We start from the raw sequence: 140890 nt of genomic DNA on the forward strand, positions 1-140890 counted from the left end.
TCCTTGCTAATCGAAAATCTATAGGTACTTCTATAGGTACTAATATAGTAAAGCGGAATCATTTTTTTGTTTGTTTGGACACCAAAGGCTCCGAAACTATGGAACCGATTTGAAAAATTCTTTCACTGTTGAAAAGCCAGACTATTCACGAGTAACATTGATCCGGTTACGGGTAGAAGTTTCGCGGGACGTGGTCGAAACCGGGCGGGAAAACAGCTGCTAGTACCTATATAATAGTTTTATGCGAAAGTGAGTATTTTTTAAAAGTACCTATTTACACTTGAATGGTAAAAAAATGCATTGATTTACCTAGACTAGACTAGACCTTTTTTATCCAGGTGCTAGATTTCCTAAAATGCTAAGAATTTCGTGCAAAATATAGTCTCGTTTATGTGGGTACTACAATAAGTATAACCGATATCTGAATTTGGCTTTGGTATTCTTTCCGCTATCGTATGATTTATGCTTATTTATATTTCATTTTATAGTGCATAAATATTACAAACATTATCTATTGTGTACTTATCCCTATAGCATTACCATCACAGCACTTATGGGAATGACCCAAGACACGGTTAAGTGGCTGTTAAGCCAAGCAAAGGGTGTTTGAGAGGTTTCAACCGCAATATGTAAATCTGAGTTTATGTGGTAGTGCAGCGTTTACATTGCATAAGTAGGTACAGAGATGTATGTATAAATAGGTAGGTCTAGGTAAAGGGTATGTAGGTAGGGATATAATAATATGCTTTCTGATTGTACCTACTTACTGATACTCAAGCCATAGATGGGTACGAACTAGACAATAGAAAACGGTTAATGTTTGATGCTAAGTATTAAGCACTTCATTCATATTACTAATTTTATTCTCTCAAACAATAAGCTGTTAGCTTATTGCTGTAAGTCATGCTATAAGAGTAATAGGTACTTGTTAATACTGAAGAATGTTAAAGCGACCACCGCTCCATGATTCGATTCCAATGCAACACGAAGGTAAGTTACTTTTCTCACTCTCAGAACTCCTACAAATAAAATTGACAATGACAGCATCAGGCTGCAGGGCAGGGTGTATACTTCTAAAAGTGATAAAATTATTTAAAATATGTATGTACAATTTTATTATTTAATTTTTTTATAACCGAAAGTTGCTACTGGATATACTAAACTGGCAACCCAAATAACAACTTTTAGTAGAATCAAAGTACTCCAAAAGTGGCAATACGACAATTTTCCTGTCACGCGTCAAAAAATCTTCGAAACATCTCAGTGCCTGTGATAAACAACAATTGAGGCTAATTACTACAACAAATCAGTTGAAATTGTGTCTCACACCCACGCCATAGATACAGACGGTCGTTTTCAAACATAAACAACGTGTTTCTAGCACGACCGGCTTCTCGTGTGATGTGCAATAGTTGAAAATCCACGCGTTATGGCATCTGGTTCTAAAAATGATATAGTTAATAGATTGCTTAACGTGAGGCTGGACGACGGGGGTGGAGGAGATGAGCTGCCGCCGCAGAACATGCTGCCGTCGAACCAGCAGGCGCGGCAGCTCGGACAGATACAGGAGGAGGAGAACGGGCAGGTGATCGAACCTCACGCCTCGTCCTCCGCGATAGAGAACCTACAGCCAATAAACAACACTGGCGGCCGCTTACACAACTGGCAGGCGACAAAAACCACAGTCAAAGAAAGATTATCGTTCCTCTTTAACAATGAGATTTTATGCGACGTGCATTTTATCGTTGGCAAAGACGCAAATCAGCAGGTGATACCGGCGCACAAGTTTGTGTTGTCTGTGGGGAGCGCGGTGTTCGATGCCATGTTCAACGGAGTGCTAGCAACTAAGTCTGATGAAGTTGAGTTACCAGATGTGGAGCCAGCTGCGTTCCTACACTTACTAAAGTTCCTATACTCGGACGAGGTGCGGATTGGTCCGGAGAGTGTGATGACAACGTTGTACACCGCTAAGAAGTATGCCGTGGCTGCGTTGGAGGAGCACTGTGTAGATTTCTTGAAGAGTAACTTGGGTACGGACAATGCGTTCCTGCTGTTGACGCAGGCGCGCTTGTTTGATGAGCCTCAGCTGGCTGCGTTGTGTCTGGAGATGATAGATAAGAATACTGCTGATGCATTAAATGCTGAAGGGTTTACGGATATAGATCAGGATACACTTAATGCTGTGCTGGAGAGGTATGTTCACTTTTATTACTACAAATACAACCTGCTTTACATGTCTGCTCTATTCTTTATATTATAAGTCATGTAATCTTATTGTTATTGATAGAAGTAGAATCCAAATGTTTTTCTCTTTATTTCCTCTCAATCACCTCTGTTTCATGGACTCTTATCATATTTGCTCAATCATATTAATATTAAAAACAAAATACGAAACCAGAACTGACATGTTATTTATGGAAAAAAATACAATAATTATTCATCAGGCCGCTTAATTTTAAATTGTGATGACTTCAATTTATTGTGTTGTGGTGACAATTATCATAAAATATTCAGGAAATCGGGTCACTTGACCAAACACATAGCATTTTAAGAATACACTGTACTGGGTAGATGATAAAGAAGTTTGATAAAAAAATTGGCAATCTTATATGACAGTTTTAAATAAAATTGTAGATGGCTTTTATCTATCAGAAATTATATGACTTCCTGCACATCTAAAATTCTAAATACCTAGTCAATAGTTATGTAAAGTGTCTGTGAAATGATCAAAACAATCCTAGTTTTTATTTATGTGTTGTAACATGTGTGGTATCTTATCCAATAAGAAATGCTTTGCCTTTCTCAAATTCAAATCACTTTCAACAAAGTCAAATTTTTCTAGCACACCTAATCAAAACAAAAGATGCTTGTAGTTACTAGCTGATTCTAGTATGACATTGAAAGTCCAAAAGATAGTATAAAAATCACAACAAAAATATCATGTGTATCAATAAAAAATAAAAATAACCTGACCGACTTTCAAAAATCTGATAAGATTCCTCCAATGTTATAGATTATCATTGAAAGATAAGTGTATTTTGAGTATTTGTAATCATTACTAGTAAATACTGATAATGTAAGAAGGTTGTTGTCAACGTGCCAATTCTTAGCTACGTGTTGATGCCAGAAATTATGTATGTTGAACTTTTTGTATACACTTGTGTTTATCATGCTGCTTGTTTACGTGGCTGTAGGGAGACCATGTAAGTTATAGGTTCTTCTTTGCTTTATTTGAAAATAATTTTTGTTTGATCTTGTGGAAACATGCAGCTTATTCTAAATGACTCCAAATACAGGGGAAGGCTGGAAGGAATAAAAAAGGGAAAAAGGTGGTGCCTAGTCTGGGCATTATATCAAGTTGTCTTTTAGAAATAACACAAAAATTAACTAGGTACATTTTCTATGACCAAACTAATAATAATGACACATGCTGTATATAAACTTGTTTATAAATGTGTCGGAAGGGCGGAGAAACATCATCAGAATGGCACTATTGTCCGACATCAGTTAGGGTAATCGTACAAAGAGATAACTCAAAGAAACTCAAACAAACTCAAAACTCAAACGTTTATTCAAATTAGTCAGAACAAAAGACAGCCCCCAAAACGCCCGCCCTTCGCCACTTCCTATGTGTTTTGGCTTGGGGAGAAGAAGTGGCGGAACAAACTCCCCAGCAACACATGTCTGTCTGTTAGGTTAGAAGAACCTTTACACTTTAATTTCAAAAGACACTTTACACACTTTACAATATGGATCTACAACGGTACTACAACACTAGGCAATAACACTAGGTACACTAGACGTGACGTAAGGCAGTTTCGAGATGTGCGCAGCGCGACGACTCGACCAAGCCTGAGCTCCGTCGACGCCACGCCGACCACCACTACTCTGTCAAGCGCGCCAAAATGTTGTTTCACCGGATACGCCACCAGAGGGCGCGCTTGCGTGACGTTTAGTGTCCGTACTAATGACAGTCTCCGACAAATGCAACATTATTTCTTTGTTTTTTTCTCCTAGGTGTTATGTGCCAATATACACAACTATAAATGATGTTCATTTGTTAGACACTGCACTTAGTTTCACTAAGATCAAAGTTTGCTGTCATGATTTTGTAAATAAATCTAGGTATAAGACGTTATTCTTTATTAAATATCTTCGTCTAGTTCGAGTATCAAGCGTAGCTTTCTCTCCCTGTGTGCACAAGGCATTAGATCTATTAGCACTATGGTTAACGCTTTCCTGGTACATTTGGTGTTAATTTTATTAGTGCTGTCTATTCATATCCTCTCACTAGAGTTCCGAAACAGAATGACAAAAGTGGACACACGTGGAAGCATTTCCTACCTGTGTATTTATTTAAAAAATAAGATAGCTAGAATGGGAGAATTTGTCATAGCTTCTATGTATTAGCAGTTTCTCGCGTCTTCATTTACTATCTTCCTTCAATGAAAGGCTTTTATCTCCATCAGTTCAAAACTGTTTTACCGCGAATGCGTATCAAACAAACTCCCATTTGCATCTATACTTAATAGTAAGGATTTAAATAAACGAAATTCTACTGTTTACTGAGTTCGAATGGAAACCAGACTTGTTTGGATACAAAAGTGAAGTAGTAACGAATTCATGGAATCGATCGAAACATGTCTGAGAATTTCTGAAGAGCTTCTTGTTTATGTGCATTCTGTTTTCCTTGTTTTGACTTTAATACTTCAATTCTTAATGACCACTAACAGTCATTGTATGTTTTAGTTTTTCCGCATACCCGTTATTAACTAGCAGGGATATGATTACGAATAGACGCTATCATTGGTGTCTATTTTGTTATAGTCTCCTCATAAGATTAAAATATCTTCCTGATAACGCCCATACATCTCCAAAATTACTTAGTGTGACCTGTATGATACGAACACATGACCGACATATTAAAATTTCTATCTCCATCTTCCCAGAGACACACTCCGCATCAGAGAAGCGAAAATATTCTCAGCTGTCCTGCGCTGGTCAGAAGCCGAGTGCATACGACGACAGCTGCCCGTCACACCAACCAACCAAAGAATGGTCTTAGGCCGAGCCTTCAACGCCATACGATTCCCCTTAATGTCTGTAGAAGAATTCGCCATGGGGCCTGCCCAAAGTGGTTTACTAGACGACCGAGAAATGGTGCAATTATTCCTGTATTTTACCGTTAACCCTAAGCCAAATGTGGGGTTTCTCGACACTCCCAGATGTTGTATGACTGGGAAGGAGTTGACGGTGAATCGGTTTCCCCAGACGGAGTCGAGATGGGGCTACAGTGGGACTACGGACCGGATCCGTTTTACGGTTGATCAGAGAATCTTTGTAGTTGGATTTGGATTGTATGGATCGTATTTTGGACCGACGGAGTATGAGGTGCACTTACAGGTTAGTTACGCTTCTTATTTTCTTTTTATTGGTTGTAAAAATAACATGGAACGATAAGGTCCATATCAAAGTAATCTAGGCAACTGGCAAGTATGACTTGCAATCGACCATGAAGGGTAAAATAGGCAAAAAAATATACAAAACATCACGATTCTTGTAAAACCCGTAAAATATTTCTTTTAACATATTATAGTTTTCAGTATTTCTTGTTAAAGACTTTTCTTTAGTCTATTGTTGAGCACAAAGCTTATATTTACTGCCAAATCTAAGAAATATTACGAAATAAGTAGGTAAACATACACTTTATCCTAGTTCTGGTCAATTGCCAATATCCTATTTACATTAAGATTGTCTTTGTTTTGATGAAATATTGTGTGTTTAGATAACGTCTTAGGAATACTAAAAGGTTAGACTATATTTAGAACTATTCCATCTCATGCAGTGTATGACCTTTCCGCTAAGTGGGGCCTAGGAATAGAAGTCGTTGGAGTGAACGAAAATATAGTTTATGACACTATCTTTTAGTTTCAAATACTAAGGTTTATCATAATATGTAGATGCGATAAGCTTCTGCTATGGAGAGTCAAGGGGAAATAAAAAAAAAGAAATATTTTAAATGTTGACTATGATAAAAGAAAATATACTATGATACCTTACCTATGTATATCTTGAGAATAAGCGACACTGTTGTGTGTTAAGTTGCAGGTAATTTTCTAAATTCGTCCGTTTAAGACATAGTGCACATCGACATACTTATTTAAATGCAACTAGAGTTTGCTCTTAGAGGAATTTTCGAAACGCTTCAAAGAGTCCAGGAGAGGCTTTCACGAAAATTATTATTGTTAGTACTTTAATTGAGAGGCCTTATTTAGTTTAAATAACGTCATATTCCAGATAATCCACCTAACAAACAAGAAGGTATGCGGGTCTAACACCACCACGTTCTGCTGCGACGGCACGGACGACACGTTTCGCGCCATGTTCAAGGAGCCAGTCGAGATACTGCCCAACACCTCGTACATAGCTAGTGCTAAGCTAAAGGTAAGTTTATTTCTATAAAAAGTAAAAAGTTTTAATGTTTGATTGCACGTGCAAAGTCTTGCTTATGCTTATCCTTATGATTGATCGCCCCGAGCTCTTCCAATGACAAGACAAATAATATTTTTAACCAAGACTTGAGCTTTACAAGGCTGTACAGGCTGTCATGTCTGCCGCCAGTCTAATCAAAGGGTATCGGGTTGAGGAGGTCAGATAGGCAGTCGCTGTAAAGCATTGGTACTCAGCTGAATCCAGTTAGACTGGAAGCCGACTCCAAAATAGTTGGGAAAAAGGCCGGGAGATGATGATGACTTGAGCTGCACAAGATGTAGTGAAGCATATGCTTAGCTATGCTGTATATAGGTATTTACCGAGTAATAATTAAGCTGTAGTGTATATGCCCCAACTTTAACTTGCATTTTTACAATTTTTTCTCTTATACTTACTGCTCATAATATGTATAGCTTATGCTGTATATAGGTACGCTTTTAACATTCTCCATAATACCTTGACTGCTCCTCAAACGTATAAAAATAACTACATATTGAAATGATTTGGGAATAAAAGAAAACTGTGTACCAGAACTGAAAATACTTATTTGTCGTAGAGATAATATCAATGAAGTAAGTGCATTTTTATCAGTTATGAAAAAAAATTGAATCTAAAAATAAATTTCTCATTAAGGTAAGGAAAAATGTTGTCTAATTATTAATTTAGAAAAAGACTGATACACAATGTTTTTCTTTAATTCCCAGATTGTGAAGAAATCGCTTCAGGCCGGCAAAAGCAAATCGCTTACAGTTACCATTTACAGTCAAAATAAAAAAAGTCCCGACGAAAAAGGTTGCTTGTTCATAAAAGTCAGTTCGGGGCGGCGTCGCGAAGCGTCCGTGATAAAAAAGGGCCAATATGTTGTCTTTGGGTCGAAAGCGATAATTTTTAAGTAAATTGTTATACGAGGTGAGGGTTTCCTAGTAGAAATCTTCAGTTTTCGTCACGCTTTTATTCTTGATTTTTGTGCATGTGTGTTTAGCTGAAGTATTGAGACGTTTCTTTGAGTTACATGCTTCAACTCACCCAAACCATAGCCAGCCAGCCAACCATAGGCGATTTGATAACTGAAAATGGTTCGGTTATCGTTATAATTAAATGGTGCATCTAGCGCATAGTGCATCTATAAAGTCTTTCTCTCGCAGTCATTAACCTCACTTGAGAGTGACAGAATCATGTTTGAGCAGATCTCTAAGTTGAGTAACGTTTCAGTATTCGGTTGTTAGTGTTCTTAATTTATAAAAGAGGTTGATTAAGTTGCGTCATTCTAGGTCATGCTGGTTTCTTCATAATTTTGTTACAAAATGCACTTAGTCTCATTTTAATTGTAAATTGTAGTGCCATAGTCACTTTCCCAGGTTACCTATGACTGAGATGTTGCGTTTTTGCGACTTTTATTTCTGTGAACTGCAAAATGATTGTTTCTGAATGTGTCATTGTACAGTCAACTTCAGGTCAGTGGTAACAGTTTTATAGGAAAATCGTACTTATTACTATTGAGTTGAGGTGCATGACAGTTGCCACTGATGTGCAGTCTACCGTATATACGTGTCTACATGAAATCAAAATCATGCCGTTATCTCAAACAATTTGACAACAATTAAACCAATTTTACTCAATCTGTATATTTCTTTTCCAGGGTACGGATTCCTACTACGGCACGAAGGGTCTTCGCCGTGTAACAGTGGATTGTAACAACGGTGAAAAAGTAGTCTTTCAATTTTCTTACGCGGCCGGTAATAATAATGGCACATCTGTCGAAGATGGCCAAATACCGGCCATTATTTTCTACATATAATCCCACCTAAACTCTGGCAACATTTATACAGACCAGTGGTTACAATTTTTGTGCTAGTAACATTTATTTGAGGCTGGCAACTGGAGGTTTTATTAAAGCCTTTTTGGTTGTTGGAGGTGTTTAAAAAGGTTGCGGTGTTCTATTTATCAATGATGGTCGATGATAAAAAAGGCTCTAATGAAATGAGTTTTTAATGTTATATTTTAACATCGAGATTCGTAGTCTGAAGCTGAATTCGTGTTTGCTTAGTTACAACTTTACTGATTGTCATTTTTTTATCAGTTATAGATGTCACCGTATGACTTATTAATAGAGTTTTACGACGGATGGAATCCGTTCGTTCGCTAATAATTTTACAAACTACCTAAAATGGATGCTATAATTTCTAGCTCTTAATTTTGGTTCACTTATGATCTTACATTATAAAATTATTTATGGACATTTTCACGGTGACATTTATAAGTCCATTAACCGACCGAATATCAAGTGTCTCTTGTAATTAAACACCTTCATGAAAATAGATTAGACGTACATAATATTACAATACATTTCTAACTTAATAATAGTACCTAGATACATTGCAAAACCCAAACAGTGATTTTATCAAAACATATCAAATTATGTATCAGAATTAAGTTTATAATTACACAAACCAATAGTCAACATCAAATATTTATATTTCAAATAGCCCTTGCAGGCTCCTATGAAACGTCACACTAGTTGCACGGTTCAAAAAAGTTGGTCTCATGGAGAAGAGCCGGCAAGAAACATCATACCAAATTTTGTATCTGTAATTTTTACCAAATCTCCAGCGTAAACACATTCAAAACTAGTAAAAAAGGAATTAAAATAAAACTACCGTAGATTTTAGTTAGTCACAGTGTTGCCAATAAAAAATGTGTTATTCTTCTGATATTTCTACTATCATATTTATAAAAACTCCCTAAAAAATTACACGATAAAAAGTGTGTAAGTTTTGGTACTGAAATTAGACTTATTTCAACATTTTTATTAATAGACCTTTTTCTTCTCGTCACTTAAAAGTTGCCTAAGAATCGAATATAGTATTCATCTGGATTAAATAGGAAAATATAATTTTATACGGCAACATTAACTTTTCAACTCGCCTTGTGTAAAACGCGTAATCGCTTATAACGCCCCTTTTGAAACAATATTTTTGAATTCCCAAATGGGAGAATTTAAAAAGTTTTAAAAGGGGCTAAATAAATCATTATGAACGAAATTTTGTAGTAGTATAGGTAAACCTTTGTTGTGAAAAGTGAAGTTTGTACGGACCCATCAACTTACCTCGATCTGTCAAGTTTCTTCAATAGATTTTCAACCTTATCACAATAGTGGAAGGTTTCGATTCGATTCGATCTGAGGTTAACCTGCTCTTTACTTGTGTGTCTAAAGCTATCACACATATGCGAACCTCTCTTTTCATTGCAAAGAAAATTATTATATAAGTTGAGTGAGACTTGAATGGGTATAGTAAATAACTGCCAATGTATTGACGCTTCAACCGAATTAAGCGGTATTTATTACTATTTTAATACTGAAATAAAATCATTTTGAAACTTTCAAGTCTTACTTGAAGGCCTATTCACAAATAATAGTTTTTTAATTGACCATCAGCATATAAATATTTCTAACTAAGAATTTTACCCACGATCTCATCTATGAATCAACCATTTGAAACTTTTCACCCATAGTAAAACCAAAAGAGTTCCAGTACCGTAATGTCTCTAAACAATTTTTTTATTGTTGTGAGTAGGCCTTAAAATCTCCCTTTTTATAGATAAATCTGTGATAGGCTTGGGAAAGAATGGAAAGTGAATAGATATTGGATTATTTGTTTGTACGGTAGCTAATTTTTGTGGGGCCATCAATGTAAGCATCAGAATCGCTGTAACTCCTCGTATATTTTCTCAAAATACATATAGAGTTGCTACCAGCTACCATTAGTTTCAACAAATTGATACCCAGATTTTTCCAGTGTGAAGAAACTGTGCAAAAGCATTGAGGATTTTTTGCAAAGAGTTTCTACCTTTAAATCGATTTCAACAGTTGGTAACGACTAATGGTAGGTGGTAGCAATTAGATAGCAACTCTAGAATATATAAGGAGTGACACTGATTCTGATAATCACCAAAAGATCAATGTGGTCTTTTCTATAATCGCGAGTGAGATGGTTGTTCTTTTAAAATGAATCTTATTAGCTTTAGTTAAGTTGCTTTATTTATTGTTATGACTTTGATCGCAAAAATAAGTCTGTTGATAAAGGTCGATAAATAATTCAAATATTTATGTTATATAACTAAAAGTTCCTTTTTCAAAATGGAAATCGTTTTTTTCAACAGACTATAATAATACATGTATACAAACTATATTTTAATTTATAAAACTGATCAAAATATGTTTTCTAAAATATTATTTAGCTTTATTATATGTTCGGGGTTTGTATGAAGAGAGTTTAAATAGAAGGTTCTAGACTGGTGAGATCTTTTATAGGGAAAAATGGTATCAACTTGATGTTACAAAGAATATTTTTTATTTTTTTCAAAAAGTTACAAATGAAGTCGTATTGTTTTGTCTTGATCATTTTGTAAATCGTAGTAGTTTTTTTGAATTGGTAATTTCTAGTCAAATTGAAAACGTTTGAATATATGGTAGATATGCGCTATGAAAAATCAGGCCCAAAAAATATATTCGTAAAGAAAAGAATCGGTAAATCTTTTATCTTTCTTCTCTTTATTATTAACTGGCAACAAAGAAAATTTAACACGTGACACTAAAAAAATAAGGTTATTGATCTCATCTCATGAAAAATACAAAATTTTATGCATCCCAGTAGTGCCAATCTACCTATAATTTTGTTTAGTAGCCAAATTACTGTCTGAAAGTATGATAACTTTGTATATAATTCTGTCTCTAAACGTTTATGATTCTTCCAAAATTTTTATAGTTATCGGCACGAATCTTAAGCTCTGACCTTCACCTGCGCAGAAGTAATTTATTGAGTCCCTTTTGTGGTATGAAGTGAGGCGCGGGGGCGGGCTAAAGCGGTGATTGTTCCGCAGTGCATCGCGTCACAGCCGTCACTCAGGATAGGTTTTTTTTTTTTGTTAATAAATCACTTCTGCGCGGATGTAGGTCAGTCAGAGCTCAAGATTCGTGTCGATAACTATACACTTAGTTATGTTAGTATTATGTTACAAGCGACTTGTCAAAGTTTATCTAATTTTAAACCTTATTGTGTTTGTATAAAGTTTGTTTTAGAATGCGTGGGAAGCGAATGCAGGAATTGAGCTGTGTTTGTAGCTAGGCGTAAGAAGTGTATCTAAATGAAACAATATTTTGTATAGAGGAACTGATGTTGGTTTAGATGTCGTCAATAAATAATAACAATGTATTATTGGAGTTTTATTTTCGCTTTTATTACATTTTAGACTCACGCTGCACCTTTTAACGTTAACCAAACCATTTTCGAGTGTTTAATCGCCAATTTGACCAATGTGAGGCAAGTAGGTATACCTATGGTTGGTTATGCTTTGGTTATCGATATAGTTAAACGTTGCAACTGAGTACCTATGAATGACATTGAGGCTCATCTTGCCGTAGAAAATAAATTATAAATTTGAAGGTCTAACGAAAGTAAAAATAAACAAATGAACAAGAAATCTTTACTAGTCAAAACCGACACACAAACAAACATCTTACAATAGCAACTATCAATATTAATACCTAAAAGTTTGTATTTAGCACATATTTGTTCAAAAGTGAAGAGCTATATCATTACTTACCTTCTGCTATAAAATAATTCAGTTTTGAGAGCCAAAAAAGCTGTTAAAAAGACACATGCGACTCAACAAATTCATGATTTAAAAATCTAAATAAATAAATAAATAGGGACCCTAACTTATGACACTAGGTACATCAGTCTAACAACTTAACAACAGCCCATTTCATTCTGCCATTCCACATGACGTTTGGTAAGATTTTTGGAGACTGGCTTGGTCTTCTCTATGGCTGTCAGAATTTCTGCTAGGTCCAGTCTGTCTTTCCGATTGGCTACGTGACCTGAAACCAAATATCAAAACTAAATAATTCTCCCAGCGAGCCCTCCAGTACCTACCTACTCAAAAATTAAGTTACCTACTACAGAATGCAAACATGGAATCCAAAGGCAAGACGGACAAGTGTGTGAAAAACCTATCGATTTGAGAAACTCCTTCTTTGTCGTAAATCGGTTAATTAAAAAAGATGGTAGGTTGTCAAGAGCTCTTTTCGTTTTTTTTACAACTACATACTTTCAAGAATATCGTACACTTTTGAAAGGGCTGATGAAAAAAAAATTTGCAGTCCAGATTCTAAACTAATAGACTAAATTTGAATGTAAAATCTGAACACCCCAATTTGTATGTCACCTACCTTTCACACTCATATGTGGAAGCAATTTCCTCACAGTGGACATGAGGGCCTCCTTGCAAACCAACTTGATGTCGCTGCAGGAGTACCCCTCAGTCTTGCTGGCCAGCTCCTTGAAGTCCACCTTAGGGAACAGTTCTATGTTCTTCGAATTCAGGTATGTTTGGAACAACTCCTCACGGGTTTTGAATTCAGGGAGAGGGATGTAAATCCTCTTTTCGAGTCTCCGTAACATTGCTGGGTCTATTTCCCTGGAAAAGTAGGGGTTTCTCAATAAGACCTGGTTTTGTATGGTTCATTGTTTGAAGGAGCTTATATCAAGAAGTAATAGACCGTATTGGAAAATTATTTCAGTGTTACATATACAGCCCACTTATCGATGAAGGCTCAAAGCTACTTTTTGGTTTCCATGGGTCGCGGGTTAAACCGCTGGTGGAAGCTAGCTATAGTATAAAACATAGCTTACCAAGGTAAATTAGAGTTTGCCAGCAAGAATATAATCCCGTCCCGTCCCCCGATGCCGTCGATCTCAGTGAGGAGTTGCGCCTTCAGACGGCGTGACGCTTCATGTTCGCCGGGGGATGAGCGGTCAGACGCCAGGGTTTCTATCTCGTCCATGAAGATTATGGAGGGAGCGTAGTAGGATGCCATTTCGAAGAGGACCTGCAGATGAGAATGTACATCGTTTTGTTAATCATGAACTTAAAATTATTATAACCCTAGTGACCCTCTTACCGTTAATTTCATATTTGTAAATAATATAAAATACTTAACTCCATTCTTCGCAAAACTATTGAACCGATTTTATAGAGGCAAATAATCAGATAGTTTGAGAAAGGATAGAAGAAGCTCCCTCACGGGACCTGGGGGACACAGCTAGCAGGAGCATAATATATTTACAGTATTTCATATATTATATTAGTTTCATATATTATTTTTTACGGCCATTACAACCAAGAATTGTATAAGGTCCAAGTCAGTTTTCCTAATGCATTTGTCTACTGTCGTTTGTTTTGGTATAGAAAAAAGAAATACCTACCTTAATAATCTTCTCAGTCTCCCCTCGCCACTTATTGACGATAGTGCTGCAAGACACGTTGAAGAAAGTGCAGCAACTCTCACCAGCCACAGCTCGGGCCAGCATCGTCTTGCCGGTGCCCGGCGGACCGTGTAACAACACGCCTCGCCACGGTTCTAGGAGACCCGTGAATACTTCTGGATATCTGGGGAAGGGATGGTATATTTTCTAGAAATGTTGGGTGTTTTGGTAAGGTTGGAATGTAGCTTCTGAACCGATTTGAAAAATTATTTTGGGTAAGATAACCCATTTATCAACCCCAGCGGGGCCCAGTAGGGCCAAGGCCTGCCGGGGCTGCGGGTTGTTTGAAAAACACATAAAAGGCCTACGACGGAACACGACGGTTTTTAGTCAGTAAGAGTCTGACACTCCCTCGCCGCTGCTAACCCACAGCGGGAGGGGTAATTTGATGATTTTTGACGTCGTTGGAAAAAAAAAGATAACCCATTTATTGAGGATGGCTAAAGGTTACTTTTTATCCATGTGCGTGGAGCCTACGTGACGCCGGTGATACTGCTGTCGGAAGACAAAATAATAGATTTATGTAGAACTTATTTACCTCGAAGGCTGAGAAGAATACCTAACTTGTTGGATAGATCATGCCAGCCACATGGGTTAATATTCTCCCTGCTACCGCGAGTAAAATTAAATAGGCAGAGCGTGTACTGTCTCAGAACCATCTTGGAATATATCCATAGCACTATCGATCCCAAAGAAAATTTATTCGTTGCGGGAACCGAACTATCAAAAATTCCGCTTACTTGCCAACGTCTTGAAAAATTTGGCACAAACGGCCTATATTTTTCAACCTCTCAAAACGGGACTTAAACTTCCCATAGAATACTAACACTCATATTATCCTATTAGCTATTCGTGCAGTTTCAGGAAAATACTGGCCGTACCCCTATAAATTTAGCCTTTGTTACTCAAGGACAACACAGCTTCCTAACCGATAAAGAACTTATCAAATCGGTTCAGTAGTTTCGGAGCTCGGGTACAAAGCAACAAAAAATCTTCTTTATCATACTAGGAAGTATAAACTGATGAGTATAGACTACTTACCTTACAGGATAAACAACAGACTCCATAAGCAAGCTCTTGGCCGAAGCCAGCCCCTTCACATCGTCCCACGTCACTCCCGTAGGTCTGATGATGTCCTGGTACAATAGCTCTACTAGCTGCTTCTTATCATGGCTCGCGTGGCTCAGGAAACCAGCTAGAGGCTTTCTGTCTATTGGTGGTATGCTGTTGATTGTTTGTTCATCCTGGAAAACAAATGAAGCGAGGTAATGTTAAGAATACGAATGCTTAAATATCTCGGCGAGATTCCACCAAAAAGGTGTTGGTACGTGTCGGCGCCGTCAGCTAGCATGTATTAGCGCACAAATGTTGCAATTTCCAGGAAATAGGAAAGCGTTACTTAATTTGTTGCTGTTTGTCAGAACGAGTTGACCAGAGTAAATAGTTTGTGTTCGACACTGTGCACATATCGGTGGGAAGTCGCTTTTGGGGCAGACTGACGTGGCATAGTTTATTAAATAACATTCTGATGCGACAGTTGGTTTGTTAGTTGTTTGACAGTTAGTTGGTTTCCCTAGGATGCCCAGATGTGTACATATGATGCACAATTTGTAATGTCCTGATGGATGACAGTTTATTGCGGTGAATTGGCTAAACAGTTTCAGATTGCATCTAGCCTAATCTGAAAAATATCTCAGGACGCAACTGAAACCCCTGAGAGAGCTAGACTGCACTAAAATTGAAAAAATATTGCGAACAGAAACCACTAAATCGTGTGACCTATTTTCATTTGTCGTCCCGTTCCGTCCAACGGAGATATATGGCTAAATAAATACTGTAAAGTCGTATTTATTCGCCAACTGTATTACCCAATAAAGCCATCAGCATTGCGATGACCCTGAAGATAGTCATACAGTGACAAATTGTTGGCTGCAAGCCAGAGTCACGTCATAAAACTATTCCCTTTACCTGCATGAATTAAATTTTAAATGTATTTCATAGTTATTAAGCTTGGTTTGCGTTTCCTAGTTCATCTGTAACCACTGAATTTTTTCGTTTATCTTTGATGCAATTCGTGACGCTTATTTTTTAAGGCTTTATATAATAACATGAACGTATTTGATGCAACTACGATCAGTTCGTAGAAAGCAAGAGTAATTTACATATGGGAATCTGTTTAATATGATGCCACTAATGCGATCTACATTTCAGTATTTCTTCTAACGCTTAAGTAAGTACCTACCTATTCAATTTCAAGTTTGAAAAAGACACCCCTGACCAGTACCATTTGAGACAGTTACATCCAGTTTTCCAACTTTGACCACTCATCACTCACCTTCAACAACTTAGTAACAGTGAAACTGGAGGGCAGATCCACTTCATCTTTGACGAACTCCTCGCTGACCACGGGCTCAGTGCGTTCCCTCGTCTTCCTGGTCTGAGGCCGGCGAGGGGCTCGCTCCTCCACCTTGCGGCAGAACTGGGGCTGCTTGTTGAAACGGATCAGGTAGTAGCTGCAGTAATCCTGGGAATGGAGACAGGTATTAAGAATTTAAGTTTACGTACCTAGTGTATGTATGTTCAGGAGTTCAATAAAATAAAAAAAATACTTTAAGAAGTATATTATTGTTCTAGGCTGTCAGTTGCCGAATGTGAGCGAACGTTACGCAGTTTATTGTATTTCTATTCATATTCATTTTTTCGTTCAAATCTAATAGGGTAGTGTCCAGGGTCGAAATAATGAAATAATATTTAGTCCGCTTTTTAGATAATCAAAAAATATTGGATACGTATTTTTTCTTTTTTTAATTAAACATAAAATGACAAAGATAATACGCTTCAAAAATTAGGAGTGGGGGCCTTTTACGTCACAGTGTCCTGAAAATTGTAGCAACTTGTGACGTCACACTCAACTTTAACACGCTATATCTTAACAAGTTCTGATCCAATTTAAAAAAGAAAAAATACGTATCGCTTAATTTTGGACAATCTACAAGACGGACTAATTATTATTTTTTAGGAAACTACCGTAATATGCATAGACGCTGACTTATACTTCCTTCTGTACTCCCTTTATGTACTCCTCTTATATAGTCCCTTATCTACTTCCTTATGTACTTTGTTACATACTTCTTTATATACTCCCTTATATACTTCCTTATCTACTCCCCTTATGTACTCCCTTTATATACTTCCCTTATGTACTTCCTTATATACTTCCTTATTTACTCCCTTATCTTTTCCCTTATATACTTCCTTATGTACTTTCTTACATACTTCTTTATATACTCCCTTATATACTTTCTTACATAGTCTCTTATATACTTCCTTATCTACTCCCCTTATATACTTCCTTATATACTCACCTTATACGGAACTTACATTAAGGCGTATACAGCCTTACTCTGAAAACGATTGATTTCCTTGAATTTAAAGTTAAGAAAATCTTTGGTGTTAGATAAACAGGTTCTTAGTTTGTTAGTAGTAATTTAGGGAATTAACAAGAATGTTAGCTCCAACGATAAGGAAATACTCGGATCATTTGTGCTCATGTCCGATATTTGTCAGGCTCCGACCGAGACCCTCTGGTAATACCGTAATACCGTGATATGTGGCCAGGGTTACAGTCATTTGTTTGTCTTTTGTCTGTGGGTGGGGGCTGTGGTTCTATGTATGTGTGTTCATGTCTTTATTTGGGCTGCAACTCAATTTTGTTATTCAGTGAATGAACTGTAAATAGACGACACACATGGTAAGTAATCTTAGGTGCAATCTTTATATTTTAGCTCCCCTTTTTAAAGCCTTTAAATTGATAACCAACGTACCACGTCATTACTTGAAATTGTTGTTATGTAGAATTAAAATTCGTCAAATACTTAATTAAAAAAAAAACTTTTGTTAGCACTGTGATTATTCAGGTGCTGAGTGGAAATAATTAGGTTATGTATGTAATTATTTAACCATCTTCATAATTTTCAACTTTTTTTTTATTTATTTATTTATACACAACCGATACATTGCGATTATTTATATACGTATCAAAAAACATGCAAAACTTTCCAACCCTCATCATCAGCCTCCTGCCTTTATCCCAATTAAGTATAGGTGCTTATTTGGGGTCGGCGCAGCATGTTTTCTCCTTTTCTATTCATAATATGTTCGGATCTTAAAATACTGCAATTTGTTTTGGCATAAGTAAAAAAAACTTTCCAACCCTATCTACATATTAATGCATCTACCTACATGAAAACCGGGAAATGCAAGTGAACATCACCGTTACGCAATATGGCGGCCGTGACGTCACCGGCGTCTGCGCGTCTCGCCTCGCAGGCAGCCGTCCAAGGGAAAGTTGGTAAACAAGGTTTCAGCTGTTAAATGTTATGATTTTATGTTACAAATGTGCATCGGTTTTATAATGTCAGGGGATTATGAAAATGTCGTGTTTCGTGGTTGAAATAAACCTTTTGATCATTGAGTTTTCATGATGGCTACGCTTCATTAGAATTTGTGGAAAATCTCTTTATTTAAAAAATAACGTAATTCCAGTTCCTCATGATCGACACAAAATTACGTTTACATAAATAATACAATAGGTAAAAAACCTGTTTCATTTCTACATCTCCCTCTCTCTCAAAATAATATAAATAAGTACTTAACACCAAAACCCTCTCAAAATTATATAAATAACAGCAAAACCATTAGTTCCTAAACTACGTACACCGATCTTTGGCATCTATTCCAATATTTTAGTCAAATTAAAATAATTTACGACTCTCAAACCACACGAATATATAACAGACGAGCTTGAGATAATATCACGGTGGATTCGCGGCCAAATTATCTATTAGCCGTGACATTCAATTTTATTTGCAACGCTAATAGAAATATATGACGTTAATATTTTGCCGTGTACCTCTAAAATGATTTCCGTTGTCACATTTTCAGAGTAAAATCAGCTGTCTCCAGTGTGTGTTTTATTTTTCTCGCCCGAACTTTGTTTTCCCGAACCTTGTTATTTCCGTTTTTCATAATTTTATTTAGTCTGTAGGTTTGTTCTCAGTCACCACCCAAACCGCTTTTTTATTTAGCGATATATGATATAGGTACCTAGAAGTAGTTTTATAAGTTTTGAACCCATAGTCACAAACAGAGTTGGTCAGGAAATTTTTTACAACAGTGAAATCAATTTTAGGTCAGTTCACTGATCAAACTGGACCTAAATAAATACCTATCGAATTTAGAATGGCGGAAAACATTTATCCGACTGAGAACCTTTAATAAAGAAAGCTCTGCAACAAACTCTTCATATTTGGCCCAGCAACGAGAGGTCATTTCGTCAGTAAAGTGACATCGCACTTGTGTCTGACACTGCTGACACTACACACATATTCTTATTCAAGCGAGCTAATGACCTGTTCTAGATTTTTGTAAGCTTTAAAAAGACTCGTGTATGTAGAGAGAATTTTAGGTGACCTGAAGTTTAGTGAACCTAGTGGTGGTTAGAGTAAGGTTTATATTATCGCCAGGTTTGATTCCCGTATGGTGTCAAAATAGTGGTTATAAAAGCCTAAGGTCTTAATAAAATAAGATAAAGAAAAAGTCCTAACACAGATTGTTACTTTTTTTTAATTCTTCGTGAATAAATTTATACACTAGCTGTATTTTCACCTTGAAGAGAAAATGTATGTAAGTAATCTCTGAAACGCACATCACATAATTTTCTCAGGCGAAAACTAAAATTTTCTGTTTCGAGCTTCAAGTCTAAAAAGTTGCGGAAAATATTATCTACTCTACTCCGACAATGTGTTAGAAAACCAATCTTACACTAGAAAGAGTGTTCAATTTACGTAGTGGCACACACTCATATAGGCGATTATCACACTGCCCCGCATGATGCAGCGTAGTGCGTGGATGCGTTTTTTTCCGTTGTATGGAAATATCTCCGTTTGTATGGAAAACACGCATAGTCCCACACACTGAAAATGCATCCACGCGCGTTCATGCGGATCACGCACATACATGCGGAGAAACACGCACCCCCGCGCGTAGGTGCGGGGCGAAACGCAAGGTATGGCACACTGATCCCGCAATGACGCGCGTGATTTTGAATGGGCGTGTAGATAATCTGTGCATCATATATAACCTGTGACTGGCAGATGTACACTCTCTCTCTCTGGACATAATAAACACAATGGCTGCTACTTTAGCCCGGCCGCAGACATCTGGTTTCCGGATACGATTTCCTGATCAGGAATTCGGATTCGGAAACCGAAATGCTCTTTTTTCATACAAAATATTCACAACAGCGCACACGTTCTTACTTTTTCCGGGAGGAAAAAAACCCGACATTCGGTTTAAAATTTTCTGCGTGCGTTCGGGTACTCAGAACGGAATAAAACCTAATGACGTCATTCCGAACGCAGCGCTCGCGAACAATTTGGTTCGACCGCCGCACACATACGGAAATTTTCATTCTGAATCAAGGTAGCCCTGTTCCGAATGGACGTGTATCAGAGCATTCAGAGCCCGCCTGTGACTTGCATTTTATATATGTGTGGGAATGTATCCGAATATCTGATTGATTGAGTGAAAGTGTTTTAGATGTGTATCCGAACGATGAGAGTGAGATGATGAACGAGAGGGCATGAAAGGGAACGAACGAGAGAGTACTTTGCGTGCATTATGCTTTACGATGGTTTTACGACGACACGATTGATTGAAGACGATGTTAATTAAGATTAAGAGTAGTTTTAAAGGATTTTGATTGTTGTAAAAGCTGCTAAATAAACGATAAGAAGATTTCCGAGCCGTTTCGCTGTTTTTACCCCTACAAATTGTGGGGGCTCGTCCGGGATACGCAAAATCGGCGAGCGGCGGCGTGCAGGAGCACGTGTCCGACGTTGGAGAAGAAGACCCGTTACAGGATAGCGCGAGCGCGGCAGCGGCGGAGCGCCTGCGGCGTTGAACGTGGAAAGTATAATACGTAGCCAGGAGTACGATTTTACGACGTTTATGATGCCAAGAAACCGAAGTAAGAGTCAATCGTATGACGACGAAGATGGCGGCGTACTCGATCGGCCAGCGCGTGCTACATTTAATTACGCGGAAGATGTTATAAGGAAGTTCGACGGCAGGGACAGGGCATATCCTGTAACAAAGTGGATTCAAGATATAGACGACAATGGTGATATCTTTGAATGGTCGCAGACACAAAGATTGCTGGTGGCGCGGCGTTCATTGACTGGAACGGCTGCGTTATGGCTGAGCTCAGAAAAAACTTTCAAGTGCTGGGAATCGCTCAAGCTAGCTATCTCCAAAGAATTTCCAGACGCGATCGACGCAAAAACTATCCATGAGATGATGAGTGCTAGAAAGAAGAGGCCGAATGAGTCATGCATCGATTATATGTTCGCCATGAAGGAGCTTGGGAAAGAGGGAAAATGGCGGACTACGTAGCCATTAAATACATCATTGATGGTATACGGGACAACGAAATCAATAAAATAATGTTGTACGGCATTACCACATACTCAGAGTTGAAGAGAAGCTTAAAATATATGAGATGATCAAGGAGAAGACCCGTTATACCGAAAAGGAAAAGATAGTAGTAATATTCGCAAGGAAGAAGTTTCATCATACAGATACAGGTGCTACGACTGTGGGAGAAAAATCATCGGAGTGAAAATTGTCCGCACAGAAATCTAGGGAAAAAGTGTTTCCGATGCAATGGGTTTGGACATATTTCCCCAAATTGCCCTGTGAACTCAAAATCATCATCACCGGCTGCACCGGTCACATCTTCCGGTTCCGGTACCAGTGCGGAAACATTACGAACACAGTCGAAGCGGACATTCGTCGCAACAGCTCTAGGCAGTGCAGAGATCGACGATCGAGATTATGAGGTTGGCAACACTGCCCTTGCGGCGATTGGCCGACAACATGACATGGCGGACGGAAAGTGTCATGGCGGCGATGTTGACGTTTTGGATGTAAACAAACCTGGAATTTTTACAAAACCAGTGAAAAGTGTAAAAATGCTGTGCGGGAATATAACAGATGCGTTAGTCGATTCGGGGAGCGATGTAAATTTAATAAGATTGGACTTCTACAAAGAAATAGGGTCTCCCGCGTGTGATAGTGAGTGTGTAATAACTCTTACCGGCTTAGGACTTTCTAAAATCAAACCAATTGGACAATTCCGGACCAGTATTGAGATCGATGGATACACGTACCGTGATGTTATATTCTATGTTATACCCAATGAAACTATTCCATTCAAAGTGTTAATTGGTCACGAATTTCTACAAAATGTCATTACGGTTATGAAAGGCGGATCTGTATGGATGAAACCTAATGATTGGTTGCGTGATGTGGATTGTTGTGCGTGTTCTGTTGATGTTGTAGGTCATGTGATGGACCAGAACGTGAGAGAAGAAGTAGCCAGGTTAGTAGAATCTTACAAGCCACAGCAAACTAAGGAGGCGCCTATCGAGTTAAAGATCATACTGAAGGATGACATACCTGTCGCTCAACGTCCTCGGCGCATCGCACCCGAGAGCAGGCAGAGGTAGACAAGCAGATTAGAGAATGGTTGGACCAGGGAATAATTCGGGTAAGTTTTTCCGAATATGCAAGCCCGCTTGTCTTAGTAAGAAAGAAAGATGGTAGTTTGCGAGTATGTGTTGACTATAGGTTGATTAACAAGAAGATGGTTAAAGATGAATACCCGCTACCCATCATAGATGAACATATTGATAAGCTGGCTGCTGCGAGGGTGTTTAGCGCCCTAGACCTTAAGAATGGATTTTTCCACCTGAGAGTTAGCGAGGAATCTATAAAGTATACCTCCTTTGTTACTATGACGGCTCAGTATGAATTTTTAAGAGCTCCGTTTGGCCTATCCATATGTCCCAAGGTTTTCACCCGTTTTATCTCAATAATATTCAGGGATCTGATTACTAGAGGTGTTGTTGTAATATTCATAGACGATTTGTTAATTCCAGCATTAACAGAGGCACAAGCTGTCGAGAGGTTGCAAGAGGTGTTGCAAGTTGCTATGGAGTATGGACTAGAAATAAACTGGTCAAAGTCACAGCTGCTGGTGCGGAAAGTGGAGTACCTTGGCCATGTAATCGAAGGTGGAGCAGTTACGCCATCGCCAGGAAAGACCGAGGCGGTCCTAAAATTTCCTGAGCCCAGAAATGAGAAGCAACTGCTCAGTTTCTTGGGACTTTGTTCATATTTTAGAAAGTATATTCAAAACTTTGCTACTATAGCCAAACCTCTCACAGATTTGTTAAGAAAAGACAGAAAATTTGAGTTTCATGATGAACATAGATTGGCATTCAACACTCTGAAGAATAAATTGGCAAGTAAACCTGTTTTAAAAATTTATGATTCAAAAGCACCCACTGAGCTGCATACTGATGCATCTTGTGTGGCATATGCGGCTATACTACTACAGAAAGACGTTAAAGGTGATCTCCATCCTGTATATTATATGAGCAAGCGAACTACTGATGCTGAAAGCAGATACACAAGCTATGAGTTAGAAGCCTTGGCTATCATCGAAGGAATAAAAAAGTTCAGACACTACCTTTATGGAAACCATTTTAAAATAGTTACTGACTGCAAGGCATTTCAGATGACATTAAATAAAAAGGATTTGGCAACATCACCCAGGGTAGCAAGATGGATTTTATTTCTGCAAGATTATGATTTTACTATTGAGCATCGTGAGGGATCAAGAATGAAACATACAGATGCACTGAGCCGAAACCCATATATTGCAACCATATTTTCAGACTTGCATAGTTCATTGAGACGTGCACAAGAGACTGACACTGGACTGAAGGCCATTAAGAATATACTGGAAGAAGGAAAACCATATAATGATTTTTATTTGCATGATGGATTGTTATGTAGAGGAAAGGAAAGATGCTTGGTTATACCACAAAGGATGGAGGTGGAAATAATCAAGAGAGCACATGATAATGGTCATTTCTCAAAGAAAAAAACTATTGAATTGATAAGTAAGGACTATTTCATAACTCACCTGGATAAGAAAGTTGAAGAGTATATAGCTAACTGTATCCCATGTCTCCTTGCTTCACGAAAAGAAGGTAAACAAGAAGGATATTTGAACCCCATAGAAAAGGTGATACACCTACATACTCTGCACATTGACCATATAGGACCACTTACCGAAACTCGCAAACAATATAATTACATACTCACAGTTGTTGATGGATTCACTAAGTTTGTGTGGCTGTTTCCCACAAAGAGTACAACCACTCAAGAAGTATTGAGGAAGCTGGAAATACATCAACAGGTGTTTGGTAATCCTGCAAGGATTATCTCTGACAGGGGTACTGCCTTTACGAGCAATGATTTCGCTGAGTATTGTAAGCAAGAGGGAATAGAGCATGTTAAAATAACCACCGGAGTTCCAAGAGGGAATGGTCAAGTGGAGAGGGTGCATCGGACAATCATCGGGTCTTGACAAAATTATCAGTGGAACAACCTACGTTGTGGTATAAGTTGGTGAGTAGGGTGCAAAGAGCACTCAACAGCACATATCACAGAAGTATCAATAATACACCTTCCAATTGCTTCTTGGAACGAAGATGAGAAGGAAGGAAGATGTTGAAATATTAGATTTATTAAAACAAGAAGAAAGGGAAAGTTTCATTGAGGATAGGGAAGAATTAAGAAGGAGTGCCAAGCAACAGATTCTAAAGATTCAAGAGGAAAACAGAAGAAATTACAACAAGAAGAGAAAGCCAAGCAGAAAGTATGAAGAAGGTGGACTTGTTGCTGTGAAGAGAACTCAATTTGGAACAGGCCTTAAACTCAAGCCAAAGTTTTTGGGACCTTACAAGGTGGTGAAGGTAAAGAGAAATGATAGGTATGATGTAGAGAAGGCTGACTCACGAGCGGAGGGTCCTCACAGAACTACAGCATCAGCAGACCATATGAAACCATGGCCTGACTATATGAGTGACACAGAGTGAAATATAAGGGCATTACTTACTTTTGATTTGATAGTATGGAAGGATGAATGACCTATAACCGTAATGTTCTGTTACCAGTGTATGTACTTAGTATACTTACCATTCATGTTTGATTGTTGTAAACAACCTTGTACCTAGTGTGGTGTAAACAATATTGTTAGAAATGTATTGCTGTTATAATTGTAACCATTGGCACTGTCTCATGTCTCAGTAGTTATCATAAGGCTTAAACTATGTTCAAGCAGTAGTTAAAAGATTTAAAGTATGTAACTGTAACCTTTAAGATTTATTTTCATGTGCTTAGTCTGAGGACAGACTAAGAGCAGGACGGCCGGATGTGGGAATGTATCCGAATATCTGATTGATTGAGTGAAAGTGTTTTAGATGTGTATCCGAACGATGAGAGTGAGATGATGAACGAGAGGGCATGAAAGGGAACGAACGAGAGAGTACTTTGCGTGCATTATGCTTTACGATGGTTTTACGACGACACGATTGATTGAAGACGATGTTAATTAAGATTAAGAGTAGTTTTAAAGGATTTTGATTGTTGTAAAAGCTGCTAAATAAACGATAAGAAGATTTCCGAGCCGTTTCGCTGTTTTTACCCCTACATATGTTTTATTTTTGTATTAATATTATTAAAAAAAAATCCTGTTTATAACAACTAGCCGTTTTCACAACTAGCCGTTTTCCCGCGGTTTCCCCCGCGTCCCGTGGTAACTACTGCCCGTACCGGGATAAAATATAGCCTACTTATGTTACTCGTGGATAATGTAGCTTTCGAATGGTGAAAGAATTTTTAAAAACTATCCAGTAGTTTTTGAGCCTATTCATTACAACCAAACAAACAAAGTTTTCCTTTTTATAATATTAGTATAGATTAACAAACGTATACATAATTTACATAAATAAACACCTAAAATAATGTGTTTTTTTTATTTCTCTTGTAGGTACTTGTCTTCTATGCCTTTATGAAGTTCATCAAAGGATTTCATGGACTTTCTATAATACTTAAATAATTCCTCTGGGTATGCTCGTAATTTAGTTCTTTTAACATAGAATTGACTTTCGGATAATCTTTGAGCATTCGACGGGTGTACCCAGTAACGTCGTTTCCTCTTTTTCTTGTTTAGCGCCAGTAAAAGTGCAACAGCAATCAATTCGTCATAGTCCATGATATCGTGCCTTCAATATGGTTCCTCTTTCCGTACTGGCCATGTAAATTCCGAATGAAAAAAACCGAATGTGTGCGCTAGTAACACGGATTCCCGAATCTGAATTCCTGATCAGGAAACCGTATCCGGAAACCGGATGTCTGCGGCCGGGCTTATAAATATTTTATTCAACCCTTAAATTGGCAGTGTACTCCACCAAAGACATTAACTTTTTTTAAATCGATTGTAGTACTAATCTAAAAAAAAGAATTTATTATTATTTTTGGCTTGCAATAATTGTATATTTTGATAGGAAAATGAATGAATTTGAATGTGGTTCCATTGAAAAATGTCAAATTCAAAACGTCTTCAAAGCGGTCTGGTGTATCTGGGTCACGGGTAAGTTTTTTGTGTTTTTCTACATTTTTTGGATGAAACTTTAAATTGCATAGGAACATTATAAATGATTTCAATCATTCGTAATTTTGTGTGTAAATAATGTAATCGCAATTTTATAAGTTCATAATAACTTTGTATGTACTCACTCAATACCGTTGCTAAGTACGTAGTGAAGTCCACAACATAAACTTTGGTATACACGGAGTACATTGTTTATTACTTAGAAATGCAAACTAGCCTTTTTTTGTTGGTTTTTATGTAAAATTACTTCAGTTGTGTTGTGAATTGTATGTCATATAGCATGTTTTTTTTTTCTTTTTCTGCTGTGCTTGAACCTGACACGACCTGATTTAGCAGATATGCTTATATCTTTGTACCGGACCCCTTTCAAGAGCCGACGGTGGTATTTGGGCAGGTGAAGGAGAAATTAATTCAGAAACCTACAGCGGAACGGCTGATAGACAGTGTCAGATAATGCTGTAAGACATTTTCCAGAAATAGCAAAGAAGCAATCACGCTGTAGGTTTTGCAAAGATGGAAGAACTAAAGTTTTTTGCGTAAAATGCAATGTGTTCCTGTGTTTTATGGTAGGGGAAAGTAACAAAAGAAATTGCTTCCGCCAATTTAACACGCATAATACATTTTTTGTAGTAAATTGATTCACCAATTTAAGGGTTAAACTCCACAATAACACAACATGGCGCTGCAGAAGTAAAAAAAATTAACGATAAGGATTCTGTGCTGGTAATAACAGCAAAATTAAAGCAGCAAGCAGTTATTTAAAGAAAAAAATTGCAAGATGTCGACGGATGGCGGTGTTCGGATTAAAACCCCCTTCGCCATTGACCACGTTAACCGCCGAAGCATATAAGAGGTGAATGAGTCTTCGAGATATATCGCCAGGCCGCCGGCATAGTTGAAAATGAGGAGTCCGTCCAAGTGGCAGTACTACTACACTCACGCGCTCACGCAGAGTGTTGAAATTTTCGTTCAAACTTTCTAAAGTTGGTATTCCTGTCAAATTTGTCAGTTGAGCAGATGGCGAATGATTATTTGTTTCGTGTGGCCTGAAAATATTTTTCGTAAGTTTTTTATTTTGATTTCGCAATTTGATAGGACCCCCAACAACAAAAATATTATGATAGAAATAAGTCAACATACGCACATTGAGGACTGACGAAAAGAGGAGTTGAGCAAGTTACATTGGGACATTATAGGGTTATGCGAATTATTATATATATGCTGTATATATGATATATGCTGGAGTGGAGACCAAGGACTAGCAAGCGCAGCGTAGGACGGCCACCACCAAGGTGGACAGACGATCTCATAAAGGTCGCCGGAAGACGCTGGATGCAGGTCGCCTCCAACAGGTATCTGTGGAGATCTAAGGGGGAGGCCTATGTTCAGCAGTGGACGTCCTGTGGCTGAGATGATGATGATGATGATGATGATAATTTAACTGTTTAGTTTTATTTATTTTAATAGTTAATTGTAATTTATCTTTAATAGATAACCTGTGACTGTCAAATGTATACTCTCTCTCTCTGGATAGAATAAACATAATGGCTGCTACTTTATAAATGTTTTATTTAACAATAACACAACAGGGCGTGACGTGAGTGAAAATGGATCTGGATATCGAAAGATTCATTTTCGAAATTGAAAAGCACCCAGCAATCTGGAATATGAAATCCAAGGAGTACAGTGACAGAGCGCAGAAGGTGCAACAATGGGAGGAAATAATAAATATGTTTACTGACAATAATGCATCGGTTGAAGAAAAAAAAAAGAACGGTAAGTTGTTTTAATTATTTTATTTAGGTACTACAAGTTAATGATAGGTAAATTACAATTATGAAAGCTGCAGCTAGTTTAAGCATATTTGTTTTGCCACGGCAAAGGGTCAATATTAACAAAAAAATCTGCCAAATTATTCCTTGCGTCACTTCCGCGTGTACCTGATAGAACTCTAGCCCTCGGAATTTCGGACATACCCTCTGTATCACCATTGAATATTATTTCGTTGAAATTAACACCATGCCTTTCTCTTACGAAATTGTGAAGCAAACAGCACGCTTTGATAATTTTTATTGATAAATTTACGTTAACATCTAATGGTCGTTGAAATATTCGCCATTTGTGAGTTAAAATTCCAAATGCACATTCTATATACCTGCGCGCTCGGCTCAAACGATAGTTAAATATTCTTTTAGTAAAATTCAAGTTGGTCCCCGGATATGGCCTTAATATGTGTTCAGAAATGCTAAACGCTTCATCGCCTATGAAAAAATATGGCAGATCATTGGGAACTCCCGGAATATTCGATTCTTTCGGTATGTTAAGATTAAATTCCCTAAGTTTTTTGTAAAATATTGAATTCTGAAAACAGTACTATCGCTACATTTACCATACGCACCAACATCGATGAAAATGAATTTATAATTAGAATCACAAATGGCTAATAATAATATTGAAAAAAATTGTTTGTAATTGTAATACAATGATCCTGTTAGGGATGGTTTGTAAACTCTGACATGTTTTCCATCAATAGCTCCAATCACATGAGGAAAATTCGCCCGTTGTTGGAAACCTTCAGCTATGCTTAACCAAGCTTCAGTCGTGAGCTCAGGAAAACATTCTGCTCTCATTAAGTCCCAAATGGCTGTGCAAACTTCTTCCACGATTTTTCTGATTGTTGATAATCCTATTCTGTGGCTGAAATGAAGCTCAGTAAACGAGCAACCGCTTGCTAGGTATCTGAAATATAGAGTACAGAATCTTTTTAATTTTTTTTAGGAACATTACTTCAAAAAAGATGGAGAACGCTGCGTGATGGTTTTATGAAACAACGGCGGGAACTAGCTGCTGCCAAGAGCGGATCAGCTGCTACACATAAAAAATATAAATACTACTCTCAACTCTTGTTCCTCTTACCAATAGTATCAATGAATAAAACGCACAACAGTATGGCAAATCAAGAAAACAATGACCCAGTTGAAGAGCAACATGGTAGTAACATAAATCCACCGAAACCAAAGAAAACCAAAAACAGTGACTCAACAGATAAAATTGTTAGTGAACTTTTGAACGTTTTAAAATCTACGTTGCAACGAAAGACTGATGAAGAAGATTGTGATCGACAATTTATGTTGTCATTGGTTGACGACTTTAAAAAGGTGCCTCAAAGATTAAAGCCAAGGCTAAAGATAAATATAATGAAATGTATCATGGAAGCACAAAATGAGGAAGACAATTTCCAACAAGTACAAGGCACCGATTATTATGAATACGGCACTTATTCAAATCAATATGGTGGTTACTACACTAAACCTCTCAGAGAATGTACGGAAAATAGGCGTCCAAGTAATCAGCCCTCCTCATCCAGTTTTAATCTATCAGCTGAAGAATATATTGAAAGAAACTATTCCAATAATCAGCAATCACTTGTGGAAAACTCCACATTGGCAATGGAAGATCTAATATCTCCAATGTCCGTAAATAGTCAAAATTCCGAGGAATCTGACTTTTTACCATTGTTCGAAAATTAAAAGTACCGAATACGCTACAAAACTTAAGATATATCTTAAGTTTTTTTTTTATTTACCTTATAGGGTACAAAAAGTTAACAAAATAAATATTACTGGGATCTTAATTATTATAGTAACTGCGATTACTGGCTTACTTAAAGGCTAAGAACTTTTTTTGTGAACTGTATTCGTGATTTCATGTATGAAAGCTGTAATTAGTAGAGTAGGTACATTAAAAATAAGTCGAATGGCTATCTCGTGGGTTCATAATTGTGATAAGCGAGAAGCTAGTTATTTGTGATTTAAGAAATTAAAGCTGTGATTAGTAGAGTCTATTTAGTGGTTCTATCTAATTGTGATTAGCAAGTAAATATCTAAACACTTCAAGGAATGAAAGCTGTGATTATAATAGTAGACTTAAACTTAGATACAAATTTTGATAAATAAACGCACAATAAATCAAAATCACTAGTTTTATTCGTATATAAGCCTGGGTTTAACAATGACAATATCGATATAAGTAGTTAACTTAATATGTATTTAGAAAATTGAAAGTATTTACTAACCTCAATGTTACCCAAAGCTTCTCTTCTGGCGTAATACAAAGACGAAAATTTGTATCTCTTCCAGTAATACCTGTTCGAATTTTGCTGAGTAAATAATCAAAAGAGGTTGTTGACATTCTAGTGTAGTTGAAAAATTTATCTTCATATTTTCTAAGGTCCCTATAATTTTGAACAAATGACCCATTCAAAGATCTGGTTTGTAAATAAGGCTGCACCCAGTATCTTCTACGGGCACGATTTCTTTTAATTTTACCGTACAAAAACCAAACAGTTAGTATAATAGCAGCGTCCTGAACGAGTTCCACATTATTAACCATTTTTATCAAAATTATCAAAATTATCCTGATGCTCAGTACTGCACGACCACCACAGATAAAGACTAACCACAGAGAAAAATGAGAGCCGCCGTGCGTGAATCTACAAAACGCACCTACGCGCGTGAGTGCGTGAAAAACCCGCACGATGATGCAGATCTGCACTCCCGCAGGAACGCGCGTAGGTGCGTCGACACGCAAGATGCAGCGTGATGCGGGGCAGTGTGAAGATCACCATACACGTATGAATGAACTCACTTTCGTAGGGCTGTCACAAAATTTAAATAAAGTCTCCAAGAACTTTGTTAATGGCGCTTTACGATACTGTTACAGTTTCTGTAAGGAAAGCTGAACAAAATGGAGACTTAGAAATGTAGACCATAACTACGAAGAACAATACATATTGTCTGTACATCTATGGATAGGTACTGTAGATATACATGTATAACTATGTATTATAACGGTCAACAGTTTGTTTTGCTTATTGGCATGAACAAGCTCAGCTGAAACACTATGTTACATAAGTCCTTACAAAAAGTGACTTAAATTAAATATTATATATAAAAATATTTCGTGGACGACCTCTCTCTAGGGTTGTCACACTCTTCAATGGGAACGACATGATTTGTCCGACACGACTGGAAATGAAACGTCCGGTCAATTCGCGTGCTGCAGCTGCCAATAGCCACTCTAGAGTCGTGACAACTACTTTTATGTTATAACTATAGTATGGCCATAACCGCTGTGCACTCCCTGAGGTACGCGCGGAGAGGCGGAGGGTGACGCGGTCTGTCAGTCCGCCGTCAACGCTCGTGGCGGCAGGTAGTGTCATTTGTATCGGACCGTCAATGTCAGATGCACATGAGATAAAAATTCAAAGATCGGTCGTGCGTTATCTCGAGATGTAAAAACCGTGATTTTTTAAGTGGCTGAATATTTCAAGAAAAGAAAAGTAGACAGAGAAAGCTTTCCGATCATGAAATATCATGTCCAGAAAAATGAAAATGATTACTGGAATCGCGATTTTAGGTTCATTCATAACAAAGCAAGACTGATTCAAGTTCCAATGGCGACATGGACGATGAAGATGATGACGAAATGGAAGATGAAGTTGAAACAGAATCTATGTCGGAATAACTTAACTTCTTATACTATCTACATATATCTATTTGTTTGTAATTATAGTAAATTTTCAATAAAAAAATCCTGATTTGAATTTTAACTTTAGTTCTCATTCATCAACTGTCTAGGTATTTTAATACAATATCAAGCATAATATAGATTCCGACCACCGTTCCGCCACAAGTCCTGCCTTAGAAATGAAAACTGATATCGTTAGATTTGTCTGACGTATATCGATCTCATGTGAACTTATGCTCTTTTTTCCTCGCCTCCCACCTCGCCTTGCATACCTCAGGGAGTGCACAGCGGTTATGGCCATACTATAGCTGGAGGTCCGCGACTGGCAGGCATTTTAAGGTATCCTAAGTGGCATAAACAGCGCGGTGAGAAAAAGCGTGCACACACATAAATAATTTAAAATATTCATTTTCAACAATATATTTTGAAACTAAAGGAAAACCCTTGAAAAACTCGAGACTTCTAGCACTTTTACTTTCTGAAGTTATGTCATGATAAGTGTATCTCCTAAGACACATGATTCCTTTTAAATAATGCAGAACAGCAAGATCGTTTAAAGAAAATTTATTTCCAGCCGCAATTTCCGTCCTCACTCAAATAAGGTCGTGATTTCGTGAACTTGCACTACCTCTTTTTCTATCACACGATGAACCTGCCTTATGGTAATCAGATTAAACTCTGATTGAATGAAATTGCTTGTGCTTAGCTAATCGATAAAGCACAAAAAGCATAGGTAGGTACATGTGAACCAATCAACCTACATAGGTAATTTAAAGTTAGTTGTTTAAGAACTTCTCTACTCCGCTCCGTTTTGGTGGAGTCTGGTCCTAAGGCCTCATTACTGTCATTTTTATTGCTGCAGTGCAAACACTGCATTTGTCTATTAACTTTCTAAAATTCTGCAGTCAATTTCCTCGTATAACCAAAAAGCTCTGATTTATTTTTCCTAAATATTTTCTTTGTGACGCGCCAGAAGTTGTTCCTGCATAAAATGAATTTGGTATTCAACGACCAAACTATGCGGGGTTGAAACATTCTGTCCAAATTAAAAGTTTTTAGCTGCCAAACTAGAATAATGCGACCAACTGGAGACGCCACTGCCTTCCCCTCTGCTAATAAGGGACCACCGCTCGTACTCTTATGTATGTATGTGTGTCTAATTTTCAATTGTAATTTTTGTCTCGTGAATGCCTAGTAATTTACCGAGACTAGGCAGATATCAGTCAGCAGTAGCTGAACGAGTCGAAATTTTCAAAACTATTTAACAGCGTGTCGTCGATAAATTATTATAGAGAGTATTCATCTAGCTTTATTGAAGTTTGGTATTTGTAATTTTGTATTTTGTGTTGTTAAGACGTTGTGAAAATACGAGTATATAAACAGACTTTTCACATAGACATTTATGTTTTCTCCTCCAGTTAGTTAGCTACTCTAAGCCGCCATCCGTTGGTAACGAGAGTCGTCGGTATGTGAAGTTCTGCGTGTTCTCACGCAAGCATGTCGACAGCTTTGCAGCGAGGACCCAGGATAATGTGCGAGGAAGGTACCTAATTTTGTTTTATTTTAGTGGAAACGAGGCTTTAATTAAAAACGTGTGACGTGATGGACTTTTGTCATATGAATTTGGGTGTTTTCATATAAATACTTCATGGTGTGAAACCTGAACTGTTTTCAACTTTTCTTAAGGCTATAGGTATGTTTTTTTATAACCAATTTATTTTATCTCGATAGTTACATTAAAGATTTTCTTTATGAACGAAACGAATAAACTATTGGACTGGGTTTACTACACATTTTTGTGGATTATTATTACTTAACTTACTACTACTATGTATAACTTCTGACAAGCAAAGTTTCTTGACATTATCTGTAGATACGAACAAATGTGCAAAGATTGAAAATTATGGGCGCAACTATAGTGCGGATTTATAAGCCTACGTTAACTTTTATACACATGTAGGAAACTATAGGTAATAGACGTAAATCCGCATGAAACCACTAATCATTAACACGAGAGGTGCTCCGTCATCCACGTCATAGAACGGGAGTGTGTGAGGGTGACGAAACGTGTCACCTCGCGTTAACAAGCTAGTACTGAAGTCAATAACATAGAACAAAGTGTGAGTGTGTTACTGTGTGTTGCAGGTAGAAATGATAACTAGGGAAATAATAAATCGCTAACATGGTTACAAAAACTGATATTTTTTTTAGCTACAACTTTTGTTGTTTTCAGATAAACTGACGTTTATTTTGTCGTTGAAAATGGACCTATGTAATCGATGACTTTTGATTTTAAAAACTCGCAAGAAATAGTAATTTTAAGGAAGAAGATACTTATGAAGAATTTGTGACTCAAAAACATTTTCTCTTGTCTACTCTTCATCCGCAAGAAGAAATATTAATGATGAAGAATAAAATAAGGAAGGACTCGGATGAAAGGCGATAACTTATACATCTTAAACATCCCTTAAAACCAATAACCACAAATTACAGCCTTCCTTGGATCAGCTAACTCCCTGGAGAGGCATAAGCGGTAATACTTCCTCGCTGTAACTAGGTTGGCACGGCTCCGCGGACGTAACTCTATGCTCTATGCTACCAAAGTGCAGATCCCTAGAGGTCTCTAGTTTATTAGGCACTCGACGAACTTGTTTTGGACGCTTAGGATAACATCTATTTTTCTATCTATGTATATCTTTTTTATCCGACTGCGCCAAATGGGAGTCATGTTGTAGGTTTGTACCTATTCAGACCAAGTACTAATGAGACTTTTGTGAGTATGTACTCTACTTGTCTTAAGTACATCTCGGACAACAATGGCTGATAAGAAGTGAAGAAAATCATCTCGAGGAAACCTGGACTATATAAAGTCATATATATAAAGTCTGAAATCACCAACCTGCATTGAGAAAGCGTGGTGATTAATGCTCAATCCTTCTCCGTGAGGAGGCCTGTGCCCAGCAGTGGGACGATAAAAAGGCTACTGATGAGATCAAAGACTTGGTATTTTTTAAGAATGACACGTTAAAGAGAAAGCATAATTTGGAAAAAAAGGAGATAGCTCAACGATAGTAAAATATGTATCAAGTAAAACTACTTTTTGTTTAATTTTCCTCATTCGCCACTTTGGCTCTGGGCCACATTTGCCATTCCACGCGACCCTCAAGTTTGCGTAGTGGTAGATAAATTCTTATCCAGATACCTCATTTGGGATTTAAAATTTAGGATGGCATCGGATATTGACTCAATATTAATATCTGATATCTGTAATTTTTAATTTGATAGGTAAAATTTTATTGCATTGTGTTAAAAACTCAGTGGCGTGCATTTAGAGCAGTGGACTGCTATAGGCTGATGATGATGAGGTAAAATTTAATTTAATTCAATTTTCACAATGTCATATTTGTATGTATCATCATTTTGTTATAATTTTATTATTATAAAATTATATGATAATGTATGCTGAGATTCTTACACAAGTACTCTATTAGATTAGGATGAATGTATTAAATATTTTTATCGTATAAAATTGATGGTGAATAAAATGTTTATATAATTTGATACATAGATAGTAAAGAGTCTGAGAACTTAGGCAGATGATGATGTTACATTGCTATCGAACATTTGTGTTGCAGAATTGTTACACACTTGCATACAATCCTTTGGGATGTCACAATCAAGTAAGATGTACTCGTAACTAAGTAAACTGTGTTGTTATAAATAGGTACATTAGAGCTATGTTACGTTTGTCAAGGGCCCGGGAGAATTGAATACAGGATAGACATGCCATTAAATACCCAATTTGACACAAATTAAGTATAAGCAGACATTATACTCGTCATCATCTAAGTATGTATTATTTCTATTTTCTATCTCACAGCCCTTATGTACCGCACAATCATAAAAGCTCATCTACACTAATAAAATGGAAATATTTTTTTGTTTGTTTGTACCCTAAAGGCTCTGAAACTACTGCACCAATTTGAAGAATTCATTTACGGTTGGAAAGCTACACTCTTCCCGAGTAATATATATACCTAGACTATATTTTATCCCGGTAGTAATTTCCACAGGACGCGGTAAAACAGCAAGTAATAAATAAATCAACACCATCATCAAAACCCACACAATACCTGCAATATAATATCCAGATCAATGTTATCGCAGACTTCATACTCCCCATTGAGCGCTGCCTCCGATGCAAAGGTGTCGGCTGTGTGGAAGAACCCCTCCTGCTTCAAGTAGCCCAGCACCAAGACCTTCAGGATACGCTTCCTGGCTCGGAATAGTGCCTCTTTCTATAAAGGAAAAGAAAGAAATATTTATATTTATTTGCATGTAACTAGGCTAACAAAAGTAGGTAAGTACAAAGGTCTAAACATTAAAAGCCTAAAAGGTTAATGCCAAAAAGTGTATTAATAGTATTAAAATTTGAATTACACATCATTCTAATGCCAAAAAAGTCTACCATTTATGATTGCCGATGATTTAAGAGTACAAAGGGACAACGGGACATAGGGACAGAAAAAGCGACTTTGTTAACTAATAATAATAATAAATTCGTTTATTTTCTCTACACAGTTGGTGCCTTAAAATACTTAAAATTAAACAATCTATGTCGTATCCTAGATTCCACCTGTGTGAGAGACTGGTGTCTGATGTAGGTATTTCAATGAAAACCTGTGTCACAGATCACCCGATTAACTATGTATGTAGTGATTAACACACACATACACATATTAAAACACATCAATCTAGTACCAAAAAAGTCAACGAGAATATTTAAAGTTACACATTTTCCAAACCAACCCAGTCTTCTGGCTTACTCGATAGATGGCGCTGTTCCGATGTAGACTAAAACTGCATCGCGCTATGGTTTCGTTCACAAGCAAAGGATAACTTACTGGATGTTATTTATATTTAGACGGAGAGAAGATCGAACCAATAATTTACTGTAGAATTTTTGAAAAGTCAGCCTAGGTTAAAGGCTGACTAAAAGATTGAAAATATTTTGTAGGACTTGGGGTGTTATTTGATTAAGCGTTAAAGAATAAATTGACGATAAAAAGATAGTCGAATGAATAACTTACAAAATAATGTTTTCCTAACATCGAATAATAAAATAATTAAAAAGAAACATTTATCTACTATTGTATCTACATTGTATGTAATTAAACTTCCTAGCCTTCTTTTGCTGTGCCCTAACAGGGTCTATAATATGTACCTAGCTTTAAGCCCCTTGTAACATCATTGTAACATTATGGTACGCAAATAAAGATGAATACTTTATGTATTTGCTATGGAGTTAGCTTATAGTCAAAATTAAGAAAAAATCGTTTTTTTAATAACCGGTTGAACCTACATAGTTCACCATTTATCATTGCAGAAGATTTAAGCGTACAACGGGACATATAGGGACAGAAAAAGCAACTTTCCTTACTATGTAGTGATTAACACACACATACATATTAAAAACACATCATTCTAGTACCAAAAAAGTCAACTAGAGTATTTAAAATTGCACATTTTCTATACCAACTCAGTCTTCTCGCTTACTCGATAGATGGCGCTGTTTCGATATAGACTAAAACTGCATCGCGCTATGGTTTCGTTCACAAGCGAAGCATAACTTACTGGTTATTAGTTGTCAGTACAGACAGTAATTTAGGAGGTGCAGAGGTGACAAGTGTAGAATTTTTGAAAAGTCGGCCTAAACAGGCTGACTAAAAAACTGAAAATATTTGTAGGACTTGGGGTGTTATTTTGATACTCGAAAGATTATTATGTATATCATTAAAAATAATGTTTGTTGAGATTTTGAGAGATCAATCTAAATTATTAAGAATAAAAACTTACCGTAAAACAATCAGGTTTTTTTAAAAAACATACTGTTTTCAAGTACAGTATAGTTAACAGTACGTAACTTTTATATCTCTTTATAATTATGTAGTTTCATTATTACTTACAATAATTAAAAAAATCTATATGGAAATAATTTAACTTTCTAGTGCCAAAAAAGTTAACGAGAATATTTAAAACTAGCCGTTTTCCCGCGGTTTCACCCGCGTCCCGTGGGAGCTGCCCGCACCGGGATAAAATATAGCCTATGTTACTCGCAGATAATATATCTTTCTAATGGTGAAATAATATTTAAAATCGGTTTAGTCGTTTATAATATTAGTCTAAATTACACATTTTGCAAACCAACTCAGTCTTTTCGTGAGCTCGATAGATGGCGCTGTACCAATATGAACCAAACTGCATCGCGCTATGGTTTCGTTCACAAGTAAAGGATAACTCACCTACTAGTTATTAGTTGTCAGTACAGACGGTAATTTAGGAACAAAGGTAACTTGTCAAGAATTTTTGGAAAGTCGGCCTAAACAGGCTGACTAAAAAACTGAAAATATTTGTAGGACTTGGGGTGTTATTTTGATTCTACAAATAATTATTACTTAAAAAAATTTCAATTTTCTTTGTGATTTGAGAGGTATTAAATCCAAATGATTAAACATAAAAACTTACCTAACAATTAAGTAAAAAACATAGCCTGACTTAACTGTTATCAATTTACGTCAGTACCAAGGTAACTTTTATCTCTTTATAAATAGTTTAATTATTAAATCAAATAATTAATTAACATATTTTTTAAATATAGAATAATTTGCTTGTCAGCCAAATTATTATAATATAAACTACTGAACCAGTTTAAAAAAATACAAACATAACTATGTATATACTTAATCTAAGTAGGTAATTCAAAAAATTATCTATCTAACCCCATAAGAAAGAGGTGGGCGTCCCCATAACACAAGTTTGACCCACTTAGCAGAACTTGGATGGTCCAGTTGGCACCAGGATGCATCATTTGTCTTCCTATCTGTGGGTCACGGCTTCGATGCCCGACCCAGGACGCAAACCATGCCATGGCCTATTTTACTCGTACATGTTATTATTATGAAATCTGTTCAATGTGTTTATTATGCAGTATGAAGGCATAATATGGCAGTTCATTTTAAAAACTATGCATTTTGTAACTAAACTAGACGTTTGTCGCTATCTTATTCGCATTTTGAGGAAACAATAAAAGTATATATGAATTTTCTCATCTTATAAACTTCACGTTTGTCGCGATCTCATTCGCATTTTCCGAAAAAAATAACAATGATTTTTTCTTCTCAGTATGAATCGGTTGCCAGCTTAATTTGTAAAAAAAAATGTTACTAGCTTTGCCCGCGATTTCACCCACGTCTTGAAGAAAGTACTTCCCACACCTTGATGGGGTCGAATCGGCAGGATTTAAAGCATATATTCCAGGAGCTGGATGTGAGAAGCCGAAAATCGATCTCAGTGGCGTGCACTTGGAGAGGCCTATGTATATCAGTGGACTGCGATAGGCTGATGATAATGATGATTCCAAGTTATGTCCCCACCAATTATCATTCTAATCAGTATTTACCTACTGTGAAAACTTAATTTAGCCTTCCCCAATTCACTGTTATCGTTTAAAACACCTAAGTCTGGTGCGATTACCATGATGTGATATAAGGTTGAGAAAAGAGCAATCCTTCAACCGCATTAAAATGTCAAAATTAATCAATATTATTTAAATTTAAAAAGGCACAAAAGTATGGTGTTCAAGATTAAGCAGACTAGGTCATTGACTCGCGTATAATTTCTATTGAATTAACAGTATTCCTACCAAAGTAGCTACAGTCAATGACCCTATAACCTATAGAAAACTAAATAATTCAATGCAAAGACTTACGGTTTCAAGTTTTCTCATCTGACTCATAGGTCTTGTGATTCCAGCCATTTTCCTTTATTCTTCAATAGATAATATTCAAGCCAATTAATTTATTATTCAAGAGCTCAATAAACTTGTCATCGAGGTATTCAATCGGTTGCTAAGGGTGCGTTGCTAGGCAACCGCAAATAAACAACCCTGAGAGGTCAATGCCTATAATAATTAGTCGATTAGTCTACCTTTAGGGGTTAATAGTACTTATTTAGTACTAACCGATTTCTTAACTACTGCCGGTACCGAGATAAAATAAAGCCAAAGTTACTCGGGAAGTGTCATCATCATCTACCGAGCCTTTTCCCAACTATGTTAGGGCCGGCTTCCAGTCTAACCAGCAGCAGCAGAGTACTAGTGTTTAACAAGGAGCAACTGCCTATCTGGCCTCCTCAACCCAGTTACCCGGGCAACCCAGTACCCCTTGGTTAGACTGTTTGTCAGACTTACTGGCTTCTCATTACCTGTAAGGACTGCCAAAGATGTTCAAATGACAGCCGGGACCTACAGTTTAACCTCTCATTACAAGGCAGTGCAAAAAAACTCTGTCAACTGAGATTAAAAGAAGTTCTAACAAAAAAACAACCATCCAGCTAAAAAAGCGCTTGTGAAAAAGCTGCTGAAAGCGGACTCGTCTCTTTGAAGGCGTCTCATTATGTGCGCTTGAGCTAGCTATACAGCGCTGTACGGCTGTAATTACAGGTGACGTTATAATCAGGATCTAGACAAATTTTCACTCTAAATTATGAAGGTGATAATGTGTTTATGTTTGTTACTTCTTCATGCGCAAACTGACGAACGAATTTTGATAAAACTTGGAAGTAATATAACTTATACATCAGAATAACATATGTACAGATAGGCCACTTTTCATCCTGCTACCAGACCTGCCAGAAGTATATACCTAGTTTTAGTTAATGAAGAAGAAGTAGTTTGAGTTTAAGCGTCCCTCAATAAATGGGTTATCTGACACTGACATGAAAACAGTGGTATCAGAGAAACTTAAAGATTAGGTTAGGAATTTTATTAAAAGAATAGTAGGTATAGTACCATGAAATAAATCCCTGTATTGCAAAACCCAGTTGTTGCCTCGGCTTGCTCACTCCTCGAAAAATCTTCCCAACATACGGAACTTTAGCTATCTACGTCCAACTCACGCTTGACTAGTTTTTATTATATCCATTTCACGGCACGGAACCCGCAATAAATTATGTTCCCAATTTACACAACATGGTGTATCAAAAATTAACAGAGCGTTTTATACAAGAAATATAAAATTAATATTTGGAGGTCACACCGTTTTATTTATAACCTTCAAAATACAAGTACTTATGTATAATTTTAATGGGAGGTAAATTATCATATTACCTATTTATATAGTCCACGTTTCCATGTGAATGGATATAGTGGAAGAGGACTACCAAAGAAACGATGGATGGATTATGTGAAGTTCGATATGGCAAGAAAGAATTTTACTTGTGAGATGACAGCAGATAGAAAGAGTATGAAAGCAGAAAGTATGCTGTGCCTGCCGTAAATTGGAATAAGCGCAGGAAGACGATGATGGGTTTCCATGTTTCGTATGGTATGTAAAATTATTGGATGTCATTTGTATATCTTTAGCATTAGGTGGTTGGGTATTTAATGAGCAACAAATAGATAATAGGAATGCTCATATATTATGTAGGTAAAAAGAAATATACTTAACTGTCTTTATCAAAATTTTGATGATGATTAAAAAAATAAATAAGTTTACCATTTGCTATACTTTCAGATAATACAGATTTTATTAAAACAGTTAAGTATGAACAAATAAATAAGTAATAGAGCTACAAGTACTAGTAACAGTTAGACAGCATGTCGCTATCTATCCGCAGGTGATGAGCAGAGCTGTGAGCTAGTGTAAGATGAATGTGCCTGTATCACACACGAGAGCGCGGTAACATTGTTTCTTATTCACTATCAACAGTTAACAAACACACAAGTACTAGTAACAGTTAGACAGCATGTCGCTATCTATCCGCAGGTGATGAGCAGAGCTGTGAGCTAGTGTAAGATGAATGTGCCTGTATCACACACGAGAGCGCGGTAACATTGTTTCTTATTCACTATCAACAGTTAACAAACACACAAGTACTAGTAACAGTTAGACAGCATGTCGCTATCTATCCGCAGGTGATGAGCAGAGCTGTGAGCTAGTGTAAGATGAATGTGCCTGTATCACACACGAGAGCGCGGTAACATTGTTTCTTATTCACTATCAACAGTTAACAAACACACAAGTACTAGTAACAGTTAGACAGCATGTCGCTATCTATCCGCAGGTGATGAGCAGAGCTGTGAGCTAGTGTAAGATGAATGTGCCTGTATCACACACGAGAGCGCGGTAACATTGTTTCTTATTCACTATCAACAGTTAACAAACACACAAGTACTAGTAACAGTTAGACAGCATGTCGCTATCTATCCGCAGGTGATGAGCAGAGCTGTGAGCTAGTGTAAGATGAATGTGCCTGTATCACACACGAGAGCGCGGTAACATTGTTTCTTATTCACTATCAACAGTTAACAAACACACAAGTACTAGTAACAGTTAGACAGCATGTCGCTATCTATCCGCAGGTGATGAGCAGAGCTGTGAGCTAGTGTAAGATGAATGTGCCTGTATCACACACGAGAGCGCGGTAACATTGTTTCTTATTCACTATCAACAGTTAACAAACACACAAGTACTAGTAACAGTTAGACAGCATGTCGCTATCTATCCGCAGGTGATGAGCAGAGCTGTGAGCTAGTGTAAGATGAATGTGCCTGTATCACACACGAGAGCGCGGTAACATTGTTTCTTATTCACTATCAACAGTTAACAAACACACAAGTACTAGTAACAGTTAGACAGCATGTCGCTATCTATCCGCAGGTGATGAGCAGAGCTGTGAGCTAGTGTAAGATGAATGTGCCTGTATCACACACGAGAGCGCGGTAACATTGTTTCTTATTCACTATCAACAGTTAACAAACACACAAGTACCAGTAACTGTTAGACAGCATGTCGCTATCTATCCGCAGGTGATGAGCAGAGCTGTGAGCTAGTGTAAGATGAATGTGCCTGTATCACACACGAGAGCGCGGTAACATTGTTTCTTATTGCGAGCTTTTTATTATTTGTCAAATGCGGTATTTCAATTACTAAATAGGAACAATAAATTGATGAATTCGTTAATCGGGTATAGCTTAATCTTTATATAACGTGCCTCTAAAAATATCAATGATCAGCTCCACCAGCGGTTTCACCCACAATCTCTCCCTCTAGCATGAGAGCCTGCAGTGTGATTCTATAAGCTTCACTCTAAACTTCACATCTGAATCCGCCGTGAGTTACTACACTAGCGCTACACTTTCGAGCGTCAGCGTCGTCGAGATGACATTTAGAACGTTTTGATCCGAATGTCAAGTGAGAGTGAATAGCGAAGTAAAAAGTGAAGTGAGATGCGAGTTGTTGTTCGAATTTGATAGAATCGACGTACTGGTCGCTAGAGATGGTTAAGTATACAAACCATTTATCAGATATTACTTAAAGCCTAACAATAAAGGAGGCTTGCACTATTACCAAAGGCAAGCAGAAAAAAAATCGGCCAAGTGCGAGTCGGAAGAAAATGAGTAAAAAAATTACGTATGTTGTATGGGAGCCCCCCAAAATATTTATTTTAATATTCTAGTTTTCAGTATTTGTTGTTATAGTGGCAACAGAAATACATCATCTGTGAAAATTTCAACTCTCCATCACGGTTCATGATACAGCCTGGTGTCAAACGGACGGACGGGCAGCGGAGCGAAAAGAATAGTGTCCCGTTTTACCCCAAGGGTACGGAACCCTTAAAAAGAAGTAAAATATCGTGACGTACTCCACAATATCGTATCCCCCACAACATTGGAGCTACAGCCACCGTGGAGTCGTCACAGAGCGCAGTGCCGCATTCGGGGGCGCGGGGCGCGGGGCGTGCTGCGGCCGCGTGCGGCGAGCGTGCGACTTTGTGCTATTGCCAGGGTGAAGAAAAATGTAGGCTTGCGAGGTAAAATTGAAAAATTTTGTAAAGTTTGTGGTATTGTGAAGATTGGCGTAATATTTAAGTTCGTTTTAACGTTTGTGATTGTTGATACGGGTTTGTGCTTAGTAGTAAAAAAATGCAAAGTTAACAGTATCATATTGGAACGATAAACTTAACTGTGTTAAAGTTTCTGTCCACTGTGCGCACAGTTGAAAAGCTTTTTTCCAACCCACGTCATACTTTCTCAACGCAATCTGAAGACATTCATATCTTGAACAAGACACCAATAAAAACTCACACACTACAGCATAATTTCCCCACCAAGAAAATCGTCAGTTTTCCCACGTCACAGCTGGCAACATTCCGGCGAATCTCCGGCAGTCATGCCTCGCGCCGCGCCCGCCACGGCCGCGCTCGCCACCGCCACGCTCGCGGTACTCGCCGCGCTCGTCGGTGAGTTCCGAATTCAAACATTCAAATACAAAATAAAATTCCATTCTTTATTTCCATTTTTTATTTAGTGGTATTTTATTTTTTTATCGTGGCAATATTGTTGTGAAAGGTTTCGTATAGCGGCTGTTGTTTTTTTTTTAAGTTGGAAATGTTTTACAGTTTTCAGTGATGGTATATGAATTAAAAATTGTTTTTATGTATGGTTTGAGTATTATAACAGGGAGTATATTTTTTGAACTTATTACATTTCTGGAAGTAATTTAAATATTTGAGCGTTTTAATATTAATACAGTCTAACCTAGTTTTAAGCCGGCTTTTAGTTTAAGCTTGAAAATGAAAGGACTAATCTAGATTTAAACTATGAATTCCTAATCCTGACAATACTCGTCTAGACAATAAACCCGACCTTTCGCTCTAGTTACTAATGACAACGACCTGTATTCAAAATTCGAAACTTTCAAAATTAGAACTATAAATTACCTACAAAAACGGATTATTACCAGCAATTAAAAAGGTTTTAACCTAATTAACTATCCAGTTTTTATAAAAAGGTTGGTTGTGTTTTTTTTATTGATACACTTTCATACATAGAATCGATTGGTTGTTGTTATAAATTATCCAATTACGTATAAAACTAGGTACGAATTAATATAAAATGACTTCAAAAGCTTGTTATTTCTCACCGCAGCATAAATAAAGCTCGCTAAAAGAATAAACAGACGCAACTGAATCTATCTGCATAACAAATGCTGCATAGGTACTCGTGCAAATTGAAACTGGCAACTAAACGAGTTTGATGCAGCTCTAGATGATTACATTAAAAACTAAACTTCGTTTGAATATGGAACGGGTGTCTGAATTACAAAAGAGGTTTTGGTGTTTTTCTTTATTTTTTTTTTTGTTTATTTAGGTCATGTTGAAGTTTGGATAGTACTGCAGTGGTAATAATTAAACCCAATTTGGAAAGTACTTTTTACGATATTTATTTAATAGACTTCCAACAAAGAATATAGACAACACAATCTTAAAACTAAGACATGGTAATCAAGCAAACAATATTAAAGCAATAATTATAAAACTTTATAGTTTCGATTAAAAATAAATTGTTAATAATAGCTCTCTAGGAGAGATTTTATTAAAAGTGGTGGACTTATAGGGCAGATTATTGTACAAGTACACTTTAACAATAGTAGACGAGGATTTGACTGCACGTTTGTTAAAATTGACATACCTATTTGACGGCAACATACATGTATTGTTTACCAAGTCGTTACCAAGTCTATTTTTAACCAACTCCCCAAAAAGAAGGAGATTTTCAATTCGACCACATACCTAAGCATATTTTTTTAATAAGAAAACTAATCTCCAGCCTCTTATTCCACCACCTAATTAACAACTATCGCGTAGTTAATTACCAAGTTATTCTAATTAAGGTTCAGTCAGTATACTAGTTAAGTAGACTTTAGGTCAACTAACCGAGCCTGAACATAAACAAACTGTAGTTTAATGGCAAACTACAGTGAACCTAGTTTAGTAGTTCATCCTGGCTGTTTCATTAAATATGCTGTCTGTCCTTTGACCGGTGGCTGAGTACCTTTATCTATGGTTTGTGTATTAATTTTTAAGAGAAATCTTTCTCTAGATATCTAATACCTAGGTATGTTTAGCCAGATTTTTTTCAATGAATCCTAATATCATAAAGGTGCAGATTTTCTTTTGTTTAAATACGCTAATCTCGGGAACCTCTGCTGGGCCTATTTTGAAAAAAAAAGATACATAGCCTATGTATTGAGGAAAGCTATAGGCTTTTTTATCCGAAGGAACTACATGTAGTTCCCACAACACACAGATGACACTGCTAACAGAAGCCAGCCTTATCTACAAAATTAGTTTTTAAAGTTTTTAATTATTCAATCATATAAATATTCCATTGAATACATACAATACTGCCACATAAATATCTATCTTCCTTAAAAAATATGTAGGTAACTAAGTACCTAGTTTTTCCAGTATTTCTTTTCACACAATTTTCCTCTTATCTGCTAACGATAGTTCACTCAATCTGTCTGCCACGACAATGAAATATAAATTAAGAGCGTGTACGCTCGGCCACAGATTATATAATAGTTACTACGTAACAGATAAATCACTCCATACAAAAAAGTCCATACCTACTGTTATAAGCACCTACAAGTTCCCAAACTACCTACAAATTCATAGCTGCGTTAGAAAATAAACCTTAAAAGCTCCAGCGCTCGATTGTTATTTCAATGCGATAGCGCACAGTTCAGTGACCGCGACCGTGCCGACAACGAGCGTAGGGTTGCCTCTTACAATTAAATAGGGAAACAAAGTTACGCTTATTTGTAACTGACTTCCCAAATCAATGGAGGTGCCCAACTACTTTTCGAGCACAGAACACGCAAGTATTCTATACTTACCTATTACCCCTGGCACAACACCGCTGACCGCTGATACATACCTACTTACCCAAAATTTGTTTCTGCGCAGCGATATATGCAATGTTCCAAGCCATTTAGTTGGACGAGAACTATACCTACTTATACTCGAAATGTTTTTAGCTACAAAACTCGGTAATCATTGCATGTATAACTAAGTATAAGGTATAAGTATCTATAATTTAAATATCTAAAGTAAGTCGCTTATTTTTAAAATGACAAAGAAGATAAGTATTTTTACTTTATATTTATATTTATACATAGGTATAAAATATTTTTAAATGCCTATACATATATAATAGGAAACCTTTATATTTTCCTACAATAGTCACATATACACCTACACAAATCAAAATAGTTCTTCAGTTTATTAGATAATTTTAAAAACCAAATAAAAAATTAACAATATCTGACCTGTCTACATCTCTAGGTAAACGGAAAAACGAAAGCTTTATATTTTTTCTTTTACTTGATCTGCAACTAGGGCTGCCATCCGTCCGGGTTTCCCCGGATTTGTCCTCGTTTGGAGGCCGTCCGGGGGCCGTCCGGGCGGGGTTTCAAGAAGTGTCCGGGGAAAACCCGGACATTTTTCATAGGGCCATCTTAACCTATGGTGCCTGGGTATGCAAATTACCCGGGCGCCTAATAGTGCAGTAGTCGAAGTGTCCCAAAACTCCAAAATTTTCGCGCTCGCTTCGCTCGCGGCTTCTTTTCTTAACACATTTTTTTTTACGTTTAGCTACTTTAATATCCTAATATTCAAAAAATTTTGCGCTCGCTTCGCTTGCGGCCTCTTCACTTTGCGGATTTTTTTATTATACAAGTTTAGGTGCTTTAGTGACCCAAAACTCAAAAATTTTCGCGCTCGCTGCGCTCGCGGCGACTTCACTTTACAGTTGTTTGTATTTTTCAACATTTTTTTGTCTAACCTATCAAGAAGGTAACTCCTAGTTTCCATATGAGCTTTCTTAATTATGACCTTCGAAATACATTAAGTCACAATCTTTCAATACTAGGTACTACATGAGCTAGAGAGGCCCTGACTTTTCATGTAAGGAAAGACCTCATTGAATTTAAGTAATATGGTAATATTAAAAATTAGGTCTTGTTTTGTTAAACAAAAAAAATCGGACTCGTCCGGGGAAAAAATGCTATTTACGCCAAATGTCCGGGTTTTTTTAAATATTTGTCCGGGTTTGGCGAAATTCGAAATGGCAGCCCTATCTGCAACCAAGCACAGCACATAACTGGCCAGAGGTCGTCATGTTCACAAATAAAAATAATAAACATAAAACGCGCGCGTCTGTCGAAAGCCCTGTGCCGCGTGGGGCCACCGGTAACCCAGCGAGCAGTAGGCATTTATCGCGCGCAAGTACGTCGAGTGACAGAGGCCTGGCTCGGCGCGCGATGTCAACTTTAGGTAATTCAACGCAAAAAACCGCGCAGACTAGCGTCGCGGCTGTGTGCGTGCCTATCATACTTCACGTATAGTCACACAAACCATTTTGATCCTTTCGAGTGAAATTGGTAGAACAAAAAATATATTATTTAGTACATAGTTAATAGCGGGAAAATAGTGTAAGTCTATGGATGTCTAAAATATAAAAGCATGAAAATAAGTCGTTAATACTTACACTCTTTTGCAAAAAAATCGGGCACCTATGAAAACCTTGGTTTTGAGGACTTTCTGTATATTACATACAATTTTCAACAGTACTAAATAGTCGACTGATGATTAATGACAATGTTAAGAGTTTCTGTATTTTAACCGATTTCAAAAAAAGAAAGGAGGAGGTTTCAATTAGATTGTTTTGTGATTGTTCTCAATTTGATTGTTCTCGATTTCTCAAAGACGCCTGGACCGATTTGAAAAATTGATTGTTTATATGAATGGTCCAGTCCATCCAGACCGAAAAATTGTGGTCAAATAACAACAATTGCCGGAAAGCCAAATATTGGTGAAGAGCTTGGGTTTACCATTGCAAATTAAGTTTTAAGTTATCTATCCTATATGCTTCAAAAGTTATTCGAGATCAAAAGTCAAAATTTGGGTACATCCAAAATGAAAAAAAAAAAAATATAGCTCGATTGGTAACAGACATCTGCAATAAGTGATTTCTAGCCTAAGGAGTCCGCCATATTGGATTTAGACTCGCGACACATTTTTTTTCGAGTTATTCATAGCAAGCCCTTTCATTTGATACCCATATCGTAGGAATGCATTAAAAACATTTTTTTCTCCATCTTGGGTATACCGCCATATTGGATATAGAATCATACATTGTCATTAAAACTGAACATTCAAACAAAATTTCAACTCAATCGATAAAAAAAATATGCTTCAAAATTGAGCTTTAAATAAAATAGTAATGTATCAAGATTTGTTGGTCGCGCTTGAAATGTACTCTATTCTCGGTATTCACGGCAGAGGTTATTCACCCTACGCGATGTGACGGAGCGACACGTCTCTCTGTGAAGCCTTGCGGCGGTCTGGTTTGAGTTGACTCGCGTGCAGCGTTTTATAGTAGTTTTTAAATAATTTATAAAAAAATAAAAACGAGAGATTAAATTATAATATAAAGTTTATGTTTTAAAGAAAGAGTTATATTACTATAGTAAATAATTGTTATATTAAATTAAGTAAGATAGATAGGTAAAAAAAGCATTTGAAATTCACAATTTTTCACATTGTTAAAATATTTTTTTCTGAAAGATAGAGACCTAAATCAAAAAATGTTTTCAACTAACTATAGGCATGGGGATTTCGTCTATGAGTAAAAAAATAAATATGATTAGATTTGCCACTGTTTTCACATGAATTTAAGCTTCGAAATAGACGCTGAACGGGAATTTTATAAAACATCTGTTACGTTATAGGGGTTTTAAGTATTTAAACTACACAAATTGAAATGTATGTTCAATTAACTATATAGACAGTGAAATTACCTTGCGTTATTAAAAAATAACATAGTTATAGGATAAGTAGTTACTGAGAAACAGTGGTTTGAAAAGTACCATTTTAGGCCAAATGGCGCGCGGTTGACGTACACGCTCTTAAGTGCGTTTTTCCCCCAACTTGTGAGATTTGGGAACTAGGTCACCCGCGGTTTGGGAGCCCGCAGTGAAACACTATTTATTTATTCAATGTACTTTGTGTATCTTTGTGATTTATTGTTTGTTTTGTTTGCTTCACTTTCTTTTGCGACGTTGGGTAAGCTGAGATTTTGTGGGGATTGACGCTGAAGAATCTTTAGCAATTTGTAAGGAAATTCTAGGTTTACACTAACTACTTACACCTACTATCTGAATAAATAAATATACTTAAACTATACGGCCAAAGTTACCGTATAGATTCCGGAAATCCTTTTAAACTGTGAAAGTAACTATGTCTGTCCGTTTGTCGTGCTTTCAACGAACAACTGAACCGATTAAAAACGAAAGGACATATAGTACTTTTATTCCAATGCGTTAAGTAGTTCCCCGGAACACAGGTGAAACCGCAGAAAACAGCCAGTATCCATTCAAATGTAGGTATTCTATATGAAAAATGCTGACACCTACAATACAAAGAAACTGTCGAACCGTATAGACAGTTACGTCAGACATTTGTTTGTAGTCTTCATAGAGAGATGGCTACAAACAATCATGTTGAGGTAGGTTAAGATTCACTATTTTGGCAAACTTATCAAGTGTGTCACGGAGTAATAACATCGTCTATAGTAACTTATTCTGTCTCTTCATTCAGAAAACAGTATTCTTATTTATTTTTACCATAGTTTAGCCCATAGCATAAAAAGAGGAAGTCCAAAGAAATGACGGATGGATGATTAAAGTTGATTATGGGTACACCTTTAGATAGTGTTGAATGTGGGATGACGTCAGATAGGAAGGTATGGAATAAGAGGACATGCTGCAACGACAACGACTCCAAATAGAGGTAATAAGTTGGGACAGCGTAAGAATTTGATAATATTATTGTTTTACATGAAACATCTTTTGGTCTTTTGAGTAACTTCAGACTAACATAGTACCTTAGTACCTACATACCCGTCTCGTGGTAACGATTGACTTTACCGAGATTTATATAATATAAACTATGTTGCTGGGGAAGATTGTAGTCTTTCAACTGTGAAAGGATTTTTCAAATCGGTTCAATAGTTTACAAACAAGCATAAAAAAGTTTCCTCTGCATTATATTAGTATAGAAAAGTATAAATAAAAGCTTCTAAAATCCTCTCATGTCTGAGTTTGAAACACATTCCGTCAATCACTAACTCTTAACCTTAAGACATGTCAACTGACGCCCGTGACATTCATTCCGTACATTTACGTAATCACATTAAACGCAGCATTTATTTACAAACAGTATTGCATTAGTTAGTAATTGAATTTACTTAAGATTCTTTGTTCTATTGGATTACTTAGATACGAGTGTTGCGCCATCTTACTATGTGCAAACGATCTCGAAGGATCATTCTAATCTTTATTGCTAGTGAAATTGCAAAGGTTTGACTGTCTGTATGTCTGATGAGCTTTCACATGGAAATAGCGGTAGCAATTTAGATAAAATTCGGTGAAAAGATAGATTTGAATACGATTTTTTTATGAATGATGTTAGAGACAAGACTAATCGAAAATGCGTAAAAATATGTTTCATATGACATAACTATCACGTTATAACTTACAGAAGAATGGTAACTAAACATTATGAAGAAGACACATACCTACTTATTGGTATATGGTTCGCAAAATTTTTACTGGTTCCCTTTGCCTTCCCAACCACAGTCAAATCCAAACCAAACATTGACACAACTCCACAGAGAGGTTCGTATACAATAAATAACAAGGTTTGCTTAAGGAAATAACCGCTCTATGTACAGAGTCATTGACCTTCGGGTCACTGACCTCCCTGAAAAGAGGTTTTCCCAACATACCTCGCTGAAATGTTCCTCTTCTCTCGATGTAGGGCGAGTGTTAATGAGAATTTCTCACTGTTGTGGAACATCGATCATCGTTAATGTGGTGTAAGTAAAAAGCATTTGCTCCGAAGTACATTGATTTTTAAACTGGCGTATAGGTGGTGCTTCAAATATCAAAGAGAGATTCCAGAGATATGTGTACAAATCGTGAAAGTTTAAAAACCTTTAAACACCAGAGAGTTAGAGAGGTTCAGGAAAGTTCAGGCAGGCAGACAGGCAGCAAATCAGTCCGTGGATAGGTGACCATATTTTCCTGACGAGTTACTCCTTGTTCTGGAAGGCACGTTAAATTAATGGGCCTCTTATCAATACGCAAAGAGCAAACGCAAGAGCTTCAATAGTACGCTATTGCCGCACAAAAAAAAAACACTTTTTGTAACGAAATTATATTACACTTACTTTTTTACTATTATTCTCTCCTGAAAGCTCCCCAAAAGAAAATCCACACAACAGCAAATGAAAAAGCCATAAAAACCAGCGCACTATCTCAAATTCATGGCCACATAAATCAAGCTAGTTTCTAGCAACAAAAACAAATGCACCAAGATTGTTCGCAACGAAGTGTATTTCTATCTTCGTTTGAAGATAGATAGCTTCTTGTGACCTTTAGCGAATGAGCGCTCGTCACGACACGTCCTAGTTGCAGATATAAAATGTGTGACGAATTTATGTTTCTAGCTGTGGTTTATTGGTCTCAATTGAAGTATTGTTTGGAACGAGAAAAATGTGACGATTTTTGTTTCGGTATTTTATTTTAAAAGTTGGTTAAAATCCCAGTTCTCGCCTGCAATATAGGAGAGGTACAATACAAATTTTCAGATTCCCTCAAGTGAAGCCTACTTACTTGCTAGCTCCTGGACTGTATGTTGCGGAGAAATCGGAACAAAATGCGTCGCCAACTTTTTATTTATGACTAGCTTTCGCCAACCGTTTTATCCGCATCCCATAGTAAATTCTTCGCGCAATCGGATATAAAGTAGCCTGTAGCTTTCATCGATAAATAGGCCTCGATAAACACTTAATAAACGTTTCAAATGTGACCAGTAGTTCCCAAGCGCAAGCAAGCAAACTAACTCCTCAGCTTATTGGTATAGTCTAGATATATAAACTATAATCACAACATAAGGCTATAAATCACTTGAACCATATCTCCCATTCACAAACACAAAGGTATTCACCAATTCAGTAAGCCTTGTCATCAGCAATTCGCAATACAGATCGCTGGCACTCTGCCTACTAACATTCGGTACATTTCACGCAGTTTCCTTAACTAGATATATTCCTTTTGCTCTTTTATAAGGAAAATCAAAATATTTACGTATTGCTGGTTGGGAAATTGAGCATGCTTTCTCTTTGGGAGCTTTTCCGAGAGAATCCATAAGCGTTGCGTAGGGATATACTTTCAAAAGCTGGGTAAAAAGTGGCACATGTCCTTTATCAAGCTTTAGACTGTCTGGCTCCCAGATTTCATTCAAATCAGTTCAGTAGTTTTAGTGCAAAGGCGCGACAGACAGACAGATAGTGCTAATAGTGCAATTTTAATATTTTTTGAGTAACTCTAACGGCCGTTCCCAATATTTAACAATACTTGTAAAGGGCCAATGTCAAAATCCTATGTTTTACCCAAAACAACAGATACATAAAAATGATAGAATATCGAGAAAAGCCGTAAAACGCTTATGCAATAAACGAAATAAGTACTTATACACGGAACTTGAACTTTTTACGATCTCGTCATGTTCCGTACAAACCTTGATTCTTGCTGTTAACTTTTTACTGCCAATATTAGGGGTAGATATTATTGTTTTATTTAGGTTTTCGTGTTTCCACTTATGCATGTCTACTTTGAATTTTATTGTATCTATGTGTTTAAGTTGTGCCCCAATTTTGGGTTTATTGTTTTGACTTGACTATCTTTTCTTGGTTTACTTTTAATGTTAAATTATGTTACAATAATAGTTTCTATTCGTTTTCGAAAATTAATATACAGTCTTAGTTTATCACTCCAAAGGGGTCCAAAATAAACTCTGTTATACTAATTGATTGTTATTTTAACGGAATTTCTCGACGAGCTAAAGATAGACAGGATGCCTTTCAAACAAAACCTACTGAAAACTGAATCAATTTGAGAAGAACTCTAGCACTAACATATCATGTTTTATAGTAGCATATAGCATTTATCATCATAATCTCAGCCATAGGACGTCCACTGCTGAACATAGGCCTCCCCCTTTGATATAGCATTTATATCACCAGAAAATTATTTATTCTGAACTTTATTTTAAGGCATCAATGGCCCATAGATAAATACCTTAAAAACTATATAAATGTTATATACAAAATTATGTAGTATAAGGTAAAAACTTAAATAAAATGCAGTGCAATTAAAACTAAGACAAAACTTCGTGTGTTTATACCTAAATCTTTGCGTGTGCAATGATAACCTTAGATAATCTGATAAAAAGGTCCCGGCAGGTCAAACACATTTACTAGGCTAATATTACTAGGTACTACTGTAGTCCTAGAATAAACACGTATGTATTTTATTATCTTAACCTAGACCTTGCTTATGAGCTTATCCTTTTTCTGAGAATATCGCGTGAACCTGACTAGAAGCTACACATAAGGCATATTTTCTTTTTGTTTTTTTTTTTTCCCAGATTATATAGGTACCACCTCATTTTTTGTTTACTCAGCCTCTATTTTGTCTACCACATTTTCCAACTTTTAATATTGTAGGAAGTCGGTTATGAAAGAACCAAAATTTAATTATGATCACGCATTTTGTTAGGTAATTAGGTACCTACTGTTTGCTAAAGCAAATAGACCAGACGAAACATTTGTGTTTCACAGTGCTTTACACGCACCGGTGGAATGACTATAGACATTTCTTGCTATAATGGCTTAATAGAATTACACCGATATAAATTTTCTATAAAAATGTTTACTTAATATCAACCTGTGGAATTATACGGGACCGTTATAAAGATCCATAGACAACACAGTTTCACATATAAAACTATTTTTGTAACACATAGGTAGCCGTGAGCAATATTTTACATTTTATTGTTCACATTTCAATACTGAGTCGAATCAGATATATTTTCGTTTCGACAGCTCAAACAGAAATGTTTTTTGACGTAAATACATGTGGAACACTGGTATCGGTTGTTTTTTAACAGATTTTGGTGTTAAAATATGAATTTGTCGCGTAAAACTTTGATTAACCGAATTTTATTTAACTAAAAGCTTTCAAAATACCTGAGTACATTTTTCCTGAAGGTTTAATTAGATGTTATTGTGTTTTTAATGTATTTTAAACTATCTCAATCATTTACTTAGAGAGATCAAGAATGCAGTAAGGCAAGGCATCCTTACTCATTCTTGGAAAATATATCCTCCACATCTGATCTGCTTTACATTTACCTGAAAAACTTATGAAACAGTAACTTAACTGTGAAAGAAAAAGATAAAAAGTATACTCTAAGCCCGTAAAGTTAAAGCTTATTTTAAAAACTCCAGTTGAGTATTCTGTTACGCTCGGTAAAGTTAAAATCAAATACGTTTACTAAGACAAAAGGAAATAAACTCGGTTTGCACTTTATGCTGTTACTGGTTTGTTTATTCTTTCATGAAAAATACAATATTTTTTGCTATTGTAACTTTTCTTCTCCGTTTTTCAATCAAATAGCAATACAATACTATCTAATATTATAAAACTGTATGTAGTTTGTTTGTTGATTTAGCACGCTAATCTTAGGAACTACTTATCAGAATTGTTCTTTCAGTGTAAAATAACCAATTAATCGAGAATAGCTTTATAGTTGAATACGCCAAGTAGATCTGACTGGAGAAGGCCAAAACCGCGAACTAGTGTTAAATAAGAGTGTGTGTCTGCTTGGTAAAGAGGCTAAAATTATTTGCCATGGACCACATTCACAAAGAATCCTAGAAGAGGTCGTTGTTCTAAATATTAATTACATTCATTTTAAGAGCAAAAGCAGTCCCTCCGCAATTAAAACACTCATATAGTGCCTTACAAAGCTCACTGTACAAGTCCTAAAACAACAATTGTACTAAATCTGGACTCCACTTAATGAAGAACATACATAATTAAGTATAACTCGGGACTAGCTATTGTTCTGAAGTGACCGTCGATAAAGCCATTACTGGAGGCTCGGGTTATCAATAAATCCCATGTTCTATATATATAGCCGTTATCCCGCGGTTTCACCCGCGTCCCGTGGGAACTACTGCCCATACCGGGATACAATGTGGCCTATGTTACTCGGGAAGAGTGTAGCTGTTAAATAGTGAAAGAAGTTTTTCAAATCGGTTGATTAGTTGCGTTTAGAGTACAAACAAACAAACAAAAAGTTATTATTTATTAGATCATATGAAGTAGGTACATATACAGTGTGGTTACTAAAGTTTGTCTGCTCATCTATTATCCATTTATGGTGAAAAATATTTGCATGAAATTTTGTACAATTATGAGACCTAAGGACAGACAGGTAAATGTATCTTCTCTCCTACTATACTCGATCTAGCGAACATTTTTAAAATTACTGCGAAACTGCAACTGCAATCTCGGTTTATGAATATCTAGCATCAGAATATTCTCATAAATCTAACTCAGATTCTTAGCTTAAATATTTTTTTCAAGAACTGAGAGAAACCACGTGAAACTACTGCTCCTACATTAAATACCACTAGGGAGTTCTGTCCTAATGGCATTGTTGTTCAATGGCCGTCGATTCAGTAATTACAGCGGAGGGTTATCAATGAATAATCTAATAACGCACGCCTGACTGGGGACAGTGGGTAGAGCTCGTTATGCGGACAACTGAGTGGGTTTTATCTGTTTACTTTTGTTTTGTTTTACTTATTCATATTTTTGTTTAAACGTAAAATAGGTAGGTACATGGAAGAGTAAAATATATCTTCACCAATTTAACTACTCTATCCGCTCAAACGCACCAAACACTACACTAAACGCACCAATATTAAGTTTAATAGTTTAGTAAGTATTTTATTACTACCTACTAAGGTCGTTGGTTATCTGTTATTGTATACCACATACCTACATCATCACACATTTTAAAAGTGAAAATTGGTGAGTGCGTAGGTTCTCGCGTGTTTCTTACTTCGTTAGTTACCCGCAAACGGCTAAGCGGATGTTGATGAAACTTGGCAGTAATATAGCTTCTACATCGCAATACGCGAAGTACGCTTCTTTTTATCGGGGTGCAAGTAGTAGTTTGCTAAGAAAGCTGACGAAAGTGAGTAATAAATTCCCGAAAATTACAGTACCAACTTAAATAATTTATAAGACATTGCAAAGCAATATCAGCATTCTTCATAAAGCAGAAACTGATGTATTTTTGATACTTTCATCGTTCTCCGATTGTCATTAATCATATAACTTGCGCGGGAACTTAGAACAAGTTTCACTGGATGTTACAGCTTCAGAATTTCGGTAAAGAATTCGTGTTACCATACTTTTCCATTGTTGAAGCTTGCTACCTATTTTCTTTATGGGTGACATGGAATTTTTCAATTTTCTGCAAGCCTCTTCGTATTAAAAGTTTTGGTAAGGTTATGAGGTAAAATGCACATACCATCTTGGAAACGCATACCTGGTTTCGCTCTTTGAAGTAAGTTTATAAACTTATACGTATGCACGTATACAACAAAGTTCCAAAAAAAAAACTTATATTTAACAGCTTTTCGTATTTTTTAAAAATTTCATCTATTTTTTCGCCCTATAATCATCAGCCTTTTCTTTATCCCACTGCAGGGCTGCGGCCACTTCTCAGTCAGAGAAGAAATAAGCATTTATCAGCATGCCTGTTCACTCGGAATGCTTCTACTGCATGCATAGATATCCATGAATATATATATGAATAGAATCCAGCCAATAAACTTTACGATGTCACCACCAATTAGTGAAATCTTATACATATTCATAGCTAGTACAAAACCCAATTTACTTCGCCTATCTGTGTCTCAGAGTTTCATTTCATAAATTCATTCATGCATGCATAAGCGACCCACTTGCATGTTAATGAAAGTCTTCATTAAGTAGTTATTAAACTGTTTTCATAGTAATATCGTTTGTTTTTACGTTTGAGGAAATATTTAATTAATTTTTTGCACTTCGAAGAAAAAATAACAAAATTATTTTTCAACGCTGGTGTTCAAATAGTTTGTTTAAATCAGATGTAAAGAACTTACTTTATGATAGATAAAAAATCTTCTAACGCCAACGTATCAACATTAATTATATCCTCCTAAGACCCGGTGGCCTTTGTCGCCATGGCACGATATTTTGAGTCTACGAATAAAAATACAATTTAATTGTAGGGCAAAACCGTTGAAATTTCAATGTTTAGCAGTTTTCACTAGTGAAAGAAAAACCTACTACCTATCAAAATATAGACACTGAATTTTAAACTTTACAGTCATTATTTTAAGGTTTAATTCAGCGGTTTAAAAATACCGGGTCGTACCGTACCGTCAATGAGCCGTCTAGCCCATCTCGATTCATCTCAAGACGCTCTTTTAGACGAACCTGTTAGGGTTGGCGATAATTAATAGCGAGGGTGATGGATGGACAAGACATTACGTGTCAACTCTGTAATAATCGGTGATTAATTTGTTCCCCTGTAATAGCTTAGTGGCGTGCTTTCTTTATCACTTTGTTCGCGTTTCTATTCTATACAAATATACTAAAAAGAAAACATATTTTGTCTGTACCCTAAGGCTCCGAAACTACTGAACCGATTCAAAAAAATCTTTCACTGTTCGACAGCTACACTCTTTCCTAGTAACATAGGCTATATTTAAAATTTAATCCCGGTATAGGGAGTAGGTCCCACAGCACGGGAGTGAAACCGCGGAAAAACGGCTAGTTTGAGATATTTATTACGTGGTCACACTCGCAACAACGTTCGCCTTAAAAATAATACTTAGTGTAGTATAATATCACTGTTGTTGTGTGTGAATTTATGTAGTAAATAGAAAGTGCAAGTACATTTTATCTACAAATAATGTTCACAGACGGTTATGATTGCCAATCTAAAGGGAAACTAGCCAAATACGCAGTAGATGTTATTTAATCAGTGCATAATATGAATGTCACAGGTGCACTATATCTATTTCCAAAGTCTCATACGTCATTTTAGATTTGTTTTACGTTTGAAAATTGATAATAATGATAAATCAGTTATTTCAGAGTGCAAGTCTAGCATAAAAATGTTTAAGCTGTGACTTGACTTAGAGTCCTATGTCCCCTAGATGGGGCAGAGGGCATCCACAGTGCTCCGCCATCGCGTTCGGTCTTGAGCTTCGCGCTTTATTTCGCTCCACGTTCTGCCTATAGCCGCCGCCTCTGCAATGATCGTCCGCCGCCAGGATTGTTTAGGGCGGCCACGTTTCCGCTTCCCTTGGGGATTCCAGTCTAGGGCTTGCCTCGGGATGTGATCGGGGTCCCTTCGGAGCGTGTGGCCGATCCAGTTCCACTTGCGGCGTTTGATCTGCTGGTCGATCGGTGTCTCCCCGCAGCGTTCCCACAGTTCTATGTTGGAGACTTTCTCGGGCCAGTATATACCGAGAATACGACGAAGGCAGCGATTGACGAAGACCTGGAGCTTACGCGAGATGTCTTTTGTGGCCTTCCATGTTTCGCATCCGTACAGCAATACGGTTTTGACATTGGACCGGAATATTTTGAGCTTAACTCTCCTGGTCAACTTCCGTGATTGCCACACAGGACGGAGCTGTGCGAAGGTTGCTCTCCCTTTGGCGATCCTCGAGGTGATGTCCTCCTCGGTCCCTCCTGTTTCCGACACAACACTCCCGAGGTAGGTAAACTTGCGGACCCTCTCCACTCCCTCTGTGCCGATAAGCAACGGTAATGAGCACGTCACTCCGCACCTCATTTCCTGGGTCTTCCGGGTGTTAATTTTTAATCCCGTCTCCATGGCCTCTCGTTGTAGGTCGTCCAGTTTGGCTTGCATGTCGGTTCGCGTGTGGCTCAATAGACATAGGTCGTCGGCATAATCTAAATCTTCTAAGACGTTGGATAGTCCCCACTCTATGCCGCGTCGCTTTTTCTTGGTGGTATGGTGCATGATGCCATCAAGGACAACAAGGAAGAGGAGAGGCGAAAGGAGACACCCCTGGCGTACACCCGCATGAACCGGTATGTCCTCCGAGACGAGGCCGTCGTGAGTTACCCTACAAGAATATTTCCCGTAGATGGCCTTAATTATGGTCGTGATCTTCTCGGGGACTCCAATTTCACGAAGCCGGTCCCAGATGCAATTCCATCGCAGCGTGTCGAAGGCTTTTTCGAAGTCCACAAAGGTCAAGTACATGTCCCTCTGCCATTCTGATGCCTGTTCGAGGATAATGCGCAAGGTGTTGAACTGGTCCGTGCACGATCGGTTGGGACGGAAGCCAGCCTGCTCTTTACGCAGAAGAGGCTCGACGGCCCCCGACAACCTGTCCAGGATGATCTGGCAGAGCACCTTGGAAGGAGTCGAGAGCAAAGTGATGCCTCTCCAATTGCCACATTCACTGAGGTCTCCCTTCTTGGGTACGGTGATGAGAAGGCCTTTGTTCCAGTCATCAGGTAATTCTTCGGCTGACCAGATATTCCGCAAAAGGGGAGTCAGTGCGTTTGCTGCGGTGGTAACGTCGGCTTTGAGCATTTCCGCTGTGATGAGGTCGACTCCTGGGGCTTTCCCATTTTTTAGCCTACGGATAGCCTTCTTTACCTCCTCCCCTGTAGGAGGAGACACATCGATATCCAGGTTTGATGTGGGCAAGCTGGCAGCAGGTACGGCCGTGGTTACGGGGTCACTTGGGACTCGGAAGATTTCCTCGAAGTGCTCCCGCCAGCGTTGAAGCTGTCCCTCCGATGTCACAATCAGCTGGCCTCCTTTATCTTTTAAGGGCTTCTTCTTCCTCTGGTTCCGGTTCCCGGCCAAGGTCTTCGTCGCCTTGTACATCTCCCTGAGATTGCCGGAGTTAGCAGCGCGTTGTGCGCAATCCGCAATAGTTTCAGCCCATACTCGTCGGTCATGACGAGTACTGCGGTAGATTTTCCTGCGTATCAGGGAGTATTGCAGCTTCAGGTCTTGGCGCACTGCTACGTCGCTGGTTGTCAGAAGTTGAAGGTGGAGCTGGCGCCTTTCTTCAATGAGGTTCCAGGTTCGTTGTGACATCCAGTCCTCACGAGCGTATGTTTTGTGTCCAAGAACGACGGAGCTGGTCTCTGTATAGGCCATTTTGATGTGGTTCCACTCCGCGTCGACAGAAGTAGTGGAGTCTGGTTCGAGAACGGAGAAGCGATTTCGCAGCTCTAACCGAAAGGCTTCGGTTATGTCTGGGTCCCGCAGCTTGTTGACCTCAAATCTTTTTCCCACCCTGGACGTCGAGCTGGCAGCACGAGCTACCGCTACTTTGAGCCGCACCTCGGCTACGACTAGATGGTGGTCGCTGTCGATATCCGCGCCACGACGGTTGCGGACGTCGAGCAGTGATGAGCGCCATTTGGAGCTGATGGCAAGGTGGTCGATTTGGTTCTTAGTGATTCCATCGGGTGAGTTCCATGTATACTTATGGTGGTCTCCATGTATAAAAAGCGTGCCTCCGATGGTCAGGTCGTTGTCCTGGCAGAACTCCAAGAATCTCTCCCCGTTCCCGTTCCGTACTCCCATCCCGTGTGTACCCATGTGTCTTTGACAGCCGTCGTTGTCTGTGCCAACCTTGGCATTCAGGTCTCCCATGACGATTACTATGTCCTGTTTGCGGATGTTTTTCAAGGTCAGGTTGAGTGCACTATAGAAATCGTCTTTGTCTTCCTCTGATGCCGGGTTTGTAGGCGCATAGCACTGAACGACGGTTATCTTGCGGGCTTTGCTGTTAAACCGGGCTGTGATGATTCTCTCTGAGATGGGTTTCCAGTCCAGTAGGCTCTTCTTTGCAGCGTCAGAAAGGAGGAATCCCACGCCGTTTTCACGTACGTCCTCTTCATCTTCCTTCCCGGAGTAAAGAAATGTAAGGCCCCTGGACGTTCTCAGTTCACCGAATCCATTTCTGCGCACTTCGCTGAGACCGAGTATCTGCAGTTTGTATCGCAACATTTCTGTTTCTGCTTGGGCTAGTCGGCTATCTTCGCTCAGTGTTCGCACGTTCCAACAAGCAATTCGTGTCCGTATTTTCATGCCAAAGGTCGTCGTAGTTTGATCGGTCCGGTTTTGCACTGTTTCAGTTTCTTTAATCTTTTGGTTTTAGGTAAGCGAGTGATTAGCCCACTATACCCTAGCCCACTGGTGGGGCTGCCACCTTGGAGCCTGTGGGCGTGCTCGGGTTTTTTCTCGGGTTCCCTCCCTGATGAGTTGGTTCTGTTTTGAGGCGCAGAAGACTCGCCTTGCGCCCTGCACCTTCAGCTCAGCTGCACCTCGTGGTGGTGGCCACGCGATTGCGCGGTGCAGCAGTTCCCAGGAGGGACGGCGGGGACGTTGGTGACTCGGACTGGCCAGGGCTCTGCTCAAATTCGGTGTTCCACCACTAACACAGCAGATGGTTTCTTGGCATTTTATAGGTAATGCTGGTCTCACATCCAGCGATTCCCACCAAGACCATACCCTGGCTTCCCCCCCCTTAAGCTGTGGTTGATGTTTAAAATGTTTAACTGATTCTTAGGTAATAAAAAAGTGTTTCTATCATAAAGGTAAATCTACAGATTTTTTTGTCATTATTTTCTCCCAGGACAATATAAATAATTAAATTAATACATAGGTGCAACATTGTAAGAACTTAATTTATTTAAAGTTCATATCACCAAGTTATCAACAACTTATGAAGCACTTACATTTAAGCACCTTTTAAGTTATCGTATCTTAGTCGAATCGAGGGGGCTGTAATTAATTACTCCGTAACATAATACCTCTTAGGACTCATAACGTTGTAAGTGGGCTGGGCCGTGACAGTTAACTTAAGCTGCGCATTACTGGGAGATGATTTACGGACGATTGGGGGTGGGTAGCCTGTAGGTAGATAGATACTTAGCTATGTCTATCGTGGTTGTAGGTATAGTAGGAATTGTGTATGGTCATTTGGTTGTTCTATGTTAGTAGTAAAATAGCTGAAAATGATCCATAAATATTTGTGAAAGAAAACGACATTACATGACCAGTAAATGTATAAATATGGTCGTGTTGTGGTTACATTTATGTTGAGTTATTAATCTAAACTAATTTTTTGTCTAACTTAGGGTGCATCTACACGGTGCAAGTAGCTTGCGCATGTTGAGGCACATGTGTAGGTTACATGTTAGATTAGTTTTCAGAACTTAGCCCTTTTATGGAAAAACTGCTACAATTTCAATCGTACCTACCTACATAAGTATATAGAAAACTCAACTATCAGTTTAGACAGATAAGATAACCACAAACAATTTAAAGAACATAACTAATACATAAAACTGATTGCTAACAAAACCTTCCACGATTCACCATCTTGTCGGAACATAATGAATTCAGTTGGGATCGCTGAATAATAATCTATTAGATGAATAATCTACCAAAGAGTTTGCATTCCCCTCTGAGTGTCTATGCTTTCAGTTGAAGACAGGAGTCATGGAGAACAAAATGACTAGCGAAGGTGGCATAACGGAAAATCTCCTAAGAAAGTAGAGCGCCAAAGTGCAGGTGAACGGGGGAGGATTGCTTTCTTTGGATCCGACCATTTTTTTTGTAATAACTAAAATCGTTAACAGATGTCTCAAAGAACCCGAACGCCTCATTAGTTCACTCGTAATGGATCGTTTTGATCATCCCCACCGCATTTGACCTATAAGAAGTCGCCTGACCTACCTGCATTATGGCATCTCCGCTCATTTTTCCTTAATCCGTGATCCTTTCAGTTGCAGACAGGCTCGTTTCTAGAGCTCTTTGTTTAATTCTTGAATGTTCTTGTTCAAATTAGCATTTAACATGGAAGCGAGCCTTTGGGCAAAAGACTACTGCACCCATCATTTGACAACCTTGAAGATAGATTTAATCTTTATTCAGCACGAAGAAAAAATTCACTTAAACACAAAAAGATAATAAAACTGGTAACATCATTCAACAGACAGTTAATTTTATTCGATGCTGTAATGGTGAGTTAAAACGTCTTGTATTTATAAGCACAAAAAAAAACAATTTAGCCGTATATTGCCTATAACGGGGAGCGTACACTACATGTAAATATGAAATGATTTAAGTCATGTAATTGTGTTGCTCCTGTTGGCAATCCTAAATAAAAAAAATTAATAAATCATAATTACTATTGTACATATCCTCAATCTTTATAAAACTATAAACTATAGAAAACTACAATCGATCGTAAAAACTAGGACGGCAGAAGCAGACACACGATATACCGTAATTACTCAACAGCGTTGAAAAGGCTGATTCATCTTCTGTCAAACGCTTCGACAACTTCTGATTGGTCGTTAGTAGTTCGTATCAAAGTAAATACTTATTAGCCGACGACAAGTAAAAGTAGAATTGGATACAGCTAAGTTTTAGTGTGATATTTGACAAATGGCGGAGTATAGGTACATATGTAGTGAAAGAAAACCTAATGCGGAAGCTATAGAAGAAAACCTTAAAACTAATGAAAACACCGAAATCCTACAAAATACTTTAACAATGGCCATTTCCCCTTCTAAGCTTGGCACACATAAAAACCGGCCAAGTGCGAATCGGACTTGCGCACGAAGGGTTCCCCCAAAACATTTATTCAATTCTAGTTTTCAGTATTTGTTGTTATAGCTCATTCTCATGAGATACAGCCTGGTGACAAACGGACGAACGGACGGACAGAGGAGCGAAAACAATAGGGTCCCGTTTTACCCTTTGGGTACGGAACCCTAAAAAAGAAAGAAAAGAAATATAAATTGAAAACAAACAAGTCAAACTACAAACCTTCCTCCAATTTCTAACAAATAGTGATTAAAAATTCTCCAAGCCACAATCCTCAATTTCAACTCCTGATTAGTTAGGCTTCTAAGTAATCTTCCTAACAAGAGCTTAACTGACACATGTCACTGCTAAGCAACAACTGTGACACTTGTAACTTGTCACTTGTCGCTGTTACCGCAAATGTCAGTGACAGCACCGCTTTGTTACAGTATTTAAACATTTAAACCTGTTGTAAACAGAGTGAATATCGTAAAGTCTCGAGTAGCCAACTTCGGAGTAGCAAAGTTGTTTGACGAGAAGTGTATCAAGTATGTTTTTCATGAGGTAGTTTCACATTATTAGGTAGGTAATCATAAAAAGTTAACATTTCATATATCAAAAATAATACAAGTTTTCCTACGAGATACTTCTTGATACCCAACTACTCTTGGTATTTCGAATTGTTATTGATTTTTTAGCCGACTGCCAAGAAGGGTCATGTTTTTCAATTATTATTTTTTTCTTGCAATTCCGACAAGCTTTCCGGCAATACTTTGGTAGTTTGGTCCCATGGTCGGTCACTCTAGTCTAAAATCACATGCTTTATGTAGTCCACCTGCATTTCCGTGACACGAAGGTCTGAAGGTGACATGTTGGGCTCATGTCTGACATTTCAGTAACAACAGACTGTCTTCAGGTAACCCGCTTACATTTACATACAAAATGTGCCAGAATGTTTGTACAGATACTTTGAATTTTATTGTTTTTGTTTAACTTTTTATGGCGGTTGCAGTTGGTGAAGAGACAGAGAATTTCATGAGTTTTTGAGTATGTACTTACTTTTTCTGACGCCTTAGAATCTTAATACATAAACATAATGATGTATTATAACTATTCCGCGCACATGCGCACAAAAAATTGCCTTCCTCGGTAAACTATCTTAAACTGAAGCCATTTTCAAATATTACCAGTACCTATTTCCTGAGATTATAACATTCAAGCCAACAAAGTAACAAACGAACTGTTTGGCTTTATAATATGAAGTACCTATAGATTTCGGAAACTATAAATACCTAGTTGTACCTACGAAACATAAAAAAAGATATTTATGAACTAACTGCACATACTAAACCCGATATTACACACAGTAAAAACCAGGCATAATACATACACAGTAAGTATACATACAGGCATTTTCGATACACAAAATGTTCCTTGCACCTGTGTATTCGCGTTTTCTTCGACGTGAAACTAATACTGAATTTCATTAGCACAGCCTTTGAGCGTAGTTCCAGCATCGTAGTTTATCTTAGCTGTGTAAATTAAATTGACTTAATTGCTTCGTTTCTATTCAGTAAGACTGCTTAATGATGACTTACTGGAGTTTAGCTTTAAAATGGTGATTTATTTTGAGTGAATAGTAAATGTTTTTTCTATAGAAGTTGTACTACAAAATTCATTAATGGTTGTGTCACAAATTCGAATACCGTCGACACCCTTGCACCTTCCCACCTTCCCAGTACGGCGAGCTGTGTCGGTGCAGCTGCTGCGGCCGCGGAAAACCTCAAGCGGCACAAATATGTAAACCTCACCGGCAATTGCATTTTTGAGCCGTTTGGGGTTGAAACCCTGGGACCATGGGGCCCAAGTGCCCACAGTAACTATTTCGAGAAATTAGTAAGCGATTAGTGGATCCACTCGTGACCACCACTTCGGTGGATACTTGCCATCCAGCGTGGATGCAGCCATTGATGACAGCGATGCAAAGCCATTTTGATCCCACCTAGTTTTAATATTTCCCTATTATAGATTAATATTGATTATTATGAATAAATCACAAGGTTACCTTAACTTTAGTGTTTTACATAAAAATTCGAATTATAGATATTTTAGGACAGAAATCCTAATCTTATTACAGAAGTTTTATTTCACAAAGCGTGTTAGCCATACTTGTGTAGGTACTGTACATATGTACATATGTGTATGTGTGTGTGTGTGTACATATGTGTAAATAAATAAATAAATAAATAAAAATATCTACATATGTAAGCATCGGCGATTAGACCACTACTGAGTGCTCCCCAACCTCACGCATTCAAGGAATATGCATGTATACTTATCTACACACACACTAGCATGATCCAACCGCTTTCGTGTGATACAACATCATCATTATCTGTCATTTTGCTCAGTCTTTTCTTAATCTCCAAATACGTGGCCACTCGATAAGCAGCTGTTAACACAACCCTCCTTCGCATCAGAAACGTCCTTCTACTGATGAAATTCCATACAATTACCTATCAGCGTATAATCGGCCATATGTTACGGTGCCATGCTGAGTAACAGCCAGCTGCCTGTTCTCATCGGCCGATGACACGGATGAATAACTTCACTAGTTTTGAAAGGGGTTTGTGGTAGCTGCGGTAGATACTTAGTGGGCGGTCAATTGAGTACCTATTGGATAGTTGGGTTACCAGTTTTGTCAAACCTTATTTTGAGTATCTTGTAGAGGTGCGCGTAGTCTTAGGAATTTTCGGAAAAGACGTTCAAATACGTCGTGTCGTCTCGGTGCGGCGAAGGTTTTTGCGTTTATTATGATGCTCACTTGTTTTCATACAAAATGCAACCCTGCTATGCTGTCCAATTTGAAAGAATCGTGTTCAGACGAAAGGGAAAAGGCTTGACAGACGATGTCATATGGTGTTGTTACCTTTCTAATTAGATTGATTTGTTTTCGTGCAATCTGAGGGAATTTGCAATAGTATTGTTAAATATTATTAGTTATAGTTATTAGGAGGTTTTATTATATTATTTTGTTGTAAATTTTGTGTTAATTTTTGTATAGTTATTTTGATTTCCAGTTTTGTTTTGTTTTGTTTTTGTGTTAGAGTTAAGTTAAGATTTTATTATTTATATGTATGTGTGTAGATATTGTGGACACCACTATCGAATTAGTATTACACTGTAATGATAGTGTGTATGTTTTAAATAAAAAAAAAAAAAAAAATAAATCTTATGTCTTTAGAAAAAAAGTTTGGGTTGACATGATTTTTAATAATCTAATTTTAAAAAATCTCGCTCGCGAATCATCAAAACTTTCTCATAATTTCGGTAGTCACGCCAAACTTTCGTTAACAACCTAATTAAGTCGACTTTCCTTCACCCACATTTCACGATTTTTCTACAACTACAAACAAACATACGTGCAAATATTCCTCATACATATTTACAGGGCTATTGTTAAAATATGTAAAACGTGTAGAACTTTGCCTAAGATTGTTTCAGACGGTTGGAGGGCGAGGTCAATGTTTATATTTTGTTTAGGAATATAGTGAAGAAACGTGGATTTGTTAATAATTTAGGTCTGTCTTTAGTCTCTCTTGTTTGTTTTATCTTGTTCTAAGTAATAGTTTACGGTGAAAGTAAGCTACATATGTAACTCTATTATGTTATATTTTATGAGGTCTCTGTTAAATTATAGAAAGATGCGTTACTTTGAGGAAATACGTGACATAAAATGTTAGGAAAAATATAGCATTCATTCCGCGAAAATATATAGCGCATCTATTTGTTTACATTAGCCAAATATATATTTTTTCAAAATAAATAATTTTACAAATAGAATTTTCAATGATAATCCCAATGTGTTTATTGCGATTTATTCTTACACAAAATCTTGTGGGTCTTATTTTTACGCTATTATAACTAGAATCGGGATTCTACTTCTTATATTCCAAGAAAACGAAAAATATGGTCGACTACACGGCTACCAATTAAGGTTCAAGATACCTCAGAGGTAACTCAGACGTGATGAAGCCTACGCTACGAAGCCTACGCCGTAGCACCGCCTATGCCGTAGCCGCTACTGTAGTATCTTACTTAGGTTCTGTTGAAAGCCTTTGGGATTTTTGACAAGTACCTGAACAAATTCCAACTATAAATAAATTCTTTGAGTACAAGGAACTCATTTTAATATTTGACCAACTGCTTCTATTTAGAAGTGAGATCTTAATTCGAAGCCTTTTGGTTATATTGAAATATTTTATGATAAGCTTAAAATTGCATTATTTAGTTATGATCATAAAAATCTAAAAAAAATGATCAAAAGTATTAATTTATCTGCTTTCTTCTTAAGGTAACTTCTGCCCTCGGTTTCACCCCCGCTCCGTGAGAACTACTTCACGCATCCAGGCAAAAAAATCGGTCTAGTAGTTCCCGATCTTAGCGCTTACAAACTCTACAACTTTATAATATTAGTATAGTAGATCTGTAACACTGTCATCACGCATAGATATGTGTACGTCGGTACATAGACTGTCAGTTGACTGAGTCCATTATATCCGACCTAATCCGACCTGTGGTGGATTATGAGCTAAATTCACTGTTTGTCTGTCTGTCTACTAATGACGGACTAATTTATTTACACACTGGTCGTAGTGGCGAAAGGTATAATTTAGCCTGTTACAGAATTATGATGTTACAGTCAACCTCAAAAGGGTAAGTCCCGGCTGTCATATGAACATCTTTGGTAGTCGTTACGGGTAGTCAATGCCAGTAGTAGACAACCAGTCTTATCTAGGGGTATTGGGTTGCCCGGGTAACTGGGTTGAGGAGGTCAGATAGGCTCGTTGTAAAATACTGATACTCAGCTATGTCCATTTAGACTGGAAGCCAACCACAACATAGTTGGGAAAAGGCTCGTCAGATGATGAGTCAATCGATGAAAACGTGTATATCAAAAGTTGTGGGTTGACAACATAAATACCTGAATAGATTTGACATTCAAAATCTCAAGTTTTTCATAGTAAACAAACAAGGATTAAGTAAACTAACGTTTACATTGTCAATGCAGTTGGCCCTGAAAGTTCAAAAACATACTGGACACTCAATTTCACAACACGAGATCGACAACGCTTGAAAATAAATAAACTATTTGTTAAAAAAGCTGTGTGTAGTCTGTAGTGTTCAAAATACAACAACTGAACAAACACAGCTCAAACTATAGAATAACAAAAACAATAGACTGTTTGAAACATTTTGGCAACTGCGAATTACCACCTGTATTTTTAGGAAAAATAAACTGGATTCCAGGAATAGAATAGTAGAGAGAGTAATGTTTTACAGAATTATAAAGACTGGTTGTTCTCTGTGAATAATATATAAAGACTAGATATTCCCTGCGTTCCACCCACGCCACGGACAGAGTACCACTTACCGCACCCGGATAAAAGTAGCCTATAGGTGGTCTTAATAAATGTAGTTGCAAAAAGCTTTAGGTTAAAGTGTAAAACAACGCTTTCTCATCATCGAATCTTCCGCACGGTATTTTTTACAAACGACACATTCTGAGCGACAAAAACGTGTCGTCGTTTGAACATTGTCAATTGAGATCTATCTACGATCCTTTGATAGCAATAAAAAGTGTGAAAGCGCTGTTAGACTTAACATATTTTTACTACTTGTAACCTCTAGCCACTATTCTCAATGCCTTGAGAAGCAAAGGTTTCCGACTGAATAGTTCGATTATAGTGGACGCCTTTCATCTTCACGTGTGGCCGCACATTCTAGGGCACTAGTCTATGTAGACTTTACACTAATAATATATGTATGTGGCGAGGATATTATTCTTTCAATGTATTTTATGGTGTGTATTTAAGCGTTAAGCTTAAGTTAGCACTGGCTAAATATAGAATGTGAATATCATGGTGTAGATATTTCATGAGGACGAGGATCATGTTGTGAGGTAGGTGTCGAATATGAAAGTAAATGGATGTGAAGGGGACTACCAAAAAACGATGGGTAGATTGAAAGAATAAAGTTTGTTAGAGGACGTGTGCGGTATGAAGCATGGGCGTAGCGAGGTACGGGCAGGGAGGGGCAGCTGCCCCCCCCTGAGCGGGATGCGGGTCGAGCGAGCGAGAGCCGCGAGAGGCGAGGCATTAGACATGGGCAAAATGTGTCATTGAAAAGAAAAGATAGATATGCATCTTTCAATCACTGGGATATGAATCACTCTTTCATATCTTTATATCAGTAGCTCAGTATAACTCAGTAGCTCGTTTAAACTCGAAACTCGTGTGCGGCTCACTCATTCAAATAGATCATTCAGATATAGTGATAGGTTGGTTGTTTGCATCTTTCTGATATATTGAGCGGTTGCGATTTAACAACTTTTTTCTAATTAAAAAATATACTATTCTTATGACTGTAGGTACAACCTATCAGTATTCATTATATGCGTTACATTGATAGCCAAATATTCAAGTATATTGGAACCTGTTGCAAATGCATTACAATCGAAGAATATCGATATGTACACGTGTGTGAATCATATCAAGAGAATTATTTCTGTTATTAGAGATCATCGTGGTAACGCAGACAAAGAGAGTCAGATTATTTTAGACATTTCACGTAGAACTGCAACTGCCATTGGCAGTGATTTGCAAATCCCGCGTATTGCATGTCGCCAACAACATAGGTCCAATCACCCAGCTGAGAGTTTATGCGATTTTTGGAAGCGATCAATTATCATTCCTTATTTAGATTCTTTGATATCCGCACTCGACCAGCGTTTTTCTAATGAACATTTACCAGCTTTTAGTTTAATGTCGATACATCCAAGTTCAATGTTAAATATGTCACTGGTTGATTTTAAAGAAAAATCGCAAGATTTCTGCCAGTACTATGATCTTCTTCTTTTTGAGCATGAAGCGGAATTATGGTATAAACTTTGGAAGGATAAAGGTATGGAAAAAGACGCTCTAGAAAAAATAGATCTTATTGATGTATTAAAGGAGGCGGACACTTTCTTCCCGACAACCAAAAAAGCCATACTTATTTTGTTGGCACAACCGTGTACAACAAGTAATATAGAAAGGTCTTTTTCTACCCTGAGACGTATCAAAACGTGGCTGAGGTCTACAATGACCGAAAACCGTTTAAACGGGCTATGTATGTTAAGCGTACACCGGAAAATTGTCCAAGAAAAAAAAGATGAAATTGTAAGAGAAGTTTTTAATAAATTTTGTGAAGAACCGCGCAGATTACTCTTCAAATAATAAAGCTGTTTCTTATTGTTATATTTGTTTTTAATGTTTACCTCACCTCCACCACCAATGTTAGATACTCATATGTTAAAAATCACGATTAAAACAATGTAGTATGGGATTTTGCTAATCTGCCCCCCCCTGTATAGAATCCTGGCTACGCCCTTGGTATGAAGTATGAAATAAAAAGAGTTAGGGTACCGATTGGGGAGTATGGTATTACCACAACTTACACTCTCAATATCAAATGTTATTTGAATTCCTCTTTGTTTTAAACGTGAAAGTTACAATATCTTTAATACCTGTACCTACAAATTGAAACGTACACTTATTGCTTCGAAAGTTTTCCCCTAAAAACGAAATTGCGTGTCTGATTACATGGGCCGCTAAGATATCGCCTCACTCCACATATGGGCACGTAAAGCGCTTTAATCTCCTTACTCAGGCCGTGTAAACTTCTTCCCTGTCATCAATAACTTAGTACAATACGTACCTGGAAAAGCCATTACAGAGGGTAGGATATTCGCTGTTCGAGTCCGAATACTATTATAGTCGTACCCCATTGTTTTATTCAGAACGAATGCGGATGCTTCGGCGATTACCTGTGTAAAGAACGTTTATATGATGCGCCATTTTAGTGCTATTTTGTAGCTGTATAGCATTTTAGTGATATATGTATAGTATTATTTATATGTAGGTAACATACCTATCCTAAGTAATATCATAAAAGTGACAGTTTGAATGGATGAGCGAAAGCTTTTTGCTCTTTACCGCAAAAACTAATATAAATAGAAAGGATTACTAAAACTAATTTATAAGGTCTTACATTAAGATAAAGTTTATGGATACTTTTCGATGGACCACACAGCTTCTGTCTGCCTGCGATGTTTGAGTCTGCAAAAACAAAATAATGTTTCCATCAAGTTCAGAATTTGCATGTGTATACGAAACACCAGTAAAACAACATAAATTACAGCCAAGCACAAAGCGAAAATCGTTATTAATTTCAGTGAAAACGAATGGAATATTGAAATTCCTCTCAGAAATATGACATGTCAGCCACAACAGGACCTGCGTCAAACCGATGTTATTGTTTAAAATACAAGGCTTTGTGACAACAGATCAACCTTCGTACTACTTGTAATAGAATATAGCTGAAGGGTTTGTTTTAAATGTATTAATTTGGCTAATTTGCTAATTACTCAATACATTAAAAAAAACATACCCTAGCGATCATCTCGTCACAAAAGCCTAAATTGCTATTTAAGCGTTTGAAATCGAAAGTGACGATACGATATTTTAGAAAAAAAAATGACAGATTTAGAAAAAAAACGTTTGTATTGAATAGCCCAATTTTAGGTTAGGTTTGAGGCTATTAAAAATCGCAATATTATGGTGATTTAAACAAAAGAAACATTACAGTGGAATCTCGCGTTAAGACGAACAAAGCAGGCATGATAATATGATGAATGGGAGAAACCGCAAACCATAGCCTGTCTATTAGATCTACGTAATATTTTGATTCGCAACAACATATCATTTTTAATAGCTCTTGGCACGTTTTGAGCAGTTTTATAATACAGGAGGTATTAAAAATAAAAAGCATTTATTTAATAGATTCTTTGGACACAACACGGAAATTACAACTAATATGATTGCGTGACTTGCTATTTGTGTACTTACATAATAATATTTTCTGCAGTAATATATTGACGTATTTTTAACTAGCTTTCACCTGCGTATACGTTTAGTAGACCCACCAATCGTTATGTTTTTAAACTTATTAAAATTCTGGTCAATCAATAAGAAAATAGATACATAGAAATACTCTGGCTGTTATATTTGTACACTTTCATCACAAAGCTACTGGCTCGTTTTAGATTTTTTTAGATTTAGAAATTTCATTCGACACGACACGAGAAATAGCTAGAACCCTGAAACCCTTATAGACATTGTTTAATAGATAGCAGCATACGGTCTACACACCATTTCTACAAGAACGCGAAAAAGACCGCAGATTTACGACAAATCTTCATGGTCCAACCTTCACGCTGTCATTACGTCCAAAAACTATAGTGGCACAATAAAAGCATTTGTCGTAAAGATATCGAAACAGTCTGTTGGACATATCGTGTGAACATCGTAGTTTTACTGGCCATTACATCACAGCTTGGGATGACGCCATTAGCTTTGATCGACGAATAAAATAGGAATTTTATATTTATTTTGTTTGTGAATACGTCTGTGTTGTGGGAATGACTTTTGAAGACTGAATGCCGTGCGGTAGTAAAGTTTTTTGCATGTGCGTTTGAAGTTTTGAAGAACGATTGTGGATTTCGCATTTTCAAGATCATTAGCTATACTGGGTATAGGCCCACCTAATTTTTTATTGATGAGTATATTTGAATAAAATGTGACTATGTGAATAAAATCAACAAAACACTTTTTGTAATTTCTACACTATTTGTAATTTCTTGAATAAAATTTTCTATCATTTCCACATTTTTCATTCAGCCTCTTACAACCTTGTAAAGACCGTCATTCAAACATTTCAAAAGGTACCTATATCCACAAACATTCGTATTGACAAATTAAATAGGATTAGTTGGCTAACACGTGAGTAATTCTCTCACGGAGGACAAAATGACTAGCAGAGGTGGTATAACGGAAAATCACCTAAGAAAGTAGCGTAGTTTCCACTCTCATATCTCATTCTTTGGACCCAATCATTCTTGGTAATTCCAAAAACTATTGTCAGATGTTTCAAAAAACCTGAACGCCTCGTTAGCTCACTCGTATCTGATCTTTTTGGTCATGTCCACTGTAAGTAATTGACCTAGAAGAAGGCGCCTGACCTACCTGCATTATGGTATCTCCGCTCTTTGCTTACTCTGGGAATTCTCTGCAATTAACGGTGAGGGAGGTAGTGACACTTGCCCTAATCTATGACCTCAGGCTATTAGATTATTCCAACTGAACATTGTAGGGAAATTCCCCATCAATAACTTGGAAATTGCTATTAACGGGAATCCTTTTACATTGTCGATAGTTGTCTTGGTTCGGGAAATTTTGAGAAGGGATTCGAGAGAGCTGAATTTTAAATTGGGACAAAAGAAGAAAAGAATATGAGAATGGGCGACTAGAAAAGAAAACGTAAGAACAACTCTTATTGCATTGATACAATGCTATATCGGACATGTTACTATCATTCATATTACCTACGGTAGGAATTCCCAACTCATTTATGAAAAAAGGTTATCCAAATAACGAAAAGATAAGGTTAAATATGTATGTTTATGCCGTTTTCTATTTCACTGTATGTTTAAAAACCATTACGTTCAAAAGAAAATCCTTGGAAAAACATTTAGCAGACGTTATGACGCAGTGAAACTTGACCTTAATTGTCGTCGAAGCTCCTAAATCTAGAAGTAAGTACACACATTAATATTATAAATGACTATAGCTTTTACCCACGACTTGGAGCGGTTTAAATTGGGTTTAATGCGGTAAATACGCCTTTGTGTACAGAGCCTTGTAATCATAAAGTCGCCGTTGTCATTATAGATTCTTTTTTGTACTGTTGTACATAAAACACGATACGAGTCGGTTAAAAATACATAACCCACCCAAAACAAAAATGTGAAAGACTGCCAAGTTCGATAATATGGGAATGCTTCGCCTATAAAAGAAGTGAGATCTGAATAAGTACCAAGTTCCATACACATACCTCAGTTAAAAATAGTTACTTTTTAATGATGTTACTTGGCAAGTTTTAATAGAAAATTAAATACTTGATTCATTGCGTTTAGTAGGTTCATACACCAAGGCGTATGAAAACTCGCCAAGTAACATAATTAAAAAGTAACTATTTTTAACTGAGGTATGTGTATGGAACTTGGTACTTATTCAGATCTCACTTCTTTTATAGGCGAAGCATTCCCATATTATCGAACTTGGCAGTCTTTCACATTTTTGTTTTGGGTGGGATTTCATTTATTTTTGTAAGGTTGTTTATTTTATTTTATTCTTATGATGAAGTTAGTTAAAGAAATGTCTCATTTATACTATCTTTTAGATTTTTTAATATGCACTATGTTTCTTACAAAGAAATGAACTAGATTAACTAAATGGACTAGATTTACCAACTGACTGATATGACATGTTATCATATATTATTTTCGTGGATCAAAGTTACACATTCGTTATTTTCGAAAGTGATTCACACTTGGCCGTTTTCAGATTTTTACTCTACTTTGACTAAATACAAACCTTTGTACCATTCGAAGATATATTATATAAATATAGATAAATTTAGTTCGTTTTAGTTCCTTAGGGGTATAAATTTACACCGGGTATAAAACACCTTCATTATTTTGAAACCGACTCACACTTGGCCATTTTCAGATTTTTCCCTTTACCTTGACATAAAGACCTACCTCCATGCCAAATTTCAAGTCAATACGACCATTGGAAGTGGTCTAGGTTTTTGATGAGTGAGTCAGTGAGTCAGTCAGTGAGTGTATAGTAAAAATAGCGATTTTCTGACGTCAATATCTCAAGAACTACAGTAGGTATATTAATGAAATTTTGTATTTTAGATAAGTGAGGGGGTCTCAACAGATACTAGAAATTTGATATGCGTAAATAAAGTAGATTTTGAGTTACAGGGGGGTCGAATTTGGCCCGAAATGGTTCGTGTAATATAACCCACGGCCGGTGTGTCGCTTTTTTTGCTCGAACTTGGCGGACACACTGCCGTGTGTCTAGATAATAGTGTAAATACTTCGAACTTTTACACATACCTATATATTTTTTACATTAAAATATACATCGTTTTTGTTAGTTACATTGATAACATTTTCTCAGGGAAACGTTTTTGCAGATTATTGATTTTTGCAAATACTTAAACCGCTTTAAAAGTGACATGATAACATTCTTTAGAATACGGAACCATAAATACACACAACAAGAAAATATTTTTTTCATGTATTCAATTTTCGTCACAGAAAGTCATTTCCCTATCATTTTTTTATTATATATTCATTTTTTTTAACAATATTCAATAACTATACTAATTAACATATTTCACAAAACAAAACACCATTTTTAACAAGCCAAATCCAGTGTTAATACCGCCTAATTCCTTAAAATACAGAGAGTGAACTTGTGCGAGCTTTCACTGCAATGCGGCCCAACGTGGGGGATGTTCTTAAACAGATTATGTTACTGTGTTTGTTGTGTTTCTGAACGGAACTCATTTGTTTGTATTTGTGGTTTTTTATTAAATTTTTTGTTGTTGTAGTAGGTTTTAAAAAGGAGCTTAATAACTATTTTTGTTATAATGCAAACGCAAAACATTTGTGTAGTTGACTAAAAAATATTTATATTCGAATAGGGGTTAAAGTAAGGATAGAATAAAAGAGTTTAATAGTGGTTTTCTTTCTTTTAAGATAATTCTGAAAACATAACCATAAAACGATTGCTACTTACGTACTAAACTTACCCGAGGTATTTTGTGCGTCAGACAATCTATTCATCGACGATAACCAATTTTTAACCCCCGACGCAAAAACGACGGGGTGTTATAAGTTTGACGTGTCTGTGTGTGTGTGTGTGTGTGTATGTGGCATCGTAGCTCCCAAACGGATGATCCGATTGTAATGCGGTTTTTTTTGTTTAAAAGGTATGTCAGTCGGGAGTGTTCTTAGCTATGTTTGGTGGAAATCGGTTCAGGTCTTCAAGGTCATCAGCTCGTTTGCTAGATGTGATAGGAATGTTACACGCTCAGTTTACTTGCAAGTATATGTGGGATCTGAAATTTGAAACACTAATGTCTTCTTGAACCACTGAGCTGGTCTGCTGTTAGGGCACGAAGGTAGGAGACGTAACCCTGAACTGCCTTTTAGTAAACCCTTCGAGTTTGGGCTCGTTGAATTTGTCTTGACGAGTTCTCTTCATGTTTCTGATTAACGAGAACCTGATGCTGGAAATGGGATGTGGCGGATAAAACCCTGGAATGCCGGAATGAAACGGATAAACCGATTTATATTTTTGCTGAAAATCTAGAATGTCCAAAGGTTAATCTTTATTGTTTCTCAATCTGTGCAATTCTCCCAGAGCCAGTATGTCATGAGGATTGTTAAACAGCTTCCTTTGGCCGAGATCGCATATAGCGACCCCATCTTAAGATAAAATAAATTAAATGAAAGAAGGAAAAATTAAGGAGCTCCTTTAAAAAGCATGAAATAAAATTAAATTATAAATTTAAAAAAACCCCCGACCCAAAAAAAGTACGCAATAATTATGACAAAAGGTTAAAAACGCTAAACCCTATAAAAAGCAAAAAAATTACTTTTAACACTACGTAAACTAAATTTTGTCGTGTCGGGGGACCGCTCTAATTCATTACTTGAGATACGTGTTTTTTTTTTAAACGAATGTTGTAATTAGGTAGGTATCATTTGATTTATGTAAGTATTTATGAAGGTTAAAAGCGGTCCCCCGACTCGTCAAAATTTAGTTTACGTTGGGTCGGGGGTTTTTTTAAATTTATAATTTAATTTTTCATGTTTTATATTTATAATTTAAACATCTCGTTATTTGCATTAAGTATTCTCTCCGTGATAAACGTGACGAGCTTTCACTGTTTCACTGTTATAATAATTGAAATAAAACTGTCGCTTCTAGACAGGTGTTCGATCAAAAACACAATTCACGAAATTACTCTCGCAATATTGTTGCCCTTATATGTATACCCCCTTATGTACTACCCTTATATACCTCCTTATATACTACCCTTATATACCTCCTTATATACTGCCCTTATATAGCTCCTTATATACTGCCCCTATATAGCTCCTTATATACTGCCCTTATATACCTCTTTATATCTGCCCTTATATACCTCCTTATGTACTGCCCTTATATACCTCCTTATATACTGCCCCTATATAGCTCCTTATATACTGCCCTTATATACCTCTTTATATCTGCCCTTATATACCTCCTTATGTACTGCCCTTATATACCTCCTTATATACTGCCCCTATATAGCTCCTTATGTACTGCCCTTATATACCTCTTTATATCTGCCCTTATATACCTCCTTATGTACTGCCCTTATATACCTCCTTATATACTGCCCTTATATAGCTCCTTATATACTGCCCCTATATAGCTCCTAATATACTGCCCTTATATACCTCTTTGTATCTGCCCTTATATACCTCCTTATGTACTGCCCTTATATAGCTCCTTATATACTGCCCCTATATAGCTCCTTATATACTGCCCTTATATACCTCTTTATATCTGTTATATATACTCCTTATGTACTGCCCTTATATACTCCTATATATACTGCTCCTATATAGCTCTTATGTACTGCTCTTTATACCTCTCTTCATATACTGCCCTTATATACCTCCTTATGTACTGCCCTTATATACCTCCCATACTGCTCCTATATACCTCCATGTACTGCCCTATATACCTCCTTATATACTGCCCTTATATAGCTCCCTATGTACTGCTGTTATATACCTCCTTACATACTGTCTCTATATACCTCCTATGTACTGCCCTTATATACCTCTTATATACTGCCTTATATAGCTCCTTATATACTGCCCTATATAGCTCCTTATATACTGTCCTATATATAGCTCCTATATACTGCCCTATATACCTCTTTATATCTGCCCTTATATACCTCCTATACTGCCCCCTATATTCTCTATGTACCGCCCTTATATACCTCTTTATATCTGCCCTTATATACCTCCTTATGTACTGCCCTTATATACCTCCTTATATACTGCCCCTATATAGCTCCTTATGTACTGCCCTTATATACCTCCTTACATACTGCTCCTATATACCTCCTTATGTACTGCCCTTATATACCTCCTTATATACTGCCCTTATATAGCTCCTTATGTACTGCCCTTATAAAAGTCGTGGTGGCCTAGTGGGTAAAGGACCAACCTCTCAAGTATGAGGGCGCGGGTTCGATCCCAGGTCAGGCAAGTACCAATGCAACTTTTCTAAGTTTGTATGTACTTTCTAAGTATACCTTAGACACCATTGACTGTGTTTCGGATGGCACGTTAAACTGTAGGTCCCGGCTGTCATTGAACATCCTTGGCAGTCGTTACGGGTAGTCAGAAGCCAGTAAGTCTGACACCAGTCTAACCAAGGGGTATCGGGTTGCCCGGGTAACTGGGTTGAGGAGGTCAGATAGGCAGTCGCTTCTTGTAAAGCACTGGTACTCAGCTGAATCCGGTTAGACTGGAAGCCGACCCCAACATGATTGGGAAAAGGCTCGGAGGATGATGATGTACTGCCCTTATATACCTCCTTACATACTGCTCCTATATACCTCCTTATGTACTGCCCTTATATACCTCCTTATATACTGCCCTTATATAGCTCCTTATATACTGCCCCTATATAGCTCCTTATATACTGCTCCTATATATAGCTCCTTATATACTGCCCTTATATACCTCTTTACATCTGCCCTTATATACCTCCTTATATACTGCCCCTATATAGCTCCTTATGTACTGCCCTTATATACCTCTTTATATCTGCCCTTATATACCTCCTTATATACTGCCCCTATATAGCTCCTTATGTACTGCCCTTATATACCTCTTTATATCTGCCCTTATATACCTCCTTATGTACTGCCCTTATATACCTCCTTATATACTGCCCCTATATAGCTCCTTATGTACTGCCCTTATATACCTCTTTATATCTGCCCTTATATACCTCCTTATGTACTGCCCTTATATACCTCCTTATATACTGCCCTTATACACCGTGACATTTTAGTCGTCTTACAACGGCAGCCCACTTCATGTATCCAATGTCTAGAACACGTTCATTACAAAAATATATATATTTATGACATTTGAATAATTCAAAAATAAAAATAAATTCATTATTATGACGCATGACATAGATTATAAAAACACCCTGTAGTGAGCGCGGCCCGAGTCTTGTATCAATGGAGCGGCGCGGCGCGGCGCGGCGCGGCGTCTTTATCAAAGTTCATTCACCCTAGCGCAAAATAAGTTTCTTACTATTGCAATCTTAATGTTCTCATTATGTAGCAGTTTGTAAACTTGCACTCTTACTTAATTTGTAACACTTAATTCCAATTCTTCCTTCATACTTTTACGGGCTTAGGACCGTCTCGTAATCAAACCAAAACAAAGTGATGTAAGTTGACAATGACGTACCTATTATCAGGCCTCTGTCACTCTCTGTACTCGCGCGCGATAAATGCCTACCGCTCGCTGGGTTACCGGTAGCCCCGCGGCTCAGGGCGCACAACAGTCACACGCGCGCGCGCTCCATATTATTATTTTTATTTCGTGCGGGTTGATCACTCCTCGGTTCCGTAACATTATTAGATTGTTAGGCGCAGCGTACAATCTTCTTGCTTCCTTAAATTGTCACCAGCTATTGCGTACACGCGTACCATTTGTAGGTACTCGATATTCGAGTAGCGACGGTTCCTATCACTCATCATGCAAGACGTATACCCTATTCACTCGTAGCGATCGCGAACAACACTTGATTACCAGTAGTGCGCGCACACTTCCACAACTTGCGGTGTTCGGACGGCAACTGAGCCACAGAATGACCTTTAAAACTTATTTTTAAGTAAAAGGCGGCATTTATCAAAGTCCACGTGGACTCTTTGAAAAGTGCCGTCGTCGTCTTTGGCGGTGCCGTCGTGCCTCTCGTGGAATGAATCTCATTGGATGACAGTCCACGTGGACTGTGCTAGATTGGCTTACGATATTTTGTCTCGTAAAAAATGGAGATGGAACGATCACTCGACTCGAGCGCTGGGAAGGTACCTACTTTCTACCGTTTGATACGTAAACATTATTAACAGGATGTTTCCTATATCTAATGTATTATTTATTTTTCTTTGCACCTATTATCTTAATTAATGCTATAAAATTAATAATCATGTCTAGTGGTATTTTATGTCGGATACATTCAGTGGACCACCTTTGTAAGACGACTAAAAAGTCGCGGTGTATAGCTCCTTATATACTGCCCCTATATAGCTCCTTATATACTGCCCTTATATACCTCTTTATATCTGCCCTTATATACCTCCTTATATACTGCCCTTATATAGCTCCTTATATACTGCCCCTATATAGCTCCTTATGTACTGCCCTTATATACCTCCTTATATACTGCCCCTATATAGCTCCTTATGTACTGCCCTTATATACCTCTTTATATCTGCCCTTATATACCTCCTATGTACTGCTCTTATATACTCTTATATACTGCCCTTATATACTCCTTATATACTGCCCCTATAGTCTTCTTATATACTGCCCTTATATACCCTATATCTGCCCTTATATACCTCTTATGTACTGCTTTATATACTCCTCCTTATAATGCCCTATATAGTCCTATGTATTGCCCTTATATACCTCTTCATACTGCCTTTATATACCTCCTATGTAATTGCCCTTATATACCTCCTTACATACTGTCCTATATAATCTTATGTACTGCCCTATATACCTCTTATATACTGCCCTTATATAGCTCCTGTACTGCCCTTATATACCTCCTACATACTGCTCCTATACCTCCCTTGTACTGCCCTTATGTTCTTATATACTGCCCTTATATAGCTCCTTTATACTGCCCCTGTAGCTCCTTATATACTGCTCCTATATATAGCTCCTTATATACTGCCCTTATATACCTCTTTATATCTGCCCTTATATACCTCCTTATATACTGCCCCTATATAGCTCCTTATGTACTGCCCTTATATACCTCTTTATATCTGCCCTTATATACCTCCTTATGTACTGCCCTTATATACCTCCTTATATACTGCTCCTATATAGCTCCTTATGTACTGCCCTTATATACCTCTTCATATACTGCCCTTATATACCTCCTTATGTACTGCCCTTATATGTATACCTCCTTATGTACTGCCCTTATATGTATACCCCCTTATGTACTACCCTTATATACCTCCTTATATACTACCCTTATATACCTCCTTATAAACTGCTCCTATATAGCTCCTTATGTACTGCCCTTATATACCTCTTCATATACTGCCCTTATATACCTCCTTATGTACTGCCCTTATATACCTCCTTACATACTGCTCCTATATACCTCCTTATGTACTGCCCTTATATACCTCCTTATATACTGCCCTTATATAGCTCCTTATATACTGCATAAATAGCAAGTATGTGCACAAATAGCAAGTCACGCTATCACATTAGTTGTAATTTCCGTGTTGCGTCCAAAGAATCTATTAAATAAGTGCTTTTTATTTTTAATACTGTATTATAAAACTGCTCAAAACGTGCCAAGAGCTATTAAAAATGATATGTTGCTGCGAATCAAATTCTACCTATAATGTAGTTACGTAGATATAATAGACAAGCTACGGTCTGCGGTTTCTCTCATATATCATATCACGCCCGCTTTGTCCGTCTTAAGGCGAGATTTCACTACAATGTTTCTTTAATTTTTGCAATTTTTTATAGCCTCAGACATATAAAGGTCCGTTCAGACAGACCGGCTCGGATAGGAGAGCAAATTCTTAACACGTTGAAAATCAGGTACTTATTATTTGAAGTAAGGTTTATTTTTGCATGTGCACTGTTTTTGTCATCAAGAATGCTCAAATGCGCTTGGTGTGAAATAATAACAGGAGCCGACCGGCTCTGATTTTTTTCTTAATATTGTATCGATTATCGTCACTGTTGTACTTTTTTTATTTTCTAGCGGTAGCCCTGAACATTCTTGGCGCGTAATCAGCATTTAAAATTTTGTTTATATTTTTTTGTATTAAATCAATTTAAACCACTTAAATGGTGAAAAAGTGTTGCGTTTATACTTGTAAAAGTGAATCCTATGGTGGTTGCAATATATCGTGCCACAGGTTAGCTAATAATAACATTTTCGTAAACCAAACAACTAGGGTGCCCATGAATTCTTGTAATGAGTGAAAATATGGGTGATGGATTTTAAAACTGTTGTACTATTGTTATAGCTTCCCAAAAAATGAAGAAAGGCGACATAAATGGCTCAGCAGTCTATATATGAAGTAGAAATACAAAAAAAACAGTATTCACTTCGAATCTTCCTGCTTTTATACTGCTAATTCCCGCTAATTGTTAAAAGCCTTTATAAGTATCTTAAGGTCACAAACTGCATAAGTTAAAACTTCAATACCAATCTGCGTTTAATAATCTTAGCAAATTCGGATTTGTCTCACATAGCTTAATCTCATAGTTACCCTATTAGAAAGGGACAGACAGCCTCTGTACTAACTATTTCACTCGGCTCGTTTTTTGGGTTTATATGCGCAGTCCTGTTTACTAATATTATGTCTATGGTTGTACGTAGTTGTGGTAGGTTTAAAAAAAAAGCTTAAAAACTATTTTTGTTATAAAGCAAATGCAAAACATTTGTTTTGTTGACTAAATATTTAAGAAAAAATAAGTAGGTACATTCGAATACGGATTGTTAAAGTAAGTACCTAAAGAATAAAAGTGGTTTTCTTTCTTTAAAGATAATTGTGAAAACATAATCATAAAATGATTGCTACTTAAGTACTTACCGAGATATTTTGTGCGTCACACAATTTAATCATCTCTTTATTTGCATTAGGTATTCTCTCCGTGATAAACGTGACAAGCTTTCACTGTTTCACTGTTATAATAATTGAAAGAAAACTGTCGCTTTTAAACAGACGTTCGATCATAAATATAATTCACGAAAATTAGATACGCAAGAAATATTGTTTACTCTAAATCGTAATAGCGGTGGTTGTCGTAATAAGTATTATGAATTGAATATTATTACGCGAGCGACGGATAACAAAATACACCCACCGCATATTTATAAATACAGATATAAACTAAATAATTTTATATTTCTCCCGAGCAGACATCATTTTTTTTTTTTTTTTTGCCCATAGGGCAGGCTAAAGTCTTTCGACCATACTGCCTAGTCTTTCGTAGGTATTTATTTCTTTCGTAATATTTTTTAAAAAATTTTGTCATACGTGTTTAATTCATGTCAAATCAATAATTTTTTGTCAAGTCATTGTCTTGTTTTATTAATCCAGGTTTTTTTTCGTAATCCAGCCGTTAAAGGCATAATTTCATGTCAAGTCATATCATTTTTTTTTTTGTCCTATTACGTTTTTTACGTCAAGTTGTTTTTGACCTTTTTCCCCTATTCATATGCTATTATTTATTTATATACACCATAAATTAGACAAATATAATAGAATATTTTAAAAAACTATATATAAATTATATATACAAAGGTAATGCTAACTTTTATGAACATTTAAATCTCATTAACTGTTTCCAATATGAATCTGTACAAATATATATAAGTTGAAGCATTCATAAGCAACCCGAGCAGACATGATGAAAAAAGCGCTGGTGATTAGCGCGCGAAAACAACGAGACGTTCCACAAGCAAAGGAAATGTCTATTCTGCCTGCGAGCGAACTCTTTATCACAGTCTAGTAACCGCACAAACAAGTTTTAATTGGACTTTTTTGTACAGGCAGCCTACAATAGCTCGACGTACCTCCTCATTTCCCTAGTTCCTATTTAGTCATATTTCTTTAGTAGCACACACGTTTCTGAAAACTCCCAACGACGTCCCGTGGGAGATTTAAAATACAATTTTATTCAAGAGCGAACATCTACAATTCATATTTTCGTAGGTATAGGAACACAGCTTATTTATTTTTACTACAAACTTGAGGCAGTACCTAGTTGTTACGGAATTGGGTAAAACTTGTGCTAAAATTGGCCTAGTAACATTGAAGTAAAGTTTTTTATAGACATTGTTTATCTGAAGAACAAGTCCATTTATTAGGATGGCCAAGTGGAATGAAAGCTATAGGGTAACTTTACTTCACGCCATAATTCCTACTATAAAAAACGAGTTTACGGTTATACACAATACGGTAATCGTTTGGTTTTCCAAATATTTTCTTTTACCACATCTAAATAAGGCATTTTGAATCGCGTATTTTTGCTGTATTTTGTCTGAAGGTCTCTGTCGCCTTTTCACAATTACCAGAATTGTGAAAAGGCCAAGTTCAACAAAGCGGGAGAGAAAATAAAAATTCGGCCGTCATCGGACTATCTCAGAAATAGAAAATAAATGTCTGGCAAGTTCCAGACGTGCAGTAATAGTTTTACTGCTATCTTCATTTAAGTCAGCAGAAATAACTATGCTTTTATAGGCTACCATTCTAATGTTCTTTCGTCTTTGGTCAAGTTTTAATGAGAATTTCATATTTCTGTGTAATCGTGAAGTCTCTTTTCGCGCGGGAAAATTGACACCTAGACCACCTTATGGTGCGTTCCATACATGACTTATGAAATAAAAAAAGAAAGCGATATAAAACCTTTTTTTTAATTTTAACCCTAACTATGAATACGGTCCTGTTTAGTACAAAAATAAAATCGCTAAAACAAAGGACTTATTTAGTAATCAGGTTTTATTTGCGAAGGTCTGACGAAAGGGTTCTGAACTCTGACCGTAATCAAATTAGGGTTTGTTGTTTTCTAGACCGCATCTACATATTTTGTGTATCTATCTGAACCCTTTGGCTAATTATAACAGATTTCGGAAAGGCTTTTTAATGGTAAATACACTATCTGACTCGTTAACTTTTAATTTTCGACAGATGTAGGTAGGTAAAAGAAAAATATTTCTTTTAGTATCAATTTTAGCTTCAAAAGCAACTTTTTAGCGAGTTTTTGCCACGTGAAATTACACGAATGATAAAATCCACTAGTGTAAAATTCGGGTGCCCAAGGATGTCGCTAAGCTTCACGACCTAAAACTACAATTCGTATAAAAAATGCTGATGAGAAAACACAATAGCAGCAATATCCTTGAATATTCAATACCATGCAATTTTAGTGACGTCACGAACAAAAACTAGGGCTGCCCGGCTGCCCATACAACATCGACTTTCATTGTTTTCAAATCAAACACACATTAGCAATAACCAGTAACCCAGTTCAACACGAGAAGGTTAATTCCACAATGTTTACGCCAAACCAATGTCAATGTAAATGCAATAAAATCGTGACTACAAACTTAGTGTTGTGTTGATCGATATCGATAAAATATGCAACCTTTGATTTGTCTTGTGCACGCGACTATGAAGCTTGATGGAAATAGAAATTATTTTTAAAATAATAGGTGGTCTTTGTCAGTTGCTATGCTATATAAAACTTAGCTACTAATATTGGCTCTAATATCTTTAACTTTTCCAACGGATTCACTCCTTTTTCAAATATTATATTATAGCCTCCTTCGATAAATGGGGGCTCTCTAACACTGAAGATTTTTTACTTGGCCAGTAGGTAATTCTTGATTAGAGTTTTCAAGGAACGAAATAAACTCTTCTACTACCTATATGTGACAATTTAAAAACTATTATCACTACCCATCTAAAGAAAACCATTAGCAATAGAAGTTGACTAGATGTTAGCACCTCTCGATTGAATCGATTCCTCCTAATGGCTTGATGAATCCGATTTGCAGCCGGATTCAATGTAAGAGCATTGGTTAGCCAGGAAGTCTGGTTAGTTAGCAGTTCGGATATTCAATTATTTTATTCTTATATCGATGTTTTTGATCATATGCGGCCTGTTTTGTGTAGAAAAATAATAATGGTAATTATGTTTTTTTCCCAGATTAGATAGTTTTAACTATTCACATAGGTAGGTAATTCAATATTATTTACATGTTTATTAGGTACGACACACCCGATATACCCCCGTATGTACTGCCCTTATACACTCCCTTATAAACTGCCCTTAAACACTCCCTTATGAACTGCCCTTAAACACTCCCTTATGTACAGCCCTTAAACACTCCCTTATGTACTGCCCTTAAACACTCCCTTATGTACTGCCCTTATATGTATGTATACCGCCTTATGTACTGCCATTATATACCGCCTTATGTAGGTACTGCCCTTATATACCGCCTTATGTAGTACCCTTATATACCGCCTTATAAACTGCCCTTATATACCGCCTTCTGTACTGCCCTTATATACTCGCTTATCTACTGCCCTTATATACCGCCTTATGTAGTACCCTTATATACCGCCTTCTGTACTGCCCTTATATACTACTCGCTTATCTACTGCCCTTATATACCGCCTTATGTAGTACCCTTATATACCGCCTTATAAACTGCCCTTATATACCGCCTTATGTACTGCCCTTATACACTCCCTAATGTACTGCCCTTATATACCGCCTTATGTACTGCCCTTATATACCGCCTTATGTACTGCCCTTATATACTCGCTTATCTACTACCTATATACCCCCTTATGTACTGCCCTTATATACCGCCTTATGTACTGGCCCTATATACCGAATTATGTACTGCCCTTATATACCCCCTTATGTACTGCCCTTAAACACTCCCTTATGTACTGCCCTTAAACACTCCCTTATGTACTGCCCTTATATACTCGCTTATCTACTACCCTTATATACCCCCTTATGTACTGCCCTTATATACCGCCTTATGTACTGGCCCTATATACCCCCTTATGTACTGCCCTTATATACCGCCTTATGTACTGCCCTTATATACCGCCTTATGTACTGCCCTTATATACCGCCTTCTGTACTGCCCTTATATACTCGCTTATCTACTACCCTTATATACCCCCTTATGTACTGCCCTTATATACCGCCTTATGTACTGGCCCTATATACCGAATTATGTACTGCCCTTATATACCTCCTTATGTACTGCCCTTACACAATCCCTAATGAACTACCTATATATACCCCCTTATCTACTCCCCTTTTGTACCCCCTTATGTACTACCCCTATATACCCCCTTATGTCCTAACCTTATACACTCCCTTTATAACATGGTATGACATGGTACAGGTAATTAGAAAAAAAGTACAATTTTCCGACAGCCCCCACTATTATTATCAGTGTCTCACATACAAGAGTAGCACCTCTAGTTAAACTCTTTGTCCTCAGCATGCGTAGAAGAAGAATGCATCGACTGGGAAGGGAAGTCGGTACCCCACGGTCTGCTGTACGTGCCGGGGCCGGGAGTATGTTCCCTCTGCGTGTGCTATCACTCTGAGCCTATGTGGTGCAAGGCTATTTACTGTGATCCGCCTTATGTGAGTATCAAGCCTTGAGGCATTACTTGGGCTCAATTCTCCTAATGTAATAATGTGTCAATTGAATATCAATTGAATCTCAATAGCAGTTTTAACCTTAGCGAGCATTCTGCTACTAAAATAAGACCAATCGTTTTCAAATTACATCCCATTGGTTTGCCATTGATTGGTCTACCTACAGGGTAGTCTGCTCTACAATTGTTTTGCAATAGTAAATTAATTGCAGACAATATGATTAACTATTGAATCACAGAAAAGGATAAAAACGTTTATTAAAAAATGCCCCATATGCTTCAATCGTAATTGAGTCGTGATTGAATCTTAGTTGGATATCAATCGTATCTAGCGGTAATTTGGATATCAATCCTATGTCGTGGTAATCGTGGTGAGAATTTTGTAGATCGAATTTGAAAAATTTCTGACACTGTTCTAAAAAACAGGTCAAACTTCTAATGGCACAACATAAGTCTGAAAATACAACTTAAGCCTTGCAAGTGGAACCTAGTAAAGACTTACAAGCAAGGCAATCAAGAATAGGTCCAATAAAATGTATCCGTCATAATGTGTAACTATCTTTTGTATTGAAACATGCTTATATTTTTTACGTGGCAGCAGTATAAGAGGTGAGAGATGTATATGTAGTTACTTCCACTTTGACCACTCACTGCAGTCTACTGAAACTGAAAGTACAAAGGCTATTTCTTTAAATAATAAATGCAAGCAAGCCCACAATTATCCGCAGTACAGTTATTGACATGAATCTGCCCTTGCTGGTTCGAATAACTAATAAGTACCTATGAGTCATTACGTGAAACCAACTCTGGTCATGTGGGTAACACATAATTGATTGCCGTCACGAAATGCCTGGTTATTAAGCTGTGAAAGTTTCAAATAAATATTCGGATATAATACCTTTCTGAAAGGTAAAGGGTATTTCTGGTTAATAACATTATTTGGTGAACTTTTGTAAATGTCAATGTTTTCGTGTCTGGTAGGAATTTGGACATCATTATTACATACAGTACCTAGGTATTGACAGTCGTCGATACCCATCACCCACTTGCCTATCATCTTGGATATTCAAAGAATTAACTCTATTTTGGAGTCCACACGACCCTAGACCAAACTCATTTTTCAGTAAAGAATTCCTATCAATATGCTACCTAACACATTTTGTTCACATTTCCACAGTTCTGCAAAAACTTCCGCGTCGGCGCACGATGCTGTGAGTTCGAGTGCCTGGACCCGCCAGGAGAAGACACCAGATACCGCGAGAGGCAGCGGCTTCGGGCCCTCATCCTCGCTGGCAACTCCTCGGCCCCCCACCAGGGCCCCTCCATCGAACTCAAAGCAGGAATCTCCCTCCTAGCTGTAGCCGTCGCGCGCTTCGTATGAAACACGGAACGCGTAGACCAATAACCAATTGAAAATTTAAGGGAGTATTTGCCTGGCTAAGGAGGTTTTAGTTCGTGAAATTGAATGCCAACAACTCACATTCTATGATACTACGATCTGCCTATAACTAGTAAGAATGTCCTTCACCACGGACCTTTCCTAGAACTAGAACTATGATTTTTCATGTTCAGAGTACACGAGTTCTTCTGATTATTATGTATTAGTTCCGTTTACAACAAAATGAATAAATTCGGACCAATTTTATGTAAACCGAGTAGAGTCGTGTTCTTTTGGTTTTTATTTCAATGTTGAATGTGAAAAATGTAAAAGTAGAAACCTTACGTCATAGACAATTAGAGAGGAAAACGTTCTTGTTGTTTTGGTAGAAGAGAAAAACATTCAGAGTAAAGAAAACCTTATTAAAACCTCATTTATATTCTATTCATCTTCAGAACATTAATCTAAAAATAATGGTGCCACTTTAGTCGAACAATTAAAATGTATAGGAAAAAATGTAGGTCATGACACATTGCAGATAGAACACTTATTTCCCCGATCCATAAGTAAATTGTAAGTCCATTAAACGGTAAAAATAGACAGTACTTAAAAGAAAATCTTAATAAAAACGTTCTAGTCGACTCGCGCATTCTGTGAGCATGCGTCTTTCTTCACTTCTTAAAATATTTCACTTAGCTAGACACGTTTCGAAATTGTAGCTTTAAATTTCATATCATCGGGCGTCCGATTCTGTAAATTATTTGTAGGAACTGAAGTGATTCATTGGCCCACTCTATGCGGTGAATCACTCACCGGATGAAATATATAGCACCAAGTTCTTTGAAGAATCTGGTTTTAGTAATTTTAATAAGAAATGCTTCCAAGAGCAAAACTTCAGGTAAAAAGCAAAGTGCCTTGAGAGACTCGAGGCAAATTTTATTACACGCTTAGAGTTTATTATGAATTAAAATTAAAGTTTTACACTAAGATTTTTGAATTTTTCCCATTTCTGGCTTAATTCGGAAGTCGAATGCGTATAAAGTCGGTTTCTTATTAAAATTATAGTTAAGAGTATACCCCTGGGGGAATTGATGTATAAAAATATCTACAGAATCGCACCCCAGCTAATTAGTGTAAATTAATTAGTGCAACAATATAGTAGGACGGTCATATTACGATACTTTGTATTCGTGAATAGTTGGCGACGTAGGAATTGAATTAAGGAGTTCGGAGCAAGTTGTGCGAAGCTTAAGCATGGCCCATTTAATGTCGGCTAGCATGCTAACTAGTGCTTTGGAAAATTCACTTTATTTACCCCGACTCACGCCACACAATCACAAAGTTCCGTCGGAAAACATTGACATGTTTTAGACGCGTCACGCAGGCCTGGGAAAGGGGCCATAGTAACACGAAAACTTAACATTAATACTCTAGCTTTTTGTGAAAAAAGGAAAGTTGAAAGTCATAGGGCAAAGAGAGACATGTGGCTTTACAATTACAACTGACCTTACCTACGTGAAGGGATATTATTACTATACTGAAAATCATTTACATTATTGTAAAAACCCGTGGTAAAAACCTAATAGACGATAGATATTACCGATATGACCCCAATAAAAGCTCGCCCATCTTATTCAAACAGATTTTATCGAGAGTTTAACATAAAATGACAAGGGAATAAAATGTGTCTCAGTTTTTATCTAGGTGACGAATAAAAAGGCCTGTCAGGGATGAAAAATAGTTTCCATGATTAATGTTCAGAGTAGGACCGTATGAAAAAAATCGTCAACATCGAAATACTTATACATTGGGTATAACGATGTGCGATTACAATAAGATTGATGGCATCACTATCACACTCCTGTTTTATTCAAGGGTAGATAATAAACTCATATTTCATTTCAATCGAGTCCTGTCTCGATAGTTTCTCGATTGCGAACCATTGGATCTCGATATGTAGACTGCCAGTGCCTTCTGCGAGACTATGTTCAAACGCCCATTAAAAACAATGTAGCAATGTTGCGTATGGCAACATTGTCAGTTTAATAATTGTTCGAGACTGTTCAGGTTGAAACAATGCTTTTAAGAGATTACATACTTTGTACTCCAGCAGATTACGTACTCCAGCCTTCCTGGGTACTTATCATTACTATTGATTCTGTAATCAGAGAAAGATTCGATTTATGAATTATAAAAACTACCGCAGTATACCACCTATCTGTGTCGATAAAATGTAAAATGCACTCAACAATATTAAATAAAAGATAAATGCCCCATTTTTCCACTATGGTAATGTTACCAGAGACATCGATGGGCCGATTAGTTCGCGCCATTATTATGCATACGACACACTACACGACAATTACTTAGCGCGGCCATATTTGAACACGTTTGAAAAAAGAACATAATTTCAGGCGCCCAAAGAGCAGAATGCCATGAAAATTAGTCTTGCATGACCGAGTGGTTTTTGTACCTCGCGTGTTAGACTCATATACAAGTAATACCCCGATTGCTTCAAGCCAGCTTTAATATATTTAACCTTGACAATAAAAGTTAAATTCCCGCAACTAATTACGAATACAATTTCTATGAAGGTTTCGGTTTTAAAAGGCTGTTATTGATTGTCAGTACTTATTGCCCTCAAGTTTTCGTTCACTATGAAGCTCTGAGGTCAAAATGAGCTTTTCCAATTTTTCCGATTTACAGATACATAAAAACATAAAAACCTTCAAAAAAGAACGCACGACAGTTAAGGTCAAGTTCCATGTAGGTACCTATATGAAATGTTCCTACCCATTTTTGTTAAGTTAATAGATTAGAGACTTCTTTGTTTTTTCTGTCCGGCATTGTCATAATTAGAAACCTTACAATACTCAGGTATGATGTACCAAGTCAAGTGTACACTTATAATCTGGAGATAACTGTCTACTTAATTCAATAATGTCGTCAAGTCAATTTGTATATTCCTCAAAGCTAATTACATGCTCTCAATTTGATACATAATATGGTTCCTTTTACAGGTAAACTTTGGCCGATGAAATGAACCTTTAGTCTTTCCTTTTATATAACTATGACCGTCATTACAGAAAAGTTTCATTATCAAAAATAAAAGGAATTGACAAAGATTTCACATCGTTAGAATCATTCAGTCAGTAGGTAGGAAATGTAGTTAGTCTATAAGTACGGGGTAGCTCACTAAGTGCGGGATCAGAATTAGGGACATATTTGTAGGAAATAATTAAAACTATTTAGCCAATGGGAGACGCTGTTACTGTATGAAAATCATTGTTATTTATTTATACTTACTGTCTATTTAAAACTAATATTTTGTTAAAATCTGTCACACGCTTGTGCTATGATCCTTAATTTTAATATAAAAAAAATATTATTTTTATTTTACCATGTCTATATAGTTATCATATTTTATTTGGTATACTTATGTAGATAGATAATAATCATTAAAGTCAAAATAACAATATTTCATCATTAATAAACCACCAAATTAGGGGAACATGACTTAGAATAAAAAATAGGAATACATACCATATTGAAAATTCCAAAAATTCCCTTATAGTTGATACTTTTGATAACTATAATTATGTATTTGTATTATAAAAGCTTTGGCAAATATACTTTTACTCCAATAAAATATTTTAAAATCCTCTTTTTTTATATTGTTTAATGAGTGGTAACCAAAGACTATAAAACCACTTGACTGCGCATACAGTGCCCCGACGCTCGCCAAAAGTTAGTGATTTTGCGCGTACTATAAGGCTACGATCAGTACGATCCTTTAGTAGCGACCGTGAACTGACCAATAGTAGCCGCGGATTATGCCGCGTCCCCCCGCCCGCAGTGGTGAGTCGTGTTCTTAGAAGAAATTGGCGAGTGCGCTCTCTAGTGGTTATTTACTTTATGGTGGTAACCCACATAATTTATTACTAAAATATTAAGCTGCGTTCATACTGTAGCTGCAATACATACATGCGCGCGCCGCAACAGCGGGCGCCCCATCTGCGCTACAATACAAATAAAAAAATATTTGAGTCACCTTGCTTATGATTATGATAAATAGAAGTGTGCCATATTAATAAAAGTATTAAAGTAAATATTGCATGAATATTTCTGCACCGTTTAAAATTTTACACAATAAAATGTAAGTGCTGTGATTTGGGCTGTCTTTTTACTAAAAACCTTCAAATATTAAGCCAAATTGTATGACAAAAATATAAATTATTTCAAGGGTAATATTTATAATTTCCTAAAAGGAGCGAGATTCTCTTCTTTGCACCGTCTACAATAAACTTAAATTATGAATATAATGGTATGTGATATTTTGCTGGTTGTATATTTTGCATACATAATTATTAAGAATGACAGCTTTAAAATATAGGTAATAAGACCCAATTATTTACAGTTCTTTTTATTGTTGCATCAGCAATTAAAAAAATATATGATTTTAATTTTAAAACAAGAATGCGTATTGTTATTTATTTCAAGCCTTTGTTAACCTGTTGTTGTTTTATGAATTTGTTTTTTTTTCAGTAAAATATTACCTACTGTAGAATTAAGTATCAATTGTAAATATTGTATGCAAATAATTTTAATTAATTAGCTTAATAAAGAATACCCAGTAACATCTTTGTGATTTTATTCACCCCCAGGAAGTCTTTGAATCACCTAGTAATGGATTCATAGCTAATTGTAATTAGTTATAATAGATAAAGAATCTTGTAGTCGAACTAGGTTTGAAGAGGTATTTTATAGCTATTTTTGTTATATGTGTACCTATGCAAAACATTTTGTGGCTGATCAATTTAAGAAAAAATATATATATCCGAATAAGGATATTAAAGTAAGGATAGAATAAAACAGTTTTATCGCGGTTTTCTTTCTGCTAAGAGAATTCTGAAAACATAGTCATAAAATGATTGCATGCTACTTATATTACGTATATAGGTACTTACCGAGATATTGTGTGCGTCAGACAATCTATTCATCGACTACTCAATTTTCATGTTTTTGTATTTATAATTTGATCATCTCGTTATTTGCATTAGGTATTCTCTTCGTGATAAACGTGACGAGCTTTCACTGTTTCTATAATAATTCAAATAAAACTGTCACTTTTAAACAGGTGTTCGATCAAAAACATAATTCACGAAAATTACGCTCGCAATATTGTTTACTCTAAATCGTAATAGCGGTGGCTGTCGTAATAAGTATTATGAATTGAATATTATTACGCGAGCGACGGATAACAAAATCCACCCACCGCATATTTATAAATACAGATATAAACTAAATAATTTTATATTTCTCCCGAGCAGACATGATGAAAAAAGCGGGTGATTAGCGCGCGAAAACAACGAGACGTTCCACAAGCAAAGGAAATGTCTATTCTGCCTGCGAGCGAACTCTTTATCACAGTCTAGTAACCGCACAAACAAGTTTTAATTGGACTTTTTTGTACAGGCAGCCTACAATACCTCGACGTACCTCATTTCCTAGTTCCCATTTAGTCATATTTCTTTAGTAGCACACACGTTTCTGAAAACTCCCAACGACGTCCCGTGGGAGATTTAAAATACAATTTTATTCAAGAGCGAACATCTACATATTTTCGTATGTATAGGAACACAGCTTATTTCTTTTTACTACAAACTTGAGGCAGTACCTAGTTGTTACGGAATTGGGTAAAACTTGTGCTAAGATTGGCCTAGTAACATTGAAGTAAAGTTTTTTATAGACATTGTTTATCTGAAGAACAAGTCCATTTATTTAGATGGCCAACTGGAATGAAAGCTAAAGGTTTATACTTCACGCCATAATTTCAACTATAAAAACCGAGTTTACGGTTATACACAATACGGTAGTACCTATACGGTAAACGTTTGGTTTTTCAACGATTTTCTTTTGCCACATCTAAATAAGGTATTTTGAATCGTGTATTTTGTCTGAAGGCCTCTGTCATCTGGTAATTGTGAAAAGGCCAAGTTCAACAAAGCGGGAGAGAAAATAAAAATTCGGCCGTCATCGGACTATCTCAGAATAGTTTTACTGCTATCTTCATTTTAGTCAGCAGAAATAACTATGCTTTTATAGGCTATAATTCTAATGTTCTTTCGTGTAGGTCAAGTTTCAATAAGAATTGCTTAATTCTCTGTAATCGTGAAGGAGATTTTAATATGCGGGAAAATTGACACATAGACCATCAACCATATCCTGCGTTCCGTCTTTGATAAAAAAACTATAAAGCCGACGTAAAAACTTTTTTGTTAATTTTAGACCTTGTTACGAAAACGGTCATGCTAAGTACAAAAATAAAATCGCTAAAACAAAGGACTTATTTAGTAATCAGGTTTTATTTGCGAAGGACTGACGGAAGGGTTCTGAACTCTGACCGTAATCAAATTAGGGTTTGTTGTTTTCTAGACCACATCTACATATTTTGTGTATCTGAACCCTTTTGGCTAATTATACCGAAATTCGGATAGGGTTTTTAATGGTTGGTACACTGACTGACTCGTTAACTTTTTATTACCGACTAATGTTTAAGGAAAAATAAGTTTTTTTGTGCCAATTTTAGCTTTAAAAGCAACTTTTTGAGCGTTTTTGCCACGTGAAATGACACGAGCGATAAAATGCACTAGTGTGAAGCGCTTTAAAAATCGGTTGCCTAAGTAGGTTGCAAGGTCCACGAACTAAAACTAAGATTCATATTCATATGAGAAATGCTGATGAGAAAACACAATAGCAACAATATCCTTGAATATTCAATACCATGCAATTTTAGTGACGTCACGAACACAAAAAAGGGCTGCCCATACAACATCGACTTTCATTGTTTTCAAATTAAACACACATTAGCAATAACCAGTAACCCAGTTCAACACGAGAAGGTTAATTCCACAATGTTTACGCCAAACCAATGTCAATGTAAATGCAATAAAATCGTGACTACAAACTTAGTGTTGTGTTGATCGATATCGATAAAATATGCAACCTTTGATTTGTCTTGTGCACGCGACTATGAAGCTTGATGGAAATAGAAATTATTTTTAAAATAATAGGTGGTCTTTGTCAGTTGCTATGCTATGTAAAACTTAGCTACTAATATTGGCTCTAATATCTTTAACTTTTCCAACGGATTCACTCCTTTTTCAAATATTATATTATAGCCTCCTTCGATAAATGGGGGCTCTCTAACACTGAAGATTTTTTGACTAGGCCAGTAATTCCTGATTAGAGTTTTCAAGTAAAGAAACAAACTCTTCGGGTTAATAAAAAACATATAAGAATTTTAAAACTATTATTACTATCTATCTAAAGAAAACCATTAGCAATAGAAGTTGACTAGATGTTAGCACCTCTCGATTGAATCGATTCCTCCTAATGGCTTGATGAATCCGATTTGCAGCCGGATTCAATGTAAGAGCATTGGTTAGCCAGGAAGTCTGGGCAGTTAGCAGTTCGGATATTCAATTATTTTATTCTTATAGCGATGTTTTTGATCATGTGCGACCTGTTTTGTGTCGAAAAATAAATGAACTCCCTTATGTACTACCCTTATATACCCCCTTATGTCCTACCCTTATATACCCGTTAATGTACTACCCTTATATACCCCCTTATATACTACCCTTATATACTAGCCTTATATACCCCCTTATATACCCCCTTATATACTACCCTTATATACCCCCTTTTATACTAGCCTTATATACTAGCCTTATATACCCCCTTATATACTACCCTTATATACTACCCTTATATACTAGCCTTATATACTAGCCTTATATACCCCCTTATAGTTAGCCAGGAAGTCTGGTTAGTTAGCAGTTCGGATATTCAATTATTTTATTTTATTCTTATACTAGCTGGTGCCCGCGACTTCGTCTGCGCAGGTTTAGTATTTCGAACAATATGTTTACAAATTGTAGCCTATGTGTTATTCTGATGTATAAGCTATATTATTGTAAAGTTTCATTAAAATCCATTCAGTAGTTTTTGCATGAAAGAGTAACAAACATCCATACATCCATACATACAAACTTTCGCGTTTATAATATTAGTAGGATATACCGATGTTTTTGATCATGTGCGGCCTGTTTTGTATCGAAAAATAATAATGGTAATTAATTTTTTTTACCAGATTAGATAGTTTTAACTATTCACATAGGTAGGTAATTTAATATTATTTACATGTTTATTAGGTACGACACACCCGATATATCCCCGTATGTACTGCCCTTATACACTCCCTTATGTACTGCCCTTATACACTCCCTTATGTACTGCCCTTATATGTTTACCCCCTTATGTACTACCCTTATATACCCCCTTATATACCTTCTTATATACTACCCTTATATACCTCCTTATATACTGTCCTTATATAGCTCCTTATGTACTGCCCTTATATACCTCTTTATGTACTGCCCTTATACACTCCCTTATGTACTGCCCTTATATATTTACCCCCTTATGTACTACCCTTATATACCTCCTTATATACTACCCTTATATACCTTCTTATATACTACCCTTATATACCTCCTTATATACTGCCCTTATATACCTTCTTATATACTACCCTTATATACCTCCTTATATACTAGCCTTATATACCTCCTTATGTACTGCCCTTATATACCTCTTTATGTACTGCCCTTATATGTTTACCCCCTTATGTACTGCCCTTATATGTTTACCCCCTTATGTTCTACCCTTATATACCTCCTTATATACTACCCTTATATACCTTCTTATATACTAGCCTTATATACCTCCTTATGTACTGCCCTTATATACTACCCTTATATACCCCCTTATATACTACCCTTATATACTACCCTTATATACTACCCTTATATACTAACCTTATATACCCCCTTATATACTACCCTTATATACCCCCTTATATACTACCCTTATATCCTAGCCTTATATACCCCCTTATATACTACCCTTATATACCCCCTTATATACTAGCCTTATATACTAGCCTTATATACCCCCTTATATACTACCCTTATATACTACCCTTATATACCCCCTTATATACTACCCTTATATACCCCCTTATATACTAGCCTTATATACTAGCCTTATATACCCCCTTATATACTACCCTTATATACTACCCTTATATACCCCCTTATATACTACCCTTATATACTACCCTTATATACTACCCTTATATACCCCTTATATGCTACCCTTATATACCCCCTTATATACTACCCTTATATACCCCCTTATATACTACCGTTATATACTAGCCTTATATACCCCCTTATATACTACCCTTATATACTACCCTTATATACTACCCTTATATACTAGCCTTATAAATGTAAATAAAATAGTTTTATATGCTTTTCCCTATGGCAAGGGCTTGTCGCAGACAGAAAATAACCATAGACATAAATGCAATCTTAAATTGCAAACTATGACATTGTATAATGAAAAATTCAATTTTATTGACTCTAATGTACTCATTAGTAATAATTATTTTATGACAAATGATAATTATTATATTTGTAATTTTTATAAAGGACAAATAGCAAAATCGCTATTTTATTGTATTTTGAACAAAGCCAAATGCTTATTAACGATACTGCTCCTATTGAGCAGTCTAGTTTATTTTTTTCACAGAACTTGGAATTAGTTCCAAGTGATTTAAACTCCACCACCAGACAATAGAGCCAATCTCTAGCAGTCAATCAATTATTTTGAATTGTGACATAAATGCAATTATATGTTCAAATATAAATACCACAAATAATGTTGTTACTTCTAATCCATCAAACCCTTTGAGTATAAATACTAGAAACAAACACAATCTGAATATATTCCATCAAAATATTCAAGGTTTGATTGGTAAAGAATTGGAATTGGAGTTGTTCATGAACTGTAATAATATAGATATTTTATGTTTAACTGAGCATTGGCTTAAATAGCATCAGTTCATGTTTAGCTTCAAGAACCATTGTGTAGGCAGCTCGTACAGCAGAGTAAATATAATACGTGGTGGTTCTCTAATAATTCTTCGCAATACTATTAAATTCAAAGAACGGAAGGATATTGTGAACCTTTCTGTTGAGCGAGTAATTGAGATATCATGCGTTGAGCTTGAGCAGTTCATTGTAATGAGTGTATACAGGCCCCCATGTGCAACATATACAATTTTTGAGAAGCATCTGGAAGATGTATTATTCAAAATTTCTAACAATAATAAAACAGTTGTCGTCTGTGGAGACTTTAATATTAATATACTGGAAAATACTGCTATTGTTAATAATTTTATAACTCTGTTTCAATCATACAACTTGTACAGTACATTTCGAGCCGACTAGAATAACTAGCACTAGTGCTACATGTATAGATAACATTTTTACTAACTTAAAACCTTTAAACAAACATATTTTAAATGTGTTAGATTCTGATCACTCTGGTCAATTAGTTACCTTTCCCATGAAAACTATCAGAGCTCAGAGAAAAAATGTAAGTTTTATTCCTGTAAACAAACATCGGTTGGAACATTTTAAAAATAACTTGATTGAAAAACTGCCTGAATTGCCCTATCATGATAATCCTGATCAAGCTTACACCCTTTATTCAACTTAATTAATTGTGAATTTAAAAAGGTTTTTACTACTAAGTCCATATCTGTTTGTGATCAGGTAACATTTAGTGATTGGGCAACGCCGGGTATTTACAAAAGTAGACAGAAGTTATTTGAATTATACTATGAAAGATCATTCAATCAAGATGAAACATTTAAACAGTATGTTAAAAACTATTCAAAAATATTTAAAAGAGCCTGCACCTCCGCTAAATCAATACACATAAAACATAAAATAAAAGCTTCTGGTAATAAAATAAAAACTACGTGGAATATAATCAATTCAGAAATAGGCCGATCCACTGTACGGAATCGAGACTTCCACTTAAAAATAAACAATGTAGACGTTAAGTCGGACTTGGGGGTAGCATCTGAGTTTGAAAATTTTTCACCAATATCCCTATTTTAACAACCAGAATATGTCGTCTTCCAGTTCGGCTTTTACAATATTAAAAATTGTGTTGCGGAATGTGACAAAGGTTTTGAATTCTCAGTTGTTAGCTCTAAGGATATTATTCAAGCGTATAAAGATCTCGATGTAAAAAAGACTGCTGACCTTTGGGGATTGTCAGTTCAGATAATCTCATCGATAATTGAAATAATTTCACCTTATTTAGCAACTGTGTTTAACTCTTGTGTTGCATCTGGTGTTTTTCCTGACTTAATGAAACTTAGTAAAGTAATTCCATTGTTTAAATCTGGTAGTACAACCGATTCATCAAATTTTCGGCCAATTTCAATTTTACCCACTTTGAGTAAAATTTTTGAGAAGTTAATATTACGTCAAGTGTTGAGCCATTTTAATAGAAACAATTTGTTGCACACTAAACAATTTGGATTTACCAAGGGTCGTTCTACTACGGATGCGGGCGTGGAATTGCTTAAAAATATATTCGAGGCCTGGGAGGATTCGCAGGATGCGCTCGGTATTTTCTGCGACTTGTCCAAGGCTTTTGATTGCGTGCACCATGATATACTCATCAGGAAACTTCACCACTATAAAATATATAGTTTTGACCTTCTGACTTCTTATTTGCATAATAGAATTCAGAAGGTAGATGTCAACGGTAAGAGGTCTTCTGGATCTACGGTCACCATGGGGGTTCCGCAGGGTTCAATTCTAGGCCCTTTTTTGTTCCTTATTTATATTAATGACCTTCCTTATCACATAAGGGATAGTCACAAGATTGTGTTGTTTGCTGATGATACTTCACTCGTTTTTAAAATCAAGCGCCAACTCGACAATTTTGACGAAGTTAACAATGCACTCTCTAAGGTTGTTCATTGGTTTAATGTCAATAATCTTTTTAAATGAGTCTAAAACGAAGTTAATTAAATTCTCAACGCCCAACGTAAGGCAGTTACAAACTAATGTACAACTAAATGGAGTAGAGTTGAAGCCTGTTGAGTCAACGGTATTTCTTGGTTTGACCGTTGATTCCAAACTCCAATGGGGCCCACATATTGTTAAACTGTCAGGAAAACTTAGTTCCGCCGCCTATGCTATTAAAAAGATCCGTCTAATCACCGATGTGGACACAGCCAGAATAGTTTATTTTAGCTACTTTCATAGTTCAATGACGTATGGGATCCTCCTTTGGGGAAACTGTGCGGATGTTGAAACTATATTTATTTTACAGAAAAGAGCTGTTCGAGCCATTTATAATCTGGGTCCAAAAGTTTCTCTCAGAGAGAAATTCAAAGAAATGAATATTCTGACTGTTGCCTCTCAATACATTTTTGAAAATTTAATGTACGTTCATAAAAACATATCAGACTTTGTTCAAATGTCTGATGTTCATAGCATAAATACTAGGAATAAACATAATCTTGCTGTACATGCTACTCGCCTCCACAGAGTAAGCAACTCGTTCATGGGTCAATGTATACGCTTTTACAATAAACTTCCCAAAGCGGTTCGTGATTTGCCTATCAAGAAATTTAAAAATCATATAAAATCCAAACTTTTGAAAAAAGGATATTACAAAATATCTGATTATTTAAATGATAAAAAAGCTTGGGAATGAGCTGCTCGCTTAGTGAGTGATATCTTTTCAAATGCCTGTGTATTGTTACTTTTGACATTTAAATATATATTATCATCAGATAACATTTTATTAATGACATTGTTTATTGACATTTATATATTATAATTGTATTTTTTTTATATATTTTTTTTTTTTTTATTATTTTTTTTTTCAAATTTATTTTTCTCAGGTTTATTGAAACCTGGTATTTGTAGTATCTTACGGGCCTAGGCCAAAGTGAGATACTAATTTATTGACGGGATAATTTGAGATGATGAATTTGGTACTGCACTGAAATTATTGTCAAGATCTAGCTGTAGAAATTTTCTGACTATGCGACATGTATTTAATATAGCGGCTTTTTGTAATGTAAGGTAAGTGTATTTTGATAGATTTAGGGCATTCAGACTATTAAAAATTTGTTTTGGGATGACGCCTGTAGTTGAAATAACTATTGGGACTATTGTTACGCGGTTCATTTTCCAGACTCTAGTGATTTCTTCTTGTAGTTCTGTGTATTTTCTGATCTTCTCTGTGATAGTTTTTTGTATGTTATTTGTATTTGGTACTGCTATATCTATTATATGTATGTGTGTTTGTTTTGTTTGTCTGTTAGCGTTATATCGGGTTTATTATTGTATATGGTGTGATCTGTGATGATAGTGCGGTCGTAATACATCTTATATCGTTCATTCTCTAAAACCGATTTTGGTGAATATTTGTAATATGGTGTGTATGGGTCTTGCGTGAGTTTGTGTTTGTCTGCTAGTTTTTGGTGTATGACATTGACGAGTTGGTTGTGTCTGTGTGTGTAATCGTTTTGTGTAAGTGTGCTACATGCTCCTGTGATATGTTGAATGGTCTCCGGCTTACTGTGACATTTTCTGCATAGGTCGTTTCTCATCGTGCTGTCTCTGATTATATATTTTCTATAGTTTTTCGTGTTGATAACCTGGTCCTGTATCGCCAGCATAAATCCCTCGGTTTCTGGGAACAATCCACTTAATTCTAACCATTTATTAGAAGCATCTTTATCTATGAATATCTGCTGTAGATCGTTCGGGTGCCTACCGTGTAGTTCTTTTTGTTTCCATTTTCTGTGTATGTCTTCTATATGTTGTGTTTTATTTTCTGTTTCTATGTTATCGTCGTTGCTTAAATTTAGTGGTGTGTACTGTTCATCTAAATCGCTTATAGCTTTGTGTAATGTACTATTGTTTTGTTTCCGTCTGAAGAATTGCTTAAGATTTATAATTTGTCGTTTGTGAAGATAGCTTATTTCAATTAACCCTCTCCCTCCATCTTTTCTAGATAAAATGACTCTTTCTATTGCAGACTTAGGATGGTGATATCTATGTTGTGTTAGTATGGTTCTGGTTTTCACTTCTAGAGCATGCAGTTCCGTTTTGGTCCATTTAATTACACCGAATGAGTAAGTTAAAATAGGAATCGCGTATGTATTTATGGATTTGAATAAATGTTTACTAGCTAACCTCATTTTGCACAGCGAATGAACTCTACTATAGTATTCTTTTTTTTAATTTTTCTTTAATAGTTTTATGTTCTAAAAGTCGCGCTTGGTTATAACCTAAGTATTTGTATAATTCTTCATCTTTCATAGCTTCTATTACTTCTTCTGTATTAGTTAAATAATTTCCTTCTACAATCCTACCTTTTTCTATATTTAGTTTACGGCATTTGTCTAGCCCAAAATCCATTCCAATGTCTTTAGAAAATGTTGTTGTTTTATCTAATAAACTATTTAAATCTGCGCTTTTGTTGGCATATAATTTTAAGTCATCCATATATAATAAATGTGTCAGTTGGTGTACTTGTAATCTATTTATTTTAATATCAAAACCTAATTTGGATTCAATTAATAACCTTGAGAGTGGATTGAGGGCCAGACAAAACCATAGGGGACTTAAGGAGTCACCTTGGAATATGCCTTTTTTTATTGCTATTTCGTCTATAAATATGTTTGTGGTATTTGTTTGTAATTTAAGCGTAGTTCTCCAGGTTTGCATGGTAGTCTTAAGAAAATTTATTATAGTTGGGTGAATTTTATAGATTTTTAATACTTCTAGTAACCATGAATGCGGGACACTATCGAACGCCTTCTTATAATCTATGTAAGCTATGTATATGTTTTTCTTGGATCTTTGGGCGTGTTTTAATATGGTGGAATCTATAATTAATTGTTCTTTACAGCCCATATGTCCGCGCCTACAGCCTTTTTGTTCTTCAGTTAAAATGTTATTTTTGTCAGTGTGTGATATAATTTTATTAGTTAAACATGACGTTATAATTTTATATAGAGTTGGGAGACAAGTAATTGGTCTATATTGTGAGGGATCTTCGGTTCGGCTCGATTTTGGGATCATGTAAGTGATTCCCTTTGTTAGAAATTCTGGTAGAGGTTGGTCTCCTTTCAGTATGTCGTTTATTTGTTCCGCTAATATGTTGTGAAGTGACTGTAGTCGTTTTATCCAGAAGTTATGCAAACCGTCTATTCCTGCTGCTTTCCAGTTGTGAGTTCTATTTATTATTGACGTTAATTCAAAACTATCTATATCTTCAAAGGCCATGTCATCTATTGAACCAGATCTAGCTGTTTCCTCGTGTATCCACCGTGCCTCTTTATTGTGTTCAGTGTTATCTGACCAAATGTCTTGCCAGAATTCTTTTAGAGACTCCTGGGTCGGAGGATTTACTATTGCATTATTATTACCTTTAAGTTTTCTATAAAATTGTTTTTCGTTAGTTACAAATAATCTATTGTTATCTTTTCTTTCTTTAGCTTTCTTATATCTTGCTAGTCTGTGACTCCTAACCATTAATTTTTGCTTTAGTGTATCTAAATGTTCTTCTATTGTTTTATTAAAATTTTCATGAGTGCTGTGTTGTTGAGTCTTTTCTATAATATCATTTACTTTTTTAACGAGTTTCTTAGCTCTGTTACCATTTTTATATTGAGTTAATCTTCCTATGTCTTTTCTAAAACGATCTATATCTATTTCTAATCTTTTTTGCCACGGTGGGTCTTTTGGTTTCCTATTTGTGCAATTCTGTCTTTCTATATTAATTTTTATTTTGAGATGTGCTGTTATCGTTAGAGCTGTGCAATAGATTAAAGTGTGTGTGTCGCTTAGGTTTTCTAAGGTAGAGAGTTTGGGAGGAATAATTTTTTGATTAAATATATTTATTATATCGGATAATTGACGGGTTGATCTTATTTTTGGTAATGTGGGTCTACATGCAGGGTCCATTCCGCTATATTTTAGGACATTTGCTTCTAATTCATTACTCAATTTATCTAATAGTGTCTGGTCATAGTGAAGTTCTATTGGGCTACTTGCAATATTATCGGGATTATGCTGGGTGTTGTCGTGTGTACTCTCTAGGTCAGGGTAGTCGTTGGCTAAGCTTGTGTCATGTTGTAAGATGTCATTATGTGGGGTGTGTGATTGAGTAACATGTAAGGTGTTTGTGTGTCGAGTTGTGTTTTCTTCTTCTTGTTTAATTTGTTCTGCTATTTCGTATCTTATTTTGCTTAAAATGTCGTCTGATAGTAGCTTGTTTCTAATTATAACGCGTCTTTGGTCTGCTATTCTTTGTTCTGTAACATTAAGTTCTGGGTATTGTAGCTTGGACAATGGGCGATTCCGGTCCAAATGTCCACCACGAACGAGACCTATATGGCTAGATAGCCCGTTAAATGTAGAACATTTTTTGTTAAGAAAGTAAAAAAAAATATAATGCCAGAAAAAAGTTATAGCAAAATCAAATACAACATTTTACGGATTTTTTCAATTTCATTTTTTCAATTACTTTTCGTGATGTTCGATTTTCCTACTTTCTGTAACTTCTGACAAAATAGAATTGTTCATTATTAGAGAGAAGACACCACCAGTTACCGCTGGAACCAGGAACCGCTGAGTATATTCAAGCACTTCTGGCGCCTCAATTGGTTAGTGATTCGTACATCCATCGGGCAAAAATATGGGCTGTTTATATGCAAATGTGTCTTACTCATCTTAGTTTTAGATAAAGTGCGGAAATGGAAGTGGAATAAAAAAAAAATATATAATGATAACATACAAAAACTACCGAAAATTAAGAATACATTTTTGGCTATAACTTTTTTTTGGCATTGTTTTTTTTTTTACTTTCTTAGCAAAAGTTACTCTAAATTAAGTGGACTATTTAATTATATAGGTCTCGTTCGTGGTGGACATTTGGACCAGACTTCATACATTCTTGCCCAATCTCCTTTGTCGAATAATTGTGTGCAGTACATTGTTCTGTCCTCTTCAAGTTTTGTAATGTAATAGTATGTGCGCATGATGAAAATGTTCATATCTTCGGTCCATTTCATGCGCACTCTGGGTTTTCCCGCTTTGGTGGTCGCAGGCTGAGTAGCTGACGCCCCCTGCGAAGCATCCTCAGCGGGACTAACTGTATTCGCCCTATCGTCTGGTCTGTCTGTCGGTTCGGCTGTAGTATTTTTATCGGGGAGAACCCGCCTGCTCAGTCCCCCACCGCCGATGGGTCGCATGCTGTGACACCCAGCATCGGCCCCAGGTGTGCCCCGACGATCGCCCTCGGGTAGCGGTCCTATACGTACTTTCCTTGATCTAGTCTCCATGTTTAATGGGTTTCCAGAGCCACGTTAGCCACGCCAGTAATTTCTCATTCGTGTGTCCGCCCCCCACGTGATTAGATGGTCAATCAGGACGTGTGGTTGTTTAGGGGGCTTTTTTTTTTATTATTATTGTGAATGTGAGTATCGTGTATGCGAGCAACATTATATATTCTTATAACATAAATACTGTCTGGCGGGTTTGAGTATTTTTGAATGGCCTACGCAAATGTTCTGCAGATCTGGTATCGTCGTGTGACAGGTCGTTGAGCTCCCTAAGATATGGTTTGAGCTACACGACGACTGATGCATGCGTGCCGTCTGTTGGGACTGGTCAGCTCCAGCCTGATGTGGCTCTTTCCTCAAAAGGCCATTCCAGACCGCGTACATGGTGACACTCACACATGATATTACTTGATTTATAACATGTTTGGACTTTAAAAGAGACTATGACCCTTGAGTTTGTTTCGGCGTTTCTTCTCAGGGATCAGTCAGTTAGGAAATGCCGACCTCAGCATTCTTAAAATGACGTGTAAAAGTGATGTAATGTCCAACTTGCAAAATAAACGATTTCATTTCATTTCATTTCATTTCATTTCATTTCATTTCATTTCATTTCATTTCATTTCATTTCATACCCCCTTATAGTTAGCCAGGAAGTCTGGTTAGTTAGCAGTTCGGATATTCAATTATTTTATTCTTATACTAGCTGGTGCCCGCGACTTCGTCTGCGCAGGTTTAGTATTTCGAACAATATGTTTACAAATTGTAGCCTATGTGTTATTCTGATGTATAAGCTATATTATTGTAAAGTTTCATTAAAATCCATTCAGTAGTTTTTGCATGAAAGAGTAACAAACATCCATACATCCATACATCCATACATACAAACTTTCGCGTTTATAATATTAGTAGGATATACCGATGTTTTTGATCATGTGCGGCCTGTTTTGTATCGAAAAATAATAATGGTAATTAATTTTTTTTACCAGATTAGATAGTTTTAACTATTCACATAGGTAGGTAATTTAATATTATTTACATGTTTATTAGGTACGACACACCCGATATATCCCCGTATGTACTGCCCTTATACACTCCCTTATGTACTGCCCTTATATGTTTACCCCCTTATGTACTACCCTTATATACCTCCTTATATAGTACCCTTATATAGCTTCTTATATACTACCCTTATATACCTCCTTATATACTACCCTTATATACCTTCTTATATACTACCCTTATATACCTCCTTATATACTACCCTTATATACCTTCTTATATACTACCCTTATATACCTCCTTATATACTACCCTTATATACCTTCTTATATACTAGCCTTATATACCTCCTTATGTACTGCCCTTATATACCTCTTTATGTACTGCCCTTATATGTTTACCCCCTTATGTACTGCCCTTATATGTTTACCCCCTTATGTTCTACCCTTATATACCTCCTTATATACTACCCTTATATACCTTCTTATATACTACCCTTATATACCTCCTTATATACTACCCTTATATACCTTCTTATATACTAGCCTTATATACCTCCTTATGTACTGCCCTTATATACCTCTTTATGTACTGCCCTTATACACTCCCTTATGTACTGCCCTTATATGTTTACCCCCTTATGTTCTACCCTTATATACCTCCTTATATACTACCCTTATATACCTTCCTATATACTAGCCTTATATACCTCCTTATGTACTGCCCTTATATACCTCTTTATGTACTGCCCTTATATACCTTCTTATATACTACCCTTATATACCTTCTTATATACTACCCTTATATACCTCCTTATATACTGCCCTTATATACCTCCTTATATACTGCCCTTATATAGCTCCTTATGTACTGCCCTTATATACCTCTTTATGTACTGCCCTTATATAGCTCCTTATGTACTGCCCTTATATACCTCTTTATGTACTGCCCTTATACACTCCCTTATGTACTGCCCTTATATGTATACCCCCTTATGTACAACCCTTATATACTACCCTTATATACTGCCCTTATATAGCTCCTTTTATACTGCCCTTATATACCTCTTTATGTACTGCCCTTATACACTCCCTTATGTACTGCCCTTATATGTTTACCCCCTTATGTACTACCCTTATATACCTCCTTATCATCCTCCGAGCCTTTTCCCAATCATGTTGGGGTCGGCTTCCAGTCTAACCGGATTCAGCTGAGTACCAGTGCTTTACAAGAAGCGACTGCCTATCTGACCTCCTCAACCCAGTTACCCGGGCAACCCGATACCCCTTGGTTAGACTGGTGTCAGACTTACTGGCTTCTGACTACCCGTAACGACTGCCAAGGATGTTCAATGACAGCCGGGACCTACAGTTTAACGTGCCATCCGAAACACAGTCAATGGTGTTTAAGATATACTTAGAAAGTACATACAAACTTAGAAAAGTTGCATTGGTACTTGCCTGACCTGGGATCGAACCCACGCCCTCATACTTGAGAGGTTGGTCCTTTACCCACTAGGCCACCACGACTATATATACCTCCTTATATACCTCCTTATATACTACCCTTATATACCTTCTTATATACTACCCTTATATACCTCCTTATATACTGCCCTTATATAGCTCCCTTTGTACTGCCCTTATATACCTCTTTATGTACTGCCCTTACACAATCCCTAATGAACTACCTATATATACCCCCTTATCTACTCCCCTTTAGTTTCCCCATATGTAGTCCCTAATACACTCTCTTATGTACTGCCCTTATACATATACTCCCTTTTTAACATGGCATGACATGGTAGGTATATCTAGGAAAAAAGTTCATTTTTTCGACTAAATTGTTTTTGTCAGTGTCTGACATTCAAAAGTGGCACTTCTAACTAAATTCCTTGTCCCCAGCATGCGTAGAAGAAGAATGCATCGACTGGGAAGGGAAGTCGGTACCCCACGGTCTGCTGTACGTGCCGGGGCCGGGAGTATGTTCCCTCTGCGTGTGCTATCACTCTGAGCCTATGTGGTGCAAGGCTATTTACTGTGATCCGCCTTATGTGAGTATCAAGCCTTGGGGCATTACTTGGGCTCAATTCTCCTAATTTAATAATGTGTCAATTGAATATCAATTGAATCTCAATAGTAGTTTTAACCTTAGCGAGCATTCTGCTACTAAAATAAGACCAATCGTTTTCAAATTACATCCCATTGGTTTGCCATTGATTGGTCTACCTACAGGGTAGTCTGCTCTACAATTGTTTTGCAATAGTAAATTAATTGCAGACAATATGATTAACTATTGAATCACAGAAAAGGATAAAAACGTTTATTAAAAAATGCCCCATATGCTTCAATCGTAATTAAGTCGTGATTGAATCTTAGTTGGATATCAATCGTATCTAGCGGTAATTTGGATATCAATCCTATGTCGTGGTAATCGTGGTGAGAATTTTGTAGATCGAATTTGAAAAATTTCTGACACTGTTCTAAAAAACAGGTCAAACTTCTAATGGCACAACATAAGTCTGAAAATACAACTTAAGCCTTGCAAGTGGAACCTAGTAAAGACTTACAAGCAAGGCAATCAAGAATAGGTCCAATAAAATGTATCCGTCATAATGTGTAACTATCTTTTGTATTGAAACATGCTTATATTTTTTACGTGGCAGCAGTATAAGAGGTGAGAGATGTATATGTAGTTACTTCCACTTTGACCACTCACTGCAGTCTACTGAAACTGAAAGTACAAAGGCTATTTCTTTTAATAATAAATGCAAGCAAGCCCACAATTATCCGCAGTACAGTTATTGACATGAATCTGCCCTTGCTGGTTCGAATAACTAATAAGTACCTATGAGTCATTACGTGAAACCAACTCTGGTCATGTGGGTAACACATAATTGATTGCCGTCACGAAATGCCTGGTTATTAAGCTGTGAAAGTTTCAAATAAATATTCGGATATAATACCTTTCTGAAAGGTAAAGGGTATTTCTGGTTAATAACATTATTTGGTGAACTTAAGCATGGCCCATTTAATGTCGGCTAGCATGCTAACTAGTGCTTTGGAAAATTCACTTTATTTACCCCGACTCACGCCACACAATCACAAAGTTCCGTCGGAAAACATTGACATGTTTTAGACGCGTCACGCAGGCCTGGGAAAGGGGCCATAGTAACACGAAAACTTAACATTAATACACTAGCTTTTTGTGAAAAAAGGAAAGTTGAAAGTCATAAGGCAAAGAGAGACATGTGGCTTTAAAATTACAACTGACCTTACCTACATGAAGAGATACTATTACTTTACTGCAAATCATTTACATTATTGTAAAAAACCGTGGTAGAAACCTAATAGACGATAGATATTACCGATATGACCCCAATAAAAGCTCGCTCATCTTATTCAAACAGATTTTTATCGAGACTTTAACATAAAATGACAAGGGAATAAAATGTGTCTCAGTTTTTATCTAGGTGACGAATAAAAAGGCCTGTCAGGGATGAAAAATAAGTACTAAGTTACCATGATTAATGTTCAGAGTAGGACCGTATGAAAAAAATCGTCAACATCGAAATACTTATACATAGGGTATGACGATGTGCGATTACAATAAGATTGATGGCATCACTATCACACTCCTGTTTTATTCAAGGGTAGATAATAAACTCATATTTCATTTCAATCGAGTCCTGTCTCGATAGTTTCTCGATTGCGAACCATTTGATCTCGAGTGTAGACCTGCCAGTGCCTTCTGCAAGATTTTGTTCAAACGCCCATTAAAAACAATGTAGCAATGTTACGTATAGCAACATTGTCAGTTTAATAATTGTTCGAGACTGTTCAGGTTGAAACAATGCTTTTAAGAGATTACATACTTTGTACTCCAGCAGATTACGTACTCCAGCCTTCCTGGGTACTTATCATTACTATTGATTCTGTAATCAGAGAAAGATTCGATTTATGAATTATAAAAACTACCGCAGTATACCACCTATCTGTGTCGATAAAATGTAAAATGCACTCAACAATATTAAATAAAAGATAAATGTCCCATTTTTCCACTATGGTAATGCTACCAGAGACATCGATGGGCCGATTAGTTCGCGCCATTATTATGCATACGACACACTACACGACAATTACTTAGCGCGGCCATATTTGAACACGTTTGAAAAAAGAACATAATTTCAGGCGCCCAAAGAGCAGAATGCCATGAAAATTAGTCTTGCATGACCGAGTGGTTTTTGTACCTCGCGAGTTAGACTCATATACAAGTAATACCCCGATTGCTTCAAGCCAGCTTTAATATATTTAACCTTGACAATAAAAGTTAAATTCCCGCAACTAATTACGAATACAATTTCTATGAAGGTTTCGGTTTTAAAAGGCTGTTATTGATTGTCAGTACTTATTGCCCTCAAGTTTTCGTTCACTATGAAGCTCTGAGGTCAAAATGAGCTTTTCCAATTTTTCCGATTTACAGATACATAAAAACATAAAAACCTTCAAAAAAGAACGCACGACAGTTAAGGTCAAGTTCCATGTAGGTACCTATATGAAATGTTCCTACCCATTTTTGTTAAGTTAATAGATTAGAGACTTCTTTGTTTTTTCTGTCCGGCATTGTCATAATTAGAAACCTTACAATACTCAGGTATGATGTACCAAGTCAAGTGTACACTTATAATCTGGAGATAACTGTCTACTTAATTCAATAATGTCGTCAAGTCAATTTGTATATTCCTCAAAGCTAATTACATGCTCTCAATTTGATACATAATATGGTTCCTTTTACAGGTAAACTTTGGCCGATGAAATGAACCTTTAGTCTTTCCTTTTATATAACTATGACCGTCATTACAGAAAAGTTTCATTATCAAAAATAAAAGGAATTGACAATGATTTCACATCGTTAGAATCATTCAGTCAGTAGGTAGGAAATGTAGTTAGTCTATAAGTACGGGGTAGCTCACTAAGTGCGGGATCAGAATTAGGGACATATTTGTAGGAAATAATTAAAACTATTTAGCCAATGGGAGACGCTGTTACTGTATGAAAATCATTGTTATTTATTTATACTTACTGTCTATTTAAAACTAATATTTTGTTAAAATCTGTCACACGCTTGTGCTATGATCCTTAATTTTAATATAAAAAAAATATTATTTTTATTTTACCATGTCTATATAGTTATCATATTTTATTTGGTATACTTATGTAGATAGATAATAATCATTAAAGTCAAAATAACAATATTTCATCATTAATAAACCACCAAATTAGGGGAACATGACTTAGAATAAAAAATAGGAATACATACCATATTGAAAATTCCAAAAATTCCCTTATAGTTGATACTTTTGATAACTATAATTATGTATTTGTATTATAAAAGCTTTGGCAAATATACTTTTACTCCAATAAAATATTTTAAAATCCTCTTTTTTTATATTGTTTAATGAGTGGTAACCCACATAATTTATTACTAAAATATTAAGCTGCGTCCATACAAATAAAAAAATATTTGAGTCACCTTGCTTATGATTATAATAAATAGAAGTGTGCCATATTAATAAAGTATTAAAGTAAATATTGCATGAATATTTCTGCACCGTTTAAAATTTTACACAATAAAATGTAAGTGCTGTGATTTGGGCTGTCTTTTTACTAAAAACCTTCAAATATTAAGCCAAATTGTATGACAAAAAAAATATGAATTATTTCAAGGGTAATATTTATAATTTCCTAAAAGGAGTGAGATTCTCTTATTTGCACCGTCTACAATAAACTTAAATTATGAATATAATGGTATGTGATATTTTGCTGGTTGTATATTTTGCATACATAATTATTAAGAATGACAGCTTTAAAATATAGGTAATAAGACCCAATTATTTACAGTTCTTTTTATTGTTGCATCAGCAATTAAAAAAATATATGATTTTAATTTTAAAACAAGAATGCATATTGTTATTTATTTCAAGCCTTTGTTAACCTGTTGTTGTTTTATGAATTTGTTTTTTTTCAGTAAAATATTACTGTAGAATTAAGTATCAATTGTAAATATTGTATGCAAATAATTTTAATTAATTAGCTTAATAAAGAATACCCAGTAACATCTTTGTGATTTTATTCACCCCCAGGAAGTCTTTGAATCACCTAGTAATGGATTCATAGCTAATTGTAATTAGTTATAATAGATAAAGAATCTTGTAGTCGAACTAGGTTTGAAGAGGTATTTTATAGCTATTTTTGTTATATGTGTACCTATGCAAAACATTTTTTGGCTGATCAATTTAAGAAAAAATATATATATCCGAATAAGGATATTAAAGTAAGGATAGAATAAAACAGTTTTATCGCGGTTTTCCTTCTGCTAAGAGAATTCTGAAAACATAGTCATAAAATGATTGCATGCTACTTATATTACGTATATAGGTACTTACCGAGATATTGTGTGCGTCAGACAATCTATTCATCGACTACTCAATTTTCATGTTTTTGTATTTATAATTTGATCATCTCGTTATTTGCATTAGGTATTCTCTTCGTGATAAACGTGACGAGCTTTCACTGTTTTTTTATGGCAATCTGCCGTATTTGACGGCAATTTCTGCCAGACTCGCGTAGCTAGTGACGACACATGGGAAAATATGAAACAGAAAAAGAAAAATATATAGAAATTAATGTAAGAAAATAATTCCAACTTTTCTGGTGGAGGATATCGAGCCTGCAACAAAATACATACACTATAATTAATGAATTTGCTAAAATTAACTTAGTACACAAGTAATTATATACACATTACATATTACCATTATGAAAGATATAAACACTGTTACAATTTAACATTATTAGAAGAAATAAATCTAACAAAAGCATTTACCATTAGAGGGTTAGGAAAGAATGAAAGAAGATGACGAACATTTACCGGGTATTGAATTTTAGTTTAGCAATGACACGATCAAAAGAGAAAGCATCATTCAGGGGCAATTAAGAAAGATATGGTCAAGCGTGCCTTCATCTAGACCACATTCACAGAGTGAGGAGTCCCGAACTCTTATTTTGTTTAAGAAAACTGGGGAGCAACAGTGACCAATACGTATTCTGCAGATAACGGAAATAACGGTCTTGGATACTTTTTTATGTTTATAGAACCAAGGCTTCGCAGGAATGGATGGTTGAATAGAGGCAAACAGACCACCTTTCATCTTACTGGACTCGGACCAGTCAGTTTGCCAGGACTGGAATAGGTCTGATTTAGCTTTGTGAGCCAGGTCATAGATCTGCACCGAGTAGTGTTTTTTATCAGCCATGCTGCTACTAATCGCACCTTTGGCTGATACATCCGCAATTTCATTACCTCTAATACCAACATGACTAGGAATCCATACCAATACAATCTCCACGCCCTTTGTAGAGCACAAAAGCAATACTGATTTAATTTCAACGATAATTGGGCTACGGAGATGGTCCCTAAACGAATTTTTAACAATCGCATCCAGGGCACTTTTGGAATCAGTGAAAACCACTGCTTTTTTAATAGCAGGGTGAGAGGAGATAAATAAACATGCCTCGAGGATCCCAATGCACTCTCCCGTGAACACCGATGACTCAGGAGGACATTGAAATTGGAGAAATATCTGAGAGTTAGAGTTGTATACGGCAACACCAGTCTTTCCATCAGTGGTTAATTTTGAAGCATCCGTATAGAATTTATAATAATCAGGCCACTTGTCATTTATAGTGCAGAGAAAATGGGCATTTGCGTTTGCAGTATCTTTCCTAATGTCAATATAGGAGACATTTGGCACAAAGTTACACGTGTCAAAGGAGCAGGAATACAAGGGAAGTTTATCTTGCTGAGAGATTAAGGAATTATCCTTAATTTCAAGGATTTTTCGAAAGGAATTAACTAAAAGAGGAGGGGCTTTATGTCTCCAGTAATCACTCTGCCTGCATAGGCCTTCAAGAGTTGACAGCCTAGGCAGAAGCAGGTGCTCACTGAGGAAATAAGTCTTGTAAAGAAACTTGTCGGCTAAATACTGTCTACGGATGAGAAGAGGGGGTCGCCACTCCACTTGCAAGTGTGTTTTAGGGGTGGACCTCATGCACCCTAAAACGATTCTAAGAGATTTAGCCTGAATGGCCTCCAGCTTAGCAATAGCAACTTTATTACAGGGTTCAAATAAGAAGGAGCCGTAATCAAGCAAGCTTCTTATTGTAGCATTATATACCAATTTTAGGGTGAAGGGTGAGCACCCCACCAGACTCCTGCTAGCGCACGAAGCATATTAAGTTTCTTCTCGCACTTAAGGCTAATGTAGTTGAGATGAAACACCCTGACAATTTAGAGTCCAATATAACCCCAAGAAATTTCACATTATTAACAACTTCAATGGGAGATTCTTCAATTTTAAGGTTGACATGAGGAACAGTACGCTTACGTGTAAAACAACCGCAGAGCTTTTGGAGCAGACAGTACAAGGCCATGGTCAATTAACCACTGATTTAAGGAATTGAGTGATATTTGCATGGACTCACTAGCTCTTTCAATAGATGAAGTAGGGATGTACAAACACAGATCATCCGCATATTGAAGAATCTGACAATCCAAGTTGAGGGAATCATGAAGATCCGAGGTGTAAATATTATAAAGTAGCGGACTAAGAACGGACCCCTGAGGAAGCCCACGCCAGACCGTTCTACAATCGGAATCTTCTCCAGGGATACGAATCTTGACCCTACGACCAGAGAGCAGGTTACATGTACAATGCAGCATCCGTTCAGAAACACCCAGCTTCCGTAGTTTTTCCCTGAGAACCGAAAGAAGGACATTATCGTATGCCGCTGTTATGTCTAGGAAGACCGCTAAAACCGATTCATCTCTACTGAATGCTATCCGGGTATCAGTTGTCAGGATGCTAACACTGTCCATGGTACCTGCCCCCTTTCGGAAGCCAAACTGCGACTTAGATAAAACACCTCGGCTCTCCACAAACCACTCCAATCGGTTTTTAATAAGATGCTCCATAATTTTGCCTATGACTGGAGAAAGGGCAATAGGACGAAAGTGATCTGGACTATCCGGGATTTCCCAGGTTTCAATATGGGGATGATCAACTGTGTTTTCCAGCTATCAGGGATATATGACAGAGTGAAGCAAGTATTCATGATGTCCAACAAGTATTGGCGTCCGCAGGCACCCAACTTTATAAAAAGAATATGGATGGCCGTCGATACCAGGTGCAGTGTCCTTGACATGCTGGAGCACGGCATTGAGTTCATTAATGGAAAAGGGGGCTTCCAACGGGTCTACCGACATGACCTCACTACTGGGAGCAGAAGGGCATTCTGTTACAAAAGGGACAGACGAAGGGGCTAACTTGTAAAGAAAAGAATCTGCTAGGTCAATGGGGATAGTTGAAGAATTTTGAACAGAACAACCACGTTTAAATCTTCTAAAGTTTTGCCAAATCATGGAAGAAGGAGGAGGGGGGAAAGCGAAGAACAGAATTTTTCCAACCTTCATATTTTTTCTTAAATAGGCGTCTGGATCTCGCAACAATCCGGTTATATTCCACCAGGTTTTCAATAGCCATGTTGAGAGCATAGCTCTGTTCAGCTTCATTGCGGAGTTTGATGATGCTGGTCGCGGTCCCACCAGGGCGGGGATGATATTTTTCCAGAAGCCGAATTCTTAAGAGGTATGCTCTCATCAGCGGCTGATGAAATGGCATCAGAAAGTTGCGAAATACAGACGTCAAGGTTGTCAAAAGACACCTGGGGCAAGGTATGGATTGCGTCCTCAAGGATCTGAGAGTACAGGTCCCACCTAGCATCAGACAGCCTGTACTTTAAAAGAGGGGGCTTTCCTTTGCGGAAGGCACCTAGTGGTGAGAGTAGTACATATAGGATAGTGGTCACTACCATGTGTTAGGTTAAGCCTTTTCCATACCATATCAGCGGCCAAACGGGCTGAACACAGTGTTAGATCTAAACAACTTAGCGATTGTCCAGGTCTAGGAAGGCGCGTGAAAGATCCATCATTGATAACACATAACCCCAAGTCATCCAGCAGATTCACTAATTCATTACCCGCACTATCACAATGGTCAGATCCCCACAGAGAGTGGTGGCAGTTGAAATCACCTAGAAAAATTACAGGATAAAATAAAGAGCAAATAGAACGTATATACTGGAAACAAGAGGAATTAGGAGAGGGTATATAGACAGAAATAACATTAACACCGACAATATTAACACCTACGGCATTAATCTCATCTCCGTGTGGGGGAAGGGATAAGGGGGAAAATGGGAGAACATTATTAACCAGTATAGCCGCTCCGCCATAACCGTCAAGACGGTCATCCCGAAGCACGCTATACCCAGCCATATTAAACACGAGATGTGGCTTTAGCCATGTTTCAGAAATTGCAAACAATGCCGGTTTGTACTGATTAATTAAATGAGCAATTTCATTTTTTTTTGGGATCAGACTTCTGGTATTCCACTGTAGAAGATGGAATGTGCTGAGATTTAATGGAGCTTATTAAATTTGTGGCAACGTGGTCAGGTAAAGGAAAGTTAATAAGTAAAGATGATAGTAAACGTATAATAGATTGTATGGTCTGTACATGATCTTTTTCAGAAGGAGGAGAATCCAGAAGAGCACAACCATTAGGCGAAGGGGAGAACGAGAAGCTATTAATAATGTCCTGGTGAGCCCTTCGGTCATAGCCAGGCTGCAGCGAGGGGTGAGGTTTAGGGCGGGACAAAATAGTTTTTTTGTAGGATGATGAAGTGGAGGGTTGGGAGTGAGAAATGTAATTAGGGGGAGGGGGACGTGGGGAGCGAGGTTCCTGTGTGAGAATCTGATGAATAGTCTGAGTGATAGGGGTTGAAGCCGTAACATCTGCAAAGGAACGGAAGGAAGGGGCATGAATTCTGGCAGCTTCAGAGTAGGAAATGTTGTCTTTGGCCATGGACGCTTTGATATTTTTCTGACGGATAAACTCTGGGCAGTGTCTGCTATTAGCGGGATGAGAGCCAGAGCAATATAAACATTTGGGATCCTCAACAGAGCAACCGTCCCCAAGGTGATCCCCACCACAACGGAAGCTATCGCTTAGACCTGCAATTGGGTCTAGTGTGCCCGTATTTGCAGCATGCATAACATTGAACCGTGGGTAGTTATATGTCTCCACAGGAGCGAATTATAAAAACAAAAGACGCGATCCGGGAGGACCTGACCATCAAATGTGACGACCACGCTTGATGTAGGGACCCACTCCGACTTACCTTCATTGACAACCCTCCTATTTAAGCGTCTCACCTTTAACATTTTAGCATGGGGGGACTTAAGATTATCGATGACCTCTAATTCTGACCAATCAGTTGGTACACCCTTCACTACCCCCATCCTTGTGATGTTGAAGGTGGGAATAGTAGAAACAAAACCTTTGAGCTTAATAGCTGGGCTTTCAATAAAGATATTAGCATCCTCATGGCTTTCAAACTCCACCGAGATCTTATTTCTGCCAATTCTCTTGATCCCGCCTAATTTAATATTCTTAATGTTTAATTTTTGCATTAATTGACCAAATCTTATGGGGTGAAGGGTGGATCCAGAAGTGGAGTCTGAATCCGTGAAGGAAACATATACCAGATATGGCTCCCTATCTAAGTTGGTATATTTGGAACGTGACACCAATGATGGAGGGGTGACTCGGTCGCGTTTTGTAGCATTAACATTATTAACATCAGTAACATCCTCGTCCTGACTAGGATGCTTTCTCTTATGAGTTGAAGTTTCCGCTTCCATTGCCTCAAATTTAGACAATGGGACGGTCATTACTGTTTCAATTGCAGAAGTACATGAGGGGTCGGGAGGGCGTCCCGGCGGCCCCTGTTTGTCCGCCATGTTTATTTATTGGCATACGCCGACGTCGCACAAAATTAATTAAAATACAAGACTACTTACAGATGAAATGATGAAATGATGAATAATGAAACACAAATCTACATATAAAACACACTCAAAACTAAGCAGGCACCACAGAAAACACCAAAAAAGCACAAATATAGCTCAAAATTTGCGTTGAGAAGAAAACCACATGTGAACACCACCAACTCAAAATTCGAATCAGCTTTCACTGTTTCTATAATAATTCAAATAAAACTGTCACTTTTAAACAGGTGTTCGATCAAAAACATAATTCACGAAAATTACGCTCGCAATATTGTTTACTCTAAATCGTAATAGCGGTGGCTGTCGTAATAAGTATTATGAATTGAATATTATTACGCGAGCGACGGATAACAAAATCCACCCACCGCATATTTATAAATACAGATATAAACTAAATAATTTTATATTTCTCCCGAGCAGACATGATGAAAAAAGCGGGTGATTAGCGCGCGAAAACAACGAGACGTTCCACAAGCAAAGGAAATGTCTATTCTGCCTGCGAGCGAACTCTTTATCACAGTCTAGTAACCGCACAAACAAGTTCTAATTGGACTTTTTTGTACAGGCAGCCTACAATACCTCGACGTACTCATTTCCCTAGTTCCCATTTAGTCATATTTCTTTAGTAGCACACACGTTTCTGAAAACTCCCAACGACGTCCCGTGGGAGATTTAAAATACAATTTTATTCAAGAGCGAACATCTACAATTCATATTTTCGTATGTATAGGAACACAGCTTATTTCTTTTTACTACAAACTTGAGGCAGTACCTAGTTGTTACGGAATTGGGTAAAACTAAGATTGGCCTAGTAACATTGAAGTAAAGTTTTTTATAGACATTGTTTATCTGAAGAACAAGTCCATTTATTTAGATGGCCAACTGGAATGAAAGCTAAAGGTTTATACTTCACGCCATAATTTCAACTATAAAAACCGAGTTTACGGTTATACACAATACGGTAGTATACGGTAAACGTTTGGTTTTTCAACGATTTTCTTTTGCCACATCTAAATAAGGTATTTTGAATCGTGTATTTTGTCTGAAGGCCTCTGTCATCTGGTAATTGTGAAAAGGCCAAGTTCAACAAAGCGGGAGAGAAAATAAAAATTCGGCCGTCATCGGACTATCTCAGAAATAGAAAATAAATGTCTGGCAAGTTCCAGACGTTCCAGTAATAGTTTTACTGCTATCTTCATTTTAGTCAGCAGAAATAACTATGCTTTTATAGGCTATAATTCTAATGTTCTTTCGTGTAGGTCAAGTTTCAATAAGAATTGCTTAATTCTCTGTAATCGTGAAGGAGATTTTAATATGCGGGAAAATTGACACATAGACCATCAACCATATCCTGCGTTCCGTCTTTGATAAAAAAAAAAAAAAAACTATAAAGCCGACGTAAAAACTTTTTTGTTAATTTTAGACCTTGTTACGAATACGGTCATGCTAAGTACAAAAATAAAATCGCTAAAACAAAGGACTTATTTTGGTAATCAGGTTTTATTTGCGAAGGACTGACGGAAGGGTTCTGAACTCTGACCGTAATCAAATTAGGGTTTGTTGTTTTCTAGACCACATCTACATATTTTGTGTATCTGCCCTTTGGCTAATTATAACGAAATTCGGATAGGGTTTTTAATGGTTGGTACACTGACTGACTCGTTAACTTTTAATTTCTGACTAATGTTAGAAAAAAAATAAGACTTTTGTACCAATTTTAGCTTCAAAAGCAACTTTTTAGCGAGTTTTTGCCACGTGAATTGACACGAGCGATAAAATACACTAGTGTGAAGCGCTTTAAAAGTCGGTTGCCTAAGGAGGTTGCAAAGTTGCGCGAGCTAACCTTAGATTGATATAAGGAATGCTGATGAGAAAACACAATAGCAACAATATCCTTGAATATTCATTACCATGCAATTTAAGTGACGTCACGAACAAAAACTAGGGCTGCCCATACAACATCGACTTTCATTGTTTTCAAATCAAACACACATTAGCAATAACCAGTAACCCAGTTCAACACGAGAAGGTTAATTCCACAATGTTTACGCCAAACCAATGTCAATGTAAATGCAATAAAATCGTGACTACAAACTTAGTGTTGTGTTGATCGATATCGATAAAATATGCAACCTTTGATTTGTCTTGTGCACGCGACTATGAAGCTTGATGGAAATAGAAATTATTTTTAAAATAATAGCTGGTCTTTGTCAGTTGCTATGCTATATAAAACTTAGCTACTAATATTGGCTGTAATATTTTTAACTTTTCCAACTAGCTTCTGTCAGCGGATTCACTCCTGATTCAAATATTATATTATAGCCTCCTTCGATAAATGGGGGCTTTCTAACACTGAAGATTTTAGATTGCTAGGCCAGTAGGTAATTCCTGATTAGAGTTTTCAAGTAAAGAAACAAACTCTTCATCTTAATAAAAACATATAAGAATTTAAAAACTATTATCAATACCCATCTAAATAAAACCATTAGCAATAGAAGTCCACTAGATGTTAGCACCTCTCGATTGAATCGATTCCTCCTAATGGCTTGATGAATCCGATTTGCAGCCGGATTCAATGTAAGAGCATTGGTTAGCCAGGAAGTCTGGGCAGTTAGCAGTTCGGATATTCTATTATTTTATTCTTATATATAGCGATGTTTTTGATCATGTGCGGCCTGTTTTGTGTCGGAAAATGGCTAAACCACTGAATGGATTACCTAGGATATTTTTTTTACAATTCGCCATAGAATATCATAAAGTATATGTGAATAAGTACGACACACCCGATATACCCACGTATGAACTGCCCTTATACACTCCCTTATGTACTGCCCTTATATGTATACCCCCTTATGTACTACCCTTATATACCTCCTTATATACTACCCTTATATACCTCCTTATATACTGCCCTTATATAGCTCCTTATATACTGCCCCTATATAGCTCCTTATATACTGCCCTTATATATCTCTTTATATCTGCCCTTATATACCTCCTTATGTACTGCCCTTATATGTATACCCCCTTATGTACTACCCTTATATACCTCCTTATATACTACCCTTATATACCTCCTTATATACTGCCCTTATATAGCTCCTTATATACTGCCCCTATATAGCTCCTTATATACCTCCTTATATACTGCCCTTATATAGCTCCTTATATACTGCCCCTATATAGCTCCTTATATACTGCCCTTATACACCTCCTTATGTACTGCCCTTATATACCTCCTTATATACTGCTCCTATATAGCTCCTTATGTACTGCCCTTATATACCTCTTCATATACTGCCCTTATATACCTCCTTATGTACTGCCCTTATATACCTCCTTATATACTGCTCCTATATAGCTCCTTATGTACTGCCCTTATATACCGCTTCATATACTGCCCTTATATACCTCCTTATGTACTGCCCTTATATGTATACCCCCTTATGTACTACCCTTATATACCTCCTTATATACTACCCTTATATACCTCCTTATGTACTGCCCTTATATACCTCCTTATATACTGCCCTTATATAGCTCCTTATGTACTGCCCTTATATACCTCCTTATATACTGCCCCTATATAGCTCCTTATATACTGCCCTTATATACCTCTTTATATCTGCCCTTATATACCTCCTTATGTACTGCCCTTATATACCTCCTTATATACTGCTCCTATATAGCTCCTTATGTACTGCCCTTATATACCTCTTCATATACTGCCCTTATATACCTCTTTATATCTGCCCTTATATACCTCCTTATGTACTGCCCTTATATACCTCCTTATACCTGCCCTTATATACCTCCTTATGTACTGCCCTTATATACCTCCTTATATACTGCTCCTATATAGCTCCTTATGTACTGCCCTTATATACCTCCTTATATACTGCTCCTATATACCTCCTTATGTACTGCCCTTATATACGTCCTTATGTACTGTCCTTACACAATCCCTAATGAACTACCTATATATACTCCCTTATCTACTCCCCTTTTGTACCCCCTTATGTACTACCCCTATATACCCCCTTATGTCCTAACCTTATACACTCCCTTTATAACATGGCATGACATGATACTGGTACCTAGGAAAAAAGTACAATTTTCCGACAGCCCCCACTATTATTATCAGTGTCTCACATACAAGAGTAGCACCTCTAGTTAAATTCTTTGTCCTCAGCATGCGTAGAAGAAGAATGCATCGACTGGGAAGGGAAGTCGGTACCCCACGGTCTGCTGTACGTGCCGGGGCCGGGAGTATGTTCCCTCTGCGTGTGCTATCACTCTGAGCCTATGTGGTGCAAGGCTATTTACTGTGATCCGCCTTATGTAAGTATCAAGACCTTTTTTCAAATGGAAAATCATCTAATATGACTCCGTCCGCTGGTTAGCAGCAGTGAGGGACTGATTAAAACCCATCGTGGTCCTTTATAGGCCTTTATGTACCAGGGCCGCGGTATTTTTCGAACAATCCCGCAGCCCAAGTATCAGGGCCTGGTAAGAATTTTTGTAGATCGCATTTGAAAAAGTTCTTTCACTGTTTGGAAAAACAGGTCAAACTACTAATGGCACAACATAAGTCTAAAAATAAGCCTTGCAAGTTGAACATAGGTCCAATTTAAAAACTTACAGGCAAGGCAATCAAGAATAGGACGTTCAATAAAATGTATCCGTCATAATGTGTAGCTTTTCCGAAGTTCCGAGGGCCCACGGAGAATTGATTTCATTGATACCACCAACTATCTTTTGCACTAAAACATTGATACCACCAACTACCAACTATCTTTTGTACTGAAACATGCTTAGGTATAATTTTTACGAAGGCAGCTGAAAACGAACTGTATACCTACAGGTACTTCTAGTTTGACCTCTTACTGCAGTCTACTGAAACTGAAAGTACAAACCAGTACAAAGGCTATTTCTTTTAATAATAAATGCAAGCAAGCCCACAATTATCCGCAGTACAGTTATTGACATGAATCTGCCCTTGCTGGTTCGTAACTAATAAGTACCTATGAGTCATTACGTGAAACCAACTCTGGTCATGTGGCTAACACGTAATTGATTGCTGTCACGAAATGCCTGGTTATTAAGCTGTGAAAGTTTCAAATAAATATTCGGATATAATACCGTTCTGAAAGGTAAAGGGTATTTCTGGTTAATAACATTATTTGGTGAACTTTTGTAAATGTCAATGTTTTCATGTCTGGTAGGAATTTGGACATCATTATTAGGTACATACAGTATCGACAGTCGTCGATACTCATCACCCACTTGCCTATCACCGTGGATATTCAAAGAATTAACTCTATTTTGGAGACCATACGACCCTAGAATTCCCATCAATATGCTACCTAACATATTTTGTTCTCATTTCCACAGTTCTGCAAAAACTTCCGCGTCGGCGCACGATGCTGTGAGTTCGAGTGCCTCGACCCTCCTGGAGAAGACACCAGATACCGCGAGAGGCAGCGGCTTCGGGCCCTCATCCTCGCTGGCAACTCCCCGGCTCCCCACCAGGGCCCCTCCATCGAACTCAAAGCTGGAATCTCCCTCCTAGCTGTAGCCGTCGCGCGCTTCGTATGAAACACGGAACGCGTAGACCATAACCAATTGAAAATTTAAGGGAGTATTTGCCTGGCTAAGGAGGTTTTAGTTCGTGAAATTGAATGCCAAAAACTCACATTCTATGATACTACGATCTGCCTATAACTAGTAAGAATGTCCTTCACTCACGGGACCTTTTCCCTAGAACTAGAACTATGATTTTTTCATGTTCAGAGTACACGAGTTCTTCTGATTATTATTGTATTAGTTCCGTTTACAACAAAATGAATAAATTCGGACCAATTTTATGTAACCGAGTAGAGTCGTGTTCTTTTTTGGTTTTCTTTATTTCAATGTTGAATGTGAAAATGTAAAAGTAGAAACCTTACGTCATAGACAATTAGAGAGGAAAACGTTCTTGTTGTTTTGGTAGAAGAGAAAAACATTCAGAGTAAAGAAAACCTTATTAAAACCTCATTTATATTCTATTCATCTTCAGAACATTAATCTAAAAATAATGGTGCCACTTTAGTCGAACAATTAAAATGTATAGGAAAAAATGTAGGTCATGACACATTGCAGATAGAACACTTATTTCCCCGATCCATAAGTAAATTGTAAGTCCATTAAACGGTAAAAATAGACAGTACTTAAAAGAAAATCTTAATAAAAACGTTCTAGTCGACTCGCGCATTCTGTGAGCATGCGTCTTTCTTCACTTCTTAAAATATTTCACTTAGCTAGACACGTTTCGAAATTGTAGCTTTAAATTTCATATCATCGGGCGTCCGATTCTGTAAATTATTTGTAGGAACTGAAGTGATTCATTGGCCCACTCTATGCGGTGAATCACTCACCGGATGAAATATATAGCACCAAGTTCTTTGAAGAATCTGGTTTTAGTAATTTTAATAAGAAATGCTTCCAAGAGCAAAACTTCAGGTAAAAAGCAAAGTGCCTTGAGAGACTCGAGGCAAATTTTATTACACGCTTAGAGTTTATTATGAATTAAAATTAAAGTTTTACACTAAGATTTTTGAATTTTTCCCATTTCTGGCTTAATTCGGAAGCATTATGTACTACCCTTATATACTACCCTTATATACCTCCTTATATACTGCCCTTATATAGCTCCTTATATACTGCCCCTATATAGCTCCTTATATACTGCCCTTATAAACCTCTTTATATCTGCCCTTATATACCTCCTTATGTACTGCCCTTATATACCTCCTTATATACTGCTCCTATATACCTCCTTATGTACTGCCCTTATATACCTCTTTATATCTGCCCTTATATACCTACTTATGTACTGCCCTTATATACCTCCTTATATACTGCTCCTATATAGCTCCTTATGTACTGCCCTCATATACCTCTTCATATACTGCCCTTATATACCTCCTTATGTACTGCCCTTATATACCTCTTTATATCTGCCCTTATACACCTCCTTATATACTGCCCCTATATAGCTCCTTATGTACTGTCCTTATATACCTCTTTATATCTGCCCTTATATACCTCTTTATATCTGCCCTTATATACCTCCTTATATACTGCCCCTATATAGCTCCTTATGTACTGCCCTTATATACCTCTTCATATACTGCCCTTATATACCTCCTTATGTACTGCCCTTATATGTATACCCCCTTATGTACTACCCTTATATACCTCCTTATATACTACCCTTATATACCTCCTTATATACTGCCCTTATATAGCTCCTTATATACTGCCCCTATATAGCTCCTTATATACTGCCCTTATACACCTCCTTATATACTGCCCCTATATAGCTCCTTATGTACTGCCCTTATATACCTCTTTATATCTGCCCTTATATACCTCCTTATGTACTGCCCTTATATACCTCCTTATATACTGCTCCTATATAGCTCCTTATGTACTGCCCTTATATACCGCTTCATATACTGCCCTTATATACCTCCTTATGTACTGCCCTTATATGTATACCCCCTTATGTACTGCCCTTATATACCTCCTTATATACTGCCCTTATATAGCTCCTTATGTACTGCCCTTATATACCTCTTCATATACTGCCCTTATATACCTCCTTATATACTACCCTTATATACCTCCTTATATACTACCCTTATATACCTCGTTATATACTACCCTTATATACCTTCTTATATACTACCCTTATATAAATCCTTATATACTGCCCTTATATACCTCTTTATGTACTGCCCTTATACACTCCCTTATGTACTGCCCTTATACACTCCCTTATGTACTGCCCTTATATACCTCTTTATGTACTGCCCTTATACACTGCCTTATGTACTGCCCTTATATGTTTACCCCCTTATGTACTACCCTTATATACCTCCTTATATACTACCCTTATATACCTCCTTATATACTACCATTATATACCTTCTTATATACTACCCTTATATAGCTCCTTATGTACTGCCCTTATATACCTCTTTATGTACTGCCCTTATACACTCCCTTATGTACTGCCCTTATATGTATACCCCCTTATGTACAACCCTTATATACCTCCTTATATACTACCCTTATATACCTCCTTATATACTGCCCTTATATACCTCCTTATATACTACCGTTATATACCTCCTTATATACTACCGTTATATACCTCCTTATATACTACCCTTATATACCTCCTTATATACTGCCCTTATATACCTCCTTATATACTGCCCTTATATACCTCCTTATATACTGCCCTTATATACTTCCTTATGTACTGTCCTTATATGTATACCTCCTTATGTACTACCCTTATTTACCCCCTTATATACTACCCTTATATACCTCCTTATATACTGCCCTTATATACCTCCTTATATACTGCCCTTATATACCTCCTTATATACTGCCCTTATATACTTCCTTATGTACTGTTCTTATATGTATACCTCCTTATTTACTACCCTTATTTACCCCCTTATATACTACCCTTATATACCTCCTTATATACTACCCTTATATAGCTCCTTATATACTGCCCTTATATACCTCCTTATATACTGCCCTTATATACCTCCTTATATACTGCCCTTATATACTTCCTTATGTACTGTCCTTATATACCTCCTTATATACTGCCCTTATATACCTCTTTATGTACTACCCTTATACACTCCCTTATGTACTGCCCTTATACACTCCCTTATGTACTGCCCTTATATACCTCTTTATGTACTGCCCTTATACACTCCCTTATGTACTGCCCTTATATGTTTACCCCCTTATGTACTACCCTTATATACCTCCTTATATACTACCCTTATATACCTCCTTATATACTGCCCTTATATACTTCCTTATGTACTGTCCTTATATGTATACCTCCTTATGTACTACCCTTATTTACCCCCTTATATACTACCCTTATTTACCCCCTTATATACTACCCTTATATACCTCCTTATATACTACCCTTATATAGCTCCTTATATACCTCCTTATATACTACCCTTATATACCTCCTTATATACTGCCCTTATATACCTCCTTATATACTGCCCTTATATACCTCCTTATATACTGCCCTTATATACTTCCTTATGTACTGTCCTTATATGTATACCTCCTTATGTACTACCCTTATTTACCCCCTTATATACTACCCTTATTTACCCCCTTATATACTAATACCCTTATTTACCACCTTGTATACTATACACTCCCTTACGCACTACACTTATATACCCCCTTATATACTACCCTTATATACCCCCCTATGTACTGCCCTTATACACTCCCTTATGTACTGCCCTTATATGTATACCCCCTTATATACTACCCTTATATACCTCCTTATATACTACCCTTATATAGCTCCTTATATACTGCCCTTATATACCCCCTATGTACTGCCCTTATATACCTCCTTATATACTACCCTTATATAGCTCCTTATATACTGCCCTTATATACCCCCCTATGTACTGCCCTTATACACTCCCTTTTTAACATGGTATGATATGGTACAGGTAATTAGGAAAAAAGTTCAATTTTCCGACAGACCAAACTACTTATTTATTATCAATGTCTCACATTGAAAAGTACCTACCACCTCTAACTAAAATTCTTTGTCCCCAGCATGCGTAGAAGAAGAATGCATCGACTGGGAAGGGAAGTCGGTACCCCACGGTCTGCTGTACGTGCCGGGGCCGGGAGTATGTTCCCTCTGCGTGTGCTACCACTCTGAGCCTATGTGGTGCAAGGCTATTTACTGTGATCCGCCTTATGTAAGTATTAAAGCCTTTTTTCTGATGGTATATCATCAAATATGACTCCTTCCGCTGGTTAGCAGCAGTGAGGGAGTATCAGACCTAAAACCCATCATGTTCCTTCGTAGACCTTTATGAACCAGGGGCGCGATAACCCATTCGAACAAACCCGCAGCCTTAGTATCAAGGCTTGGTAAGAATTTTTGTAAATCGAATTTGAAGAAGTTCTGTCACTGTTCGGAAAAACAGGTCAAACTACTAATGGCACAACATAAGTCTGAAAATAAAACTTAAGCCTTGCAAGTTGAACCTAGCTCCTATTTAAAAACTTATAGGCAAGGCAATATTGAATACAAGGTTCAATAAAATGTATCCGTCATAATGTGTAGCTTTTCCGAAGTTCCGAGGGCCCACGGAGAATGAATTTCATTGATACCACCAACTATCTTTTGCACTGCTTATAATTGAAACATGCTTATAATTTTTACGAAGGCAGCCGTATACGAAGTAAACCTACAGTTACTTTTAGTTTGACCCCTCACTGCAGTCTACTGAAACTGAAAGTGCAAACCAGTACAAAGGCTATTTCTTTTAATAATAAATGCAAGCAAGCCCACAATTATCCGCAGTACCTACAGTTATTGACATGAATCTGCCCTTGCTGGTTCGAATAACTAATAAGCACCTATGAGTCATTACGTGAAACCAACTCTGGTAATGTGGGTAACACATAATTGATTGCTGTCACGAAATGCCTGGTTATTAAGCTGTTAAAGTTTCAAATAAATATTCGGATATAATACCTTTCTGAAAGGTAAAGGGTATTTCTGGTTAATAACATTATTTGGTGAACTTTTGTAAATGTCAATGATATTTTCATGTCTGGTAGGAATTTGGACATCATTATTAGGTACATACAGTATCGACAGTCGTCGATACTCATCACCCACTTGCCTATCACCGTGGATATTCAAAGAATTAACTCTATTTTGGAGACCATACGGCCCTAGAATTCCCATCAATATGCTACCTAACATATTTTGTTCTCATTTCCACAGTTCTGCAAAAACTTCCGCGTCGGCGCACGATGCTGTGAGTTCGAGTGCCTCGACCCTCCTGGAGAAGACACCAGATACCGCGAGAGGCAGCGGCTTCGGGCCCTCATCCTCGCTGGCAACTCCCCGGCTCCCCACCAGGGCCCCTCCGTCGAACTCAAAGCTGGAATCTCCCTCCTAGCTGTAGCCGTCGCGCGCTTCGTATGAAACACGGAACGCGTAGACCTTAACCAATTGAAAATTTAAGGGAGTATTTGCCTGGCTAAGGAGGTTTTAGTTCGTGAAATTGAATGCCAAAAACTCACATTCTATGATACTACGATCTGCCTATACCTAGTAAGAATGTCCTTCACTCACGGGACCTTTTCTCTAGAACTAGAACTATGATTTTTTCATGTTCAGAATACACGAGTTCTTCTGATTATTATTGTATTAGTTCCGTTTACAACAAAATGAATAAATTCGGACCAATTTTATGTAACCGAGTAGAGTCGTGTTCTTTTTGGTTTTTCTTTATTTCAATGTTGAATGTGAAAATGTAAAAGTAGAAACCTTACGTCATAGACAATTAGAGAAGAAAACGTTCTGGTTGTTTAAGTAGAAGAGAAAAACATTCAGAGTAAAGAAAACCTTATAATCTTATTTGTATTCTATTCATCTTCAGAACATTAAACTAAAAATAATGGTGCCACTTTAGTCGAACAATTAAAATGTATAGGAAAAAATGTAGGTCATGACACATTGCAGATAGAACACTTATTTCCCCGGTCCATACGTAAATTGTAAGTTCATTAAACAGTAAAAATAGACAGTACTTAAAAGAAAATCTTAATAAAAACGTTCTAGTCGACTCGCGCATTCTGTGAGCATGCGTCTTTCTTCACTTCTTAAAATATTTCACTTAGCTAGACACGTTTCGAAATTGTAGCTTTAAATTTCATATCATCGGGCGTCCGATTCTGTAAATTATTTGTAGGAACTGAAGTGATTCATTGGCCCACTCTATGCGGTGAATCACTCACCGGATGAAATATATAGCACCAAGTTCTTTGAAGAATCTGGTTTTAGTAATTTTAATAAGAAATGCTTTCAAGAGCAAAACTTCAGGTGAAAAGCAAAGTGCCTTGAGAGACTCGAGGCAAATTTTATTACACGCTTAGAGTTTATTATGAATTAAAATTAAAGTTTTACACTAAGATTTTTGAATTTTTCCCATTTCTGGCTTAATTCGGAAGTCGAATGCGTATAAAGTCGGTTTCTTATTAAAATTATAGTTAAGAGTATACCCCTGGGGGAATTGATGTATAAAAATATCTACTGAATCGCACCCCAGCTAATTAGTGTATATTATTAATTAGTGCAACAATATAGTAGGACGGTCATATTACGATACTTTGTATTCGTGAATAGTTGGCGACGTAGGAATTGAATTAAGGAGTTCGGAGCAAGTTGTGCGAAGCTTAAGCATGGCCCATTTAATGTCGGCTAGCATGCTAACTAGTGCTTTGGAAAATTCACTTTATTTACCCCGACTCACGCCACACAATCACAAAGTTCCGTCGGAAAACATTGACATGTTTTAGACGCGTCACGCAGGCCTGGGAAAGGGGCCATAGTAACACGAAAACTTAACATTAATACACTAGCTTTTTGTGAAAAAAGGAAAGTTGAAAGTCATAGGGCAAAGAGAGACATGTGGCTTTACAATTACAACTGACCTTACCTACGTGAAGGGATATTATTACTATACTGAAAATCATTTACATTATTGTAAAAACCCGTGGTAAAAACCTAATAGACGATAGATATTACCGATATGACCCCAATAAAAGCTCGCCCATCTTATTCAAACAGATTTTATCGAGAGTTTAACATAAAATGACAAGGGAATAAAATGTGTCTCAGTTTTTATCTAGGTGACGAATAAAAAGGCCTGTCAGGGATGAAAAATAGTTTCCATGATTAATGTTCAGAGTAGGACCGTATGAAAAAAATCGTCAACATCGCAATACATAGGGTATAACGATGTGCGATTACAATAAGATTGATGGCATCACTATCACACTCCTGTTTTATTCAAGGGTAGATAATAAGCTCATATTTCATTTCAATCGAGTCCTGTCTCGATAGTTTCTCGATTGCGAACCATTTGATCTCGAGTGTAGACCTGCCAGTGCCTTCTGCAAGATTTTGTTCAAACGCCCATTAAAAACAATGTAGCAATGTTACGTATAGCAACATTGTCAGTTTAATAATTGTTCGAGACTGTTCAGGTTGAAACAATGCTTTTAAGAGATTACATACTTTGTACTCCAGCAGATTACGTACTCCAGCCTTCCTGGGTACTTATCATTACTATTGATTCTGTAATCAGAGAAAGATTCGATTTATGAATTATAAAAACTACCGCAGTATACCACCTATCTGTGTCGATAAAATGTAAAATGCACTCAACAATATTAAATAAAAGATAAATGTCCCATTTTTCCACTATGGTAATGCTACCAGAGACATCGATGGGCCGATTAGTTCGCGCCATTATTATGCATACGACACACTACACGACAATTACTTAGCGCGGCCATATTTGAACACGTTTGAAAAGAACATAATTTCAGGCGCCCAAAGAGCAGAATGCCATGAAAATTAGTCTTGCATGACCGAGTGGTTTTTGTACCTCGCGAGTTAGACTCATATACAAGTAATACCCCGATTGCTTCAAGCCAGCTTTAATATATTTAACCTTGACAATAAAAGTTAAATTCCCGCAACTAATTACGAATACAATTTCTATGAAGGTTTCGGTTTTAAAAGGCTGTTATTGATTGTCAGTACTTATTGCCCTCAAGTTTTCGTTCACTATGAAGCTCTGAGGTCAAAATGAGCTTTTCCAATTTTTCCGATTTACAGATACATAAAAACATAAAAACCTTCAAAAAAGAACGCACGACAGTTAAGGTCAAGTTCCATGTAGGTACCTATATGAAATGTTCCTACCCATTTTTGTTAAGTTAATAGATTAGAGACTTCTTTGTTTTTTCTGTCCGGCATTGTCATAATTAGAAACCTTACAATACTCAGGTATGATGTACCAAGTCAAGTGTACACTTATAATCTGGAGATAACTGTCTACTTAATTCAATAATGTCGTCAAGTCAATTTGTATATTCCTCAAAGCTAATTACATGCTCTCAATTTGATACATAATATGGTTCCTTTTACAGGTAAACTTTGGCTGATGAAATGAACCTTTAGTCTTTCCTTTTATATAACTATGACCGTCATTACAGAAAAGTTTCATTATCAAAAATAAAAGGAATTGACAATGATTTCACATCGTTAGAATCATTCAGTCAGTATGTAGGAAATGTAGTTAGTCTATAAGTACGGGGTAGCTCACTAAGTGCGGGATCAGAATTAGGGAGATATTTGTAGGAAATAATTAAAACTATTTAGCCAATGGGAGACGCTGTTACTGTATGAAAATCATTGTTATTTATTTATACTTACTGTCTATTTAAAACTAATATTTTGTTAAAATCTGTCACACGCTTGTGCTATGATCCTTAATTTTAATATAAAAAAAATATTATTTTTATTTTACCATGTCTGTATAGTTATCATATTTTATTTGGTATACTTATGTAGATAGATAATAATCATTAAAGTCAAAATAACAATATTTCGTCATTAATAAACCACCAAATTAGGGGAACATGACTTAGAATAAAAAATAGGAATACATACCATATTGAAAATTCCAAAAATTCCCTTATAGTTGATACTTTTGATAACTATAATTATGTATTTGTATTATAAAAGCTTTGGCAAATATACTTTTACTCCAATAAAATATTTTAAAATCCTCTTTTTTTATATTGTTTAATGAGTGGTAACCCACATAATTTATTACTAAAATATTAAGCTGCGTCCATACAAATAAAAAAATATTTGAGTCACCTTGCTTATGATTATGATAAATAGAAGTGTGCCATATTAATAAAAGTATTAAAGTAAATATTGCATGAATATTTCTGCACCGTTTAAAATTTTACACAATAAAATGTAAGTGCTGTGATTTGGGCTGTCTTTTTACTAAAAACCTTCAAATATTAAGCCAAATTGTATGACAAAAAAAATATGAATTATTTCAAGGGTAATATTTATAATTTCCTAAAAGGAGTGAGATTCTCTTATTTGCACCGTTTACAATAAACTTAAATTATGAATATAATGGTATGTGATATTTTGCTGGTTGTATATTTTGCATACATAATTATTAAGAATGACAGCTTTAAAATATAGGTAATAAGACCCAATTATTTACAGTTCTTTTTATTGTTGCATCAGCAATTAAAAAAATATATGATTTTAATTTTAAAACAAGAATGCGTATTGTTATTTATTTCAAGCCTTTGTTAACCTGTTGTTGTTTTATGAATTTGTTTGTTTTTCAGTAAAATATTACTGTAGAATTAAGTATCAATTGTAAATATTGTATGCAAATAATTTTAATTAATTAGCTTAATAAAGAATACCCAGTAACATCTTTGTGATTTTATTCACCCCCAGGAAGTCTTTGAATCACCTAGTAATGGATTCATAGCTAATTGTAATTAGTTATAATAGATAAAGAATCTTGTAGTCGAACTAGGTTTGAAGAGGTATTTTATAGCTATTTTTGTTATATGTGTACCTATGCAAAACATTTTTTGGCTGATCAATTTAAGAAAAAATATATATATCCGAATAAGGATATTAAAGTAAGGATAGAATAAAACAGTTTTATCGCGGTTTTCTTTCTGCTAAGAGAATTCTGAAAACATAGTCATAAAATGATTGCATGCTACTTATATTACGTATATAGGTACTTACCGAGATATTGTGTGCGTCAGACAATCTATTCATCGACTACTCAATTTTCATGTTTTTGTATTTATAATTTGATCATCTCGTTATTTGCATTAGGTATTCTCTTCGTGATAAACGTGACGAGCTTTCACTGTTTCTATAATAATTCAAATAAAACTGTCACTTTTAAACAGGTGTTCGATCAAAAACATAATTCACGAAAATTACGCTCGCAATATTGTTTACTCTAAATCGTAATAGCGGTGGCTGTCGTAATAAGTATTATGAATTGAATATTATTACGCGAGCGACGGATAACAAAATCCACCCACCGCATATTTATAAATACAGATATAAACTAAATAATTTTATATTTCTCCCGAGCAGACATGATGAAAAAAGCGGGTGATTAGCGCGCGAAAACAACGAGACGTTCCACAAGCAAAGGAAATGTCTATTCTGCCTGCGAGCGGACTCTTTATCACAGTCTAGTAACCGCACAAACAAGTTTTAATTGGACTTTTTTGTACAGGCAGCCTACAATACCTCGACGTACTCATTTCCCTAGTTCCCATTTAGTCATATTTCTTTAGTAGCACACACGTTTCTGAAAACTCCCAACGACGTCCCGTGGGAGATTTAAAATACAATTTTATTCAAGAGCGAACATCTACAATTCATATTTTCGTATGTATAGGAACACAGCTTATTTCTTTTTACTACAAACTTGAGGCAGTACCTAGTTGTTACGGAATTGGGTAAAACTTGTGCTAAGATTGGCCTAGTAACATTGAAGTAAAGTTTTTTATAGACATTGTTTATCTGAAGAACAAGTCCATTTATTTAGATGGCCAACTGGAATGAAAGCTAAAGGTTTATACTTCACGCCATAATTTCAACTATAAAAACCGAGTTTACGGTTATACACAATACGGTAGTATACGGTAAACGTTTGGTTTTTCAACGATTTTCTTTTGCCACATCTAAATAAGGTATTTTGAATCGTGTATTTTGTCTGAAGGCCTCTGTCATCTGGTAATTGTGAAAAGGCCAAGTTCAACAAAGCGGGAGAGAAAATAAAAATTCGGCCGTCATCGGACTATCTCAGAAATAGAAAATAAATGTCTGGCAAGTTCCAGACGTTCCAGTAATAGTTTTACTGCTATCTTCATTTTAGTCAGCAGAAATAACTATGCTTTTATAGGCTATAATTCTAATGTTCTTTCGTGTAGGTCAAGTTTCAATAAGAATTGCTTAATTCTCTGTAATCGTGAAGGAGATTTTAATATGCGGGAAAATTGACACATAGACCATCAACCATATCCTGCGTTCCGTCTTTGATAAAAAAAAAAAAAAAAACTATAAAGCCGACGTAAAAACTTTTTTGTTAATTTTAGACCTTGTTACGAATACGGTCATGCTAAGTACAAAAATAAAATCGCTAAAACAAAGGACTTATTTAGTAATCAGGTTTTATTTGCGAAGGACTGACGGAAGGGTTCTGAACTCTGACCGTAATCAAATTAGGGTTTGTTGTTTTCTAGACCACATCTACATATTTTGTGTATCTGAACCCTTTTGGCTAATTATAACGAAATTCGGATAGGGTTTTTAATGGTTGGTACACTGACTGACTCGTTAACTTTTTATTACCGACTAATGTTTAAGGAAAAATAAGTTTTTTTGTGCCAATTTTAGCTTCAAAAGCAACTTTTTTGAGCGTTTTTGCCACGTGAAATGACACGAGCGATAAAATGCACTAGTGTGAAGCGCTTTAAAAATCGGTTGCCTAAGTAGGTTGCAAGGTCCACGAACTAAAACTAAGATTCATATTCATATGAGAAATGCTGATGAGAAAACACAATAGCAACAATATCCTTGAATATTCAATACCATGCAATTTTAGTGACGTCACGAACACAAAAAAGGGCTGCCCATACAACATCGACTTTCATTGTTTTCAAATCAAACACACATTAGCAATAACCAGTAACCCAGTTCAACACGAGAAGGTTAATTCCACAATGTTTACGCCAAACCAATGTCAATGTAAATGCAATAAAATCGTGACTACAAACTTAGTGTTGTGTTGATCGATATCGATAAAATATGCAACCTTTGATTTGTCTTGTGCACGCGACTATGAAGCTTGATGGAAATAGAAATTATTTTTAAAATAATAGCTGGTCTTTGTCAGTTGCTATGCTATATAAAACTTAGCTACTAATATTGGCTGTAATATTTTTAACTTTTCCAACTAGCTTCTGTCAGCGGATTCACTCCTGATTCAAATATTATATTATAGCCTCCTTCGATAAATGGGGGCTTTCTAACACTGAAGATTTGCTAGGCCAATAGGTAATTCCTGATTAGAGTTTTCAAGTAAAGAAACAAACTCTTCATCTTAATAAAAACATATAAGAATTTAAAAACTATTATCAATACCCATCTAAATAAAACCATTAGCAATAGAAGTCCACTAGATGTTAGCACCTCTCGATTGAATCGATTCCTCTAATCCTTGATGAAACTGATTTGCAGCCGGATTCAATGTAAGAGCATTGGTTAGCCAGGAAGTCTGGGCAGTTAGCAGTTCGGATATTCTATTATTTTATTCTTATATATAGCGATGTTTTTGATCATGTGCGGCCTGTTTTGTGTCGGAAAATGGCTAAACCACTGAATGGATTACCTAGGATATTTTTTTTACAATTCGCCATAGAATATCATAAAGTATATGTGAATAAGTACGACACACCCGATATACCCACGTATGTACTGCCCTTATACACTCCCTTATGTACTGCCCTTATATGTATACCCCCTTATGTACTACCCTTATATACCTCCTTATATACTACCCTTATATACCTCCTTATATACTGCCCTTATATAGCTCCTTATATACTGCCCCTATATAGCTCCTTATATACTGCCCTTATATACCTCTTCATATCTGCCCTTATATACCTCCTTATATACTGCCCCTATATAGCTCCTTATGTACTGCCCTTCTTTATATACCTTTTATATCTGTCTTATATACTGCCCCTTATATACCTCCTTATATACTGTCTCTATATAGCTCCTATGTACTGCCCTTATATACCTCTTTCATATACTGCCCTTTTATATACTCCTTATGTACTGCCCTTATATACCTCCTTATATACTGCTCCTATATATTCTTATGTACTGCCCTTATATACCTCTCTTCATATACTGCCCTTTATATACCTTATGTACTGCCCTATACACTCCTTTATGTACTGCCCTTATATGTATACCCCTATGTACTCACCCTTTATATACCTCCTTATATACTACCCTTATATACCTCCTTATATACTGCCCTTATATACCCCCTTATGTACTACCCTTATATACCTCCTTATATACTACCCTTATATACCTCCTTATATACTGCCCTATATAGCTCCTATGTACTGCCCCATATAGCTCCTTATGTACTGCCCTATACCTCTTTTATATCTGCCCTTATATACCTCCTTATGTACTGCCCTTATATACCTCCTTATATACTGCTCCTATATAGCTCCTATGTAACTGCCCTTATATACCTCTCTTTTATATCTGCCCTTATATACCTCCTATGTACTGCCCTTATATACCTCCTTATATACTGCTCCTATATAGCTCCTTATGTACTGCCCTTATATACCTCTTTCTATACTGCCCTTATATACCTCCTATGTACTGCCTCTATATACCTCTTTCATATACTGCCCTTATATACCTCCTTATACTGCCCTATACACCCCTTATGTACTGCCCTTATGTATACCCCCTATGTACTACACCCTTATATACCTCCTATACTACCATACCTCCCATATACTGCCCCTTATACTGCCCCTATATAGCCCCTATATACTGCCCTTATATACCCTTCATATCTGCCCTTATATACCTCCTTATACTGCCCCTATTCTATGTACTGCCCTATATACCTCCTTATATACTGCTCTTTTATAGCTCCTTATATACTGCCCCTATATAGTCCTTATATACTGCCCTTATATACCTCTTTTATATCTGCCCTTATATACCTCCTTATGTACTGCCCTTATATACCTCCTTATATACTGCTCCTATATAGCTCCTATGTACTGCCCTTATATACCTCTTCGATACTGCCCTTATATACCTCTTTTTATATCTGCCCTATACCTCCCTATGTAATCTGCCCTTATATACCTCCTTATATACTGCTCCTATATAGCTCCTTATGTACTGCCCTTATATACCTCTTCATATACTGCCCGTATATACCTCCTTATGTACTGCCCTTATATACCTCCTTATATACTGCTCCTATATACCTCCTTATGTACTGCCCTTATATACCTCCTTATGTACTGCCCTTACACAATCCCTAATGAACTACCTATATATACTCCCTTATCTACTCCCCTTTGTACCCCTTATGTACTACCCCTATATACCCCTTATGTCCTAACCTTATACACTCCTTTATAACATGGCATGACATGATACTGGTACCTAGGAAAAAAGTACAATTTTCCGACAGCCCCCACTATTATTATCAGTGTCTCACATACAAGAG

General features: G+C 36.7%; 4 protein-coding genes across 4 annotated transcripts; 3 read left to right on the top strand and 1 right to left on the bottom strand.

The window, feature by feature from the left end:
- Window positions 1–1191: 1191 nt before the first annotated feature.
- LOC110379071 (BTB/POZ domain-containing protein 2) lies at window positions 1192–11705 on the top strand. The gene is made up of 4 exons (XM_021338575.3): window positions 1192–2193; window positions 4950–5403; window positions 6298–6444; window positions 8132–11705. The coding sequence occupies exons 1-4, from the start codon at window positions 1430–1432 to the stop codon at window positions 8288–8290; spliced, it is 1524 nt and encodes a 507-aa protein (XP_021194250.1). The 5' UTR covers window positions 1192–1429; the 3' UTR covers window positions 8291–11705.
- A 283-nt stretch (window positions 11706–11988) lies between these two features.
- On the bottom strand, window positions 11989–39843 carry LOC110379082 (katanin p60 ATPase-containing subunit A-like 2). The gene is made up of 8 exons (XM_021338587.3): window positions 39707–39843; window positions 36072–36236; window positions 16156–16344; window positions 14862–15064; window positions 13761–13944; window positions 13188–13384; window positions 12725–12972; window positions 11989–12373 (listed from the first exon to the last, which is right to left on the bottom strand). The coding sequence occupies exons 1-8, from the start codon at window positions 39752–39754 to the stop codon at window positions 12243–12245; spliced, it is 1365 nt and encodes a 454-aa protein (XP_021194262.2). The 5' UTR covers window positions 39755–39843; the 3' UTR covers window positions 11989–12242.
- A 4272-nt stretch (window positions 39844–44115) lies between these two features.
- Window positions 44116–90425, top strand: LOC126055864 (uncharacterized). Its single transcript, XM_049846642.2, has 3 exons — window positions 44116–44238; window positions 88779–88927; window positions 90119–90425. The coding sequence occupies exons 1-3, from the start codon at window positions 44169–44171 to the stop codon at window positions 90320–90322; spliced, it is 423 nt and encodes a 140-aa protein (XP_049702599.1). The 5' UTR covers window positions 44116–44168; the 3' UTR covers window positions 90323–90425.
- Window positions 90426–122634: 32209 nt separating this feature from the next.
- Window positions 122635–127216, top strand: LOC135118050 (integral membrane protein DGCR2/IDD-like). The gene is made up of 3 exons (XM_064038979.1): window positions 122635–122659; window positions 124786–124934; window positions 125988–127216. Exons 1-3 carry the CDS (start codon window positions 122635–122637, stop codon window positions 126189–126191), a joined length of 378 nt encoding a protein of 125 aa, XP_063895049.1. The 3' UTR covers window positions 126192–127216.
- The last annotated feature ends 13674 nt before the right edge of the window (window positions 127217–140890 follow it).

This window comes from Helicoverpa armigera, chromosome 17 (genome assembly GCF_030705265.1).
Source record: "Helicoverpa armigera isolate CAAS_96S chromosome 17, ASM3070526v1, whole genome shotgun sequence".
NCBI lineage: Eukaryota > Metazoa > Arthropoda > Insecta > Lepidoptera > Noctuidae > Helicoverpa > Helicoverpa armigera.

Excerpts from the sequence above, each read along its gene's own strand:
- LOC110379071 (XM_021338575.3), top strand. The coding sequence starts at position 1,430 with ATGGCATCTGGTTCTAAAAATGATATAGTTAATAGATTGCTTAACGTG. Across the intron at positions 2,194-4,949 it reads CTTAATGCTGTGCTGGAGAG|AGACACACTCCGCATCAGAG; the intron begins GTATGTTCACTT and ends CCATCTTCCCAG. Across the intron at positions 5,404-6,297 it reads AGTATGAGGTGCACTTACAG|ATAATCCACCTAACAAACAA; the intron begins GTTAGTTACGCT and ends GTCATATTCCAG.
- LOC135118050 (XM_064038979.1), top strand. The coding sequence starts at position 122,635 with ATGTTTACGCCAAACCAATGTCAAT. Across the intron at positions 122,660-124,785 it reads TACGCCAAACCAATGTCAAT|CATGCGTAGAAGAAGAATGC; the intron begins GTAAATGCAATA and ends CTTTGTCCTCAG. Across the intron at positions 124,935-125,987 it reads TTTACTGTGATCCGCCTTAT|TTCTGCAAAAACTTCCGCGT; the intron begins GTAAGTATCAAG and ends TCATTTCCACAG.
- LOC110379082 (XM_021338587.3), bottom strand. The coding sequence starts at position 39,754 with ATGGCTGGAATCACAAGACCTATGAGTCAGATGAGAAAACTTGAAACC. Across the intron at positions 36,237-39,706 it reads AGATGAGAAAACTTGAAACC|AAAGAGGCACTATTCCGAGC; the intron begins GTAAGTCTTTGC and ends TTTCCTTTATAG. Across the intron at positions 16,345-36,071 it reads ATCTGGATATTATATTGCAG|GATTACTGCAGCTACTACCT; the intron begins GTATTGTGTGGG and ends CTCCATTCCCAG.
- LOC126055864 (XM_049846642.2), top strand. The coding sequence starts at position 44,169 with ATGCCTCGCGCCGCGCCCGCCACGGCCGCGCTCGCCACCGCCACGCTC. Across the intron at positions 44,239-88,778 it reads GGTACTCGCCGCGCTCGTCG|CATGCGTAGAAGAAGAATGC; the intron begins GTGAGTTCCGAA and ends CTTTGTCCTCAG. Across the intron at positions 88,928-90,118 it reads TTTACTGTGATCCGCCTTAT|TTCTGCAAAAACTTCCGCGT; the intron begins GTGAGTATCAAG and ends ACATTTCCACAG.